Here is a 138,490-nt window from a genome sequence, read left to right on the forward strand (position 1 = left end):
CACAGCAATATCCAAACCAATCGTTTCCACAAGATGAATCATGCAAATTTATAATGAACTTAGTCAACATGTGTTTATGTTTGGATATTTTTCGTATCAAATTTGACCAAACCTTTATGAGTGCAGGATCATTTAACAAGCCAAATGAGGCACGTATATGAGAATATTTTAAAATAAATACATTTCGGGATAATTTTCTTTACTAAATTGTCCAAACGTTTCAGTAAAATGGACACAAATAAGGCGAAATTAAAGATTTCGTATGCAGTTTTAACAGCTAACTGCTGACTAGTGTTTGATCTTTTGATTTTGCCATTTGTTAAGGGACGTTTTCTTGAAGTATGGTATTTTTTTATTTTTATTTGTTCGTATACTTTAATATTATAATTAGCTTTAACAAGTTTACACAATTTAAGCAATTCATTTTGAAAAGAATTCCGAAAAAGATTTCGCTTTTTTTAATGGATATTAAATTTTCGATCTCCGAAAACATTAAAAGCAACCCTTCATTAACAGATGATTAAAACACTTTCCAATTTGTCAAAACATTCAAAAGCATCTCAGCAGTTTTTATTTTTTTCCTGTTTTTGGTATATTTGTAAAACAGCGTATGACTCCAATCAACATATGTATAGGTGTGTAGCAAGTTTGGTGTTTTTAAACGTATTTAAATCAATGTAATGTAACGATATTAAATTTATTCATCTAGTTGACCATTTCAATTTATTTCGTTTTATTTAAAATCATTTTAACTATATTTTCTTTTCATTCTATTTCATTTTAGTTTTAATTTCATAATTTAAGAATCATTAATTGTTTAGATTCATTCGAGAAAAAAAATCTAGAATATATGTTTTCACAAATTAATTTGTTCCAAATGCACATCCAAGGGACAAATTGGAAGCAGAGTAGGAAATCACACGAACGATGAATACATGAAGGCTAAAATAAAATATTAGAAAGCAAAATTCAAATTCGAATTATTTCATTTTTAAAATATAAGTATTGAAGAAAATATTTTTATATGGGCGCCACTGGTGAGTTCTAAGTAGAAGAAACAAGCGACTGGTTTATGATCCTGCAACTTCTTTTTACACAAAAAAATTATGCGATTCAAAATCATCATAAGTAATACTAGAATACTACTGATGTATGTGTATTTTTACTTTTAAATTACTTTTAAATTTTTATGTAATAGCGTTGAAAACAATCATGAAGATTAATAGAAACAGTTTAAATTTGACGAATGTTGAGAAATTTGAGAAATTGAACGTAAGATTAAGGGATATAATATCAGATTATTACATGGCATTTTTCATATCGCATGTATTATCAGCCCTAGCTTCAATATCAGCCCAAGAGCCGCACGGCTCGAGGGCTGATATTGACCGAGGGCTGATAATACATGCGATATGAAAAATGACATGTTATGATCTTTTTATCATATGCTTCAACAATGGAGAAACATAACAGATTCATATATTAATCCTTTCACGTGTTTCCCAAACAGAAGTTTAAAGAGTTAGAAGTTAACGGACGTCGGACCCCAAATTTAGTACATTCGACATGAAATCTTTCTACCATATGCCTCAACAGAGAAGCAAAACATTTCAATATGGACGAATTGACAAAAAAAATCATCAATATACATAATGAACACTATTAGGAAAAGTCAACTTTTTTTAAGTAACTTTCTAAATTGTGTTTGAAACTTTTAAAAAATGCATTTATTTCATAATTTGTTTGTTTTTTATTTGTTTTTTTATTAATATTTTATACAATATACTTTTCAGTATCCAAATAATTGTTTTGTAAACTATTTTGTAATGTTTTTCACTGAAAACGTAGCATTGAGGTGTATTTTCCGGAATATGCCGAGTATCACCGGAATGCCATGCGATTATAGCGTTACGAAAAGGCATGTGATAACAATCGAAGTATGTGATAAACTTTTCATATCAGCCCGCTAAGCACCAATTCGATAAATATGGAATTTACGTAAATTTAATGCTATTATCATACAGTAAAAAATATATGTTATTTAGTCTAAGTATATGATAAACGAGAATATTGCATGTGAAATAAAGAGATGCATGAAGATAAAACTGATATACCATGACCTGTAATCGGAGAATTTAATAGGGAAACATACTATATAGACAGATGATACGAATTTCAAATCAGAGATTGACATTTTAAAAACTTACAAAAGTACAGATAAAACTAAATTGAAATGAAAGACATTTGTTTTAGAAACAGAGAAACCGTGGCCCATCTAATGGGTTGTGGCAGAAAATAGGGAAACAACGGCAAGGAGAATATACATCTAATACTATATGGCAGTAAACCAGAACATAATAGCAAGGCGAATATTCGTCTTATGGGTTGTGGCATAAAATCATAACAGATTGGCAAAGAGAACACACATCTTATGAGTTGGAGCATGATGACAAGGAGACAACATATATAATGGTTTGTGACAGAAAAATCAAAATAGAGAAGAAAGGATAAAAATCATCTAATATGGGTTACAGCACAACATTGGACAGAAAGGCAAGGAGAAAAATAGTCTTATCGAACAAATCAATCGGTAGATACAGGAAGATGTGGTGTGAGTGCCAATGAGACAACTCTCCATCCAAATAACAATTTATACAAGTAAACCATTATAGGTCAATGTACGGCCTTCAACACGGAGCCTTGGCTCACACCGAACAAAAAGCTATAAAGGGCTCCAACAATTACTAGTGTAAAACCATTCAAACGGGAAAACCAACGGTCTAATCTATATATATAAAAAAACGAGAATAAATTATAAATTACATAAACAAACGACAACTACAATCGAAGTTGTTTAAAGAGTAAGACATTGATTTGGAGGCAACATCCTATTATAAAGCATACGACTTGACTTCTTTTTTTAACGCCATGGCGCTGCAAATTAAACATTTTTTTTGTGGAAATAAACATCAATATTCAAATTTACAGAGTGACGGCTGAGAACATTTGAGCGAATTAATTAACAGGTTATTTTAGCAAAAGAATCGGACGTTTTAGCGAAAATTGAAATAACCAATGACCATTTTACCGACATAATCAAGTCCATATTTTCCTCTTTTTTTCAACATAAAAAAAATATAATATTTTTTGATACCAAGACAGAATATTCATATTCATGAAAAAAACAGTACTGAAAGTATAAGTACTAACAAGCCCGAAAAAAACAGCAATGCCACGGAAGGATTTTCCTAAAAAAAAAATACATTAATTTTGTATCAATGAAAGTTTTCGATTTGAATAAATATTAAATTAAGGAGTTGTGTATGTGCGTAAATAAAAGATAACATGAAGAAAAACAACACAGAATAATTGTGCAGGTGTTTATATTAAACTCTTAATAAACTCATCATAGATACCAGGACTAACTTTTATATACGCCAGACGCGCGTTTCGTCTACAAAAGACTCATCATGGACGCTCGAATCCAAAAAAGTTAAAAAAAAAAAGGCCAAATAAAGTACGAAGTTGAAGCGCATTGAGGACCAAAATTCCTAAAAGTTTTGCCAAATACAGCTAAGGTAATCTATGCCTGAGGTAGAAAAGCCTTAGTATTTCAAATATTCAAAATTTTGTGAAAGTTAATTTATGAATATAACAATATCAATGAAAATTCATGTCAGCACACACAGTGTGCTACTGGGCTTGTGATATCCTCGGGGAAATAAATCTCCACCAGCAGTGTCATCGACCCAGTGGTTGTAAATAAACTCATCATAGATACCAGGACTAAATTTTATATATACGCCAGACGCACGTTTCGTCTACAAAAGACTCATCAGTGACGCTCGAATCCAAAAAAGTTAAAAAGGTCAAATAAAGTACAAAGTTGAAGAGCATTGAGGACCAAAATTCCTAAAAGCTTTACAATAGATCATAGTTTGTTTTAGTCAACAGTTACGGAATGTCAAACTACAGGACCTCGAATGAAAATTGAGATTTCAATTTAGTCGATATATTTTTTATTTACCCCAAAATAAGTATTGACTTTGCAAAATTATGCACATTTTGGGGAAATTGTTGTCTGTTAGTTTTCTTCAACTTCGCTTATAATTTTTAAGAAATATTCGTGACTCGAGTCAATTTTACTGTTAGGATTGTTTTAGAACGAATCTGAGGTATCTTTGATGCATTTTTATCATAAAACATTAAAAAAAAAAAAACTCCTTACTTGCATTAGTAGGTTTTTCATTTGGACGTACTATTTCTAACAGAATTGCCAACAAAATTAGATAAATTTTTAACGTCTAGATTCATATATGCAATATTAAAAATATTAGGTTTTACAGTTTTGAAAACAATTACGGTATATTACTTTCAGTACTAGCGATCAGAAGTGTTCAGGCTCGACTTATTGACCACAACTGTCATACAAGTGTGAGGTTAGCTAGCTTCAAAACCAGGTTTAATCCACCATTTTATTTTCTTCATATGCCTGTACCACGACAGGAATATGAAAGTTTGTATCCATTCATTCGTTTACTGTGTTTGCCACTTAATTAAAAGGACTTTCTGTTTTGAATTTTCTTCACATTTCGGTATTTTTTTCTATTTTCTATTTTAGTTCATGAACTTCATATGTTGAAAAATAAATTCATTTGTCAGTATTTAGAATGAAAGTAATTAAAGAGTTATCGTCATCATGAAATTTATTGTAAGTTTATAATGACGAACTTTTATTCATTGACATTAAAAATCTTGAATCTTAAACAGAAAAGATTAATTACATATTGTGAACGCAAAATTCTAAGATAGTTGACTTGTATTTGGTTAAAGCAGATGCATAAAATACATGTATTGTATTGAAATATTGAGTAGTAAAAAATATATTCTAAAATTTAGAAAAACACCCATTTCAAAATGCACGAGTGGTACACTTTTATCTTTGCAATTTTTCCCAAAATAAAAATTTTAAAAAAATGTACGAGATAAGAACAGGAGATAATTTTATAATTTTCATTTTTCATTTTCGTCAGTTTCTTCAAAATATAGTATTGCTCTCTATAAAAAGTTGGAAAACAGGTTTTCTCTTCGAATTATTTTGAAGTTATTATTATTTCTGAATGGGAATCATTAGAAAAGAAGGAATAGTTCCTTTCTTAAGAAGATCAAGTTAAATTGGTTTATTTTCACGACTTGATTTACCATTTTGGTTTTTTTAAGCGCATATATTTTACTTTATGAACACATTTTTAAACACACGTATTTTATCATCCCTTAATTGTTGGTGTCCCGTGAAAAAATGTTTGATTTTCATCATTAAAAATGTCTTTGTCGTTCAAATATGCTGACCTTCTGCTATTGGTTTATTTCTATGGTCGGGTTGTTGTCTCTTTGGCATATTCCCCATTTCCATTCTCAATTTTATTAAAATAATAAATATATATTCCACTTAAGAACGTAATATTATTTTCTCAAATTAATATTCATGTTTTATGATTATATAACTATTTTAAGAGCACATATATTAGTTTTTATAGACATAACAAATTATAAACAAAAAATCTTTTACAAAAGTGCACAAATTGACACAAACAATTGACATCAATGAGGAACAACCGAGTAAAAGCATAAAATCTTGATTTAAATATTTTTATTACTGTTATTTTATTTGCGATTCTCAAAACAGTCAAAGAGATTATGAATTCATACTTTGTGACTTTGTGATGTAGTCAATATTAAAATATGGAAAAAAAAAAACCGAATGAAATAAAAAAACGATCATTTGCACTCTATAACTTCAGTATGATAATACATAGATATAATATGTCACATGCTTTTTAAAGTTTTGTAACTATTGCTTATCAATTCAAAAAAGATTATTGTATACTAGTATTTAATTTAACAATGCAATTGGTATGTTGATTTGGTCACATATATATAAGTATATATAGGTATTATGATAAGATACTTACATAAAGATTTGCATATTGTTAATATACCCATGAAGGTCACTTGCAATCTTCTGTCTGTCTCACTGCATCAAGAACCCCATATTACATAACAAGCCAGAGGCAGACACTCATTAATAATCAGACAGACACAAAGGGACACAAATGTCGGGTTTTAACATAAACTTAAAATTTTCAAAATATATTATCAATTATATGTCGTGATCATATAAACTTTGAGCAATGATTATTTTTGCCTTGTCATGAGAACATCTCGCTCACTCTTTTCTTGAATGAAAAGTGATTTTACGTTATATATCTAAGTGGTTTGGTTAACTTTTCCGCGGATACTCACATGGACTTTTTAGTGCTTCATTTGCTAGGTTTGCAATGCTTACTCTAAAAGATATGTTTTTTATTGAAAATTGCTGTCATCGTTCAAATTCAGAGTTCAAATAAAAATACTTTTCAACTGTCATTATACTGTAACAATGCAATTTGGATATCAAAAGCATTAATATTTGATTTTTCAACAGTTCATCATTGTTGGGTTTTTTTGGAGAACACACATAATGAAGCACAATTTGCAATTATTACATTGGTTGCAATGAATTACATTGATTTCCCAGTCAAATAAAAACCGATAATTTCACATGTGAAATAAACGTGGTTATTTCACTCTCTGAGGTCATACAACAAAAGGCGTTGTCAAGACGTCGATAACGTCGGATTAAAACATGCGTAGGAAAAACATATAGTTCCTTACATTTTCTTCATTAATGTAATAAAAAGAATAACTAATCAAAGAATTCAAATATCGAAAAATATTCAACTCGTGACCGAACAACACTGATAATTAATTCATGCGCTACGCGCATTCGTGAATTAATGTGTTGTTCGGTCACTCGTTGAATATTTTTCTCTATTTGAATTCTTCGATCAGTTATTCTATAATTAATGATAAAAAAACCCAGTGCAAATAACAAAATTCAATAAATGCTTGTGCAGTAAACATCGGATTATGGACATAATATTGTTCTATAAAGTATGTATATTATAGTAAGCAAAAAGTAAGATCACAACAATACCGAACTCTGAGGGAAATTAAAAAGGGAAGTCTCTAATCAAATAGCAAATACTCTCAGGATCATAACTTAGTGTCTTTTTTGTTGTTAGGAAATACAAGTTTCCAGCAACGTCCACTCCGTGTTTTTATCAGATGTATTTCTATTTGTATGATCTTGTATCCATCTGAAGAGTTAAGCCTTTTTTAGCTGATTTTTATAGTTCGTTCTTATGTTGTACTTTTACACCACTGTCCCAGGTTATGGTGTTGGGAATCCGCTTACATTTTTAACCCCGCCTTATTCTGTATGTATGTGCCTGTCCCAAGTCAAGAGCCTGTAATTCAGTGGTTGTTGTTTGCTAATGTGTGACATATTTGTTTTGCGCTCATTTTTTGTACATAAATTGGGTCGTTACTTTTCTCGTTTCAATTGTTTAACATTTGTAATTTCGGGGCCTTTTAACGCTGGCCATATGGTATGGGCTTTGCTCATTATCATTATTGAAGGCTGTACGGAGATCTATAAATGTTAATTTCTGTGTCATTTGGTTTCTTGTGGTGGAGAGTTGTCTCATTAACAATCGTACCACATCTTCTTTTTTTATAAATATTAAATTTAATATCTACCTTCATTGCTTCTTTATTATACGATTTTTAACCCTGACAGGCACATGGTTAGGTTAACATAAAATATGACATAGAATCGGACGTTTTACGTACATCAGTTGTTCATATATACAGGAGGATGTGGTATGATTGCTAATGAGACAACTCTTCATCCAAGTCACAATTTATAAAAGTCAACCATTAAAGGTCAAGGCACGGTCTTCAACACAAAGCCTTGGCTCACACCAAACAGAAAGCTATAAAGGGCCCGAAAACAATTACTAGTGTAAAACCATTCAAGCGGGGAAACCAACGGTCTTATGTATATAAAACAAATGAGAAACAAGAAACACTTATGAACCACATCAACAAACGACAAATACTGACTAAGGACAGGTGCAATGTAAATTCACATTAAATTTACAGAATGTAAATGTCACACAGACAAGTTTCCCTTATCATTCATTCAGATTGTCTATATGTTTATTGTAAATTTCTTCTAAAAAAGAGCAAAGAAACACCTAATGAACATAAAAAGCACATAGGCAAAAATGAAGAACAAGAATGCAAAAATTATCACAAAACAATAAAACAATGGCGGGATGTGTAAGTACAGAGCCATGTCATATGTATAAAAAAAAACACAAAAAGTCATACAGACAAAGCACATTAGAAAAAATGAAAGGCAAAAGTACAAAAATTATAGAACCATAACACAATGATGGGATGGATAAGTACAGAGCCACGTCAAATGGATGTCATCAAAAACAGACGAAACAGTACAAGTAATATAATAAAGACAAATACAAGAATAAACTAAAACACGTTATTAAGATTATAAACAACGCCAGTACCCAGTATCTCTATACTTCAAGACCATCGTGTATTATTTGTGAAGTTGATACGGAATATTCATTAACAAGGTCTTTGTACCTTCAGATGAAATTCTTTAAAAAAAAAGAAGGACGAGACGTTCTTTGACATAACCCTGGTTCATCAACTTTATGCTCAGACACTAACGACGTTCACAAAGTCTGAATAGAAGCTGCAAGCTCTTGAATAGCGAATTAGTTGAAAAATGTACATCCCTAATGCAGGTGAAGTTGGTTAATTGTTACTTAGGTTGGGGAAAATGATAATATCAAAATTAAATTTGATAATTTCAAAATTTACATCGTAATTTTTTTGTGTTAAACACTTTTTCTATACTATACAAAACAACGTTCTGTTGGCATGGTAAAAAAAGGGAAAAAGATACAACGGGGGAATAAAAAACAGTATATATATATAAAAAAAAAAAAAAAAAAAAAGACGTACAGTTATATGAAAAAAATAAATAGACTTTTCAATAAAATTACAACACATGATATTTGGATACAAAATTACAGACAGCAAGTATTACCCAATAAATTTTTTGGTTACAATTATTACTTTTTCAATATATAAGTCGTATTATGTATCTGAGCAGAAAACAAAAAACATAGACGTATTCAGAATTTTTATTAATGAATACACCAAGAGAGTAGATACCAATATTAATGGACATAAGACAATAAGTCCAATGTTGCTTTCAATTAAAAGAAACTTAATCAATGAATAATTTTTATATTGTTATAATAGAGTTTTGTAAACAAAATGTATGTCAATTAATTTAATCAGCTGATTATTCCCTGGGTAGTCAGTGGATTGTAACAGGGTACGTCAAGAGAAGCTTGGAATCTTGATGGTTTATATAACAAGCAATATTTGATGAATAAAATTATTATGTAGTTAAAAAAAAAAAAAAAAAAAAAAAATAATCAAGCAGACGAGAAACAAAACATCACAGAAAGCCAAACCCCACCAATTATGGGAAGTGAATCGCAGAAACCTCGATCGTACGTGACATCTCTTTTCTCCGTCTGTGCATGTTTTTTTCCAAAAGGCGATTCCAAAGTCAAACATAGAATACGTGTCCTGATCCATACGATATGTCTGTGTCTAAACTGACTAAGGACAGTTTCACAACGTCTTATATTGTGGTTTACCATTTACGTCGTTTGGTCTTTTAAGTACCGATTTTGACCTATACCCGAATATGACTGTTTTGATGAGTGTTAGTTCGCATTGCTATAAAACTTGTCTCGATATGTGTTTATCCAACATTCTTGTATTTAGTTATGATGTGTTATATTTACATGTAAATCTGATCAGATATTGTTTTATGTCTTATCGTTTGTAGTTGTAATTCTATTTTGTATTTTCTATTCGTATGAAAGACAATTAATCACCCAGTTCATTTATATGATTTGATTTTAAAGCAACTATCTAATAGTATCTATACAGGATTTTGTTTAGTTTATAGTTTGATTTAAAAGAATTACTGACATAATTAGATAATATAATTAATTACACAATTTCTTACACAGTTCTATATCAATATTCTTTTAATTGTTATAAAATACATCAAATAACATAATTACTAACCAATCTCGGTTTATATCCAATATTTGAAAATTATCTGTGACGTCACTTTTGGGACGTTGATACATTCTTTTGACGCATCATTCGTAATTCTAGTATTCTGTTTTGTGTTTAAGGTATTTGTCGTTATTCTTTGATGAACATATTGAAATACAATATTTTATTTATTTATGTATTTCTCTGTCCTAAGTTTCCTTGCATTTATTTGTACTGTATTCCTCTCGTGTAATTTTGTCATTTAAGCGGTATATCTAACATTGCAATAAAGCGGGATGTTTTGCTAGTCATAAAACCTGGTTCAACCTTTTAAATGTCCTGTACCAAGTTAGGAAAAACAAAACAAAAACAAAAAATACTGAAATCCCAGAAAAAATAGAATAGAAAGTCCCTAATCAAAAGCTCTAACACATAAAACAAAATGGATAACAATACTATTCCTGACTTGGTACAGAATATGGCAGTTGTTATCTAATAGTTCGTTTCTATGTATGTTGCATTGTCATTTTATTTTATTTTTTACACAACCTTATTTCTGTTAATTTGTTGTTTTCCTCTTATAATTGATGTGTTTTGATCGGTTTTCGTTTGTAACCTGGATTTGTATTTCTGTCAATCAATCTAGAGCTCCCTTTGTATATAGAGGTAGACACCAGTTTTCCCTTTGTATATATACTCTCTTTTTAGAGAGAGATTTTGGATGCACCAGTTACGAACTCTTGAACCTGATGGACTCAATGAGAGAGACGAAAAAAGATTTCAAAGCAAATCAAAACCATAGTTATCTTGAAATCATACAAATTAATTTATAAAAATTCATACAATTAATCGAACATCTATAAATGTGTTAAACTTTTATTCCAACTTCATGTAGTTGTAGCTACAAACATATTTTATGACCGAATTAATATGTTACACCCATCCCTCAAATCTTGTATAGATTAAGCTACAAAAATATTTTTCTGTCATGCATCCGATTTCACCTTGAGAGATGCACACGCCTGATGAAGCTAATTTGTTTAGCGAAATATTGCGTATTTCTATTTAACATCTAATAGAACTTTTTAATGTTTCAATTAGTGTGTTTTAGTTATATTCTTAGACATTTATATAATTTTAATTCAGTAACTGTATCAGTTTATTTTCACAAACTGATCTACGCTTAATTAGATTGAATGTTGATTGTTGCTATTTTTAGACATATATATATATATATATATATATATATATATATAGAGTCTATACGAATCTACCAACCAGTAAACTTATATATATATATAGAAGCCAGTGCTTTCTTTTTATATAGAAGTAGAAACCAGTGATCTCTTTGTACATAGAGGTGCTTTCTTTATATATATACAAGTAGAAGATAGAGTCTTCTTTATAATACCAGTAAAAGCCAGTGCTTTTTATATATAAAAGTTGAAACCAGTGCTTTTTTATATACAAGTAGAAGCCAGTTCTTATTTTATATACAAGTAGAAGCCAGTGCTTTATAATACAAGTACAGGCCAGTGCTTTCCTTATATATACAAGTAGAAGACAGTGCTTTCTTTATAATACCAGTAATAGCCAGTGCTTTCTTTATAATACAAGTAAAAACCAGTGCTTTCTTTATAATACAAGTAAAAACCAGTGCTTTTTATATATACACTCAGAAGCCGGTGCTTTCTTTGAATATAGATGTAGAAACCAGTGCTTTCTTTATCATACCAGTAAAAGCCAGTGCTTTCTTTATAATACAAGTACAAGCCAGTGCTTTTTTATATATACACGCAGAAGCCAGTGCTTTCTTTGTATATAGATGCAGAAGCCACTGCTTTTTCTATATACAAGTAGAAGCCAGAGCGTTCTTTCGAATACAAGTACAATCCAGTGCTTTCTTTATAATACAAGTAAAAGCCAGTGTTTTTATATATACAAGTAGAAGCCATTGCTTTTGTATATATTACATTGAAGCCAGTGCTTTATTTTACATATACAAGTACAAACCAGTGCTTTCTTTATTAAACAAGTAAAAGCCAGTGCTTTCTTTATATGTAAAAGTAGAAGCAAGTTCTCCTTTTGTACACGGAAGTAGAAACCAGTGCTTACTTACTAATACAAGTACAAGCCAGTGCTTTCTTTACATAGAAGTAAAAGACAGTGATTTTAATATATACACGCAGAAGCCAGTGCTTTCTTTGTATATAGATGTAGAAGCCAGTGCTTTTTCTGTATACAAGAAGAAGCCAGAGCTTTCTTTATAATACAAGTAAAAGCCAGTGCTTTTTATATATACAAGAAGAATCAAGAGCTTTCCTGATAGTACAAGTAAAAGTCAGTGCTTTTTATACATACACACAGAAGCCAGTGGGTACTTTGTATAAATGTAGAAGCCAGTGCTTTTTCTATATACAAGTAGAAGCCAGAGCTTTCTTTATAATACAAGTAATAGACCGTGATTTTTATCTATTCACGCAGAAGCAAGTGCTTTCTTTGTATATAGATATAGAAGCCATTGCTTTTTCTATATACAAGTAGAATCCAGTGCTTTCTTTATAATACAAGTAGAAGCCAGTGTTTTCTTTATATATACAAGTAAAAGCCAGTGCTTTCTTTATACATACAAGTAGTAGCCAGAGCTTTCTTTATAATACCAGTAAAAGCAAGTGCTTTGTATGTATAAAAGTTGAAACCAGTGCTTTGTTATATACAAGAAGAAGCCAGTGCTTTTTTTATACTAAAGTAGAAAACAGTGTTTTCTTTATAATACAAGTAAAACCATTGCTTTTTAGCTCACCTGGCCCACAGGGCCAAGTGAGCTTTTCCCATCACTTTGCGTCCGTCGTCCGTCGTCGTCCGTCGTCGTCCGTCCTCCGTCGTCGTTAACTTTTACAAAAATCTTCTCCTCTGAAACTACTGGGCCAAATTAAACCAAACTTGGCCACAATCATCATTGGGGTATCTAATTTAAAAAAATGTGTCCGGTGGCAGGCCAACCAACCAAGATGGCCACCATGGCTAAAAATAGAACATAGGGGTAAAATGCAGTTTTTGGCTTATAACTCCAAAACCAAAGCCATAGAGCAAATCTGACATGGGGGTAAAATTGGTAATCAAGTAAAGAACTATCTGCCCTGAAATTTTCAGATGAATCGGACAACCCGTTGTTGGGTTGCTGCCCCTAAATTGGTAATTTTATGGAAATTTTACTGTTTTTGGTTATTATCTTGAATATTATTATAGATAGAGATAAACTGTAAACAGCAATAATGTTCAGCAAAGTAAGATTTACAAATAAGTCAACAAGACCGAAATGGTCAGTTGACCCCTTTAGGAGTTATTGCCCTTTATAGTCAATTTTTAACCATTTTTAGTAAGTCTTAGTAATCTTTTACAAAAATCTTCTCCTCTGAAAACACTGGGCCAAATTAATCCAAACTTGGCCACAATCATCATTGGGGTGTATAGTTTAAAAAATGTGTGACAAGACCCTGCCAACCAACTAAGATGGCCGCCATGGCTAAAAATAGAACAGAGGGGTAAAATATAGATTTGGCTTATAACTCTAAAACCAAAGCATTTAGAGCAAATCTGAGGAAGGTAAAATAATCTATAAGGTCAAGATCTATCTGCCCTGAAATTTTCAGACAAATCAGACAACCCGTTGTTTTGTTGCTGCCCCTGAATTGGTAATTTTAATGAAATTTTGCAGTTTTTGCTTATTATCTTGAATATTATTATAGATAGAGATAAACTGTAAACAGCAATAATGTTCAGCAAAGTAAGATTTACAAATAAGTTAACATAACCGAAATGGTCAGTTGACCCATTTAGGAGTTATTGCCCTTTATAGTCAATTTTTAACCATTTTTCGTAAATCTTAGTAATCTTTTACAAAAATCTTCTCCTCTGAAACTACTAAGACAAATTAATCCAAACTTGGCCACAATCATCATTGGGGTATCTAGTTTTAAAAATGTGTGGCGTGACCCTGCCAACCGACCAAGATGGCCGCCATGGCTAAAAATAGAACATACGGGTAAAATGCAGTTTTTGGCTTATAACTCAAAAACCAAAGCATTTAAAGCAAATCTGGTATAGTAAAATTGTTTATCAGGTCAAAATCTATCTGCCCTGACATTTTCAGACAAATCGGACAACCCGTTGTTTGGTTGCTGCCCCTGAATTAGTCATTTTATGGAAATTTCACAGTTTTTGCTTATTATCTTGAATATTATTATAGATAGAGATAATATGTAAACAGCAATAATGTTCAGCAAAGTAAGATTTACAAATAAGTCAACATGACCAAAATGGTCAGTTGACCCCTTAAGGAATGATTGCCCTTTATAGTCATTTTTTACCACTTTTTCATAGTATTTTGTAATCTTTTACAAAAATCTTCTACTCTGAAACTACTGGACCAAGTTTAACCAAACTTGGCCACAATTATCATTGGAGTATGAAGTTTAAAAATGTGTGGGGTGACCGGGCCAACCAACCAAGATGGTGGCTATGACTAAAAATAGAACATAGGGGTAAAATGTAGATTTTGGCTTACAATTCTGAAACCAAAGCATTTAGAGCAAATCTGACTGGGTTAAATTGTTAATCAAGTCAAAATCTATCTGCCCTGAATTTTGCAGACGAATCAGACAACTGATTGTTGGATTGCTGCCCCTCAATTGGTAATTTTTAAAGAAATTTTTTCCGTTTTTGGTTATTTTTATAGATAGAGATAAACTGTAAACATCAATAAAGTTCAGCAGAGTCAGATCTACAAATAGGTCAACATGATTGTCAGTTGACTCCTTAAGGAGTTATTGCCCTTTATAATCAATTTACAAAATATTTTCCTCTGTTACTAATGGGCCAAGTTCATTGTAGATAGAGATAATTGTAAGTAGCAAGAACGTTCAGTAAAGTAAGAACTTCAAACACATCACCATCTGACACCAAAACACAATTTTGTCATGAATCCATCTGTGTCCTTTGTTTAATATGGACAAACACCAAGGTGAGCGACACAGGCTCTTTAGAGCCTCTAGTTTTATTTATAAACTCAGAAGCCAGTGCTTTCTGTGTATATAGATGTAGAAGCCAGTGCTTTCTTTATAATACCAGTAACAGCCAGTGCTTTCTTTATAATACAAGTAAAAGCCAGTGCTTTTTTTATATATACACGCAGAAGCCAGTGCTTTCTTTGTATATAGATCTAGATGTAGATGCCAGTGCTTTTTCTATATAGAAGTAGAAGCCAGACCTTTCTTTATAATACAAGTAATAGACCGTGATTTTTATATATTCACGACGAAGCAAGTGCTTTCTTTGTATATAGATCTAGAAGCCAGTGCTTGTTCTATATACAAGTAGAAGCCAGTGCTTTCTTTATAATACAAATAAAAGCCAGTGTTTTTATACATACAAGTAGAAGCCAATGATTTCTTTATAATACAAGTAAAAGCCAGTGCTTCTGATGTATACAAGTAAAAACCAGTGCTTTCTTTATAATACAAGTAGACGCCAGTGCTTTCTTTCGAATACAAGTACAGTCCAGTGCTTTTTATATATACAAGTAGAAGCCATTGCTTTTGTATATATTACATTGAAGCCAGTGCTTTTTTTTTTACACAAACAAGTAATAACCAGTGCTTTCTTTATTAAACAAGTAAAATTCAGTGCTTTCTTTATATGTAAAAGTAGAAGCCAGTTCTCCTTGGTATATGGAAGTAGAAACCAGTGCTTTCTTTTCATACAAGTACAAGCCCGTGCTTTCTTAACATAGAAGCCAGTGCTTTTTTTGTATATAGATGTAGAAGCCAGTGCTTTTTTTGTATATAGATGTAGAAGCCAGTGCTTTTTTTGTATATAGATGTAGAAGCCAGTGCTTTCTTTATATATACAAGTAAAGGCCAGTGATTTTTATATATACACGCGGAAGCCAGTGGGTACTTTGTATAAATTTAGAAGCCAGTGCTTTTTCTATATACAAGTAGAAGCCAGAGTTTTCTTTATAATACAAATAAAAGTCAGTTTTTTTTTTATATACAAGTAGAAGCCAATGCTTTCTTTATAATACAAGTAAAAGCCAGTGCTTTTGATGTGTACAAGTAAAAACAAGTGCTTTCTTTATAATACACTAGAACACACCCGTGAAATCGCGGGCATTCAGAGCGTAGTTTAAAGGATGTAAAGTGGAGAATTTCAGCAAAAGTATCATAAATCATAGGTTATTGGGGACAGGAAATTTTTTTTTTTAATCCCTCCTCCTTTATTTCCAAAATTCCCAATTTGTGGTTTTCTGTCAATTTTAATATGAATATACATTTAGCATGTTATGAACATTTAAGTAAGGAGCCTGTAATTCAGTGGTTGTCGTTTGTTTATGTGTTCCACATTTGTTTTTCGTTCATTTTTTGTACATAAATAAGGCTGCTAGTTTTCCCGTTTGAATTGTTTTACATTGTCATTTCGGTGCCTTTTAAAGCTGAGTATGCGGTATGGTATTTGCTCGTTGTTGAAGGCCGTACGAAGACCTATAGTTGTTAATTTCTGTGTCATTTTGTTCTCTTGCGGAGAGTTGTCAACATGGCAATCATTCCAGATCTTCTTTTTTTTGTAATCAATGAATTTTGTAAACGATTTACTGACTGGAGAATTTCAGAAAAGGTATCAAAAGTGCACATGAATAATTTTAGCGTTTATCTGTATCTATCATATAAATAAAGTGTATTTACTTTCAATTCTAAGTTTTCTAATCGATCCATGGTGGTCATTGATATAGTATACAGACCCTCTCTATTTAATAAACTCTGTGACCACCGTGGATAGTAAACTTTAAACTTAATTCTGAAAATACACTTTTTTCGTAGTATATGTATGTTCAAAGTATACAGAAAAACGCAAACCGGAAGTATAATCTGACTTAAAATTTTGTCCAATGACGGGACAATATCCGGATGCCCTTTTTCTCGTTTTTCTCCCAAAATAACTCAATCTGAATAATCATATGAATGGATGACAAATGCGACTATGCACTGTACCTATTGGACACAGAGGCGTGTTGATTAATTTATTGTGGAAAGAAGAGAAGCGACACCCAAAATGAGGTCTTCTCGTTTAATAGTATAGAAGTAGAAGCCAGTGCTTTCTTTCGAATACAAGTACAGTCCAGTGCTTTTTATATATACAAGTAGAAGCCATTGCTTTTGTATATATTACATTGAAGCCAGTGCTTTTTTTTTTTATTAACAAGTAATAACCAGTGCTTTCTTTATTAAACAAGTAAAATTCCAGTGCTTTCTTTATATGTAAAAGTAGAAGCCAGTTCTCCTTGGTATATGGAAGTAGAAACCAGTTCTCCTTGGTATATGGAAGTAGAAACCAGTTCTCCTTGGTATATGGAAGTAGAAACCAGTGCTTTCTTACTAATACAAGTACAAGCCAGTGCTTTCTTAACATAGAAGCCAGTGCTTTTTTGTATATAGATGTAGTGCTTTTTTTGTATATAGATGTAGAAGCCAGTGCTTTCTTTATATATACAAGTAAAGGCCAGTGATTTTTATATATACACGCGGAAGCCAGTGGGTACTTTGTATAAATGTAGAAGCCAGTGATTTTTCTATATACAAGTAGAAGCCAGAGTTTTCTTTATAATACAAATAAAAGTCAGTGGTTTTTTTTATATACAAGTAGAGGCCAATGCTTTCTTTATAATACAAGTAAAAGCCAGTGCTTTTGATGTGTACAAGTAAAAACCAGTGCTTTTTTTATAATACACTAGAACACACCCGTGAAATCGCCGTCATTCATAGCGTAGTTTAAAGTATGTAAAGTGGAGAATTTCAGCAAAAGTATCATAAATCATAGGTTATTGGGGAGAGGAAAATTATTTTTTTTAATCCCTCCTCCTTTATTTCCAAAATTCCCAATTTGTGGTTTTCTATCAATTTTAATATGAATATACATTTAGCATGTTATGAACATTTAAGTAAGGAGCCTGTAATTCAGTGGTTGTCGTTTGTTTATGTGTTACACATTTGTTTTTCGTTCATTTTTTGTACATAAATAAGGCTGCTAGTTTTCCCGTTTGAATTGTTTTACATTGTCATTTCGGTGCCTTTTAAAGCTGAGTATGCGGTATGGTATTTGCTCGTTGTTGAAGGCCGTACGAAGACCTATAGTTGTTAATTTCTGTGTCATTTTGTTCTCTTGCGGAGAGTTGTCAACATGCAATCATACCAGATCTTCTTTTTTTTGTAATCAATGAATTTTGTAAAAGATTTACTGACTGAAGAATTTCAGAAAAGGTATCAAAAGTGCACATGAATAATTTTAGCGCTTATCTGTATCTATCATATAAATAAAGTGTATTTACTTTCAATTCTAAGTTTTCTAATCGATCCATGGTGGTCATTGATATAGTATACAGACCCTCTCTATTTAATAAACTCTGTGACCACCGTGGATAGTAAACTTTAAACTTAATTCTGAAAATACACTTTATTCGTAGTATATGTATGTTCAAAGTATACAGAAAAACGCAAACCGGAAGTATAATCTGACTTAAAATTTTGTCCAATGACGGGACAATATCCGGATGCCCTTTTTCTCGTTTTTCTCCCAAAATAACTCAATCTGAATAATCATATGAATGGATGACAAATGCGACTATGCACTGTACCTATTGGACACAGAGGCGTGTTGATTAATTTATTGTGGAAAGAAGAGAAGCGACACCCAAAATGAGGTCTTCTCGTTTAATAGTATAGAAGTAGAAGCCAGTGCTTTCTTTCGAATACAAGTACAGTCCAGTGCTTTTTATATAAACAAGTAGAAGCCATTGCTTTTGTATATATTACATTGAAGCCAGTGCTTTTTTTACATATACAAGTACAAATCAATGCTTTCTTTATTACAGAAGTAAAATCCAGTGCTTTCTTTATATGTAAAAGTAGAAGCCAGTTCTCCTTTTGTACATGGATGTAGAAACAGTGCTTTCGTACTAATACAAGTACAAGCCAGTGCTTTTTTTTGCATATAGATGTAGAAACCAGTGCTTTCTTTATATATACAAGTAAAGGCCGGTGATTTTTTTATATACAGTGGGTACTGTGTATAAATGTAGAAGCCAGTGCTTTTTCTATATACAAGTAGAAGCCAGAGCTTTCTTTATAATACAAGTAATAGACCGTGATTTTTATATATTCACGTAGAAGCAAGTGCTTTCTTTGTATATAGATATAGAAGCCATTGTTTTTTCTATATACAAGTAGAATCCAGTGCTTTCTTTATAATACAAGTAGATTCCAGTGTTTTCTTTATATATACAAGTAAAAGCCAGTGCTTTCTTTATACATACAAGTACTAGCCAGAGCTTTCTTTATAATACCAGTAAAAGCAAGTGCTTTGTATGTTTACAAGTTGAAACCAGCTTTTTTATATACAAGAAGAAGCCAGTGCTTTTTTTTTATACTAAAGTAGAAAACAGTGCTTTCTTTATATTACAAGTAAAACCATCGCTTTTTTTATTTATAAACTCAGAAGCCAGTGCTTTCTGTGTATATAAATGTAGAAACCAGTGCTTTCTTTATAATACCAGTAACAGCCAGTGCTTTCTTTATAATACAAGTAAAAGCCAGTGCTTTTTTTTTATATATACACGCAGAAGCCAGTGCTTTCTTTGTATATAGATGTAGAAGCAAGTGCTTTTTATATATACAAGAAGAAGCCAGAGCTTTCCTTATAGTACAAGTAAACGTCAGTGCTTTTTATATTTATAAGTAGAAGCCTGCGCTTTCTTTATAGTACCAGTAAAAGCAAGTGCTTTGTATGTATACAAGATGAAACCAGTGCGTTTTTTATATACAAGTAGAAGCCAGTTCTTTTTTATATACAAGTAGAAGTCAGTGCTTTTTTATATACAAGTAGAGGCCAGTGCTTTCTTTATATATACAAGTAGAAGACAGTGCTTTCTTTATAATAAAAGTAAAAGTCATTGCTTTTTTTTATTTATAAACTCAGAAGCCAGTGCTTTTTTTTTGTATATAGATGTAGAAGCCAGTGCTTTCTTTATATAAACAAGTAAAAGTCAGTGATTTTTATGTATACACGCAGAAGCCAGTAGGTACTTTGTATAAATGTAGAAGCCATTGTTTTTCTCTATATACCAGTAGAAGCCAGAGCTTTCTTTATAATACAAATAATAGACCGTGATTTTTATATGTTCACGCAGAAGCAAGTGCTTTCTTTGTATATAGATATAGAAGCCATTGTTTTTTCTATATACAAGTAGAATCCAGTGCTTTCTTTATAATACAAGTAGAATCCAGTGTTTTCTTTATATATACAAGTAAAAGCCAGTGTTTTCTTTATACATACAAGTACTAGCCAGAGCTTTTTTTATAATACCAGTAAAAACAAGTGCTTTGTATGTTTACAAGTTGAAACCAGCTTTTTTTTATATACAAGAAGAAGCCAGTGCTTTTTTTTTTATACTAAAGTAGAAGACAGTGCTTTCTTTATAATACAAGTAAAACCATTGCTTTTTTTATTTATAAACTCAGAAGCCAGTGTTTTCTGTGTATATAGATGTAGAAGCCAGTGCGTTCTTTATAATACCAGTAACAGCCAGTACTTTCTTTATAATACAAGTAAAAGCCAGTGCTCTTTTATATATATACGCAGAAGCCAGTGCTTTCTTTGTATATAGATGTAGATGCCAGTGCTTTTTCTATATAGAAATAGAAGCCAGAGCTTTCTTTATAATGCAAGTAATAGACCGTGATTTTTATATATTCACGCAGAAGCAAGTGCTTTCTTTGTATATAGATGTAGAAGCCAGTGCTTTTTTTATATACAAGTAGAAGCCAGTGCTTTCTTTATAATACAAGTAAAAGCAGTGCTTTTGATGTATACAAGTAAAAACCAGTGCTTTCTTTATAAAAGAAGTAGAAGCCAGTGCTTTCTTTCGAATACAAGTACAGTCCAGTGCTTTTTATATATACAAGTAGAAGCCATTGCTTTTGTATATATTACATTGAAGCCAGTGCTTTTTTTACACATACAAGTACAAACCAATGCTTTCTTTATTAAAGAAGTAAAATACAGTGCTTTCTTTATATGTAAAAGTAGAAGCCAGTTCTCCTTTTGTTCATGGAAGTAGAAACCAGTGCTTTCTTACTAATACAAGTACAAGCAAGTGCTTTCTTTACATAGAAGTAAAGACAGTGATTTTAATATATACACGCAGAAGCCAGTGCTTTCTTTGTATATAGATGTAGAAGCCAGTGCTTTTACTATATACACGCAGAAGCCAGAGCTTTCTTTATAATACAAGTAAAAGCCAGTGCTTTTTATATATACAAGAAGAATCCAGAGCTTTCCTTATAGTACAAGTAAAAGTCAGTGCTTTTTATACATACGAGTAGAAGCCAGCGCTTTCATTATAATACCAGTAAAAGCAAGTGCTTTGTATGTATACAAGTTGAAACCAGTGCTTTTTTATATACAAGTAGAAGCCAGTTCTTTTTGTTATATACAAGTAGAAGCCAGTGCTTTTTTTATTATACAAGTAGAGGCCAGTGCTTTCTTTATATACAAGTAAAACCATTGCTTTTTTTATTTACAAATTCAGAAGCCAGTGCTTTCTGTGTATATAAATGTAGAAACCAGTGCTTTCTTTATAATACCAGTAACAGCCAGTGCTTTCTTTATAATACAAGTAAAAGCCAGTGCTTTGTATGTATACAAGTTGAAACCAGTGCTTTTTTATATACAAGTAGAAGCCAGTTCTTTTTGTTATATACAAGTAGAAGCCAGTGCTTTTTTTATTATACAAGTAGAGGCCAGTGCTTTCTTTATATACAAGTAGAAGACAGTGCTTTCTTTATAATACAAGTTAAAGTCATTGCTTTTTTTATTTATAAGCTCAAAAGCCAGTGCTGTTTTTGTATATAGATGTAGAAGCCAGTGCTTTCTTTATATATACAAGTAAAGGCCAGAGCTTTCTTTATAATACTAGTAAAAGCTAGTGCTTTTTATGTATACAAGTTGAACCAGTGCTTTTTTTTATATACAAGTTGAAACCAGTGCTTTTTATATACAAGTAGAAGCCAGTGCTTTTTTATATACAAGTAAAAGCCAGTGCTTTCATTATAATACAAGTAAAAGCCAGTCCTTTTTTATATATACACGCGGAAGCCAGTGGGTACTTGTATAAATGTAGAAGCCAGTGCTTTTTCTATATACAAGTAGAAGCCAGAGCTTTCTTTATAATACAAGTAATAGACCGTGATTTCTATATATTCACGCAGAAGCAAGAGCTTTCTTTGTATATAGATATAGAAGCCATTGTTTTTTTCTATATACAAGTAGAATCCAGTGCTCTCTTTATAATACAAGTAGAAGCCAGTGTTCTCTTTATATATACAAGTAAAAGCCAGTGCTTTCTTTATACATACAAGTACTAGCCAAAGCTTTCTTTATAATACCAGTAATAGCAAGTGCTTTGTATGTATACAAGTTGAAACCAGTGCTTTTTTATATACAAGAAGAAGCCAGTGCTTCTTTTATACTACAAGTAAAACCATTGCTTTTTTTATTTATAAACTCAGAAGCCAGTGCTTTCTGTGTATATAAATGTAGAAACCAGTGCTTTCTTTATAATACCAGTAACAGCCAGTGCTTTCTTTATAATACAAGTAAAAGCCAGTGCTTTTTTTTATATATACACGCAGAAGCCAGTGCTTTCTTTGTATATAGATGAAGAAGCAAGTGCTTTTTATATATACAAGAAGAAGCCAGAGCTTTCCTTATAGTACAAGTAAACGTCAGTGCTTTTTATATTTATAAGTAGAAGCCTGCGCTTTCTTTATAGTACCAGTAAAAGCAAGTGCTTTGTATGTATACAAGTTGAAACCAGTGCGTTTTTTATATACAAGTAGAAGCCAGTTCTTTTTTATATACAAATAGAAGTCATTGCTTTTTTATATACAAGTAGAGGCCAGTGCTTTCTTTATATATACAAGTAGAAGACAGTGCTTTCTTTATAATACAAGTAAAAGTCATTGCTTTTTTTTATTTATAAACTCAGCAGCCAGTGCTTTTTTTGTATATAGATGTAGAAGCCAGTGCTTTCTATATATAAACAAGTAAAAGCCAGTGATTTTTATGTATACACGCAGAAGCCAGTAATTGTATAAATGTAGAAGCCATTGTTTTTCTCTATATACCAGTAGAAGCCAGAGCTTTCTTTATAATACAAATAATAGACCGTGATTTTTATATATTCACGCAGAAGCAAGTGCTTTCTTTGTATATAAATATAGAAGCCATTGCTTTTCTATATACAAGTAGAATCCAGTGCTTTTTTTATATATACAAGTAAAAACCAGTGATTTCTTTATACATACAATTAGTAGCCAGAGCTTTCTTTATAAAACTAGTAAAAGCAAGTGCTTTTTATGTATACAAGTTGAAACCAGTTTTTTTTTATATACAAGAAGAAGCCAGTGCTTTTTATACTAAAGTAGAAGACAGTGCTTTCTTTATAATACAAGTAAAAACATTGCTTTTTTTATTTATAAACTCAGAAGACAACGGGTTCTTTGTATATAGATGTAGAAGCCAGTGCTTTTTTTTAAACAAGTAGAAGTCAGTGCCTTCTTTAAAATACAAGTAGAAACCAGTGCTTTCTTTATAATACAAGTAGGAACCAGTGCTTTCTTTATATATACAAGTAGAAGACAGTGCTTTCTGTATAATACCAGTAATAGCCAGTGCCCTCTTTAAAATACAAGTAGAAGCCAGTGCTTTCTTTATAATACAAGTAGAAGCCAGTGCTTTTTTTATATACATGTAGAAGACAGTGCTTTCTTAATAATACCAGTAACAGCCAGTGCTTTCTTTATAATACAAGTAGGAACCAGTGCTTTCTTTATATATACAAGTAGAAGCCAGTGCTTTTTTTTATATACATGTAGAAGACAGTGCTTTTTTTTTATAATACCAGTAACAGCCAGTGCTTTCTTTATAATACAAGTAGAAGATATTGCTTTCTTTATATATACAAGTAGAAGCCAGTGCTTTCTTTAGAATAAAAGTAAAAGCCAGTGCTTTTTTATATATACAAGTAGAAGCCATTGCTTTTATATATATTACATTGAAGCCAGTGCGTTCTTTATATATACAAGTACAAGCCAGTGCTTTTTATGTATACAAGTAAAAGCCAGTGCTTTCTTTATAATACAAGTAGAAACCAGTGCTTTCTTTATATAAACAAGTAGAAAACAGTGCTTTCTTTATAATACTAGTAAAAGCCAGTGCTTTCTTTATATATATAAGTAGAAGCCAGTGCGTTTTTTTTATATACAAGTAGAAGACAGTGCTTTCTTTATATATATAAGTAGTAGCCAGAGTTTTCTTTATAATACCAGTAAAAGCCCGTGCTTTTTTTTATTTACAAGTAAAAACCAGTGCTTTCTTTATAATACAAGTAAAAGCCAGTGATTTTTATATATACAAGTAGTAGCCAGAGCTTTCTTTATAATACCAGTAAAAGCAAGTGCTTTTTATGTATACAAGTTGAAACCAGTTTTTTTTTATATACAAGAAGAAGCCAGTGCTTTTTATACTAAAGTAGAAGACAGTGCTTTCTTTATAATACAAGTAAAAACATTGCTTTTTTTATTTATAAACTCAGAAGACAACGGGTTCTTTGTATATAGATGTAGAAGCCAGTGCTTTTTTTTAAACAAGTAGAAGTCAGTGCCTTCTTTAAAATACAAGTAGAAACCAGTGCTTTCTTTATAATACAAGTAGGAACCAGTGCTTTCTTTATATATACAAGTAGAAGACAGTGCTTTCTGTATAATACCAGTAATAGCCAGTGCCCTCTTTAAAATACAAGTAGAAGCCAGTGCTTTCTTTAGAATAAAAGTAAAAGCCAGTGCTTTTTTATATATACAAGTAGAAGCCATTGCTTTTATATATATTACATTGAAGCCAGTGCGTTCTTTATATATACAAGTACAAGCCAGTGCTTTTTATGTATACAAGTAAAAGCCAGTGCTTTCTTTATAATACAAGTAGAAACCAGTGCTTTCTTTATATAAACAAGTAGAAAACAGTGCTTTCTTTATAATACTAGTAAAAGCCAGTGCTTTCTTTATATATATAAGTAGAAGCCAGTGCGTTTTTTTTATATACAAGTAGAAGACAGTGCTTTCTTTATATATATAAGTAGTAGCCAGAGTTTTCTTTATAATACCAGTAAAAGCCCGTGCTTTTTTTTATTTACAAGTAAAAACCAGTGCTTTCTTTATAATACAAGTAAAAGCCAGTGATTTTTATATATACAAGTAGTAGCCAGAGCTTTCTTTATAATACCAGTAAAAGCAAGTGCTTTTTATGTATACAAGTTGAAACCAGTTTTTTTTTATATACAAGAAGAAGCCAGTGCTTTTTATACTAAAGTAGAAGACAGTGCTTTCTTTATAATACAAGTAAAAACATTGCTTTTTTTATTTATAAACTCAGAAGACAACGGGTTCTTTGTATATAGATGTAGAAGCCAGTGCTTTTTTTTAAACAAGTAGAAGTCAGTGCCTTCTTTAAAATACAAGTAGAAACCAGTGCTTTCTTTATAATACAAGTAGGAACCAGTGCTTTCTTTATATATACAAGTAGAAGACAGTGCTTTCTGTATAATACCAGTAATAGCCAGTGCCCTCTTTAAAATACAAGTAGAAGCCAGTGCTTTCTTTATAATACAAGTAGAAGCCAGTGCTTTTTTTATATACATGTAGAAGACAGTGCTTTCTTAATAATACCAGTAACAGCCAGTGCTTTCTTTATAATACAAGTAGGAACCAGTGCTTTCTTTATATATACAAGTAGAAGCCAGTGCTTTTTTTTATATACATGTAGAAGACAGTGCTTTTTTTTTATAATACCAGTAACAGCCAGTGCTTTCTTTATAATACAAGTAGAAGATATTGCTTTCTTTATATATACAAGTAGAAGCCAGTGCTTTCTTTAGAATAAAAGTAAAAGCCAGTGCTTTTTTATATATACAAGTAGAAGCCATTGCTTTTATATATATTACATTGAAGCCAGTGCGTTCTTTATATATACAAGTACAAGCCAGTGCTTTTTATGTATACAAGTAAAAGCCAGTGCTTTCTTTATAATACAAGTAGAAACCAGTGCTTTCTTTATATAAACAAGTAGAAAACAGTGCTTTCTTTATAATACTAGTAAAAGCCAGTGCTTTCTTTATATATATAAGTAGAAGCCAGTGCGTTTTTTTTATATACAAGTAGAAGACAGTGCTTTCTTTATATATATAAGTAGTAGCCAGAGTTTTCTTTATAATACCAGTAAAAGCCCGTGCTTTTTTTATTTACAAGTAAAAACCAGTGCTTTCTTTATAATACAAGTAAAAGCCAGTGATTTTTATATATACAAGTAGTAGCCAGAGCTTTCTTTATAATACCAGTAAAAGCAAGTGCTTTGTATGTATACAAGTTGAACCAGTGATTTTTTATATACAAGAAGAAGCCAGTGCTTTTTTGGCTCACCTGGCCTAAAGGGCCAAGTGCGCTTTTCTCATCACTTTGCGTCCGTCGTCGTCGATCGTCGTCGTCGTCGTCGTCGTCTGTTAACTTTTACAAAAATCTTCTCCTCTGAAACTACTTGGCCAAATTAAACCAAACTTGGCCACAATCATTATTGGGGTATCTAGTTTTTAAAATGTGACCCAGTCAACCAAACAAAATGGCCGCCATGGTTAAAAATAGAACATAGGGGTAAAATGCAGTTTTTGGCTTATAACTCAAAAACCAAAGCATTTAGAGCAAATCTGACATATATAAAATTGTTTATCAGGTCAAGATCTATCTGCCCTACAATTTTCAGATGAATCGGACAAGCCATTGTTGGGTTGCTGTCCCTGAATTGGTAATTTTAAGGAAATTTTGCTGTTTTGGGTTATTATCTTGAATACTATTAAAGATAGAAATAAACTGTAAACTGCAATAATGTTCAGCAAAGTAAGATTTACAAATAAGTCAACATGACCGAAATGGTCAATTGACCCTTTTAGGAGTTATTGCCCTTTATAGTCAATTTTTACCATTTTTCGTAAATCTTAGTAATCTTTTACAAAAATCTTCTCCTCTGAAACTACTGGGACAAATTAATCCATACTTGGCCACAATCATCTTTGGGGTATCTAATTTTAAAATTGTGTGGCTTGACCTTGCCAACCAACCAAAATGGCCGCCATGGCTAAAAATAGAACATACGGGTAAAATGCAGTTTTTGGCTTATAACTCAAAAACCAAAGCATTTAAAGCAAATCTGGTATAGTAAAATTGTTTATCAGGTCAAAATCTATCTGCCCTCAAATTTTCAGATGAATCGGACAACCCATTGTTGGGTTGCTGCCCCTGAATTGATAATTTTAGGAAAATTTTGCTGTTTTTGGTTATTATCTTAAATATTATTATAGATAGAGATAAACTGCAAACAGCAATAATGTGCAGCAAAGTAAGACCTTAAAATAAGTAAACATGACCAAAAGAGTCAATTGATCCCCTAAGGAGTTATTGTCCTTTTTAGTCAATTTTTAACAATTTTTCATAAAATTTGTAAATTTTTACTTATATTTTCCACCGAAACTACTGGGCCAAGTTCATTACAGATATAAGTAATTGTTAGCAGCAAGAATGTTCAGTAAAGTAAGATGTACAAACACATCACCATCACCAAAACACAATTTTGTCATGAATCCATCTGCGTCCTTTGTTTAATATTCACATAGACCTCGGTGAGCGACACAGGCTCTTTAGAGCCTCTAGTTATACACAAGTAGAAGTCAGTGCTTTCTTTATAATACAAATAGAAGCCAGTGCTTTCTTTATAATACAAGTAAAAGCCAGTGCTTTTTATATATACATTCAGAAGCCGGTGCTTTCTGTGTATATAGATGTAGAAGCCAGTGCTTTCTTTATATATACAAAAATAAACCAGTGTTTTCTTTATAATACAAGTATAAGCCAGTGATTTTTATATATACACGCAGAAGCCAGTGGGTTCTTTGTATAGATGTAGAAGCCAGTGTTTTTTCTGTATACAAGTAGAAGCCAGAGCTTTCTTTATAATACAAGTAATAGACCGTGATTTCTATATATTCACGCAGAAGCAAGAGTTTTCTTCGTATATAGATGTAGAACCAGTGCTTTTTTTATATATACAAGTAGAAGCCATTGCTTTTTTATATATTACATTGAAGCCAGTGCATTCTTTATATATACAAGTACAAGCCAGTTCTTTTTATGTATACAAGTAAAAACCAGTGCTTTATTTAAAATATAAGTAAAAGCCAGTGTTTTTTTTATATACTAGTATACAAGTAGAAGCCACTGCCTTCTTTATATATACAAGTAGTAGCCAGAGCTTTCTTTATAATGCTAGTAAAAGCAAGTGCTTTTTTATGTATACAAGTTGAACCAGTGCTTTTTTTTATATACAAGTTGAAACCAGTGCTTTTTATATACAAGTAATAGCCAGTGCTTTCATTATAATACAAGTAAAAGCCAGTCCTTTTTTATATATACACTCAGATGCCAGTGCTTTCTTTGATATAAATGTAGAAGTCCGTGCTTTTTCTATTTACAAGTAGAAGCCAGTGCTTTCTTTATAATACAAGAAGAAGCCAGTGCGTCCTTTATAATACAAGTAAAATCCAGTGATTTTTATATATTCACGCAGAAGCCAGTGCTTTCTTCGTATATAGATGTAGAAGCCAGTGTTTTCTTTATATATACAAGTAGAAGCCAGAGCTTTCTTTATGCATTCAAGTAAAAGCCAATTGCTTTTTTTATATACAAGAAGAAGCCAGAGCTTTCTTTGTATATAGATGTAGAAGCCAGTGCTCTTTCTATATACAAGTAGAAGCCAGTGCTTCCTTTATAATACAAATAAAAGCCAGTGTTGTTTTTTTTTTATATATATAAGTAGAAGCCAGAGCTTTCTTTATAGTACAAGTAAAAAACAGTTCTTTTTTATAATTCCAGTAGAGGCCAGTGCTTTCTTTAAATACAAGTAAAAACCAAATCTTTTTTATAATACAAGTAGAAGCTAGTGCTTTCTTTATAATACAAGTAAAAGCCAGTGATTTTTATACATACACGCAGAAGCCAGTGTTTTCTTTGTATATACAAGTAGAAGCCAGTGCTTTACTTATATATATACAAGTAAAAGCCAGTGCTTTCTTTCGAATACAAGTACAAGCCAATGCTTTTGATATATACAAGTAGAAGGCATTGCTTTTTTATATATTACATTGAAGCCAGTGCTTTCTTTATATATACAAGTACAAGCCAGTTCTTTCTTTATAAAACAAATAAAAGCCAGTGCTTTTTATATACAAGTAGGTCACAATTCTTTCTTAATATAAACAAGTAGAAGCCAGAGCTTTTTTATATGTAAAAGTACAAGCCAGTTATCCCTTTGTACATGGAAATAGAAGCCAATGCTTTCTTTGTATATAGGAGTAAAGCCAGTGCTCCCTCTCTACATAGAAATAAAAGCCAGTGTTCCTTCATACACAGGAGAAGCCAGTGCTCCCTTTGTACATAGAAATAGAAGCCAATGCTTTCTCTGTATATAGAAGTTAAAGCAAATGATTTCTTTATAGGTACAAGTACAAGCCACCGTTTCTTTGTATGTAAAAGTAAAAGCCAGTGTTTTTTTAAAAACAAGTAGAAACCAGTGCTTTTTATATATACAAGTAGAAGCCAGTGTGCTGGTGGTTTCTACCACAGGGGTTGTGTATGCGTCTAGTGCAGTGGTAGAGTTAATACTCTATCACTGCCGTGGCTAACTCACTTGTGGGTGAAAAGAAAGTTGAGTGTGTATATCTTTCCTGCCAGTACAAAGCCTCTACACTATCCAAGACTTCTACAGTGCCTCCTCGCGACACCACACGGTAACTAGGTTTTATTACCCTAGGCGTCATCTGTAGAGGATCTTGGAGCAGCAAGGGGCCCCAGAGATGCAGTGTGTAGGCCCACCGGCGTGTGGACACGCCCTAGCATTCATCATCCTTGCCCCAGCTATGGGTCAAATAGTATCACTGCCTTGTGATTGGATTCTTGAATGAAAGGCTATGGAAGTAAATCCAGACAGAACATCCGGGTAGACTGAACTCGATAGCAACAGCAATCGTCTAAGGGATGGAAACCCCTACAGAAAAGCTGCCGGTCCTCCGGGCACAGGGCGTTAAGCGTAGGGTTAATCACCCTGCCTTGGAAAAAAATATTGATTACAGAAACGACTACAATAGCCACTACTCTTTCTCGTCACAGACTGGAGGAAGAACATGTTTTTAACCGAAAACAGCAGATGACGCGAAGGCCGATGGAGCTGTTTTCATCGGCAGATGGGTGAGTCGGAAATCGTACAATACTCCTTTAGGGATTAAATGGACATTACAGTCATGCCTTGAAGACCTGGACTTTGCAGACGATATCTGCCAGCTTTCCCATCGCCATGAAGCCTCACAAAAGCAAGCAACCAACCTTGAAACAACTGCAAAACAAGAAGAACTATCCATAAATGCAAAAAAGACAAAATCAATGAGGGTAAACACAAACCAACTTAACAAAACTAAAGTGAGAGATGCTGATGTTAAAGATGTCAATGAGTTTACATATCTTGGAAGTGTCATAGGAACATCAGGAGGGACAGATGAAGACGTCCAATCAAGAAAAAGAAAAGCTCAACAAGCCTTTGCTATCCTAAAACCAGTCTGGGGGGCAAAGCGCTCAGAACAAACACCAAAATCAGGATCTTCAATTCAAATGTAAAATCTATTCTTCTTTATGGTTCAGAAACTTGGAGACTGACAGCTGCATCTACAAAAACATTACAAGTTTTCATGAACAGGTGCCTAAGAAGCATCATTGGAATCAAGTGGCCGAACACAATCAGCAACAAAGAGATATGGAAAAGGACAAGACAAGAGCCAATAGAAAGAACGATAACAACACGAAGATGGAAATGGATTGGACACACTCTTCGTAAAAGCAACACAAATGTAACAAGACAGGCACTAAATTGGAAACCTCAGGGCCATCTTAAAAGAGGGCGACCAAAATCCACCTGGCGCAGAGATTTAACATCTGATCTTCAGAAAATTGGGAAAACATGGGGTGAAGCAAAGAAACTAGCAAAGGACAGGAAAAGATGGAAAGCTACTGAGGTCGCCCTATGTCCCCCATGAGACGAAGTGGATTAAGTAAGTAAGTAAGAAGCCAGTACTTTTATATATACAAGTAAAAGCCAGTGCTTTCTCCATAAAACCAAAAGAAGCTAGTGCTTTCTTTAAAGATACAAGTTGAAACCATTGTTTTCTTTTTATAAACAAGTAGAAGCCAATGCTTTCTTTGATATATATGCAGAAGCCAGTGCTTTTTTTATATACAAGTAGACGCCAGTGCTTTTTTATATACAAGTAGAAGCCAGTGCTTTTTTGAAATACAAGTAGAAGCCAGTGCTTTTTTATATACAAGTAGAAGCCAGTGCTTTTTTATATGCAAGTAGAAGCCAGTGGTTTTTTTATATACAAGTAGAAGCCAGTGCTTTCTTTATAATACAAGTAAACCCCAGTGCTTTCTTTTTATATACAAGTAGAAACCAGTGATCTTTTTGTATAAAGAAGTAAAAGCCAGTGCTTTCTTTATATACACAAGAAGAAGATAGTCTTCTTTGTAATACAAGTAAAAGCCAATACAAGAAGAAGCCAGCGCTTTCTTTATAATACAAGTAAAAGTCAGTGCTTTTTATATATACAAGTAGAAGTCAATGCTTTCTTTATAATACAAGTAAAAGCCAGTGCTTTCTTTGTACATAGAAATAGAAGCCAATGCTTTCTCTGTTTATAGATGTAGAAGCCATTGCTTTTTCTATATTCAAGTAGAATCCAGTGCTTTCTTTATAGATAAAGTAGAAGCCAGTGTTTTCTTTGTATATACAAGTATATGCCAAAAAGAATTTATGAAGCACAATTAGACACTACAGTCGGGGGGACCAGAATAGACCATATTGTTTGAGCGATTAACATGTTGATAGTGTCATCTTCTGTACTTAGTGATGAAAACATGAAAAACTTTTAAGAGATAAAGCAGCTTGTTATGTCAACTTCCGTGAATCGATTTGCTGACAGTACATTATTCTAACTGAAGCGAGAATAACACTTTGGGCGGACCTTTATAAATGAAAACTTATCAATATGATAGTTACATATGATACCACAGGATATATATATATATATAAACAACAGTGACGAGCCTACGTAAATAACATGTACTTGAACTTTATACAAATATTTCACATTATTTGTCCAAAGAATCTTTTTGACAATTTTATAATTATTTGGACTACAAACGATAAGGCATTACAGATTGTCCAACCGGAACTATAACATAAACGCAATGAAATTCTTAGGGGCAGATGGTATGTTAGTCTTGCTTTAAACGGGGAAGGTTTAAAGATTGAAATTCAAATATGAAATAATTACTTTTGTCATATGTTTTAAATTGAAATACCTCAACAAATATGTTGGTGTTCGAAAAGTGTCGCATTTTGATAATATCATCTCCGTTATATTAATATTGGAATAAGTGTGGCTCTTATAAATCGAAAAAGAGGAGCTACGCAAATTTATTAGTCTGGCTATAATTTAGGCAGTGCGGTAGTTTTGATGGTTCCTGTATCTAGTTTTCTATGTTCTGTGCTTTGTAAAATTGTTTGTCTTTTCGTCGACTTTCGTCTGTGTTTTTGTTTTTGTATATGAGACAATAACTGAAAAAGTCTAATTTCCATGTCCCGCACTTCACCAGCAATTATTTTTTTATTCAACCATCTTTTTTGAAAATTTTAAGTTTCAGTATAAACTGAATTATATAATGCACCATGGCCTGCCAATTGAACACTCATTCTTATATTTCTTCCAATAAAATATTGTAATTTAAATGTTCAACCCCCCCTAAAATCATGTTGTCCCCTGTGTTTTTTTGAAAACTAAATCATTCAAATAATATCCAAATTAATTAAACAGGCGTCCGATTCTCACATATATGATATATTATATAATAAACTTGCCCCTAATTTGTCTTTTTATATTATAACTATAGCATGTAATAAAATTTTGCAAATTTTAAGAGAAAAAAAATTTGTCCCCAGGGGTGATTTCCCTCCTGTTACCACTGGGTTTTTTTTACCTGTGGAAACGTTTACAAGACCAAGAGATATTTTCCCATTATGTATTGTGAAGAGCATCATTTCCTGAATGCATTAGTACAAAGAAATAGTTGGAAAGGCGGCCAGGTTTGAAAATTCAAGCCCATCCAAGGTAAGAATTTATAGAAAAATACTTATTGGTGTTCTATCCTGTTACAGCCTTTTCTTACACTTTCTGAGAATATTTTTAAGTGTGCACCACAGCATTAAGTGTGTTTTTATATCATCTTTTTAAAAGTTATATGTCACAGGAAATACACTTACATTTAATGTGATAAAAAGGACAAAAACTATCGCGTAATTCCTTTCTGTTACGTTCTGTCATGTTACCTGATAAAAAGTAACAGCATAACCATCATCAGTAACAGGAAGGATGTTCAAGACAATTTCACTGAAGAATCGAAAAGTTAATCTACTATATGCCAACCATTTTATTTAATATAAGTTATCACCATCATATTAAATAAATTTCTAAATAATATACAGTATATTTAATAAAAAAATAGGTTTTTTGCTTTTGGTAACAGCAGAGAACATTGTGCAATTCTAGTTTAGTAGATAGTAACAGAAAGGAATTTATTTTAGAATTTTTCCTTACCTAGGCAGATTTTTCATCTTGCAAATACAGTTTCAAAGGATAAATGACATTGTTTGCTGTTATCTTCCAATTGTGACCAATTTAAAATGGTGTATTTTTCTTAAACTTTAAAATAAAGCAGAAAAATCCTTTCTGTTACCAACTCTGTCCTGTTACCGTTGTGCTGTTACTCAAGATTCTTTCATGTTACCGACATATCTGACTATATTTAAGTATATTTCTAAACCTTTTGTATTGCAAATGCTAAAATAAATAATTGGCATTTGATAAACTATTGCAGGATATACTAGTAAACCACAAATATTGTCTTAAACTTATTCCTTATTCCCATTAGAAACTTTTTAAAATTGATTCACTTTGGTAACAGGAAAGAACTGGATTTGTTTTGTACCCTTTTTAAAATAGTCATTGTTTCCTTATTAAACAATTGTTTGAATTACAGACAACAGTTCCTAGATCCCCAATGTGTGTTCTTCGATTTGTGCTATTAAAATACTGGGTCTAAAAAAAAAATTTTGGTTTTTTCTTATTTCCAAAAATTAGACTTTTTCAGATATTGTCTCATATGATGTTGCCGGTTTTTTCGACTAATAGTTTTGAATGTCCCTTTACACTTTGGAAGTTATCAAAAACATAAAAATATTTGAACTGCTTGAAAATTTGTCATAGCTGACTCTGCGATTTTGCTCATCAGGGGTGTTTCGAGCCATTTTTAAAAAAGTGTTCCTAACCCCGGATAAAGAGGGGAGTTCAAACCATTTGTCTCAATTCAAATGCGTTAATCGTCCAAAAAAAGAGGTTCAAACCCTGACCCCCTCCATTTTGGGATCCGCCATTGCTCATTGTTGAAGGTTGTACGTATACCTAAGTTTCTTACATCCACTGCCTTTAGACACCAGTGGATAGTTGTCTCAATTACATTCATACAACATCTTCTTGTTTCTGTATATCAAATTATTTGGGTTTCTGTACGCAGTTAATATTGGTGTTTCACTGGCAATGTTCTAAAATACATTAAGTCAATTTTCAGAAACTTGTAAGTCTTTGCCTTAGTGTAAGTTAATTTAAATATATTTAAATTCAAAACAACATACTGGTAGGTATAATATAGTTAAAAAAACGTTTTAAAAAATATATCTATATATATGAAATAAATCCAGAAAAGTCTAAAATGCAATGAATAATTTCTAAAAAAGAAAAAAAGGTACTTAGGAAATTTATACTAAAATGTAGTCTCAATTGTTTACTAAACTAAACTAAACTGACTAAACGTCCGACTTGGGATTTATACTAACCACATCCTCGTTTCTAATGAGGGTAAACAAAAAGATTCTTCGGACGGACGAAAATAATTAAGTGTTACTTTCTTCAATAAAACCAAATAAATAAGATTTTACCAATAAATGTGACACAAACACTGCATTCGTTTGATGTGTTTTAGCTTTTGATTTTGTCATTTGTTAGCGTCTTTCCGTCTTGAATTTTCCTCGAAGTTCACTATTTTTATGATTTAACATTTTTGTATGTTAACGGTAACATTTAGAACTGCAATTCAAACAAGAAATATACATCTCAAAATACCATGAATACATTAAAGGGGAGCCATGTTGAAAAAAATCAATAAAAGGGAGATAACTTCTAAAGGGGATGATGAAATCCTAAAAAAAGTTCATCTGGTAAAAGTTCATGATGAGGTCTATCGATGGTCCATATTTGGTCTTGATAACTTCAACAGAAAGGGGAGGAGGCCCTGTCAAAAATAAATGTTGGAAGAAAAAAAAGAAAAAAAAAGAAAAAGAAAAAACATTAGAAAAACAATAAGGTATTTCCTCACGGAGAGGAAAGACCTTAAAAAAATACAATGAATACAAAATGACTACAGATTCTACATGATCAACGGGAGATAACTCTACAGTTAACAGAAATAAAAACTTCGTGTTGAATTTATAAGATAAATGATATAAGATTGACTATAAGCAATATCTATATCAATAGATCTGCTCATTGATTGATTTGAGAATTTTGGGGAAATCAGAATGTAGCGGATTCAATGTCCTGAAACCTATTAACTACGATCAGTAGTAACGCGAGCTTGTTTTCTATATTGATACCAGCTGCGGATTCAGCTGGATTTTCTGTATTTGGCAATTATTATTTTTTTTTGGGGGTGGGGGGGGGGGGGGTGGGGGAGGGAGAGAAGCGGGATGGAATTTGTGAAAAGGTGCATTTCACTTTGTCTGCAAAGATGTATTGATGTGTAAGGATTCTACATATATGTGGATGTATAATATTACCTGAATAAAAGTTCCAAACTTGAGTCACATGCCAGCTACCAGGTCGGTCGACTAAACTAGAGACGTCTGACTTTGGATTGTTGCCAGTGACTGACTAAATCAATACAGGAATTTTCAAATATAATGTGGTAGTGTTAAAATAAGTTGAAGTTGAGGTGTTTAACGTCCTTCAACAGCAATACATGGTATTTATTCGCAAATTATGTGCTGTCAGGAATTTGTTAAATTGGTATTGCATGTAAAAAAGTTGCAAATATTATGAAAAAAACTAAGAATTTCCGAACATTTTTTTTCTCGGAATTGTTATTGCTTAAACCAATTAATCATTTTAAAACTGATGTACTCAAAGTAAACTAAGATTGGATATTCAATCACTAGAAACGATATTATTTTGTCAACCAGGGGAGATAATATTTTTCGACATATTTTAAAGTTTGGGCGGCGAGTTAGATAATCAAACTTAAGGTTTATGTACCCTTCTGTAGCCATTTTTGTACGAATTTTTCAAACCTCAATTGTATCAAAACTAAAGATATAATAAATAATAGAGATAGGCCATTTAGTACATATTTCAAGGGGAAACTTGATGCAAAGCATTATTTTTTACTGTTTCATTGCATTTAATAGAAAAAGAGGACTTTGTGGCAAATAAATCAAGATTTTTATCGAAAATCCACAGCCTTTAATACAGAGATTTTTGTTATAAAATTTGAAACATAAATTACTCACTTGATTTTCTATGATGTGCTAGTGTTTATTTTTTACAAAAAGTTCTAAGTAACCTGTAAATTCCAAAACACCTCGTGCTGAGTCACTAAAGTCGAGCGCACCCTTAAAGGTGTACTTGATTTTGGCCATATTTATACTTGTCTTAACCAATAACTACATTTATAAACTTGTTTTAAGGAAATCAATGCTAGCACTGCATGCAATAATCCTATATCTATCAGTCATCAAATTGCCTAATATGAGAGTACAAGAATAAGGCTGTGGATTTTCTATAAAAATCTTGATTTATTTGCCACAAAGTCCTCTTTTTCTATTAAATGCAATGGAACAGTAAGAAATAATGCTTTGCATCAAGTTTCCCCTTGGAATATGTACAAAATGGCTTATCTCTATTATTCATAATATCTGTAGTTTTGATACAATTGAAGTTTGAAAAGTTCGTACAAAAATGGCTACAGAAGGGTACATAAACCTTAACAAAACCACAAATCCAACATATTTTATACTGTTCTTTGAACTAGCAAGCTAGACTATACCTTCTTTTTATTTCCTGGAAGTTATTTATTCTGATTTTTCAGGCAAAAAGGTTTAGTTTTTTTTCACCAAAGAATAACTTTTAAAACTGAATATTGCACATGTTGCATCATGCGATGACATATTGTTATACATATTGAGCCCTCTCCTGGAAAAAATGGAGAATACTCTATAGCATATATTTGTACGTCTCCATCCACTTAAAGGTAGTTTTTATTATTTTTTAAATACACGGGTTACTACTTTCAATAGTTGTTATCATAATTAGGTGTCCGTGATTGTTATAGTTTGTTTTCAATTATCCTTTAGTTTTTAGTGACACATTGAATATTTTCAACATGGCGGCGTCCAAGACCGATGCCACGTCCGTATCCTCGTTGGATACGGTTGAAAATCTGACAGATATTGACAGCATAAAGGCTGCATTCGATAAATTTTGTGTTGAAGAGGTAGTTTTATATCACAGATCCAAATCACAACCAGAAACATTTACTCACAGTGCAGAAATGAACGAAAGAGCCGAACCGGCTCAACCATAATATTATGAAAAAATACATGGATGGTACCCTCAATCTAGAGATCTCAAGGCCTCTAACCGAATGAGCCACAGAAAATCTTCCCTAATTCAAACAGTTACACTGTCTTTATTTCCAGTTATACAATATTATGCCCCTTTTTTTTCACTTTATCTGACAGAGCTAGATGGACAGAACTGAAGAGGAGGGTATCAGGTCCGTTCGCGCCCAATACACTTTCGCACCCTACACGTTCGCACCTCGCACGTTCGCACCCAAGGTCCAATCACACTCTACACGTTAGCGCCCAATTTTAATTCAAATTCCAGTTGAATAATTGGAAAATCATCATTGTTGTTTTTAATTGCTTTCGTGTAAATACTGAATGTATTTATAGCTTGGTATGAGTAAAAGATTAAAGATTATAAATGAAAAACACAAAAGATAATTGTTTTTAACAGCTTGGTCCCTTTGATCTGAAACAATGAAACAATAAAATATACCAATACACTATTATAACCAAAACATGATAAAATTTATTCAAGACTAAAAAAAAAAAACGTAGTCAGAATCTCACTTCATTTTGAAACAAGTCAATGAAACAAAGTTATAGTAATACACTAACCAAAACATGATAAAGAGTTATTCAACACAAAATAAAACGTTGACAGAATCCCACTTTATTTAGAAAGGAATATTATTTTTTTTAACAATACACTATTCAAAACATGATTAAGATTTATTCAACACAAAAAAATGCTGTATCACTTTATTTTGAGACAATGAAAACAATAATACTTATAAGAATACTACTTGATTACAAAGTTAAAATTGGGCGCGAACATGTAGGGTGCGGAAGTGAAAGGGGGCGAACATGAGTGGGTGCGAACGTGAATGGGCGCGAACGGACTCGAATTCGAAGAGGAGGGTGGTAAAGTGTGATTTTCGTGCAACCTTTTTATTTCATGTTTTGACGTTTTATATCTCTTTTTTTTCATGTTTAGTTCAATGTTCGTGCTTCCTGTTTACCGATATTCGTGATTCGTGTCGATACTCTTAATTTTTTGTGCTTGTCCTACATTTGAATAAAAAGTATATCATGCCTTATTCACAGTCACCACGGATATCAAATTACTTCAATGATTTCTGTTTTCAAATCAGATGCTAGTAGGGGACACTAAAAGGTGACTACAGGGTCTTCATGTCCATTAATAATGACTGCATGATCTCCAAGAACGATTGAGTAATAACTTCTAGTACCCTTTAACCACCCTCAAAGAAGTACAGCTGGCTAAGTATTTTCTACCAATCTAATTCACAGTCACCACGGATATCAAATTACTTCAATGATTTCTGTTTTCAAATCAGATGCTAGTAGGGGACACTAAAAGGTGACTACAGGGTCTTCATGTCCATTAATAATGACTGCATGATCTCCAAGAACGATTGAGTAATAACTTCTAGTACCCTTTAACCACCCTCAAAGAAGTACAGCTGGCTAAGTATTTTCTACCAATCTAATTCACAGTCACCACGGATATCAAATTACTTCAATGATTTCTGTTTTCAAATCAGATGCTAGTAGGGGACACTAAAAGGTGACTACAGGGTCTTCATGTCCATTAATAATGACTGCATGATCTCCAAGAACGATTGAGTAATAACTTCTAGTACCCTTTAACCACCCTCAAAGAAGTACAGCTGGCTAAGTATTTTCTACCAATCTAATTCACAGTCACCACGGATATCAAATTACTTCAATGATTTCTGTTTTCAAATCAGATGCTAGTAGGGGACACTAAAAGGTGACTACAGGGTCTTCATGTCCATTAATAATGACTGCATGATCTCCAAGAACGATTGAGTAATAACTTCTAGTACCCTTTAACCACCCTCAAAGAAGTACAGCTGGCTAAGTATTTTCTACCAATCTAATTCACAGTCACCACGGATATCAAATTACTTCAATGATTTCTGTTTTCAAATCAGATGCTAGTAGGGGACACTAAAAGGTGACTACAGGGTCTTCATGTCCATTAATAATGACTGCATGATCTCCAAGAACGATTGAGTAATAACTTCTAGTACCCTTTAACCACCCTCAAAGAAGTACAGCTGGCTAAGTATTTTCTACCAATCTAATTCACAGTCACCACGGATATCAAATTACTTCAATGATTTCTGTTTTCAAATCAGATGCTAGTAGGGGACACTAAAAGGTGACTACAGGGTCTTCATGTCCATTAATAATGACTGCATGATCTCCAAGATTGATTGAGTAATAACTTCTAGTACCCTTTAACCACCCTCAAAGAAGTACAGCTGGCTAAGTATTTTCTACCAATCTAATTCACAGTCACCACGGATATCAAATTACTTCAATGATTTCTGTTTTCAAATCAGATGCTAGTAGGGGACACTAAAAGGTGACTACAGGGTCTTCATGTCCATTAATAATGACTGCATGATCTCCAAGAACGATTGAGTAATAACTTCTAGTACCCTTTAACCACCCTCAAAGAAGTACAGCTGGCTAAGTATTTTCTACCAATCTAATTCACAGTCACCACGGATATCAAATTACTTCAATGATTTCTGTTTTCAAATCAGATGCTAGTAGGGGACACTAAAAGGTGACTACAGGGTCTTCATGTCCATTAATAATGACTGCATGATCTCCAAGAACGATTGAGTAATAACTTCTAGTACCCTTTAACCACCCTCAAAGAAGTACAGCTGGCTAAGTATTTTCTACCAATCTAATTCACAGTCACCACGGATATCAAATTACTTCAATGATTTCTGTTTTCAAATCAGATGCTAGTAGGGGACACTAAAAGGTGACTACAGGGTCTTCATGTCCATTAATAATGACTGCATGATCTCCAAGAACGATTGAGTAATAACTTCTAGTACCCTTTAACCACCCTCAAAGAAGTACAGCTGGCTAAGTATTTTCTACCAATCTAATTCACAGTCACCACGGATATCAAATTACTTCAATGATTTCTGTTTTCAAATCAGATGCTAGTAGGGGACACTAAAAGGTGACTACAGGGTCTTCATGTCCATTAATAATGACTGCATGATCTCCAAGAACGATTGAGTAATAACTTCTAGTACCCTTTAACCACCCTCAAAGAAGTACAGCTGGCTAAGTATTTTCTACCAATCTAATTCACAGTCACCACGGATATCAAATTACTTCAATGATTTCTGTTTTCAAATCAGATGCTAGTAGGGGACACTAAAAGGTGACTACAGGGTCTTCATGTCCATTAATAATGACTGCATGATCTCCAAGAACGATTGAGTAATAACTTCTAGTACCCTTTAACCACCCTCAAAGAAGTACAGCTGGCTAAGTATTTTCTACCAATCTAATTCACAGTCACCACGGATATCAAATTACTTCAATGATTTCTGTTTTCAAATCAGATGCTAGTAGGGGACACTAAAAGGTGACTACAGGGTCTTCATGTCCATTAATAATGACTGCATGATCTCCAAGAACGATTGAGTAATAACTTCTAGTACCCTTTAACCACCCTCAAAGAAGTACAGCTGGCTAAGTATTTTCTACCAATCTAATTCACAGTCACCACGGATATCAAATTACTTCAATGATTTCTGTTTTCAAATCAGATGCTAGTAGGGGACACTAAAAGGTGACTACAGGGTCTTCATGTCCATTAATAATGACTGCATGATCTCCAAGAACGATTGAGTAATAACTTCTAGTACCCTTTAACCACCCTCAAAGAAGTACAGCTGGCTAAGTATTTTCTACCAATCTAATTCACAGTCACCACGGATATCAAATTACTTCAATGATTTCTGTTTTCAAATCAGATGCTAGTAGGGGACACTAAAAGGTGACTACAGGGTCTTCATGTCCATTAATAATGACTGCATGATCTCCAAGAACGATTGAGTAATAACTTCTAGTACCCTTTAACCACCCTCAAAGAAGTACAGCTGGCTAAGTATTTTCTACCAATCTAATTCACAGTCACCACGGATATCAAATTACTTCAATGATTTCTGTTTTCAAATCAGATGCTAGTAGGGGACACTAAAAGGTGACTACAGGGTCTTCATGTCCATTAATAATGACTGCATGATCTCCAAGAACGATTGAGTAATAACTTCTAGTACCCTTTAACCACCCTCAAAGAAGTACAGCTGGCTAAGTATTTTCTACCAATCTAATTCACAGTCACCACGGATATCAAATTACTTCAATGATTTCTGTTTTCAAATCAGATGCTAGTAGGGGACACTAAAAGGTGACTACAGGGTCTTCATGTCCATTAATAATGACTGCATGATCTCCAAGAACGATTGAGTAATAACTTCTAGTACCCTTTAACCACCCTCAAAGAAGTACAGCTGGCTAAGTATTTTCTACCAATCTAATTCACAGTCACCACGGATATCAAATTACTTCAATGATTTCTGTTTTCAAATCAGATGCTAGTAGGGGACACTAAAAGGTGACTACAGGGTCTTCATGTCCATTAATAATGACTGCATGATCTCCAAGAACGATTGAGTAATAACTTCTAGTACCCTTTAACCACCCTCAAAGAAGTACAGCTGGCTAAGTATTTTCTACCAATCTAATTCACAGTCACCACGGATATCAAATTACTTCAATGATTTCTGTTTTCAAATCAGATGCTAGTAGGGGACACTAAAAGGTGACTACAGGGTCTTCATGTCCATTAATAATGACTGCATGATCTCCAAGAACGATTGAGTAATAACTTCTAGTACCCTTTAACCACCCTCAAAGAAGTACAGCTGGCTAAGTATTTTCTACCAATCTAATTCACAGTCACCACGGATATCAAATTACTTCAATGATTTCTGTTTTCAAATCAGATGCTAGTAGGGGTCACTAAAAGGTGACTACAGGGTCTTCATGTCCATTAATAATGACTGCATGATCTCCAAGAACGATTGAGTAATAACTTCTAGTACCCTTTAACCACCCTCAAAGAAGTACAGCTGGCTAAGTATTTTCTACCAATCTAATTCACAGTCACCACGGATATCAAATTACTTCAATGATTTCTGTTTTCAAATCAGATGCTAGTAGGGGACACTAAAAGGTGACTACAGGGTCTTCATGTCCATTAATAATGACTGCATGATCTCCAAGAACGATTGAGTAATAACTTCTAGTACCCTTTAACCACCCTCAAAGAAGTACAGCTGGCTAAGTATTTTCTACCAATCTAATTCACAGTCACCACGGATATCAAATTACTTCAATGATTTCTGTTTTCAAATCAGATGCTAGTAGGGGACACTAAAAGGTGACTACAGGGTCTTCATGTCCATTAATAATGACTGCATGATCTCCAAGAACGATTGAGTAATAACTTCTAGTACCCTTTAACCACCCTCAAAGAAGTACAGCTGGCTAAGTATTTTCTACCAATCTAATTCACAGTCACCACGGATATCAAATTACTTCAATGATTTCTGTTTTCAAATCAGATGCTAGTAGGGGACACTAAAAGGTGACTACAGGGTCTTCATGTCCATTAATAATGACTGCATGATCTCCAAGAACGATTGAGTAATAACTTCTAGTACCCTTTAACCACCCTCAAAGAAGTACAGCTGGCTAAGTATTTTCTACCAATCTAATTCACAGTCACCACGGATATCAAATTACTTCAATGATTTCTGTTTTCAAATCAGATGCTAGTAGGGGACACTAAAAGGTGACTACAGGGTCTTCATGTCCATTAATAATGACTGCATGATCTCCAAGAACGATTGAGTAATAACTTCTAGTACCCTTTAACCACCCTCAAAGAAGTACAGCTGGCTAAGTATTTTCTACCAATCTAATGGGAGCTATTCCTATTCTAAAGTTACCTCGTACTTTCAGTTTGACCTGGATATCATACTAGTTACTGATATCTCTTCAGTTTGTCTGTTTCCAACAAATTTCCCTGTTGTTCTCACTGTGTACTTAAGCTTCCTCCACCATTATGAAAGACTCCCCTGGTGTCCTAGCCTGGTTTTCCGCTGGCGGTCGCCATTTTTCGCAATTTGTCAAAAAATTATAATTGTGGCGATTAAAATTTGTCATTGCAAAAGAATTTGGTCAGAGAAATATATATATAATGATTTATTTATTTTTTTCAGGTTTCACAGACTTTTTTAGACAATACTTGGAATTCACCTTGAAATGGTTAAAATTTTAACAGAAAATCAGTAATCATCTGATTGCATTTTATTGCTGTAGACATCAAAGGACTAATTAATAAAGATGTTGATTGTAATATTGGACAAAATGATATGGTTAAATGGCGTCCCTCACATGTTACATAAAGGATTTATTAACCATTTTGCGACACACATCTTTAAAGCAAACTTTTGACGTATCTTCTCCTTCTATTAATAATAGGCCAGAAAAGAAAACTGTTATGACGAAAAATGTTCAAAAGCAAGAAAAATCTCTGATTTAAAACTTTATCCTTTGACTTTGATATAGATAATTGATTTGAGAGAGTACTTAATTTGAATTTGTTTGAGTGACACAACGTGTTTCAAGGATAGTTTTACGTCTCAAGGTTTTCATTTAGCATGTTTAGGATGGTCTAGAAAAGAAAACTGTCGTTACGAAGAAATCTTTGCAAAAGGTTGGGAACAGCCATGGCAGCCCCTCGAAAAGAGTAACCCTTCAATGTTATGACTACACCTTTTATAGATGAAGGATCAATTTCAAGTGATACAAGCTTTTGTTTTGTTGTAAAAACCACTTCTTAGTACAAAAGGGCACATATTTTTCTTTTGAAGAAACCTTTCCAAAAAACTGTACATCTTTCTGGTATTTTATGATCAATACATGTCCAAGAATTTTTCCCCTTTTAAATTAAAAAAAGAAAGTTCTTTTGAATGTTTGTTGTTTATTCATTACAATGTAGACTCTTAAGATAAGTTTGAGTGAATAATCATAGACAACAATGGGGCAAACTCATCTAATTTAGGGGGGAGGGGGGTGTGTAAAAAGAAAGAAAACATTTTAACAAAAAATAAATTTATGTTACTTGATGACAAAAAAATGATAAAGTGGCGATAAATATATTGTTTTGGCGAATGAGGCGGCGAAAAAAAATAATTGACCCAGGGGAAACCCTGGTCCTAGCATGCCCTTTTTTTTGGTTGGGATGGGGATTGTCCTTTTAATTAAATATTGTTGTAAATACGTAAGTGAAACATCACCATTAATCTGGATAGTCCATTTCTTGAATTTTGTCTTTCACCTGAAAATATTGTCAATTTCACATGCCTTTATGATGTCATTTACCAGATAGAAGGGGCTCTTGTATTCCTGCTCTATTAAAGTTTCAAGCACTTTCCAAATATTTGTGCAGTATAAGATGAATCTTTTTCACCCCTTCACTCAATATGTGCTTGAAGAGATGATGCCTACATTTTAGTCACTTGGTGATGGAAGTCATATGACAGATTCAACTAACATTCCTAACCACTGTATCCCAGAACTGGCGTATTAAGATTGTCCATCATCTCTCACTCATTCACTTAGACTAACCTATAAAAGTATTACATGATTAGGATCGTAATTGGGTGAGTCAGTCTTGACAAAGTCCTGTAAACACACTCTGTCGCTGGTACATATATATAGGAAAGATCTAACGGTGGGGGAATCAACTTTTTTATTTGCAGTTATTTCCCTTTATCTTTTTTTACAGGGAGGCGGATTAATATTAGTATTACACTTTAACTAAGCATATTTCTTTATTAAATCTTTCAGGTAACTATTAATTCAGATTTGGAGAAGCTCATAGAAAATCAAGGTAGATTAGAGAACAAAATGGGAAACATGCATAAAGTTATGTAAGTACAAAAAAGTATCTCAATGAGTATTAATTTACAGTTGAGGAAAACCAAAATCTTGTTTGAAGTAACAATAAAAATATACATGTTATTGCATATTCAACTGTGGTAAAACAGATGTAACCATTTTGTGGGAGGGGGGTGAAAATGCAATTCTGTTATCAAACTCACATTAAAAAAATAGTGTCTGATAAGAATTTGATTCTATTAGAAATATTTACAAAATGCTGTTCCAAAATTGCATTAGGCAACACAATTGAAAATTTATGATATTTTGTACTGTGGTAATTCCATTTTTTATCTGTCCTCAATTATTTTAAAATAAAACATTCCACAAAGCAAAAACATTATCAAAATAACTGTAACTGTAAAATTGAAAGAACTTGTATATTTTTTTATTTTTTTAGTCCAAATATTCAGATACTAGAAACTGATTCCAAGAATTTATCAAATATGGTGGCATTTACCTCAACACTTGCTGAAAATGTCAGTAGTAAAGTCAGGCAACTGGATCTGGCAAAGGTAAATAAAATGTAAATAGTACAGTCAGGCAACTTTATCTAACAAAGGTAAACAAAATGTCAGAAGTAAAGACAGCTAACTTTACCTGTCAAAGGAAAACAACATGTCCGTAGTGAAGACCGGCAACTTCAGCTGAAACAGTAAACAAAATGTCACTAGTGCAGTCAGGCAACTAGATCTGAAAAAGATTAGATAATGAATAAAACTAGTTCAAACAAGTTAAAAATACAGGTCTGGTAAAAAGAGACTCAGAAAAAATATTTCTGTAGAGGGGTCTCAGATAAAAAAAAACTTTCATTAGATTTTGGCCTCTTACACCTCTAATTAATCCATCCATCCACATATTTGTGATAAAAAATCATGGAAGCATTCCATACATGTCCTCTAGATAGATTATTCTAAAAGTTGATAAATTTATAACACTTTTAGTTTTTATTGAACATTTTCGTATTTGTTAATTTTAGAGTCAAGTGGACATCCTGTATTTGTTTATTTTAGAGTCGAGTGACATCATGCATTTGTTTATTTTAGAGTCGAGTGACATCATGCATTTGTTTATTTTAGAGTCGAGTGACATCATGTATTACAAGAGTGGAAGATATTTTAGATCTGAAATTTTGTACAGATGGTGTGCAGACAGCCTTGCAGAATGAGGATTATGAAAAGGTTATAGTTAAACTCAAATTAGAAATATTTCTTATCTTTTCTTATTATATGATATTTTATAATCATGATGGTTTTGGAAATTATCTCAACAAAGAAAAACTTTCAGAATAATTTTTTTTTCAACATAGTCCTGGCAAATATCTTAACAGAGTCCTAAAATGAATATCATTTAGTCAATAATATCATATTTGTGTTTTAGTATCTAATCAAGACATCCATCTCTAGTCTTGTATAGTCTGAAAATGTTAATTCTGAATGTTTAAAACTAATATCTTGCGAACTAGAATTTCTTTAAACGAAAATAACTTGGTATTTAAGAAGCTACATGAATACTTTAAAAAAAAAATACAGCTCTTCCTGAATAAACATAAAAAGGTTATTCCATTGTTCATATTTGAAAACAAAAAAGAAAATAGTCTGATATATTTTCTTTATTCAACCATTCAAAAAGATTGGCAGCACAGTTTTAAAAGATTCATCAAGGATTACACTATATTTCATAAATTTCTGATGGAAGCCCTTAGTATCACAATCTTAAATATTATTCTAGATGTTGCTATCAGTTAAACAATTCTTCACAGCTATAAACTAATGTAAGTGGTAAACCTAGAACTAAACCTAAAGACTGCTTTAAGGTCATTTAAAAGTTTACATTCCAACAGCACAATGTAGTACTTAAATTTCTGAGCACAATTGCAGCTACATACCACATCTTCTTATATCTACATACAATTTGACTGTTTATTATCTTTTCAGGCTGCTAGTCATGTTCACAGATTTAGGAATTTAGATGAGAACGTACTGAGAATGTCCCTTACTAGTGGTGAAAGTAAGATTATAATGATAACAACTATAGAAATTCATGAGTTATAGAAATAACTGTAATTTTTTATTAGGACTGAAGTGACAAATACATCACCATGGCAAAATAGGACGGACAACAAAAAGTCAAGTCAACAAAACATTAAAAACATTAAAAACATTAAATCTAAAAAAAACTATACACTGAGCATCATAAACTCCTTCAAATACTGGGTGTGATCTCATGGTTCTGGAAGGGGAAGCTGAACATGAGGCAACTGTCATGTTGCTCAAAAGTACAAATTTTAATTGAGACAATTAAAATATATATTTTATTTTTTTATGTGATTTACACACAAAAAAAACTGTGTTGTTCTGGGACAACATCATATTTGTAGGTAGGACAGGTGCTTATCAACATTTAGGTCTATGCAGAGATAATGTGAACATTTAAGAATGGCATATTTCACTACTGGCAAATTTAAATGACCTTGACTTCCCATGAGGGTCTTGCACAGTCAGTGATTTCTGTTCAAGCAATATTACAAATGGTTTTATACAAAGAAAGACAACTGTGATGTTTCTAGGATATGAACTATAAACTTACATCCCATCGATATCTTATGTGTAATTTGGGAACTAATAAATTCAAAATAAGTTCCCCTAAAACAGAATGCAAATAAAAATATCCATTCACCATGTTAAAATAAAAGATGAATTTCATAACGCATCATACTCTAATCAAGCTTTATTTACTTTGGTTGGCTTGCTTGCTTTGTTTGTTTAAACATATTTTATTGTTCAAAATACTTTGTTTGTATAAGCATTAGCTGAAACATTGAAATTAAGATTGACATCTGCAAACAATATAGACAAGCATATTTTAACCTGAATATATTGCATCTGAATTTGATTGAATTTTATCTCTCATCACAATTGTACAACATACAAACAATGCAAGCAAGCTAACCAATTTCTTACTATACATGCATTAGGAATTCAGCTCGATTGACTTTATAACATTTATTTTGTTTCTTTATTCTGAATTTCCTATACAGTTGATTTTTTATATGTTTCAGGCAGTGACACACTTGACAACTCATTTAAACTATTACATGAAGCTGAAAACAAACTGAAATCCATAGTAAATTCCAAGTTTGATGCAGCAGTTCATTCAGGAGATAGTGCTTCAGTAGAACGATTTTTCAAAATATTCCCTTTGTTAGGCCTCTATGATGAAGGACTAACAAAATTTGGAAAATATTTATCTTCACAGGTAAAATTATATAAACTATCTTTATTTTTCACATGACAGTGAAATTTTGTGTCACATGTAATTTCTATTGTCTTGCATCAACATTTCTTAATTCTCCGCTTCTTCAAAACATCAATATCTAGGACGTGATAATTTGTTATGTGTGAGCATTTTTCAGATTTCTCACTTACTTTTTGTTTACCTATTCTTTGAATTGGTCAATATGTTCAATGAATAGAAATAATTTGTCTCACATTTTTCCAAAAGTTCTGGACAGAATTATTTCATATTTGGTCAGCATCTTGACAGCTATGAGTTCTTCAGATCTGTCAACTACCTTATTCAGATATATTTTCCTGAAATCGAAATAATTAATCTTGCATTTTTTTTGCATTTGTCAAAATTTGCAATAATAAATGCAACAACAATTTCTAACTCCACAATAGAAGTGGGATTATATTCCTAGCACAACAACGTATCCAAGCATAGTAATGTATACATTCTATGTATGATACTGAACTGCAATCAAATTTGAAAATACTTTCTAGTTTCCCATATTTAAGACTGTTTTTTATGTTGGAAATTCTTTTTTTAAGCTTTCAGACACTGCAGATAAAAGTATAAGATTAGCTGAAGCAATGGGTTCTGAAGATAAAAGAGCCAATGTAATTTATGCAGATTTAGCAACACAGCTGTTTGAAAATATAGCTAAAATTGTAGAAGTTCGACAGCCTATTATAGAAACATATTATGGTATGTAGACTGTTAATGTCTGACAGAACACTGAAATAGTTTTTAACCGAATTTTTGTGACAAAAATGTCGGTTATTGATTTAGGGATGTACGGCGGGCGGGCTGGTGGGCCGCAGCCAAATGTTGTCCGTGCATTTACTCATGAACCGTTCAACCAAAGATTTTTATTTTTAAATATGTTGTTACTGACAACGACATGGAGGTCAAGTTCAATATTGACGATTTTGACTTTTACGGTTCTGGAGTTACGGTTCTTGAAAGATTGAAAACTGGTGTTTCCAGTCCTGTCCCTGCGTTAACTCTTGAACCATTCAACCAAAGCTTTTAAAATTTTAATATGTTCTACTGACAACAAAACAGAGGTCAAGTTCAATATTGACGATTTTGATCTTTACGGCTCTGGAGTTATGGTTCTTGAAAGCTTGAAAAATGTTATTTTCAGTCCTGTCCGTGCATGAACTCATGAACCGTTCAACCATAGCTTTTAAAATTTTAATATGTTGTTAGAGACAACAAAATGGAGGTCAAGTTTAATAATGACGATTTTGACTTTTATGGTTTAAGAGTTATGGTTCTTGAAAGATTGAAAAATGGTGTTTCCAGTCCTGTCCATGCATTTACTCATGAACTGTTCAACCAAAGCTTTTAAATTTTAATATGTTGTTACTGATGACAAAATGGAGGTCAAGTTCAAAAATGATGATTTTGACTTTTACTGTTCAGGAGTTATGGTTCATGAAAGATTGAAAAATTGTGTTTCCAGTTGTGTCCGTGTATTTACTCATGAACCATTCAACCAAAGCTTTTAAATTTCAAATATGTGCAGGAGTTATGGTTCTTGAAAGATTGAAATATGTGTACCAGTCACGTTGTTGCATTTACTCATGAACCATTCAACCAAAGCCTTTCAAAATTTAATTCAAATGTTGTTACTGATGACAAAATGGAGGTCAAGTTTGATATTGATGATTTTCACTTTAACAGTGCATCAGTTATGGTTCTTGTGATATTGATAAATGCCAGGACAGGAATAAATATTAATAAATCTGGTTTGCTGTCAGATGACAGCCTCTTGTTATCAATTAAAGTAGAAATAACCCTCATGTTTTTTTAGCTTGGTTTTACAACAAGGTGTCCTCTTTAAGATAAAATATAAGGAATCTTTATAGATCTTTGTGAATTAAAGGGAGATGGATTAACTCTTTCAACTGCCATTTGATGTTAAGTACTAAATTTTGATACCATTCCTATTGTATAAAAAGTTCCCCCCCCTAAATTCAAAGGTTATAATTAAAAAAAAGTGTTAACCCTTTCGCTGATGAGTCCCGGTTTACCGGGATTCACGCTTCAGACAGCTGACGATGAGTCCCGTTTTACCGGGATTGGAATACCTCTTTTATATTTCCCGCTCAAAACAGTGCAAACATGAGTTATCTTTCTTTGATGAATACCCGGATGAAAGTGTAAACATGGCGCTTCCGTTTGTTGAAAACCATGTCAAAATCAGACGAAATTTACGGAATTTACGAGAACTTGAAATGAGGGAACATTTTTTTTGAAAGAATATGGAAGAATTGAAGCCAAACTAGTATACTTTTTTGACATAAAATGTCGTTTTATATACAAACACTTGGAATGGACATCATTCAGTTTGAGGAATTTGTACAGCCTCAAAAAAAATTTCAAAATTTTGCCGTTTTGGGTTAAAAAATTACGATTTGGGGTCTTAGAGCAGAATTTTGAAAATTTCACCTAGATAATGCCGAAAATTTGAATATTTTATGAAGAAAAAATTATCAAAACATGAACCAAACTGTGAACATGGTGTTAGTGAATGAAATAAATACACAAATAACTATAAACAAGTTTTTATTGACATTTATTATGAAGGTCTCCCACTTGAGTAAAAGTAGCCAGGGAAGCCATCGTCTCAGAGTAGCTTCTGTCTGGGCAGCAATCAGTGAAAGGGTTAATGTTGGTCAAATCTTGATTTTTGTCGAGCCTGCAACTTTTGTTGCAGAAAGCTCGACATAGGGATAGTGATCCGGCGGCGGCTACGGCGGCGGCGGCGGCGGTGTTAGCTAACTTCTTAAAAGCTTTATATTTTAGAAGGTGGAAGACCTGGATGCTTCATACTTTGTATATAGATGCCTCATGTTACGAAGTTTCCGTCAGTCACATGTCCAATGTCCTTGACCTCATTTTCATGGTTCAGTGACCACTTGAAAAAAAAGTTCAAATTTTTTGTAATGTTGAATTCTCTCTTATTATAAGTAATAGGATAACTATATTTGATATGTGCGTACCTTGCAAGGTCCTCATGTCCGTCAGACAGTTTTCAGTTGACCTCGACCTCATTTCATGGATCAGTGAACAAGGTTAAGTTTTGGTGGTCAAGTCCATATCTCAGATACTATAAGCAATAGGGCTAGTATATTCAGTGTATGGAAGGACTGTAAGGTGTACATCTCCAACTGGCAGGTGTCATCTGACCTTGACCTCATTTTCATGGTTCAGTGGTTATAGTTAAATTTTTGCGTTTTGGTCTGTTTTTCTCATACTATATGCAATAGGTCTACTATATTTGTTGTATGGAACGATTGTAAGGTGTACATGTCTATCGGGCAGATGTCATGTGACCTTGACCTCATTTTCATGGTTCAGTGGTCAAAGTTAAATTTTTGTGTTTTGGTCTGTTTTTCTCATACTATATGCAATAGGTCTACTATATTTGTTGTATTGAACGATTGTAAGGTGTACATGTCTAACGGGCAGATGTCATGTGACCTTGACCTCATTTTCATGGTTCAGTGGTCAAAGTTAAGTTTTTGAGTTTTGGTCTTTTTATCTAATACTACAGTAAAACCTGTATAAACTGGCCGGCTACGGGACTATGAAAAGGGACCGGTTTGGACAGTGAGCCGGTTTATTCAGGTTTCCGTTTTGACCGGAAGTTAATGACTTGTGACGTTCGACATTTTGCATGTAAAAGTTCTCTCTGATTGTAAATTATATCTGATAAATTAGAATACTTTCACTTTGTTTTTCACTGTTTGCATTTGCATCATAATGTTCGCGTTGTTTGGATTGTAAGACGAGAGTTTCGATTTACTCCCATGATCAATAATTTGAAATGTTGGAATGGCGGATTAAAAAGCCAGAATATTATCAAACGTAATTTCATCACTTTCGAAAGGTTGTCGTACAGTGTACAATATCCATTGATTGTTGTCATCCGGGTGTTTTTCATTATCAAGGTCATTTGTTTAGGGGTTCACAACAGGGAACCCAGGATTTCAAAATCACGATGTGAATTTCTTACTCCGCGATTTTAATTAGTTTATCCAAGTTAAAACGTAAGTTCAATCCGAGATATATTCGGTGTTTCTTTTCGTTTAATTGACACGTTTATAATATTTTAATAAATAATACGCTCACTACTGTACGATTGTAGGTTCAGTTTGACACCTGCATGACTAATTGATTATCACGAAAAGCCATATCGTATAAACAAATATGTTTTGATTGCATATCGATCATTGAAATTAATTAGACAAACCGGTTTTGACAGGTAATAATTAATGTAATTATGAGTATTGGGACTTCATAATTAGACCGGAATTCGGAATACACAGGGTCCGGTTTACAAAGGGTATTTTAACAAAGACTTTGAATGGGAAAATATGGGACTTTCATTTTCGGCCAGAATGGACAGGAAACCGGTTTATTCAGGGTCCGGTTTAATCAGGTTTGACTGTATATGCCATAGGTCAACTGTATTTGGTGTATGGAAATATTTTATGATCTTTATGTTAGTCGCACAGGTTTTATTTGACCGTGACCTCATTTTCACGGTTCATTGCACAGTGTTAAGGTTTTGTGTTTTGCCTTTTGGTCTATTTTTCTTAAACTATAAGTAATCGGTCAACTATATATGTTGTATAGAAGCATTGTTAGCTGTACATGTCTGCCTGGCATGGTTCATCTGACCTTGACCTCATTTTCAAGGTTCATTGGTCTTTGTTTAGTTATCTTGGTTAATGTTAAGTTTATGTGACAATTGTTATAAAGCTTAGCTTTATACTTAGGACTATCAACATAATATCAATGATTAGTATAGAAGGTGAGACATTTCAGCGTGTGCACTCTTGTTTTGTTACTTCTGATTTGCACCATATTTCATATTTTAATGTTTCTTTTTTTGAGACATCAATATAACTTGGTTATAAGGAGAGATGACACCTAAGGGACAATTGTGTATCTTGTTACAAAGCATTTAAAGTAAACCCAAGTGGCCTTTGTTTTTTAGAGGATCAAAGAACTGTCAGTCATCACAGTCAAACGTGGAAAAAAGTCTAAAGAATAAAAATGCTGAACTGTGATTTATAATCTAAAACAGAAAGTCCCTAATGAAATGGCAAAAGAAAAAGCTCAAACACATCAAACAAGTGGAAAACAACTCTCATATTCCTGACTTGGTACATGTATAAGCATTTCCTTGCGTAGAAAAGGGGGATTTAACCGGGCTTTAGACTAGCTAAATCTCTCACTTGTATGACAGTCGAATTAAATGACATCTGATTGCAACCTTGTGCTTTTGTCAATTTTATAACAATGACAACACTTAATTAATCACTAATTAAGAAGTGATAACATAATATTATTTTAGATGATGCAATGTATCAGTATAGAGATTTTGTTGACAAAAAAAAATTCCCAATTTGACTTGTATTGCCTTTTCTAAATAAGGTAAAAAGGCAATATAACTGGATTGGATTGATTTGAAGGAAGCTTATTGGTTTGTTTTAGTATTTTGAACATTTCTGAAAGATGAATAAAATCATGACCAAAATAAAATGAGTACCGGTAGGTTTTAGCATAATGTGATGTATAGACATATTAACTCATTTTCATATTTTTAGGTGCTGGAAGACTTTTTACCTTATTAAAAATATTGCAAGTTGAATGTGATCGACAATCAAGACAAATTTTACAACAGTTTAAAACAAAAAGAAATTTTGATCATGTGGTGAGTAGTATAAATAAAGCAAAATGTACTGGTCAGTTTACTGGTCAGTTTACATCATTGAATCTGTCTATTCAAACATTAAGTAAATGTAATATTGTTTGGATTGGTCAAAGTCAGTTGCTTGATGATATAGTCATTTCAGAGTAATGGAACTTTTAATTGTCGGATTTTCAAGTTTTTGACACCTCACACACAACCACCAATATGCTTGGATAATTTTCCTTCTAATTTATATTGTTCAGATCGCTGAAAGTAAGCTCCTTTTCAATTTTCCAAATTTTCACATATGCCTTTTCAAGAGATTTTAATGCTGAATTTGAGGCAGTATATTATCCTCCAGTTTTTCTTGTAGAGCCGTCCTACAATTAAACTTATGCTAAAAATACACAGTAGAGCCGTTTTTTTATAATTTAAGATTGCTGAGAAAAGTTTCACTGAGTAAAAAAACACACAAAATATGACTATAAGTATTTAGGGAAGTTGTCATTTTTGTTTTCATTGAACTTAAAAATTTATAATTTGTGTCATCTTTTATAACAGTCTATTTTAATATTTTAGGTGCAGCAAGTTCAACAATCAACAATGTTCCAGAAACAACCAGCTTCTGAAAAGTAGGTAAAATACAGTTTACCTGATACTGTACATGTGGATTCATTTATTTTTCGTGGGTACCAATTTCCTTGAATTGGAGAACTTTCATTTTACGTGGAAATCTAATTTCATTGTTTTGTCAAAATCTGCATACATTCCTTTTGTAATTGTTTAAAAATATAAATTTTGGTTTCCCCTGTTCCAACAAAATCCACGAAAAATTGGTATCTAACTAATATTAATTAATCAGCAGTACCTGATAGAGAAAACATTAGAGCAGTTTTAGCTGCACTTCTTCTTCTTCTTTATGTAGATCCCTGCAACGTTGGAGCACACACAGCTAGCCATGTTTCCTTAACGGATTAGTTTTTAAAATGTTAACATATTCACAAGTTATTCCAAATTGTAATGAAATCCTCCACCAAAACATGCACAAGCAATGTCTAGTTTAATAAAATCAATGAACTATTTTGGCTGTTGAATTTGCTGGATAGAGTTAATGATTTAAAGGTCTTCATTCATATGAGAGCCAAGTAGAGCAAGCCTAAAATACTATCCATTCAGAAAATGCTTCGGATGGTTATTTTCTGTCTAATGTTGACATCTCTGTTAATAAGCAATGATATATTTTTGTGTTATAAAAGTTAGTTCTACATTGTACTCAAATTTAAAAATCTAGCTATACACACCTTCAGGCTTGTATATATGGTGTATATTATAGTTAAGCAAGCAGATATTAATGTTGCGGATAGTTATGCATAAACATCACACTAAAGTTTTTAACGCCAACTATTTTGCTATTTATGATAAATATCAGATAGACACATGTTGGTAAGTATTGTCATTAGTGTCTTTATGGGGAGCTGTGAGACCCAGGGAAGTGTTATATCTTGGTGGATAGTCTCTTTTTGTGAATTTCATAGCAGTTTATTCTGGACATATTTTCAATCTTTCCAAGTATTTCTGGGTTCGGTATAATGTTCATATTTGTGAAGTTCTGACAGTCTACTATAAGTGTACATATTGCCTCACGGTTACTGAAGTGAGTTGCCCATTTTGTTAACCGGATTTTTGTGACAAAAATGTCGGTTATTGATTTGGGGATGTACGGCGGGCGGCCGGGCGGTCGGGCGGCCGGGCGGCCGGGCGGTCGGGCGGGCGGGCGGGCGGCAATCAAATGTTGTCCGTGCATTAACTCATGAACCGTTCAACCAAAGCTTTTAAAATTTTAATATGTTATTACTGACAACTATACGAAGGTCAAGTTCAATAATGGCGATTTTGACTTTTACCGTTCAGGAGTTATGGTTCTTGAAAGGCGGCAATCAAATGTTGTCCGTGCATTAACTCATGAACTGTTCAACCAAAGCTTTTAAATTTTTAATATGTTATTACTGACAACTATACGGAGGTCAAGTTCAATAATGGCGATTTTGACTTTTACCGTTCAGGAGTTATGGTTCTTGAAAGATTGAAAAATGGAGTTTTCAGTCGTGTCCGTGCATTTACTCATGAACTGTTCTACCAAAGCTTCCCAAATTTTAATATGTTGTTACTAATGACAGAATGGAGGTCAAGTTCAATAATGACGATTTTGACTTTTACTGTTCAGGAGTTATGGTTCTTGAAAGATCGTAAAATGGCGTTTCAATTCACGTTGTTGCATTTACTCATGAACCATTCAATCTAAGCTTTTCAAATATTATTATTTCAAAATGATGATACTGATGACAAAATGGAGGTCAAATTTGATATTGATGATTTTCACTTTCACCATTCATCAGTAATGGTTCTTGTGATATTGCCAGGACACAAATAAATGTAAATAAATCCGGTTTGCTGTCGTTGTGACAGCCTCTTGTTTTATATATTATACTCAATATAAAGTTTTTGATTGGAGTATATAATGCCATCCTGATATTTGGACAAATCGGGTCTACTTTGTCTTGGTTAAATCTGTGTCTATGAGCTTGTAATAGATAAGTTCCCGTTAACATGCAGCTTTTTGTAATTGCTTTTCTAATGTCCAAGACTGATGAAGAAACTGTAGCCTAAACTATATTATGATTCATTCCATATTGGTCAATATATTAGACTTTACTCTTTTAACTTCACAAAGTCTTAAAGGTATCTTTATGGTATTTTAAATTTGACATGTGATTGGTAAATAATTGATCTTTTGAATCTTGTTTGCTTTAAATTACAGTAGAATCAATCATTTAAGTAGTGAACATTCAGTCAATGTATCAATAGATCATTTGGATATAGATATATAAACTATGATATGTTCTTTTGTTTTACAGATATGAACCAAAAGGTTTAGATATTTTATTATCAGAAGTTGTTTTACTGAATACAAGAGCTGAATTATATTTGAGATTTATTAAAAGAAGATCCACAGTAAGTTTTGTGCATATTTGTGATTTTTCATAATGGACATATTTTTAAAATTTTTACATGGGATCAATATTATGCTGTTATGTACTGATATCACATGGCAATGTTTGTCTTTACTTTAAGAGTCAGCTCTTAAATTCTTTGTTTTGTGTAGTTCCAAAATTCTGTACTATTCTGGTGCCTACCAACCACATGCATCCACTTAATTTATGATATAAAATATGATATAAAAATTGTTTTTCTAAGTGATAACATCCCATGGCAAATATGTTATACACATGCAGGACAGATATGAAGTAACAATAAATCAAATATGTAGGGTCTACAAAGGTGTGCAACAATTATGAAAACAGAAAAAAACACCAAAAGACAAACAAAAGTTCATTGATAAGAAAAGATTGATTGATTGTTTGTGTTAAACACCATTGTCAACACTATTACCTATTTCATGGTTGTCAGTTGTTATTTGTGGAGGAAGCCAGATTGCCTACAGTTTTTGAGAAAACAACCAATCTTTGGTTGGATAACTGGCAATCCTAGGCATTTAAGATTGGAATCAAATGCACCTGCTATGTGAGGGGTTATAACTCACATCCTCAGTGTACAACTTTTTCACCTCTCAAGAAATACTTAGAAACTATATGAATTACATAATGTATTTCAGAATGATATTGAAGCAGGGTTTCAAAATGATGTGAATATTGTAAAAGGTAAGTTGTTGCATTCTATTTATATTTTTAGGATACTATATATGGCGTTTAGCAATTCTAGGGAAGCATCAAATAATATAGCTGTGAATTACTTACAATATCAATACTCAAGACAAAGTTTTTTACATATACAGATATACAGTTCCTGGAGCTAGATAAGTCAAACCATAGAGGTATAGAGATAGAAATGGTACTCAGACAAAAATATCAAACACAGTTTTTGAAAAAATTCTGAGAGGATTATATATGTCTATAAGGGAGTCTAAATAACTTGAAGGTAATGAAAAAGAACACCAAGTAATGCTTCAACATTTCTTCTCATTTCTATTAAGCAAAATTATGGAAACAAACCATGATAAATACATGGCACAAAAATCTGAACTTTTAGAAAATTGTAAGGAATTTATAAGTTTTAAAAGATTTTACTATATTTTTCAGAAAAAATAACTGATGTAGATACATTCCTTGATAACTGTGATTTAAAAAGATTAATGCAGGAACTAATTGGCAGCTATATATTGATGGAGGAATATTTTATGAGAGAAATGGTATTAAAGGTAAAAATATTTTTAGTTTAGATAAATACTGTCCTATGCAGTCAGTTTTATCATTAATATTGTAATAATTGAAGATTTGACCATTTTTTTTAAACCCTGTTCACCAGGAAATAGTGAACATGAGTTTGACAGCTAATTGCCCTTTAAAGACCTTTCATTATCTATTTTATATAATTACCACATGGTAGTATTATTGAAGATATATGTTTTACTTTATAGGCTGTTAGTATGGATTCATTTGATACAGGTCAGCCCACATCAAGTATGGTAGATGATTCTTTTTTTATTGTTAAAAAATGTGCACGGTGAGTTATGCAATTTGTTAGATATGCATTCTGTCAGACTTATTTTTTTACTTTTGTACCAAAAATACTGACGTAAAATACTAAGAGACATTAAAAACTCAAAAAAATTGACAAAACCTTGGCAAACAATTAAAATCGATGAAAGACGACAAAGCTCAACATAGAAAACTAAAGACTGAGCAAAACTAATCAAACCCAAATCCAGGTGTGAACTCTGGTGCTCCAGAAGAGTAAGCAGTTTCTGCTCTACACTAATCATACTCAAATCCAGGTGTGAACTCTGGTGCTCCAGAAGAGTAAGCAGTTTCTGCTCTACACTAATCATACTCAAATCCAGGTGTGAACTCTGGTGCTCTAGAAGAGTAAGCAGTTTCTGCTCTACACTAATCATACTCAAATCCAGGTGTGAACTCTGGTGCTCCAGAAGAGTAAGCAGTTTCTGCTCTACACTAATCATACTCAAATCCAGGTGTGAACTCTGGTGCTCCAGAAGAGTAAGCAGTTTCTGCTCTACACTAATCATACTCAAATCCAGGTGTGAACTCTGGTGCTCTAGAAGAGTAAGCAGAGCATTGAAAATTCTTTTTTAAGAGAGAGTATACAAACAAAGCTTGTTAATGAGTGAATAAGGTTTCAAATTATTGTGATCATGATACTCATGTAGAAATGTCTGAAACAACTATTTTTTTTTTATCTACAATAATCAACTAAACTATGTTTCAGGCGATCATTGTCTAGTGGGAGTGTCGATGGTGTTTGTGCTATGTTAAATCATGCATGTACTGTTTTAGAACAAGACTTTAGGGAAGTGTTACATTCTCGGATACGTGTAGGATTTCCGTCAGATCAATACTTATCTGTAGCGTATAACATGGTGCAATCTAGTTTACAACAAGGAAAATTACAGAGTTCAGACACAGAGAAACAAAAAACACAGTTTTTAGTAAGTAATTTGACCAAATGATTTGAGAAATACAGTGTAAGCAGTACAGTGAAATTTTCAATTAGTCATAATTCCATAAAATGAAGTTATATTACTAGGATTTGTTACAGATAAATTGGAACCATTCACTAATCACATCACAAATTTTGCATTAGCATTTGAATTTGTGGTATCTCGTTAGTTCTTAACTAATTTAAATTGGAAAATACATTTGATTAGAATTTATTTGAGTTTTCTCCAAAAGACATCAGCACTTATCACATATAGAAATAACAAGAAGTAATATGATTGCCAATGAGACAACTATCCAGCAGAGAACAAAGGTTTAAGATGTAAACAGATATTGGTTACAGTGGGATCTTAAACTATGAGCAAAACCTATACTGTATAATCTGTTATAAAGTGCCAAAAGTGTCAAAATGTGAAGCAATTCAAAAGAAAAACTGATGGCCTTATTTATGCTAAAGACAATAGATTATGACAGAGAGTCACCAACAACAACTACTAAATTACAAACTCCTGACTTGTGATTGGAAATTAAATAATTTTGTGTGGCTTAACATGTTTTTAAGCACTCAACTCTCCTTTAATCTTTGATAGCAGAGTTAAAAGACAAGATAAGAACAAACTAAAAATCTGTTGGAATGAGCTCAACTCATCAGGTCACCACAAAGACGGTTTCATTAAAACATACATAGTACCCAGGGAATACACTTAGTCAGTTGGTAACCATCTATAAAGGCAATTCAGAGTATCTCATATTCTTTCACTCTCCAAACACACCATTTCATGGTTGAGATTTCATAATGCCTTCTCTTGGTCCCATGTATGTTTTTTTATGGAAAAGTCATAAGCAGAAAAAACATAAAACCAAAAGTCAAAAGACATAAATTATGTATCTAACTGCTCTCCCTATTACCGAAAGCTTGTGTAAGCCATTTCAACATGAATGAAACATGTTTTTCCCAGAAAAAAAAACAAAGCTTGTGTTACAGATCTCAATTCACAATGAAAATGCATCAGGTATGATAATAATATAAACTATAATTAATTTCAGACCACATTAAATAATGCTGAAGCCAGCTGTGAATATTGTCAATCATTGAAGACCATGCTTGAGGTGTGTATGTAACTAAAATAGTATGGAACCAATAAATGTGGTAGAAATGGTTTAACCAAATTAACATTTAGATATAGATGTGAAGTATATGTCAACGAGACAGAAACTCGGCAGCATAAACATAATAATTATCTTTAGTTCCACATAGGTCATATACTTTAGAAGTATTTTTTTTGTATCATAGTCAACATGGAAAATGTAAACACATTTCTCTTTATTTATAATAATTTTCCTTTTAAATGTTGTATAAAAAGAACTATCTTGCTTTTCCATTTGAAAGTTATGACCATTATTCTTGAGATGTCTGATTTGGTTTTTGTCTCGGGGTCACACATGTTATCAATTGAAATCGACTACAATCAATAAATGTGTTGTAAGTTCTTCCATATGTGAAAATAACAAATCAATCTTTATACCCCGCTTAAAAAAAGTGGGGGTATACTGTTTTAACTCTGTATCAGTCCGTCTGTTGTCCCACAAATATTTTCATTGCATCTTTCTCTGGAACTACATTACAAGGATGTCTGAAATTTGGTTTCAGGATTATATAGGTTAGTTATACCTTGTGCTGTGTTTTCAGATTCATTACTCAACAACTTCCTGTTTATCGTACATTTGTATCATTTTACACATGATAGCCAAGTTATTAATTTTGGTCACATTTTTCTCAGGAACCACTATACAAGGATTTCTGAAATTTTGTGTCAGGATTTATATAAATAAGATATACCATGTGATGTGTTTTCAGATTCATCACTCAACAACTTCCTGTTAACCGAAATATTTCGGCGGGATATCACCAGCGAGCAGTATTTATTTAGTCTCTTTGATTTACTTTGATTGCCAGTGTGAGAAAAACAATGATTTTGAGCAGGGGTTGAGAACATCATAATCTACAGGTGACTTCAACAAGGAGCAAAACCATACACAGTAATCAATGCTTTAAAAAATAATACACATGTATGTGAAACCATTTATATATAAGTATGTTTTACTTCCAGGCTGAAGTTTCAAAATCATTTCATCAGAGTTCAGAACACACAAAAGCCAAACTTGAGGTAAGCTTTTGAACAATTCCATTGCTACATACTACCTGTATATGCAGTGTGTCTATACTGAAGTGAATGTTAATGTCATCTTAAGCTATTATGAAAAAATTTTGCTGAAAATACAATTTGACTGTTTCACACATAAATTATATTTGTCAATCCATCAAAACCATCTTTCTCTTTTTGTTTTTGTTTTAAAAAGCTGCACCCAATTTTCTACTGCCATAAGATTTGTTTTCATTACAGAGTTGTTTATCAGATTTAGGTGCTGCAGCAAACCGATTTAAAGATGTTTTAGAGTTTGGTTTTACACAGTTACAGTCAAATGCTGTTAAACCTCGAGTCAAACCACTGGCTGATGGTTATTTATCTACCAGTCATAATATTACAGAAGTATGTTACAGTATAATATTAAAAAAAATATTGTTTAGATTTACAAAGGATCTACATTCACAGGCTACCACTCATAATACACAAGTATATAAAAATAAAATTCTAAATCTACATTTCGTCAAGTTACTACATGAACGAACCAGAATACATGTAGATGAATTATTGAATTTAATGCCACTTATTATAATTTTATATAATATCAGTATATGAAGAAATTGGATTTCGACAAGCATGTCTTAAATAAATCTGTGCATATTACTACCCCTTTATTTCATTACAAGCTATTTTAAGTATGTGTTTGTGAATTACAGGAGGACTTTTCCAATTTTGAAGCCAATGATCCATGGGTTCAAAACTGTATTGTACAGTTAGATACTATGCTAGCAGCTTTCAAGGTGAGTCAGCTTTCTTCCAGACGTGATAAAGATGTTAGCTTTTGATTGGTTATAATATTGTGGTTAGTTCTGCTCCCTAACTTTCACACCCCTTGGAATTTTCTAATGATTTTTCATTCCTATTAGAAGTTGTGTCACATACGAGAAAGAAAACTGTACAGTAAAAGTCTTGAGTAAAAACGTAGTTGTCACTGCGCATGTCAAAAGAATTGTTTAAAACTCAACTTTTAAAACCCTTGCATTTCATTTAGGGGAAAAATTAAATCATGTCTATGAGGTAATATTTCAATTTTAAACTGTATTTTTAGCTCACCTGGCCTTTTCTCATCACTTGGAGTCCGTCGTCGTCTGTCATCATCGTTAACTTTTACAAAAATCTTCTCTGAAACTATTGGGCCAAATTAAACCAAACTTGGCCACAATCATCATTGGGGTATCTAGTTTAAACAAGAGGCTCTCAAGAGCCTGAATCGCTCACCTTAATTCTTTTGGTTAAATCTCTCATCAATGATTATTTTGGCTTTTCAATTTATGTAAATGTTTTTTGGATCATTTTCTCCTATGTTCTATTTTAGCCATAGGAGCTATGTTTCTTGACATACAAGGAAATAAAATATAAAATTTATACTAGATACCCTGAAACTCATTTAGCCTAAGTTTGGCTGAAATTGATACAGCAGTTTCAAAGGAGAAGATTTTTTAAAGTAAGTCAACATGATGAACAAATTGTGAAAAAAGTCTTTAAAGGGCAATAACTCCTTAAGTGGTCAATTGACAATTTTGGTCAATTTAACTTAATTGAAGATCTTACTTTGCTGAACATTATTGCTGTTTACAGTTTATTTCTATCTATAATTATATTCAAGATAATAATCAAAAACAGCAAAATTTCCTTAAAATTATCAATTCAGGGGCAGCAACCCAACAACAGGTAGTCTGATTCATCTGAAAATTTCAGGGCAGATAGATCTTGACCTGATAAACAATATTACCGAACGTCAGACTTGCTCTAAATGCTTTGGTTTTTGAGTTAAAAGCCAAAAACTGCATTTGACCCCTATGTTCTATTTTTAGCAATGGCGACCATGTTTGTTGATAGATCATAACTTCGGATACAATTTACAAACTAGATACCCTAAGGAACATTCAGTGAAAGTTTGGAAGTATTTGGCCCAGTAGTTTCAGAGGAGAAGATTTTTGTAAAAGATTACTAAGATTTACGAAAAATGGTTAAAAATTGACTATAAAGGGCAATAACTCCTAAAGGGGTCAACTGACCATTTCCGTCATGTTGACTTATTTGTAAATCTTACTTTGCTGAACATTATTGCTGTTTACAGTTTACCTCTATCTATAATAATATTCAAGATAATAACCAAAAACAGCAAAATTTCTTTTAAATTACCAATTTAGGGGCAGTAACCCAACAACAGGTTGTCTGATTCATCTGAAAATTTCAGGGCAGATAGATCTTGACCTGATAAACAATATTATCCCATGTCAGATTTGCTCTAAATGCTTTGGTTTTTGAGTTATAAGCCAAAAACTGCATTTGACCCCTATGTTCTATTTTTAGCAATGGCGACCATGTTTGTTGATAGATCACAACTTCGGATACAATTTACAAACTAAATACCCTAAGGAACATTCAGTTAAAGTTTGGAAGTATTTGGCCCAGTAGTTTCAGAGGAGAAGATTTTTGTAAAAGATTACTAAGATTTACGAAAAATGGTTAAAAATTGACTATAAAGGGCAATAACTCCTAAAGGGGTCAACTGACCATTTCCGTCATGTTGACTTATTTGTAAATCTTACTTTGCTGAACATTATTGCTGTTTACAGTTTATCTCTATCTATAATAATATTCAAGATAATAACCAAAAACAGCAAAATTTCCTTAAAATTACCAATTTAGGGGCATCAACCCAACAACGGGTTGTCTGATTCATCTGAAAATTTCAGGGCAGATAGATCTTGACCTGATAAACAATATTACCCCATGTCAGATTTGCTCTAAATGCTTTGGTTTTTGAGTTATAAGCCAAAAACTGCATTTGACCCCTATGTTCTATTTTTAGCAATGGCGACCATGTTTGTTGATAGATCAAAACTTCGGATACAATTTATAAATTAGATACCCTAAGGAACATTCAGTTAAAGTTTGAAAGTAATTGGCCCAGTAGTTTCAGAGGAGAAGATTCTTGAAATAGTTTACGACGACGGACGACAGACGACGGACGACGACGGACGCCAAGTGATGGCATAAGCTCACTTGTCCCTTCGGGACAGGTGAGCTAAAAATGTGTCCGGTGACCCGGCCAACCAATGGCCGCCATGGCTAAAAATAGAACATAGGGGTCAAATGCAGTTTTTGGCTTATAACTCAAAAACCAAAGCATTTAGAGCAAGTCTGACATTGGGTAGAATTGTTAAACAGGTGAAGATCTATCTGCCCTTAAACAGCAATAATGTTCAGCAAAGTAAGATTTACAAATAAGTCAACATGACTGAAATGGTCAGTTGACCCCTTTAGAAGTTATTGCCCTTTATAGTCAATTTTTAACCATTTTTCGTAAATCTTAGTAATATTTTACAAAAATCTTCTCCTGAAACTACTGGGCCAAATTAATCCAAACTAACCCACAATCATCTTTTGGGTTAGTAGTTTGAAAAATGTGTCCGGTGACCCGGCCATCCAACCAAGATGGCCGCCATGGCTAAAAATAGAACATGGGGTAAAATGCAGTTTTTGGCTTATAACTCAAAACCCAAAGCATTTAGAGCAAATCTGACATGGGGTAAAATTGTTTATCAGGTCAACATTTATCTGCTCTGAAATTTTTAGATGAATCGGACAACCCGTTGTTGGGTTGCTGACCCTGAATTGTTAGTTTTAAGGAAATTTTGCTGTTTTTGGATATTATCTTGAATATTATTATCGATAGAGATAAACTGTAAATAACAATAATGTTCAGCAAAGTAAGATTTACAAATAAGTCAACATGACCGAAATGGTCAATTGACCCCCTTAGGAGTTAATGTTCTTTATAGTCAATTTTTAACCATTTTCATAAAATTTGTTAATTTTTGCTAACATTTTCCACTGAAACTAATGGGCCAAGTTCCTTATAGATTGAGATAATTTCAAGCAGCAAGAATGTTCAGTATAGTAAGATGTACAAACACATCACCATCACCAAAACACAATTTTGTCATGAATCCATCTGCTTCCTTTAATATTCACATAGACCAAGGTGAGCGACACAGGCTCTTTAGAGCCTCTAGTTTATAACCTGATAGAAAAGTGGAATATAACAAATATTAAAAGTGCATCAGAAAACGTGTGCCTTTGGGTGTAAGCTATGTTAACATAGAATAACCCTGGTTACATCTTAAATAATCAAAATTAAATCTGGTATTTTTACATTTAGTTGGCCCCTCTGTGGTGGCTTCCAGCACATTTCTCTAGTTATCTCAATGTTAATAACCTGAGATATATGATATTTGTATCTTCATGTGAAATAAAAGATTATTATTTTTCAGGAATCTTTGACCAGTGGTAACTATGATAAATTTGTCAGCTTAATAACCAGTGAAATTACATCACAGATGGAAAAGGCAGTTCTGAAAACAGCATTTAATAGAGTAAGTTCACTAAAAGACAACTATAAACAGCTTTTACAAGGTTTTTTTTTGTATTCTTTGTAATATTTGTTTTATTAACTTCAATAAGGCCAGCAGATGTTAGACAAAAATAAAATTTAAATGGAAATGCATGGAAAATATTTGAAAAAATCAGCAACAAATAAATATTGCTCTATGATTCCGCTTGTTCTCCATGATTCTTTGTTGATTGTTTATCAATATAAGGATTTTTAAAGTTTGTCACCAAAACCTTAAAGTAAAAAACATCCAAATTTTTCAATTAACTATCAACTCATGAAATAATTTTTGTCAAATATATGTAACATGTATTGAATTGTAAACATTCAAAAACGAGTACAGAGTACTTTTTTAGTGTATGGATGCATTGGTACGACTTCCTGAATATTATGATCGCCAGTCCCATTTTCCATTTCCAAATGTTGACTGTTTTCTGTGTTTTTTAATATCATGAAATGTAGAGTAAAACTAAAATTCCTTATAACCATTATAAGTATAAATTCATTATTGTTCATGAACTGATAGTCAACACAAGAACTTTTATTTTCTATTAATAAAATGTCTGTTATTTATATTACAGTTAGGTGGGTTACAGTTTGATAAAGAGTTACGGGCCTTAGTTGGATACCTCTCAACTGTTACGACATGGACTATTAGGGATAAATTTGCAAGACTTACACAAATGGCTACAATTCTAAATCTGGAAAAGGTAAGCACCATATAGATTGTAACTGCAGTACACAAGTTTTTATTTTTAATCTAATGAGTCCAGGTTCATTTATATTTGAAATATCACTTATGTATATTAAAAGCAGTATAATTGAAGATAAGTATTGACATGCAGTGGTTATATGATTACTAAATCAAGTAAAAATTCCTTTAACATTAACAAGATCACATCAATGTTTTAACATGAAGTTAACAGCAAACCGCTTCATTCATACGATTGATTTATTAATTGAACAAATGAAAATCTACTGAGAAATAACATATCTAATGCATTGCAAAGGTATCTAAATTATATAAGTGTATTACATATAAAGAAAGCTTTTACATTGTGGTCTTCAGATTTGTTCTGGTAAAAGGGAGATAACCTAGTTTATACTATATTCTGTTGCCTATTAAAAATGAATTACACATATTATAATACTTTAATAAGTTAAGTGCAAGTTATTTGTTTCTGGAGGTTTATTTTTAAAACTCACATAAAAAGGTTATAATCGACATGTGGATTGATAGTGGCTTTAAAGAATAAAATACAAGACTATCAATACAAGATTTTAAATAACAAGTTTATTCTCCTTGTTTGAACTTATTATTAGTTGTAATGGTATACTCTGTGGTTCAAATGAATATTACCTAAACCTGCAGTTCTGGAGCTAACGTCTTACTTATGTACTCCCCACTTCTTCTTTTATTCAGAAGCATACATACATAATTAGTTATATTGAACATTATTACAGGTAACAGAGATATTAGATTACTGGGGACCCAACTCTGGACCACTAACATGGAGACTTACACCAACAGAAGTACGACATGTCTTAGGATTGAGGTAAACAATTTTAATGATTGCACTAATGTTAGCTGAATTTAAATCTGCAATATTTGATTTCAGATACAAAAATCTTAATTATGAGTCACAAAATCTTTTTATCTACTGCAGATTCATTATTATTCATTGGATATTAATTTTCGTGGGTGGAGATGAACAACGAATTAAGATGTTCACTATATTAAGAACTACAGTAATTCTATTAGGTTATATATACAGACTTTGGTAAAACCTTGAAATCACATAGCCACGAAAAGGCAATTTTTCTGCAATCCACGAAAATTGGTACCCACAAAAATAAATGAATCTACAGTATTATTATGTCACCCCTATAGTAATAGGGGTGATATATTGTTATTGTTCCGAATTATTCTTCCACAATTTTTGTCCAGCTTAGTTCTGAGATGACTTGACATACATTGATAAAACTGCACCATAATGACAATCCCCATGTGCAGATGTGCAGTTAGGGTCTGGAATTTTCAAGATCTACGCCATTACCATGGAAACGGCAAAAATGTGAAAAACTGAAAAATGGTCCAAATTAAATGAAATTTTCAGACATTATAACTCATCATTAGAAAGCGTGAAATCCATCTTAAAAACTTTCAAAATGGCTACGGTTGTCATGGAAACAGTCTAAACGTGAAAAAAACGAAAATAATTCCTTAATCAATTCATAGTTAATCAACCGTTACAGATATGACCCAAAACCTCCCCTTCGTAACAATAGTATGAACTGTAGAATTCATTGCCGTTGGAATTTTTGAGATTGCTGCTGTTACCATGGAGATAAGGCTAAAAGTGCAATATTGACCAATATGGGAAAAAACGTCAAAGTACCATTTTCTTACAAATTTTAAGCTCATCTCTGATTAAATGCTATTGAAATGTCACCTGTCCTTGAAATTTTCAAAATGGCTGCCATTGTCATCGAAACAGCAAAAAAAAACAACAACATAAAACACTCGCAAAGGAGTAGGTCCGGTAAGGGCCGATTTTGGCCCCAAATTTTAGTTTCATCTAACGAGATATTTAGTACACTTTTTAAACACTTAAGTGTCTATTTCAATTGATTCGATTAGTTTATGTAAAAGATTTTAACTGATTCAGTCATTAAAAACGCTCCGATTGAAGCTTAAATATGAAAAATCTATCAAATATGCCAAAAAACGTCACTTTTCAGATGGTTTTCTTCAAAAATGAAAGTGGCTGCATCCGTGTTCATCCTCAACCTTTATATATGTTATGTATTATCATCAAATACAACTTACATTTCAATATTATGAATGAACACGAATGCGGCCACTTTCATTTAAGACGGAAACCGTCTAAAATTTAACTAAAATGCTATAATTGTGAAGATTTCAGTAATTTAGCATGACTTTATGATGCTAGTACACAATATATGTGCATTGTATTGTCACAAACAGCCCATATTTATGTAGCAGAAGCATTCTACTTTCCAAAAAATAGCTAAAAGATTACGTTTTCACAATTTTGCAAAACTGCTTAATTTTGGGGCCAAAAAGGGGTCTTACTGAACCTACTCCTTTGAGGCAAAATTCTGTAATCATGAGTATGTGCATACGATCAAATACAAAGCTGTACTGCAAATCATCTTTTAGAATATGCTAGAAGAAAACTAAAATATAATTTAACGTGCTTTTATTCTATACAAAAACCGTGCTTTGAAGAGAAAATTGCCACTGAAAGAAAGAGAAACCCGAAGAGTACTACACATAAGTGACATTTCTGCACTTGCACTAAAATACACATACATTAATCGAAAACCTGCTACAATATACACATTAATCAATTGATAAGCGTGTAATTAAATTGTACAAGATAAGATACATGTATCGTGTGATACGCGAGCTATTGAAGAACAAAATGAACAGTTAGTATGCAGCTCTGTCAATATATACACATGTTGTCTGTTCCAAGGTCCCTCTTCAAAGACTATCAATGTACTAAGTCCACGATAATATACTTGAGTATCACGTGACGACACCTTCCTCCTGGCGCGTGTGTCTAATTTAAGATTCAAAAGAGTTCCCCAAATATATATTGACATCAATCTTATTCTACAAGAAGAGAAAAAAAAAGGGGGGGGGGGGGGGGGGGGGGGGTGGGGGTCAAAGGCATGTATACTAGACGTGCCATGTGACTTTGGTACACTCAAAATGGATGCTGCTACTGTGACAATGTCCAGTACGGGGTGACATCCTCCGCTTTTGCTTGCAATGGCAAATCTAGTTTATTTTATTGTTGTAAGATCATGATATGATATATCGAAATCATGGATATAATCTGAAATTGGATAAGAGAATGATGTACATGACAGCTAAATCCAACAATATACTAGCTATTTTATTGATGTCTTTTGTCTCGACGTGTACATGACAATTTTCACAGTATAAATATAAATACATATATATGACATCAGCAAGGATTGTACTTTACTTTTTAAAAATTTATTTTTACAATTTAGCTCGTGGTTATATGAATTACAGTGCCTGGTTTGGACAACAAGATTACTTTGCTTTTTTTTTATATTTACAGAGTGGACTTTAGAAGTGATGAAATCAAGAAATTAAAGTTGTGAGAAATGAGTGATTAGATTTTAACAATGTGATGTTATGATTGTATGTTTGTTTTGAGGGACGATATTGTAATTGGAGCTATATCATTATTTATTGATCATATTATAATATAATATAGAAGGTTTTTATGAAAAAGAAAATTTTAATGTGAAAGTGGTAATCTATGCAGTGTATTTATTTATATATTATTGTCATCAGGAATAAATAAAGTGATGATTGTAGTATTCAGCAGTTAAAAAATAAGCTGTATTTATTTATAAAGTGTAAACAACATAAAACACAATAAAGAAACAATACAGATCTTAAGTAGATCATCTATAAACAATGAAATCCAGAGTTTCTCAGATTTAGTACCATAACAAGCCTGGTGTTGTATCGTTTGTGCCACCTTTCTGGCAAGGACTTTTTAAGAAAAGCATTGTTGTATCATTTGATGAGTTAGTTAAAAGCAAATGTCTGCAGCATGATGGAAAAAAAATCTTTTTGGATAGATAAAATAATTGAAAAGAAATATTGCTTTTAACATCACAGAATTTGTACTTGCCAGGAACCACTTGTGGAGTAGGGTGGTTCTATTCTTGAAGCACCCGCAATCATTCCTGCTTTTTAGAGGGTTTGATTTCTCAGTTTTTAGTTCTCTGTGTTGTGTCTTGTAAACTGTTGTTAGGACCATCGCCATGGTTCTGTATTGTCAGTTTTTCTTGACCATCGCCATGTTTCTGTATTGTCAGTTTTTCTTGACCATCGCCATGTTTCTGTATTGTCAGTTTTTCTTGACCATCGCCATGTTTCTGTATTGTCAGTTTTTCTTGACCATCGCCGTGGTTCTGTATTGTCAGTTTGGTTCTGTATTTTCAGTTTTTCTTGACCATTGCCATGGTTCTGTATTGTCAGTTTTTCTTCTACTTATGAATTTTTATTGTCCCTTGGCATTTTCTACCTCTTTTTTTCTCCACTCGGTCAAGAAAAATTGTGCATGTTTTTAACAGGATTTCGTCACTGAATTTGATATGCACCCTTGCATGTCCGATAAATTCTTAAGTGCGTTTGTTAATACTGTACACTGATTGAGATGCTAATTTAAATGATAATAGATATTGTTATATTTCCAATTTGTTGTAAGTTTGTCGATTTTTTTTTAAAATTAAGAGTGATTGGTCAGTTGTTTTGTGTATGTATCATTGATTGATTGATGGTTGCTTAACGTCCAGTGGCAAATATTTCATGCATGTTCAGGATGACACAAGTTAAACCAATATCTAAAACACTAGTTGCTTTGTTAAACAAAGTATAGATGAAAGAAAGTGTGTGTGGAATTGAGGGAATTGATTTATTGTAAACATTGTTAACATTGTTCAAAGAATTGTGTGATTGAGAGAATACATTAAATGTTTTCATTAAATGAAATATGTTCTGTGATATTGTGTGTTTATAGTGCAATTTATATATAATGTAAAATGATTATAGGTTGAACATTCTCTTAACAGTTATCATTACTTTTAGGTAAAAATATTCATCAATTATCCACAATTATGATTAAAAGGTTTACTTAATCTCAAGACTGTTATTCTAACTTTGGCAAGCATTTGAGATAGCTATCCACCTCTTTTGGAGACATTTATCTTCTTCTTTTTTTTCTGACTGTCATAAAACAATAATAACCATCTTCATGTTTTCATTTGACTGCCACATCCTTGGTAGATATTGAGAGGGTTTGTTTCATCTCATTATTAAAACTGTCAAATAAATGTTGCCATATAACTTGGGTATCAATTGTCAAATGCATGGTCAATCAACCCAGAATTGGGTGCTTTTTCTGCTTTATACTTCTAAACAAAGAAGATTTCTGAACTTTTACATCAAAATTAAACTCGAAATCAATTTTCAATTGTTTACTCCTTTCTTAAATTCATTGTCTATGGCTTCTCTGTTTGATGAACCAGGCCTGTTCAGAAGGGTAGAATGTTTAAATAAAGTTTGAATTTGTCAGATGTAATTACAGTCCAACAAAAAACCCTGGCCTAAACCAGTACTTAGTTGAGATTAAATCTAATTTATATTTATTACCATGTAAAGTGCTATGATTATCTCACAGGTGTTCAAGGAAAATATCATTATTTCACAGAAGTGTTGAGAAAGGTAATTATTCATCAAGGGATGGCATGTTAATTTTGTTGTTTATTCTAGGTGATGAAATGTCATATTTACATAATCATGCCATTATTTAATGATACAGTACTATACCTGTTACCTTGTATGTCTTTTTTTATAGTATACAGTATGTTTGAATGGATATTGTTGTTATCTTTTTATTATGGACCATTGCAAGTGTACATAAAGTAATCCTTTCAGAGGGATAATAAAATATTAAGTTCTATAATTTTCAATTTTATGCCTTCTACAGTGTTGATAATACTTAAAGCTTTGTTGATTTATACATGAAGGAATGACAACAAAATTTCCCAATTAAAGATACCAGTTTTGTACAGATTCCCTAGGAGTTTTAATAATTATATCCAATTTAAAGGTGTACGTACATGCAGCCTAAGCAGTTTAAAAGTTTTGATTTTTTGCTTTGATATGTGCATCACTGGTGTCCTTAAATCCTTTTCTGTGACAACAGCTGGTTCTTAAAAGCAGTCTTTGTGCAATAAATTTACTTTGGGCATAGCACAAGATCAAGTAATACTGTTGTTTACAGTGTCAAGTTTATAAAATTTACGCCTGGAGATCTATGCAGAAAACCATGCTTTAGACAGTATGGTTCCATATCAGCTTGATTTGTACTTTGAACATGCTTTAAGTGAATGGAAGCATTTAATATACATTATTTACTTTCAATTTGCTTGTACCTGTATTTTTAGTGTCTTTTTATCCTGGTACAACATAGTGCTGTTTCTGTATGGACCATTGGTACATTCTGTTTATGCACTTAATGCAAATTGGATCCTGTCCAAGTTTAGGGCACTCATCAGTGGTTGTTGGCATTAATTTCTTTTAGGGAATGTAGTAGTGCTAATGGCAGACCTTTTTTACCATTTGCAATGAAACAGATTACGCAACATTACAATGAACAATCTGAAACTACGGTAGTTTCAAGCTCAAGGTTATCATCATGTTAACTAATATTCAGAATACTCCACTTTATTCCACAGAAAACTAACAAGTGATATAGCTGCTTCTCCTTTGTTACTCAATCTACAAATGCATTCGTTAATCATGTTCAATGATAAAATAGAACACTTTTTGGAACTGGAATATGACTCTTGCAAAGCCTTCCGACCATACTGAAAACCATAACTCTAGGTTAAATTTCTCAACTCTATTATGCAAAACCAAATGAGAAACTTTAAAATACACCATTTCAAATATTTTTGGAATAAAATAACCAAATCATAAATGAAAGAAACAAGAAACCACTTAGATATTACGAAATATAAAATTACACAACAAAACTTGGAACAATACAAGCTAAAGCAACCGGAATACCAGTAAATGCCAGGGATGGAAAAGGCTGCTCTAGAAAGGTAAGCAGTTTCAGGATATACAGTGACACCCCTCATACACATAACATGTTTCATCATAACCCAGGTGAATAAGTGATTGGAAAATAGGTTTGAAAGTTAATTCTAACTGGTTCTTCTATATTTTCAAATCCAAATAAATAGGGAAGTTTGACATCATTGTGAAAATTTTAAAAGGTTTTGAGATGTGGGACCTCAAATTCACTGCATACCAAATACTAATCATGAATGTTTGTTGACAATTATTTTTGATGCCAAAGACATTTTTAAATTATCCCGTTGTCCTACATTTTATGCCAGTTGTTTTATAAGGAATTGCAGATGACCACAAAAACAACAGAAGTGATGCCAATGTACAGAATTGCCTTTCATCAAAACATATATTACTTATAACAGGAAAATGAATGTATGCCTGGCAACCAAAGTTAGACATTTCAACATCAATATTGCAACTTATTGTGGTACATTTCATTGTAACGGCCATTCCAATCTTTTTTTCAGAAAGAGTACTTTGTAAATCTGCATTCAGGAATGAGCCTTGACCAGTGTTTTATTCAGGGATATTAAATGATGATAACCCTCTTTGATGGGAAAAAAACTGTCAACCACTTCCCTAATGTTATTTTTTTCTTTTTTTGAGTTTTAACCTGTCTCTGTATTTTCATCAGACAATGGATCTGCCCCTTTTTTCATTCACTGATAATAAATGTATGGGGATAACTTTCTCTACTTTATTTGACTTTCTAAGTGACTTACTAACTAAATAATGTAACTCTATATATTTATAAAAATACAATAGTGGGCATTTCAAATAAAATACAAATTTTGTTCAGATAAAACCATAACATTTATTCTATATTAATTGATGTTACATTAATAGCTTCTTTTATTCACATTTATAAACTAAAAGTAAAAGATTTTTTTTTACATAAATACACAAAACCGCCTTGAGAATAACTTATTATCTAACAATGTCTTGAGGTTATTTTCCTTCTCGTAATGCAATTTTTCTTGCCTTAAGAACAGTGAAATAATGTCGTTTAGCATAGTATGATACAAACATCATTGTTCCTAACAAGCCCAAAATCTGAAATTAAATTAAGTAAAATTTAATAATGATAAATTCAAATTATTATAGCCACTTCACAAAGAATCCAGACTAGAAATTACTTTTACAATGGTAAAATTATGGAAATCAGACTGTCCATGTTTAAACAACACTGTGACTTAGAAGAAGAGCAATTAAAGTTGTGTAATGCATGTTTTTATTTTGTGTCAGGAGTTGATAAACAGATCTCCTCTTTCTAGTATGAATACATGATGTATGTATACAAACAAACCTCATATATTGTTGGGTACTCTGTCAATTGTTGAAGACAGAATCTTCCAGAGTACTTGTGCTTTTTTTTTTTATAGTTTTGCTCTCTTATTGACTTATATAGCAATCAAATCCTTTTATTCATGCCTTTTGATTTATTATATATATACAAACAATAATCAGAGACTTAACATAATCTTAAATATTAAATTGTCATTACAGTATTGTAATACATTGTATTTCAAGATCCAGAACTAGAATATTGATAAATGAAAATGAATTAATTTTGAAAGAAACAAATTTCTTCACTATTTTTAAGTTTTGGGTTGTATATTATTCCGATCACGATTCTAGTTGGTAAAATATTTTGAAAATATAAAAGGTAAGCAAACGGTAAAAATACATTACCTTTAGAGCAAGTTTCTTTCTATCATCGAAGTCTGGCATTGATGTCCACACTAAAAATGTAGATACATCTTTAGCTAACTGGCTCTTTGTGGCTGGTGTACCTGTTAAGAAATAGAGGGTTTATTTAAATGCCAAATGTCATTAACATTTTGAATAACTCATTCCCTAAAATTAAATTCGTAATAAGAATAAGGTCTTCATGTACATGTATTTGTTATCAAAACTTAATTTTGATGTATTTTTAAGACTACAGAAAATATTGGGGGAAAAATGGTGTCTTCTATAGTCCTTGTTCTATTCCTCTTCGATTAAAGGATACAACAGTTGTTCTATATAACCCTGGAGTTGGTTTCTCAAAAAAAATTTACACTAAGATTGATCATTAGTATACTGAATTGTTCATGACTTACGATCAATCTTAGTTTTTTTTTAAACCAACTCCTGATATTAAAGAAAAAAAAATTTAAATTGCATTTTTTGGTGTCTTTGAGAAGTAGGCATACACTTATTGTTCCTTAGTATGTCAAAGGTACATTACTCACATAACACAAGTTCTTTAAAGCAGGTATTATCATTTATATTCAATAAGTTAGATTAAACATATTTATTTATAGTGGATTGGGAAACAAGTTTTGCAACTTATATTAATCCCTTTCCACTTTGCGGGTGTGAGTGCTGCCTTGTAGCGGCATTAGCCTGCTCTTTTTCAAATTTACAAGGGTGTCTTTTACATGCAAGAGATATGTCTCTCTCTTAACATGGGTCATTTATCGTCCCCAATAAGTTCCAATAAGTTTAGACATAAAAACACACAGGCTATATACTTACCATCAGAATATTCTATTATGTCAGTATATAATGCCTCAGCCATGGCTATCACACCACCAGTGAAATAAGGATTAAAATGGCCATCTTCTGGTACCTCTACTCCAGCTGGGGCATCACAATATCCAGTCAGTAATGAAAAGATGTAGTTCTGAAACAAAAACATACATCAATACTAACATACCTACTGGAAGTTTTAAAAGTTATGACAAAATATATAGTTACATGTCAAAAATATGTGGGAGGCGAATAAACAAATTTGTGTGTGGGTCGTCGGACAGAAATTACTTTGTTATATATTTTGGTATGGAAAACCCCAAAAAGCAATCAGATGAAACCTTCAAATAGTAAGAAGATTACATATAAATTTGGATGAATTTTGTCCATCTGTCATAAGGAACTATGATTAAGATAGTGTCACGAGGATGAAGAAACAACAATATAAGTGATCTTTAAGTGCGCTACAGCTGTGCTTTGTGCTATCCTGCTAACAAAAAAATTACTTAAATCATCAGAAGACAAATATTTAAAGTCTACTAGGATGACACAATATGATATTTCTCAATCATTTTCGGCAAGATAATATAAAATTTAAGTTTGTTTGCAAGAAACAGGGTGTGTCCAGATCTATGTTTTTATCTATATGTCTATTTTTATGCATATATTTACAAAATATATGTCTTTTATTTTTTTATCTGATCAGGAAGGAGACACTGCTCCATTATACTTACTTCTTCCCCTTCTACACCAGGGACAATATAGGTAAGATCTGGAGGCACTGCTCCATTATTGGCAGCCTTTGCAGCTTCTTCATTTTTATAAGGTGAGGGAATATAGTCAGCTAATTTTCCTGGTCGTTCAAACATGTTCCCGTTATCATCTGGCCCATCTGTTATCATTACCTATCAAAATGATAATTATTAAAATAACTGTTTGAGCATTTTTAGTGAATATGCTACACAGGAAGTACAAAACATAGGTAAACATTCTTATTTTTTATACACTTTTCACATTAAATATTTATACATAATATACTTTAATGTTTAGACATCTAATATTATAACTTGTCAATTCTGGTTGAGGATTTTTGGAATGATTGAAAAAGAAATGTCAGCCATGTAGTTTAGAGGAATAATAAACAACTGAAGAAGGCCAATGGCCGAAACGTCTTGAACAATTGGTTTATTTATACAATTATAAAAGGTATGTTCCCTATTGGAATTTTGAAAACAAGGATTTTAAATTGGTTGAGGAAGAAATTTCTAATATCTAGACATGAGTTAATGGTTTTAAAATTTAATTTTAATATTGTTCATTTAGTCGTTTGTTATGATTGTTACCGATTTAGCTTCCTCTTTAGCCTCATCTTCTGACAAGAAGGATCCAACCATTTCTCTGTATGCCAAATATTTCAGACTGTGACATGCAGCACACACTTGTTTATACACTTCATATCCTCTCCGTACACTGTAATAAAATATTGAATTTTTTATGTATGGAATAATTTTAACATTTCAAAACCTTACTACAACTATGCGATATGGAATTTGCTGACTAGGCGGTATGAGTTTTGCTTATTGTTGAAAGCTATACCATGACCTATAGTTGTTAATTTCTGTATCATTTGGTCTCTTTTGAAGACTTGTCTCCTAGACAATCATACCACATCTTTTTTATATAAGTATCTTTATAGATCAATGATACAGTCTGAAATGTTCAACAATCATTCAGGTTTCAGTTTCCTGAAATAATACGATATAATGAGTCACAGATTTACAAGTCCAACAGAAGGTGACTATTATTTACATTGCATATGGTTCAGAAATGGGTCTGATCACTGAACTAACAAATGTGGTTCGTCAGGTGAACCCTGTCTGATAGACCTAACTAACTTGAAATGTTCCTATCACTGATGTTGGAGGGAAAAAAGTGATAAAAATATGGACACAAATCCTGCTTCAAATAACCAATGTACATGAAACAGGGGTAATAATCATAATTTGTCATATATTCTTAAAAGCTAACCTAACGACAGCATGACATGTTTTAAGTTTCAATGTAACCATAACCAAATACTTTATGCAGAGAATGTACTGATTTCTCATAACCACATTTCTATATTAAGTATACTGTGTAACCAGGTCAAAACTGAAATTTGGCACAAAAAGTTCATATCATGAAGAATGTAGTAAGTTTCAAGTTGATGAAAAACACCTTCATTGTAAACTAACTTTACAGTAGGCTTTAACCTGAAAGACTAACAGAGGGATGCACAGACCAGAAAATATTATGTCTCAACTATTTTGCCTCACATAAAAAGAACATAACAGTTTTTGAAGCAGTCATTACAAGCATATGACAAGCATTAAAGAACAATAGACAGTGTCAGACATAATATCTGATCATTAGACAGATGTAAACAAGATAGGAATTATTCAACTCTCTATATATTGTGAAATATGAAGTCATATAAAAAACATAAGCAGTTGGAAAAGGATAAGTTTCCATCTCAGGCAAAACAAAAACATCCATATTTTTTAAACAATCATCATTTAACATCAATAACTCTTATGTGTTGTTCAAGAAGCCAACTCAGGCAACTGTTTGAGTATTTTGTAAAAAAGTCTCACAAATATATAAGAAAAAAACATTTTTTAGCCATACCTTTTCATGTCAATAGAACTGAACATTCCATGATGACTCCATTTATAATGGGGGGGATGTAACTCTAATTCACTGGCTAATACAGGGAAGGCCAAGGCTGCTCCCACTGCTCCTATACTACCAACAGTAGCTGCTCCAAGTAATCCATAAGCCTGTGAAAAAAGACATCAATACAATAATATCCCGTACTGTACAGTACAGGTTCAGAAACAATCAGTTTTCAAAATAAAAAATTTAAAGTTGTTTGTCACAATATTGCTCATTTATCATGCGTGTCTCTATATATTTCATTCCTACCTTTGTTTATTGAACTTTTAAAATTTGTGTCAAAAAGTATTAACATTGCCAGTTGTTATTGTTGAAATATAGTGTTGACATTAAGTGTGAGTTTATAGAACCAATTTTACCACTCAAATAAATAATTTCAAGAATGTGTCCATACTACACGGATGCCCCACTCACACTATGATTTTCTATGTTCAGTGAACTGTGAAATTGGGGTCAAAAATCTAATTTGGCATTTAAATTAGAAAGATCATAGCAGAGGGAACATGTGTACTAAGTTTCATGTTGATTGGACTTCAACTTCATCAAAAACTACCTTGACCAAAAACTTAAACCTGAAGTGGGACAGACAGACTAATAAATTGTAGATGGGGCATAAAAATGTAATATGGAATACAGTTAATATAACTTACAGCTTTCTTCCCTCTTGATGCTGATTTGAAACTGAAGCTTGCCTGAGAAAAAAGGAACATTTTATTATAATAGTTATTGTATACATATAGGTACATAAGGTATAAGGTACTAAATGAATATTGACAATAATTAATACAAAATTGAATTTGTATATATATCTTTACACAAGTATACAACATTTGCAATAAAAGAACCTTAATAAGCGCACTCACATACCCCACGTCCCCACATTGTCATTGAAGAAATTAAATAAGTGTAAGAAAAGAAAGTTGAATAAGAAAAAAAATTTAATCATAATTTCCTGTCAATATGCACATCTACTTAGTCTATGTCTTTATTATCTACAAAGCACATCTACATAGTATGTCCTTATTATCTACAAAGTTTCATGAAATTCTGTTGTGTGGTTTCAGGAGTTGCGATGACAAACTGTTGCAGTAGTACATTAAAGCAAATAAGTTCAAAGGCGCGTAACTCCTAGAAAAAAATTATTCAATCGTAATTTCCTGTCGATATGCACATCTACATATTATGTCCTTATTATCTAAAAAAGGTTTCGTGAAATTCTGTTGTGTGGTTTAAGGTGGCTCGGGGCCTATTAAAAGTATCGTATTTTTTGTTATTTTATTCTTTACAGAAATTGAATCAAATTGGTAGAAAAAAAATAGGGGGTCACGGACCATTTAAGCTCAAAATTTAACTTTTAAACAGGTATGTAAAAGGGACCATTTTTCAATGAAATGATAGGGAAAATAGAGGTGTTGACATATTTTTATCGGATTATTAAAAAAACGTTCTATGACACATGGTCCAAAACTGTAATATAAAAAGCTAAAATATAGCTTAAAAGAATGAGCAAATAAAAAAGATAGGTCACCGATAAGGAAAAAAATATATTTTGCCTTAAAACCCAAATTTTGGCGGGAAAATGGTGAAAATGGGTGAAATGTCATTTTGACCCTTTAACAAATACGGATTATAACGAAAATATTCTATTATTCACATGACTACAATGATTTAACATTTCTAATCAATCAAAATATTTAAAAAAATTATATCAAATTAACGACAAATACATTTGTAATTCATGCGTGAAATTATGCGCAGTCGAATAGTCCCGAGCCACCTTAAGAGGAGTTGCAATGACAAAAAACAAGACTAATGGACGGATCACAAACATTATACCCTCCAGAACTTTGTTGTGTGGGATATAATTAATCTCGCTTACGCGCATGGAATATTTGCCACCAGATATTAAGCAAATAACAATCAAAGCAAAATGTCCCGAATAAATGTAAGAAAATCAACAAAACGACATTTCCTACAGGTACAAAAAATCTTTGAGATAGTCCCCTTCAGGTAATGATTATATTGTAACATATTGATTGATATGGATTAAAGAGGGACACTAGAAATCAACACAACAAAGGTGATTTGAAAAGTGTAAATGAGTGGACTGTTTTAATTAAACTCTTGTGTTTGTTTATTTTACCATCTTCTTGGCAATGAAAATTTCATTGTGTATGTGAACACAGCCAATAGGCCAGTTCGGGGATACGGTTTTCAGACAAATCTGTCATGTGACTTTCATCACCACCGGACAAAAATGTATGCATCTTCATTTCCAACATATGTTCAGCAAACAGGTGAAAAAGTTTGATTTTATACTGCACAAAATATTTGGGAAATTAAAATCTAATAAGATGGTCACGCTCCCTCGGTCGTACAGGAATCAAGATTACGTTCTCACAAAACAGAGATTATTTCCTTACTACCACACAGATTGAAGATTTTGAAAGTGCTGGAAACTTTTAATAGAGCAGGAATACAGACGCCCCTTCAATCTGTTAATAAAGGCCTGCGAAAATTGAAGATCTTTTTAGGTGAAAGACATGATTCCAGAAATGATGTTTGTAATCCAAGTGTATACACCTTATCACTATTTCAAGTATTTGTCTGCCATTACTGGACTCCCTGGCAAAAGAAGCTGCTAAAGAAGCAGAAACACTAGCAGTTGATGACATAGTATTTACAAAACAAGATGTAAAAAAAGCAGCTAGAAATTCAGTTACAAAAAAATGGCAACACAGATGGGAAAACAGTAATGCTGGACGTCATTATTTCAGATTTCATCCTTAAGTTAAAAATAAAGTAAAAAAAGATTTCCCGTCAAAAAGAATGTACAACATAATCAACAGTTTAAGAACAGGTTATTCTAAATTAAATGCATACCAATTTATAATAAACCAGCACATCAACTCGGAAACCTGTGATCACTGCAAACAAAAAGAAAATGTACAACACTACCTTTTTGAATGTGACCTGTATTCAGATGCCAGAGACAAACTATTCCATCAAATATACTTCATAACAGGACAAATTCCAACAGATTTAGACAATTTATTAACAATCAATTTGCCAAATGCAGAAAGTATCAATCAACTATTAGCGGAGTACATAGAGGAAACAAACCGTTTTAGTGGATAATTTAATACAAATTTCTTTTAATTTTTAATATTTTTTAATATTTCATGCCATTTCAATAACCTAATTAACCATTTTTTTCTTTTTTTTCACTTTTATATAATTCTATAATATTTTTAAAGCGCCACCTACAATATCTAAGTACAAAGGAGAAACTACATTAGTGTTAAGAATTTTACAAGAGAGGATAATTCACAAGAGAGATTATATTACTCTGTCATCACGACAAAGATTGAAGAAGAAGGACATCACAAAAGTTCCAATAAAATGTTGACGTCATAATAGAATATAGTTGACGCCACAATGGTAAAGTGATTGATCAGTTGATGTATGACCTCAAAATTACAAGTGGGACAGATTTCAAAATAGCGATAAGGTGTATAATTTGATGAACCCTAAACAGACTGAATGACAATACAGCCTTTTGTGTGAGGTTTGGAGCATTCCCAATAGCCTATTACTTGTTGAAGCTAAAATCTAGTTAGGAAAACTTCTTGTTATATCAAATATATGATTACTGTTCTCTGAGACTTCCAAAAAATTTATTAAGTAACATTTTATGTTACACAACTTGGGTTACACAACTTGTCAATCAGTTCACCTTGAAAAACATTTGCTGTTTTCTCCTTAATTGAAGCTCAAACAAGAAAATAATTGTCACAAGTTACAGATATGAATATAATGGTTACGACTGCAAAGTGATTTCAATACCTGTTGTGTATTTGTCAATGATTTTGTCTTTAAAAGAGCTTGTCGCGAGAGCCTGCCAGCAACCGCTGCCATCTTTTCTATACCTTAGTCTAAAGACCCTCGAAACGGAAGTTGACATTTTTGAATATATTAAAATACTTTTGGTTGAAGTAGAATATTTTTATTTTCTATTTAAATTTCAAAAATACAAGTAATTTTTTTTTTTTTTAATATCTTTTTAATGGTCTGCAAAACTTGTGGTAAATGAATCTAAATCGAAATCTGGATCATTTGATTGTTTTTACCTGAAAAAAAGAGAACCCGGCTAAAACTAACACACAAAATCAATAGGTACTCAGTGAAACTGTTAATTTCTTTCAAAGGGCAGCTCTTACACTGTTATTTTATCGTCATTCTTACAATAGAACAGGATACACATTTTAAAATAAAAACCTGAACCCTGGCGTAGTTAGTGTCCCAGGGGTTCGAGTCAAATCGGCACAGGATCTGGTTATTTCGGCACCTATATCAAAAAGACTAATCGACACTTGGTCAAATCACCACCGATTCAAAGTAATTTTGGCATTTGTTTGATAATTTCACCACCAATTTATATTTTTCACCTTTTCTGATTTTCAACTAGTACACATTTTTGTTTAGGGTCCAGCTGAAGTCACCTGTGTATGGTCAGATCATAAGTTTTCGTACTTCATACAAATTCGTACTGTGCATGCACAGACACTTGTTTCTATCCATGGGAAGACCCACTATCAACGTATATATTTACGATAAGTTGATAGTGGGTCTTCCCATGGATAGAAACAAGTGCTTGTGTAACGACTAACGGGAGTGAAAGTGATGTTTAGTTGGCATATAAAACTATGAATGTAAGACAGAAAGTCACAGGACAAAAAGTCACAGACAAAAAGTCACGGACAAAAAGTCACAGGACAAAAAGTCACAATTCAGTTTTGAGATTATTTTTCTTTGAACAAGGCTACACTAATTTTTTAAAATATTTTTTTGTTTTTTTCTTGAACTATTTTATATATGAAGCAACTTTGTAATTCAAAATGTGTTCAATAAATAATTTATCATGATCATAATTGTTATGAAAACAAAATGTCACAGTGGCTAACTACCTAAATGGCTTCATTCTGCCAAGAAATATGTCCTTTGTATGATTAATTTTAATAAATTTTCATTTATCAAGGTTTATGAACAATTGCCTAAACTTAGAAATAAATATATGTTACAAAAAGAAAATATTTCAAGATCTTTCTCTCGTATATTCAATCAATTGTCAAGAAGTTATTTGTGACTTTTTGTCCTATCAAATTTGTGACTTTATGTCTTGTGACTTTTTGTCCTGTGACTTTCTGTCCGTTCTGAGATATTACATGTATTAGTCATTCAATAATTTATTCTTTAGAAGGTCTGATGATTTAAGGTTCATCATAACAAACGGACAAATATGGCTGTATTTACATGTCAAAAATTACTCTGAGTACAGACTTACCTGTGAAGTTGGAAAAGTTTTAATGCCTGGCATCCACTAGATATAATAAAGTTACATGCATTTTGTGTTTCAGAAAGATAAAATCTCTTTTGGATTTTGATGGGCATTTTTTTTCCTTCATGCAAAAGGTGTGAAAATTAACTAAGTTGTGGTACAATGTACAACTATGAGATGCTCCCTCAGGTAAAAAACCGGTTTGTATTGTTTTGATTGTCCTTAATTGACATGGACAAGATTTATCTTCACAAGTGTAGGTGAGTTATTACTCAATTTATTTCACTTGACTGGGCGGAGTTTAACCGTTTCGCTCATAATAAATCATTTCATCTATAGATAGGTGTTTCAGGATAAACTCATCAATGAAGTGTCCAGTTATTCTTTTGTTAATTCCTTTGATGGCACTGATAGGTGATTAGAAATCAGTAATAATTATAACGGCAATCATCCTAATCACACACATCTTCAAATAGACTGTCCTTATGCAAATTAAAACGTAAGCTCCGCCCGATCAGTTGAAATGACATTGGTAATAAAGAGTTTATTTGAGTCAGTGAGTGGACAGCATCAAAGTAATTCAGGTGTTTGTTTATTTTTACACCGCACATCAAAAACTATGAAAGATTTTATCTTTCTTAAACAATGTTAAACACAAAATGCATTTAACTTTTATATATCTAGTGGATGATAGGCATTAGAACTTTCCAAACAGCACAAGTAAGTCTGTACACAGAGTAGTTTTTGGGGTGAAAATACGGCCATATTTGTCCATTTGTTATGATGAACCTTAAACTATAATTGATTACATCAATATTGTCCATACACTTTAAATACAATTCAGTGGTAGACGTTCTTACCATAAATATTATTGTTTCCCAAGGGTTTTCTAGCAGCCGTCAGTATGACGAATTAAATCTGGGCTATCTCGGGACTACGCACAGCTGTTAGAGTACCCACTGAAAGACCCGACCGGGCTCAGGACCAAAGAAAGTGTCACGACCAGAAGTACAATATAATAGTTAGAACTTCAACCACTACACTTGTGTGTGCATGCTTTTTCAATGGAAAACTCATGAGACAAGGATCTATGTGCTGTCTCTTTGCTTGTTGGTGCCAGTATTGTTTTTATACCACCATCTTGTTGAAGCTTTCTGAGATGATAGTGGGCCTTAATTTCCCCAGGGGCTTTTAACATCATGATAATGTGGTGTTACATTGCTAGAATGTAATGCTACCTGAAATTAGCTTCTCAAAGATGAACAATGCAAGAGTTTTCTCAAAAAATGTTTTTTGCAGGAACATGGGACTCCTGTCAGATCCAAAGAAAAGGCAGAAAATACTAGATGTGATTTCTAAGTATAATAACCATTTATCTGTTCTGTGTTACATTGCTGGGGTCACATGGTTTCTGGCGTTAGCATACCAACCACTCAACGCTCGTACATACTTTTCTGAAAATGCTTTATTGCCAGGTATGTATCTTTACAACTGAAACTGCAAATTCAGAATTGACTACATGCATTTATTATTGTGATTTTTGTATCTTCATCTGGGACAACATCCCTAATGCACCTCGAAATGAGGAACTCAAAAGTCATGTGTAAACAAAAAATCTCTGTGAAGTGATATTGGACATGTTGGACATGTTTCTATTTTTTTTTACAAATGACTGAGCTTAACCATTTGTCAAAATGTTTGTGGTGAGAAGGAAAGTAGAGGAACATAGAATAAATGTGTAAAAACTATGGAGCTATTAAATGTGTTCAAAGTATTAAATTTTCAAAGAACTTATTGTGTTTAAAAGGGATTTTTTTACCACAAGGAGCTGCATCATGAAAGGATGTTCGGGGTATGCTAATTTAAGGAAAAAGTAATCTCACTTTGTACCTTGAAAATTTGACCACATATGTGAAAATGTTGCAGCTTCGAAACGAGCTATCATACATATCCAAGTTTAGGATATGGACTGAGCTATAGAAAAAAACGTTACCATTACCGCCTATGTAATTAAAATTAAATATATTGACCCATCTAATGAACAATAATGCGAATATCATTATCGCAATTTTCAGAAAAAAATCTTAATACATCATTACATGTACAAACACATGAATTGAATTCAGTATGTGAGTTTTTATAATTGCGATACTTATCAAGTCACATTATTTGCATTTAAAAAAAAACGTCTGAATTTAAAGCAATTAAGGATTAATCAGGTACATTGAAGCTGGTTTATATAGATTTAGATTCAATATTTTATCTTTTAATTAGATAATTGAGAAAATGCAGTGATTAAAATTTTATTCTGAATGATAATTTGATTTGTTGGTTAATTTTCTTTAATTATGTTGCTGTCCAATTGATGTTATACCTTATATTGCCTTTCAACATACTCCTAATTAAATTAATATGTGTATGTGAGAATGTCATGGAATAGAAGTTCCGTCATAACATAAGTTCCAAAAGGAAAGAATATTCTGGAATATTATTTCCACAGGAATAAATATTACAGTATATGTTCCTGACGGAATAAATGGTATAGAATATTTGTTCCAACAGGAATAGGTATTATGACAATGTTTATAATAAAGTTTCCATTGGAACTTCTGTTAGGCGGAACAAATATACTTTGACAAGTGGACGGAAATTGCAGCTCCAGTAATTGATAATATTTATATTTTTTAACAGTAATTAAAAGTAATTTTATAATGGTTGAATAGACAGTTATGTGAAAAATATACATCTGGCAAGATTTCTGTGTTGCTTTAATGAAATTATTTACAGCATGATAATTGTAACAAGCTTTGAGTGAAATCTGAGAAAATATTTACAAGTGCCCAAGATTTTAGACTTTAGATTATGAATTTGTAACTTGTGTATCACTTACATTTGTAGGTCTAGTAGAAAATGAGTTTTACCCACAGTTGGATATGGAAGCCCTGGTACAAGAGTACAATGAACAGCTTCAAAAGGAAAAAAAGTAAGATATTATTATATTTAGAATTCATATTACTATATCGTGTATATGCAAAAGTGTTTAACTTTTTTTTTATTCTAGTGGGATTACTGCATTACAAATTTGTAGTTGATAAATGATTAATTAAAAAAAAACATATAAACACAATCAATAATATTTCAGCAAAAAAATAGGATTTTTTTTATAATTATTGCATATTATTTCTGTCAAATGTTTTATCTTTATATGTTAATCAATATTTTATTTCAGAAATGTACCTAGAAAATGGGTTGCTGACCAGTTCACAGCTTTGGGTTTAGATACATATATACAGAATTATACTATACTGTATCCATTACAGTTAACCAGGGGACAGGTATAGTATAATTTTAACAGATTCAATATTATCATGATTATCATGATGAATAAAGTACTATGTATTTTGACATGAAGTTAGTTTGATACATATTGTTATTGAGACATGTACTGTTAAATTCTGGAAAGTTCATGCTTTCCTTCAATGGAAAAAAGTTTTATTATTAACAAAAAATTGTAGTGAAGCTTATAATATTTTGCACATAAGTTATTTTTAAAGATCAATGTAGTAATTAGTAATTATGAATAATAGTTTGTATACCATGAATTCATTAGTATACATAGGATACCAATTTTCATGGATTTTGTGGTTACCCTGGCAGGAACCATGAATTTCAATATACAACAAATTATAAATTTCTATAAAAATGTATACAGACTTTTACATTAACACAAAATCAAATAGCAATGAAAAGGCAAGTTTTCCTCATTCACCAAAAACTAGTACCCACAAAAATAAATGAATCCACAGTAAAACTAGTACCCACAAAAATAAATAAATCCACATTAAATTGATTTGAATTACATGTCATACATTGAGTGTTGATTCCAAGAATTAAAACCTGATTTTTTTCTACAGAGTGTACCAGGCCAGAATGTCTATGGAATATTGCGGGCTAGGAGAGCCAGTAGTACAGAGTCTATTGTTCTCTCAATGCCTCTTCGTCAAAAAGAATCAGATATGCCCTCCACCACTGGTAGTATGGTGTTAATGCTGGCCCTGGCAAAATACTTCAGACGTAAGTTGTACTTTTAAGTGCTGCAAATTGGCTGTAGTCATTATTTCGTGTCTAAGAGGAAAGTGTTATATTTCAATCCTGGTCTCTATGATGAGTTTATTTACATATAAATTCACAAATAAAACATGAACCAAAATGCCAAAATTGCTCAACTGCATGCAGACATGTTGTCAATCCACAACTGGAGATTTGGAAATTTTCAGCTGCAGTTTTTGGCCTCATAACTGGAGATTTTTTATTGACCTTTTTATCGACATACGCAAGATTTTTTTGTGTGTTTAAACTGCATATCTCCCTTTTTTGTTAAAAAAAACATTGATTTAATACCTTCAAACACATGCATAGCCATTTTTTACTTAGTAAAATAAAAGATAAGGGGGGTTTAAATATTTATTCATCATATATAGTTCCAAGATAAAGTCATCATACATAGTTGGCAAAAAGTACCTCTGCTTTAGCTACATTGTCAACTTTAGTACCACTACTGAACATGTTTGTAACAGAAGGTGTTGAAATGATAGAGTTTTGGGCTATCTGGTGGGTAACTGTCTCCATATTTTTGGTCAAGTAATTAGGGCCAACATAGTCAGCTTTGCATGAAGTGTAGTAAGCATGGTCTTGACCTTTGGCACTGGACTTGCACCATTTTTAAATTTGGCTAGATACTTTGTCTTCTTTAATTTGATGCTGGGGTATTTGGTGATAACATGCAGTTTGCATTATGTCAAATTACAAGACAAACACACTTACATAGGTATTCAATTGGCTTCGATAGAAAACAAGCCATAAATATCATATTTGAGTGGATTTTATTGTCTTTGAGGTTCAGTATAAACTGTATGGTAAGTCTGTTCCATGTTTTCAACAGCATCAACATTTATTAAAAGTCGATGTTTATACAACTGTTCCATTGTCAGTATTTCACTTTTAATCATCCAGACATGTATATTTACATAGCTAGTTGATTACTAGGTAAATGCCTATCATCTTTTATTGTTGTATATGCAGTCTAATCCTTAACACCTTCATTGATTACTCCAGGCTATTTTCCTATATCCGTTTTTGACACAAATTCCATTACAAGAAACTTCCGTTTTTCTCGGACTTTTCCCATATCAATTTGAGTTTCTCAGACTTTTTACTTGTCCGTATTGTCCGTATCTATTTTGTAAACAGAAATGTCAACTGAAAATTTTTTGGCGATTGACATTTTCAAAAAGCGGAAGATTTCAAATTTTAACGGGAGGGACGGAAGAGGGTCTGAAAAGTGGGAGATTTAACTCCCACCGGGAGAATCACAAGTATAATATTTGGGAAATTTACTTCTACTAGGGTGTGTTTTATAACCTTGACTACTGAAAGAGATCAATAACCTCTGTGGATTCATAATTAATAGTTGGATACCGATTAAGGAACCACGAAATTAAATGTTTAAACGAATAACAATTTTTTTTCAGGTTTCTATGCAAACTTTGGCAAAACCATGAAAATAAATATTCACGAACATGTAACCTTTTCCATAATCCACGAAATTGGTACCTTAGTGTACCAAAATAAATGAATCCACAGTACAAGAATTATGTCTTTTATCCCTACATTGTTTGTATTTCTTTAAAGCTAAGCCAATTTCTTATACATGTTTAACAAGATTTAGATTAATTACAAACAAACACCTATTGAAATAACTCATGATCTCCTGTTATTTTTATATCCATAAAGTTGAGTTTTTAATCATTGAACATCCTGATATATTTTTCAGAGAAACCATATTGGGCCAAGGATATAATATTCCTTGCCACTGATCATGAACAATTTGGAATGCAGGCATGGCTTAATGGTTACCATGAAATCAGCTCTGAATGTAAGTTTAACGGATTAAAAATATGGAGGTTAATACTTTAAATAGTAGTCTATGAAATAAATATTGAATGTTTAGATTTTTCATATTTCCGCTTGAATCAGAGCGTTTTAATGACTAAATCAGTTAAAAATTTTCACATAAACTAATCGAATCAATTGAAATAGACACTTGAGTGTTTAAAAAGTGTTCAAAAACTATCGTTAGATGAACTTGAAATTTGAGGCCAAAATCGGCCCTTACCGACCTATTCCTTTGTTGTAGAAAATATTTTAAAACATGATTATTACTTTTAGACATATCCCCAGGAGACCTGATGGGTAGAAGTGGATCTATACAGGCAGCTTTAAATCTAGAAATACCAGATTCTAACCTGAAGCATCTAGACATTAAGATACAGGGATTAAATGGACAACTACCTAACCTAGATCTGGTCAACCTGGTGGTCAGATTATGTCAGAGGGAAAGAGTGGAAGTGTCAATACACAAGCAAGTATGACAAATATAGTGAACAAATTATATTAACACTTTGCCCAGTAGAAGCAACAGCTTATTAGTTTTGTCCATGATCCTTCCAGGATATAAAGATAAAAAGATGTGGTATGATTTCCAGTGAAACAACTATCTACCGGACACCAAAAAACATAAATGTAAGTTATTGTTAGGTCCCCATACCACCTTCAACAATTAGCAAAACCCATGCTATAAAGGCCTTGATATGACAAAAAGTCATTTGAATGTAACATAAACAGTTTAAACATGATTATAATCTCTAATTAATGTAAAAAACAATAAACTACAAATTAAAGTGATAAACTGCATCAATCACGTAATTAAAGGCTGACTTGGAACAGGCACTGACTAAAATCACAGGTTTATTTGGCAGTATTGAAGTGATATCCGGACTTTATGAAAAATTGTGAAAATGTGAAAAATTATGAGAAATATATAATGAAAAATTTTCCTTCTCAGAAGGTAAAGATCTTGAAAACTGTTTTACACATCTTTAATTTCATTTTATTTAACAGAAAGATTATTATGATGCTGAATCTGTTGATGGTTACAAACACTCACTGAAAACCATGATGAAAATGATGTGGTCCCATGCTTCTGGTATCCCTACAGGAAATCATGGACTCTTCCATAGATATCACATTGAGGCTGTTACTATTGAAGGGATCACAAAGAGAAAAGGACATCACATTTCTTTGGCAAAAACTGGAAGGTGAATATCTGATTGTAGGCAATATTATGAGAGAAAAAGGTTAAGATCTGAACTCTCATAATAGAAAAGTTATAATGTTAACTTGAGCTTGAGTTTAGTGTCCAGGCTTTTATAGTACCATGGAGTCATATATTGCAATGATGCCATCTGAATAGAATGTATTTTAAAACTGGAGCTGTAATTTTAGGCAATCAGTGATATATCAAATCCCTGTTGCTAATTGAAAATACTGTGAAGAACACTGAGCTTGTGACTTACTCCGTCTCAAAACAGCATCAACGCTGATAGAAAATATGTTTACATTGTAAAGAACAAGACTGGTGACTTTAGTTAAAAGTCCAACAAAAATCTTGAGCCTTTTTGTGTTTTGTTAGATATTCTAAGCCATTGTAGAAATGTATTTAGTTAATTAATATGTTTTTCAGAATTATAGAGGAAATAAAAGTTAAAAATTAATGTAGTATTTTTTGTGATGCAATGGTGGTATATTTATGTGACTGTTAAATTCATGTATTTTACAGAGTTATAGAGGGTATATTTAGGAGTCTAAACAACTTATTAGAGAGGTTTCACCAATCTTTCTTCTTCTACATTTTACCAGCCACAGAGAGATATATCTCTATAGGACTATATATGCCACCGTTTGGTCTAATATGTGCTGCTGGTCTCATCAAGGTATCCTTTTCCTGGTTTGTAAGATTAGAATAATGTGTAATTGTGTATCATTGTTGCTATTCACTTCAAACATTGAAAATAAGGTTGCACTTCTAAGTTTGTTTCTTTGTTTACAGAATTATTCACATGGTTGACTAATTTTGTACACAGTAAAGTGAAACAGGCTAGACGGTCATTTCACAAAATTGTTAAGACTTCTATAATCGTTTCATGCTCCCAACTTGGCATTTTAAATTTATTTAATCTATTTCTGTAAGGAACCCAGTTAAAAAAAGATTTCACATTATGAAATAGCCGGCATTAATAATTTATGACTAGTAACTAAACAAATAAATGATTCCTTAACCATCATGTAGGCTGTTGCTTTATGGATAGCAATAAATACACGTAACTCTGAAGATAACAGTGACTCAGAAAGTAAAACTAGTGACTCTAAGGAAGAAAAAGAAAGTGAAGCAAAGAAAGAAAAAGAAGATGCTAAACAGACTGACACAGATAATGAAGATGAAGATGCTCCTGAGGTATATAGAATTACGACTTCTGTCCTTCACTATCATGAGGATCATAATGGGGGTTCCTTCATGAAGAATAATTGTAAAAATTCTTGCCAAATGACGTTAACGGTAGATTTGGTGCATGATGTGAAATTTAAACTACGGTATAGACATAAAAAAATCTACTGATTTTGACAATTCATGTTTAATTTTTTCCAAAAATAACGGTAACGATAATTACTGGAGATCTCTGAAAAATCAAGTTAACAATATTTTGACGAATCACACATATTCATACCCTCAATCATTCTTAATGGTCACATAGAATTCCCAAAGATGTATTTTGTTGTTCCAAAATAATGAGGTGGCTTATATAGATTCACAATTAAGGAGAAATAAAATAAACCAGAAATCTTCATGATAAATATATCCACATTTACAAGCACAAAAACTTCTACAGAAAATATCACAAAGTACCAACCTAAGTGCACTTATAAATTCTGTAATATACTTCATAGCTCAATATCAACTAAAGCATAAATCATGTTTTCACAGATTAAAATATTAATAAGTATACCTCCAATGTGTAAAGAGTACTCAATTAAGCAGGGGAGACAATTCAGTGTGTGCTCTTGTATAGTTACAATGATGGATCAGAAATATATAAGTAACTATAAAGCTGACTCTTAATTATTGATGTGAAAATATGACACTCTTTTCTCTCAACAATTAGAAAAGTTATTCTGTAAAGTTTATAAAGTTCAGAAGTGAAAAAATTAAGCTTGTTATTATAATGTTGGAATTATTTGATTGAATTTTCTTATTTTTGACAAATTAGCTGTTAACTGCATTAGTTCTTGAAATTTGTATGTGTGACAACTACTAGGTAATGCATAAATACAATATGTGTGATGTTATTGTATTGTATCTTTGATTTTAAAACATATTTTAATTGTTGTAGGAAGCTTCTAGAGAAGGAGTATCAACAGTATTACCTTTAATATTATTTAGTTTTCTGATGGGTGTATTCTGTTTTACTGGACCCGAGTTTGTTACCACTATGTCTCCATCATTCAGGATTGGTGTAGAAGATACAGTCTTCTTTGGACTGTTGGCTTTGTTCTCTGCATGTCTGTTATTACCAAGGACTGTAGCTAAGTAAGTAACTGGTGTGAATAGATCAAATATATACCTTCATCATTAACCTTATATCAGGATTGGTGTAGAAGATACAGTCTTCTTTGGACTGTTGGCTTTGTTCTCTGCCTGTCTCTTATTACCAAGGACTGTAGCTAAGTAAGTAACTGGTGTGAATAGATCAAATATATACCTTCATCATTAACCTTATATCAGGATTGGTGTAGAAGATACAGTCTTCTTTGGACTGTTGGCTTTGTTCTCTGCCTGTCTCTTATTACCAAGGACTGTAGCTAAGTAAGTAACTGGTGTGAATAGATCAAATATATACCTTCATCATTAACCTTATATCTGGATTGGTGTAGAAGATACAGTCTTCTTTGGACTGTTGGTTTTGTTCTCTGCCTGTCTCTTATTACCAAGGACTGTAGCTAAGTAAGTAACTGGTGTGAATAGATCAAATATATACCTTCATCATTAACCTTATATCTGGATTGGTGTAGAAGATACAGTCTTCTTTGGACTGTTGGTTTTGTTCTCTGCCTGTCTCTTATTACCAAGGACTGTAGCTAAGTAAGTAACTGGTGTGAATAGATCAAATATATACCTTCATCATTAACCTTATATCTGGATTGGTGTAGAAGATACAGTCTTCTTTGGACTGTTGGTTTTGTTCTCTGCCTGTCTCTTATTACCAAGGACTGTAGCTAAGTAAGTAACTTGTGCAGATAGATCAAATATATACCTTCACCATAAATCTTTTAATATCCTATCAGTCAGTTGCCAAGACAAGTACCTAAGTTTGTTTTTTCATCATTCCTAATATTTATAGTTGTCTGTATTTGTTAGTTATTTCTGTATCTGTTGAGATAATGTTTGGATTTAACTAAGGAAATTATGTTTATTTGGCTGAAAAAAAATAATTTTAAGTTTCAAATAGAGTTTTGTGTTACAGATGACCCAATTAAGTAGCAGTAGCCTTAATTAATTTCTTCCAAGCATATGGATTATAAATTCCTTTGTAAATATACACATGGAAAAAAGTATTGCAACACCAAATTGAAATTGAAATTAAAAAAACACTCTTTATTTTTTTGTGATATAATTTGGTAAAATAGAACTAGTTAAACATTATTTAAGTATCACCTGAGTTTAATCAATAAATATCGACTCGATCAGGTTTTATCTGCACATGCAGCTACTGCACCCGTAAACAGCAAAACAGAAGTTTTTATCCTCATTGTTTTCAACACTTTAAATAACCAAGTTTTTAAAGTTATGTGATTGACACCTTGTAATGGGTCCTTGACAACTCTTAACTGCAGCAAGATGGCAGATTATCAGCATAAGAGAAGCAGGGATGTCGCTGTAACAACTGCACGTATTGTTGGTCATCACCTTCCACTATAAGTCGTTTTGAGAATAAAAATCAGGCAATAAACGCTGTTAAAGACCTTCCGAGATAATGAAGACCCGCTATACCATTTACTAGGGAAAATCAAGCATAATGAAGGTTCGTCAGAAGGAAACCCATTGCATACAAGACAATCCTAAAAAGAGAGTGGTGGCCCTACAGGAGCCTTTTATCAAGAACTGTTCGAGATCGACTCATCGCTACTGGTTATCGTGCTATAAGACCATTTCGGAGACCCTTGCTAACGAACAGACACACAGTTTTCCGTATCCAATATAGTGCCAAAGTTGGAAATAAGCATCGTGGAGGAAGATCCAATGTTCAAATGGAATTCGGTTCATCTTCCTTGGCCCGATCGTAGCCCGGATTTGAATCATATCGAGCATATTTGGGACACTATTGGGCGGAAAGTGCGCAAAAGGACACCCTAGTTCAAACACATAATGAAATAAACAATGCCCTTCATCAGAAATGGTTGCTGCTACCTTAGCAACAAATTAGTCGATTTAGGGCAGGAATCAGAAGACGTTAAGATGCGGTTATCCGTTTGAATGGAGGCTGCGCACAAAGTACCAATTCTTTGGCGTATAAAGATCAACCATGATGTGAACAGTCATCTGAAGATTAATTTTGAAATGTCTGACATTGTAAAGTTCGACTACAGTAAAAGTCGTAAAATGCATTTTTTTGTACAAAAAACACTTAATTTTGTTATTAAAATTGTGGTTATATAAATCATTTTTTTTTTCAAACATTTTTTGTTTGTTTCAATGCCAATGTTATCATAAACTATGTTTTAATAATATTATACAAATATTTTATTATATTTCATCCAAAAAAAGAGGCTGATTTTTCAAGTTTTAAAAAATCAAAGTGTTGCAATACTTTTTTCCATGTGTATAGAATATTTGGAAGACAACCTATGTTGTTCAGGGCTGTATGGTGATCAATAGCTGTTAGTTTCTGTGGCATTTGGTTACTTGTGAAGAGTTGTTTCATTGGCAATCATACCACATCTTCTTTTTATATGTGTCAACTTACCAATACTTTTTTGTACAAAGCCAGTCTTCCTGTAATTAATTTTCTTCCTTTAATTATAATGTCCTATAGATTTGATAAGAAAAATGCAGGAAACAGCCAACTTTCCAAACATCCTTTTTGACAGTAAATGATTTTTCTATTTCAGAAAATCCCAGTCAACTGATAAGAGGTTGATATTTGATTGGGAGCTGTTGAAGAGTTTAGGCCTGATATTCCAGTCATTAGTACTATTTTCTATAGCATTGATGAACATATCTCTAGCATTCTTCTTAGCTGTATTTATAATACCTGTTACAGTTATTACACATCCTTGTAAAAATAGGTAAGAACTGCTATTTATAAAAGTTTACATTTAAAATGTCTGCTGCTGTAAATTTCAAAACAGGGAATGGTCTCCAGTGTCTACATGAAAAAGGACAGATATTGCCTATGCATAGCCTCAAAGTTGTAAGGTTGGAAGTAAAGTACTACATTTTGGATCATTCAATGTCCAAAGTGAAAGAATTTGACTTATTGTGCTTTTCCAAATGTAAATGAAGATTAATAGTAAAAAGTAAAGTAACAAAAATGCCAAACTCCTAGGAAAATTCAAATTGGAAAGTCCCTTATCAAATGGCAAAATCAAAAGTTCAAACACATCAAATAAATAGAAAACAACTTGCATATTCGAGACTTTATTTATTAAAAAAAATTTTGATCAGATATTTGACATGATACTGCCCTGGTGAATAGATATGTAAATATAGATCAATGTTAAATTCAGTCAGAATAATAATTGAAAAATCATTCAAATGTTTCTTTTGCACATTTAAAATCATTAAAATTTTTAACTTGTATGTTACATCTTGTTTCAGGATATTCCGTTGGATGCAAAAGATTTTACTTCTACTCCTGTGTCCTGCAGTTCAAATATTTATAGCCTCAATGATATCAACAATGGAAGGAAAGTACAAAGGATCATGGGATTTAATACAGAAGTCCTTTGAGAACATGAAACATGGACTAGTTTTGACAATCTTAGACAGATATTTATTTGGATCATGGATGTATGGTGTGTTTTGTTTTGCTGTATTGCCAACATGGCTGATGTTCTGGACAATAGTACATTGTGATCTATAAAATAGCATTATAGAAGAGATCTTTGTGTATACCTGTGATCTTAAATATCCCACAAGCAAAGTATTGGCAAAGTACGCGGTATAGGGATGTTTAAAAAAAAAATTGCGTTGTATAATGCTATCATGTAGTCATCTGCGTTGTTGTCCGAAGACACATTTAGTTTCCAGACAATAACTTAAGTTTACATGAAAGGATCTCTTTGAAATTCAATAAGAAGGTTCAAAACCACAAAAGGAAGGTTGGGATTGATTTTTGGGATGATGTCCCACCCCTTTAGGAATTAGGGGCCCAAAAGGGCCCCAAAACAAGCATTTTTCTACTTTCAAGATAATAATTTGTTTATAAGTATTTCAATTGCTCTGAAATTGTACCACAATGTTTTATACCACAAGTAAAAGGTTTGGATTCATTTTGGGGTCTATGGTGTCAATATTTTATGAATTAAGGGCCTGAAAGGGGCAAAAAACAAGCATATTTGCAGTTTCTGGACAATAACTTGTGTGTAAGTGTATGGATCTCTCTGAAATTGTACTACAAGGTTCCATACTACAAAGGAAAGGCTGGGATCGAGTGTTGGGGTAATTGCTCCAAAAGAGGGGGGGTCTAAAAGTTTGGGGGTTCCAAATTTTTAAGGGTTTAATTTTTATGCCCCACTTACGATAGTGGAGGGGCATTATGTTTTCTGGTCTGTGCGTCCGTTCGTCCATCCGTCCGCTTCAGGTTAAAATTTTTGGTCAAGGTAGTTTTTGATGAAGTTCAAGTCCAATCGACTTCAAACTTAGTATACATGTTCCCTATGATATGATCTTTTTAATTTTAATGCCAAATTAGAGGGTTTACCCCAATTTCACGGTCCACTGAACATAGAAAATGATAGTGCGAGTGGGGCATTCGTGTACTGGGGACACATTCTTGTTTTTTCCAAAAATTTTCAAAGTTTCATGAAGAAATCTTTAATTGCACAGTATTGCCCAATAGATTTGTAAGACCTTGACATTTGTTTTGTGTCAGAAACCTATAATATGTCAAAAATATAATCACAATCCAAATCAGAAAGTATCAAGCTTGAATAGTGTGTCCATGAATTTGCCCCAACTGTTCTGGGTTCAACCTCTGCGGTTGTATCAGGCTGCGCTCATGGAAGCATTTTATTAGATAAAGCTTTTAAATTTTTTGAGAAGGTAGAAAAGCTAGATGTGGTGTGAAGTTTCTGTAGCATATGTGTGTCTTTTCTATGACCGTATAGTGCATTGAAATAAGTTATGTTTATCAACTGTATCTTATCAATAGTATATGATGTATTGAATCATTCCAAAGTTCAGATGTCTGTCACAAATGGGTCAATTAACCGTGACCTCATTTTCATAGTTCATTGGTCAACAGTTCAGTTTTTCAGTCAATTTCAGTATCAAATCATATCTTATTTGTTATTTAGAACCTTGTATGTTTGACAAGGTTCACTAGACCTTGACCTTAATATCAGTGTTCCATTAAGCATTAAGGTTAGTTTCTCAAAGTAAGTTAAAGGCCAATTATGATTGATGTATTAAGTGTACATAGTGTTAAATAAAGGATTAGGTATAATCATTCATGACACCAAATCTTTTATGCTTATTAAAAACTCAGCATTTTATTGCCTTTATTTTAATCACAGTGAGGCTTTCAGGATGGAGCAGAATACTGCAAGTTCAAGCTGACTCCTTGCACCAATTTACATGATGTATTAACAGTGTCTGTGACTGGGTACATCTAACCTTGACCTCATTTTCATTTTATTGTAGTTTTTTTGTACTAAATAGAAGTAAATCCCACTAGCCTTTCATGAATAAAATCATTGAAAAGTGAATGAATCTGTCTGAAAGTGTTCACCTTTTCCATACCTCATTTCATATATCATTAATGTCATGTTTTTATCATATGATACTTGTATAATACAACTTTAACATAGTATCAGTAAAGCAGGTTAGACATTTTAGTGCATCCACCATTGTGTAGTATTTTAGTAGATTGGATGATTTTCACATGTATAAAGAGTTGAAAGATTCTAGTCAATATAAGATAAGTGAAATGGATAAAGAAAACCAGTCTACATTCCCACATGTTTGTGATAATTTATCTGAATATAATATGCAAAAAAATAGATTAAATAAAGATGTTGATTTACATCTACAGAATGATTAATTTTTTATGTAATATTTTTTTCCTACTACACAAAAAATGTAATGTTTTTATGCCCCACCTACGATAGTCTGTTTGTCTGTCTGTGCGTCCGTTTGCTTCAGGTTAAAGTTTTTGGTCAAGGTAGTTTTTGAAGAAGTTGAAGTCTAATCAACTTGAAACTTAGTACACATGTTCCCTATGATATGATCTTTCTAATTTTAATTCCAAATTAAAGTTTTGACCCCAATTTCACGGTCCACTGAACATAGAAAATGATAGTGCGAGTGGGGCATCCGTGTACTTGGGACACATTCTTGTTTTTTAATGTTGTACTTTTTCAAGCTTAATCAATTTTTACTTACTTTTGATATTTGTTGTTTTTTATGAATATTTTTTTTTTTTTTGCTTTTAAAAAAAATTAACGATCAAATAAATAATTTGTTAAACTTAGATCTGGAGTAAGCATCATTATGAGGGACAAATTGATAACTATGCATAATTTTCTGCTGTTTTTTTTACAGCAGTACTTTGAATATTGTGATATTTTATCAACCAGATGGTTTTTTGTTTACAATCATCAACATGTACTATATTTCCATTAGTACTTGATGTAAACATTATGATGATGCAATATTTTTTATTTTGACGCACAATGTAGTATTTCTTGTGTGTTAGAAGAGATGTCACACAATAAAAGATTTAATATTTGTTCATGAATTTTTATATTTTATTCACAGAAGAAATACTAGTAAACCACTGAGTATGATAAACCAGTACTTGTGTTCAATACAATGACTTTCTAAATTTAGTATCTGGTACCATTCCCTTGGTTTCGAATCGGGAAGTCCCTTATCAAATGTTGAAATAAATAGCTCAAACACATCATCAAACATATGGTAAACAACTGTCAATTTCCTTATATAGAAAATGGTGGATTAAACCTCAAGAAAACTGCAACTGTAAATTCAGAAATTATTGCGAGGTTTTTATTATTGCGAAAAATGCGACAGAGTTGTGAACGCAATAATTTAAACTCACATTTTGAAATATTTCATATGAATTAATAAGGATTTTTCTCAAAATTGTAAAAATTAAAATCGCATTTAAGGATGTATTCTTCTGACTTTTCAGTCTCGTTCAGTCTCGTTGAAATCTCGTTCTTGAATTATTTCCAAACCATGTGATAGAAGTGGAAAATATCAATGAATTTTAAAAATATTATAAGCAAACATAAATCTGTGAAAAAATTGTGTATTTACAATGAATGGTTTTTGCGTAATCCAGTTTTCAAATTTTACGACCAATCAAGTCAGTATTTTTAGCCAAAATTTTGAGAAAATGGGTGAGGGATACAAAAAATGATTTTACAAGAATCATGTACATCCCATATCATTTTGGTCTTTTCAAATTTCTTAGATATGTCTTTTTTCATTCATTTATAACAAAAAAGTTGAAATAATATGCATTTTGTTCCTAAAACTGAGAAAAATCACAAAAATACAAAATTGACAGCATGGTAAATTTTACACAAAAAAGCGTCAAAATATGATAAAACTTTCTTATATTAACACCTACCTATAGTTTTTGTAAGTAAAATTTATTCAGATTGGTCCACTTTATCTTTATAGAAAGTATGACAAAAAGTTTAATTGTGGAACTGTGATTTTTTTCATGATAATAGCCCAAAAATAGGTAAAATTCGATGAAAAATGGGAAAATCATCAAAATTGGGCATTTTCAAAGGGCCGTAGCAAAAAAAGAAGTACACCACCATATAATTTTTTCTTCACCAATTATTTTGTTTCAGTCTTATAAACCCAAAAATCAGGTTAAGAAAAAAAGTTTAATTCTAGAAATTTTTGGCTCCTCAGAGGTGTACATCCTTAAGTCTAAAATGAAAAAATCGCAATAATAAATGCACACAATAATTTCTGAATTTACAGTATACATTACCAAAGATCAGTATATATGTTATAAATTAAATGTTGGAAGTTTTTAATATTACACAAGTAGAATATCACAGAATCCAACGTAATCAGACAGACGAAAGGCATACAATTCCTCCTCCTGAACGCACATTTATCATTGTATTGAGTGAAAGTGTCAGCCAGATCTAGGAATGAACTTCAGTCGGAGTGGTCTGTCAGGTGTCATTACCGTATTCAGAATAGGTTCAATATCTTCATGATGGTATTCCAACTTGAAATTTTGAATTATCTGAAATAGAAATGTCAAACGTGAAAACTTGGAAATAAAGAAGGCGTACAATTAATGTTGAAAAATCCGAATTCTCATTGATAGTAGGTGTATAAAGGTTTTGAAACATATTAACCTTTCTTCCCCAGGCACAAATTGCTTTAGCTGTAGTTGGAATTTTGTTTTTGAAATATTGCCTGCAATGCTCTTCAACTTCTTATTTGAATTGCAACCGTCAACTGTTGTGATTCTGATGCAACTGATGAGTCTTGTGTAGACAAAATACATCTCTGCTTCACAAATTATACTTGCTTTTTTTTGCATATATGTTTGAGACAATCTGTAACTTCAAAAATATAGTAGTACCAACCTAATCAAGCCCCAAAAGTGAAGTTTTGACTTAATATACTTGACAAAACTGAATATTATACACTGGTATAATGCAATATGTTATACATGTATAACGAACTGTTGAACATTATATCAAATAACTGCTATTAGTGGGTGGCTGTTGAATTGTTTGAGAAAAGATTTAAACAAGAAACACTGTTCTGAAATATTGATTCTCGAAGAGATTCAATGCATGTTAAATTTAACACGGAAATTGAAAAATTTGGAATAATAATCTGCCAATACTCTATCTATCTATGAAAATCTTATGCCTATGGACAATCTCGTAATTTCAAAAATACCAGATAAATGAAATTTCAAAAATACCAGATAAATGACAACAAACATAGGGTGTATCAATTCATTACACACAATCACTACATGCTGATAACAAGTAATGACAGCTTAGATGTCCATTTAAACGTGTGTCGTTTGGTTGTTGCAAAACAATATATCAAAAATATTGAATTCGTAGGCATCTCAAAAAGATATGTCCATAAAAACTGACAACAAAATCAAAACGCTATCAATCAACGGAACTAGTGAAAACAACTCATAATCCTGAATCTACAGGCATTTTCCAAAGAAAATGTTAGATGAACTTGGTTTGATTGGTAGCTATACCTGTCACTTGTATGCAAGTTTTTTTTTATCTTGTTTTGTTATATTAACAGAATAAGGTAAACAATCATTGACATATACCATCATCTTTTTTATTACAGTTCTTAACATGACCACAAAAATATAACTAATACCTTGGTTAACATTATATACATCTCTTGCTCTGCGAATCTTCTTCCTAAAATAAAACAATATTACGATGAAAAAGAAGTTTTAAACGAGAGTCATAGGTTACAAAGTTATAAATTAAATGTTGGAAAACTCTGCTTCAAAAATACAAGGCATATAAAAATACCAATAAAACAGAATATGATAGACATTGAAATAACCAGACATATCTTCTTTAAATACTTGCCAATACACATTCTTGCTCCATGACCCCAGACCAAGTTTGACAAGGATTTGAACTTTCTGTCCATTTCACCGTCCAGCCATCTCTCTGGTTTGAAGCTCTCTGGATCTGGATATAGTTTAGGATCATGGTACATAGCATATAAGTTCCCTTGGACATGAGTCTTTATTTAGAAATGAAAAAGTACATAACTGAAGATAAACAATTCAAAAAAAGCCAACATATGTTCGAGAGTGACATACTAAATAAAACGAAAGATAAAAGTTTACATTCAAAAAGCTTCTGAACTTAAAACACATTTGTTACGAAATTATCAAATGTATATATTCTCCATTAAATGGTTTTACGTTTAATTCTTGTTAGAACTTCGATGACATTTACTGAAACTTTTTAAGCGAGTAAAAACTAAAAACTGACATACTTTATGTTTATCAGAATCATACACGATATCAAAACTACGTGATGTATGTTCAACTATGTTGTATTTATCCTCTTGTTTCTTTGATGTATGAACTTCCCTTTACAAACTCAACTGACAAGCAACGTTTTCGCTGTCTCAGTCTTCTTAGGATATTTTTACTGAATATTGAATATTAAACTTGTCATTCAAATAAAAGGTTCATATAGCAATACAATCAGGTTTTTATCCACCAATTTCTTATAAAGAAAATGCCAGTACCAAGTCAGGAATATGACAGTTGTTATCCATTCGTTTGATGTGTTTGACTTTCTAATTTTGCCATTTGATTAGGGACTTTCTGTTTTGAACTTTCCTCGGAGTTCAGTATTTTTGTGATTTTACTTTTTGTTATGTATCTATTTTTTCCATTTGCTTAGTGACTTTCCGTTTAAAAAAGTTCATTTGGAGTTCGTTATTTTTGTTATTTAACCTTTGTTTTGTTCAGACAGCTGGTATCAGATTCTATGTTTACCAGGAAAACCTTACGCTGTAGACGAATGCAGTCTGATCTCAGTTTACAATGCTATCATGTTTTACATATACAATAAGAACAATTCTCCTTTAGTTTGATGTGTTTGAGCTTTTGAATTTGCGATTTGATAAGGGGCTTTCCGTTTTGAATTTTCGTTGGAGTTCTGTATTTTTGTAATTTTACTTTTTGTATACAGTTAAAACTACAAACCCCTGCTGGGATAATATACTGGTTGACTTCCAAGTCATCATCAATATGTCTACTTGTGGCAAATGTTATAGGATACAATCTAGAACAATAGTATATACATTTATATCAAACGTGCACTGTTATTTCATCTTGTGAAAACAGGTACGGCGTGTTACCCTTGTATTATTTTCACACAAGATCAAAATCGAAAAGTTATCACATCATAATGGTAGTTCAATGGTTGAAATTCTATTTCATATGATAAAAATATTGTTTCACATTTATACACATTCCCATTAAATCATGATATTCAGCGCTATAAATTAAAGATGGGGAATTGGCTTTCCTCTTTACAATAATCCTCACACAAAAAAACACTTTTTACAAATTCAAAGCAATTCCATAACGTCTTATTGTATCTATTTTTTCTAAAACTTTCATAACTGACACTTCTTCATTCGTTTGAAAGTGGTTTGTTTTATTTTAACACTGAGTCAATTTGTTTAACGCCAAAAATCTGTTCCAATTACCTCTGATTCATAAGTATTTTAAAATTCCATAGGGAGGTAAGGGTTAATTTTGAGAATTGTCATTTTCTTTGATTTCAATAGTCAAATTACTGATAAAAATTCGACTAGATATGAATAATCGTTTAACTTTTAGGAATGTTTGGTTCTCAATGCTTTTCAACTTCGTACTTTATTGACTTTTTTTATTTATTTTTTTGGATTCGAGCGACACTGATGAGTCTTTAGTAGACGAAATGTGCGTCCGGCGCAAATAGAAAATTTCAATCCTGGTATCTTTGACGAGTTTATTTACACATCTTCTGCAACCTAAAGTTAACATTTACGATGTAACAGTGATAAGTCCCACCTGAAAGTTTCCTTGACAACAGCTTTAAGGTATGAAAGCTGACTTAGTATTTCAGGTGTTATTGGTTCTTTGTTTGGTAGCAGATTTTCAATTTCTTTGTACAGTTTATCTTGTACTTCATGATTCTTTGCTAAGCTGTATAGTATCCACAAAGAACTGGTCGTTGTCTGGGAACATGAAATATAAGATATATACATTTAATTAACAAACCCGTTTTCTTTATATATGAACAAAACAAGATGTTGGCTATACGTCAAAAGATAGTACCCATAGTGTTGTCTGTAAGTTGTTCATCCCTCTTTATTGTTACTATTGAAATAAAGTTTCCGTCATGAGTTTATCCAGCATTGTTTTGTAAATGATTACTTAACGATATAAACAGCGGTAAATTATAAATATTTAAATATCACAAACTCCTTAGTCCTGTACAATTTGTGTGAAGTCATTAAATATATTCTAATCAGTATAAACACATAGCTGCATGAGGTTTGGATCATGACACCTAAGTAAAAAATAAGCTTTCCATTGAGCCCAGCAACGCGACTATCATTATTGGTTCAACTATGATTTGTTGCGTTCAGTATTCTCTCTTTTTTGCAAGCAAAGTTTATCTTTAGACTTCTCTTTAAACTACAAATACCTCGGCGATTTCCTATTTACAGTGACTTGACTGTAAGTGTTGCTATCCACCAATTGCAATTCATTCAAAATTTTGACCAAATTGCAATTTGTTTTATTAAACCAAATTGTTCAACTGGTCAGAAATTTGAACCAACTGCTGTAGAAAACCACAGTCAAGACTGAAAGTGCAAGGTGATAAAATAAAACATACTTACAATCCTATAAGACTTTAACTCCACTTTATTGATGGTATTTTTAAACCAGTCTATCAATCTGTATAGTTATATTATAGCCATTACCATACTAAAGGTGAACTGTTTTATTTTTAATTGCTATAAAAATGTCCAAACTAAGCTTTAATATAGTTTTTCTTTCGAAAAGTATTCTATATTCATAAGAATCACACATTATGTGAATAAAAACATTTCATATTCAGTAAAATATTTGTGAAATTGCAATATGTTTGTAGGAAGGGGAGATAATCTTTTTTGGTTTCAAAAAATCTTTATTCAAAAGAATAGTATTTTAGGTTATCTCCACAAGGAAACTTATCAATAGCATATTGTTATTTCACACATATTTTACTGAATATATGATGTATTATTTTAAATGATATATGATTCTTATAAATATAAAATCCTTTTCAAAAGAAAAACTATATAAAAGCTTAGTTTGGACATTTTTATAGCAATTAAAAATAAAAAGGATTTTATATTTATAAGAATCATATATCATTTAAAATAATACATCATATATTCAGTAAAATATGTGTGAAATAACAATATGCTATTGATAAGTTTCCTTGTGGAGATAACCTAAAATACTATTCTTTTGAATAAAGATTTTATGAAACCAAAAAAGATTATCTCCCCTTCCTACAAACATATTGCAATTTCACAAATATTTTACTGAATATGAAATGTTTTTATTCACATAATGTGTGATTCTTATGAATATAGAATACTTTTCGAAAGAAAAACTATATAAAAGCTTAGTTTGGACATTTTTATAGCAATTAAAAATAAAACAGTTACCTTTAGTATGGTAATGGCTATAATATAACTATACAGATTGATAGACTGATTTAGTAATACCATCAATAAAGTGGAGTTAAAGTCTTATAGGATTGTAAGTATATTTTATTTTATCACCTTGCACTTTCACATTTTGACTGAACAATTTGTTCAATATTCTGACCAGTTGAACAATTTGATTTTATAAAACAAATTGCAATTTGGTCAAAATTTTGAATGAGTTGCAATTGGTGGATAGCAACACTAACAGTCAAGTCACTGTAACATGCATATTTAAAATTTAATATACGTAAAAAACACATTTTACTAGCATTTAAGGAGCTTGCTCAATTATAACAAAGTCAAATAGATACAGATGAACGATTTAACCAGCAACTTATGTCTTAGTGATGAAATCCAATAAGTATGAATAATATTTTAGTTCTTACCGTTTCTGTTGCGCTGACGAGAAGATCGGTCGCTGTAGACAAAGCTTCGTCTGGGGTGAGTGACTGATTCGACAGTAAGTATGTTAGGAATGGTACGTGGTCATTGCTCTGGTTCTCGGTAGACTGAAGCTGCTTAGCTTTCTATCAAAATATAAACAGTTTTTTTTTATTGTAGTAACATGATATTAAAGTTTTGATCATTTCATACTCTTTCACAAAAGATTTTCAATTTTCTCCTGGAATTGAATTAAGTTGTTATCCTTTTTCTGTCTACGACTTTTTCAAAATACAAAATGTATATAATCGAGCAAAGCGAAATGCTAACAAAAGTTTTATTAAGTTACATATATGTCGAATTTATTTACTTATGGTTACAAAAAACTCTAGAAAAACAAAACAAAATATAAAAGAAAACAACAAAAAACATCATGACAATGCGTTTCTTTTTCAATCTTTCTACAATTAATAGACTAATAATACATAAGTCAAAGTTAAACACTTTACGCCACATCATCACGCATAATCCATTATAATTACATAAAGTAAACTTTGATTGGCGCTTGCGATAACTTAAATGTTGCCTACTCTGTGGGTATCAATGTCATTATATAAAAATACCTTATCTACATAAGATCGTCCTATTTTCAGGATATTGTCTGTATATTGTTCATACTGTTTCCATGTTTTAGTAGGGTATAATTTATATATTGGCAGATTGTACATCAACGGTTGCATCAATTTAAAGAAACCATGTAGATTTATGATAAAGTCTTGGGCTTGTGCTGGTGTCCTATCTCCAAGGCATCCTATTCTTTCGTCAAACAAAAATATTCCTATTGCTAAAATATTCCAAAATTTAAATAATGTGGTTGGAATTTTAAATCCTATTGCTGAAATATTTGATTATTCAAGACAGATATTGTGGGTCGAATTAGTTCCAATCTTTTGTTTGAGCTTTGCGCATTACAGAAAATCAGAAGGAGAAACATAATATAACTTTATATATATGTACATGTGAGCGACAAACGTATAATTCATTGGAAATTGGTTCCTATACATTTAAACATTGCAGCATTTGCAAGACGAACAAAACGTGCAATTGGCGTTGTTTGCTCAGTAGTTTTGTTTTAACATATTCCTTACGGAAACATGAGATATAGATATCAATGCAGTACTAATACAATGGAACAGTTGGAACTGATTTTGGAAACAATGTTGACCTTTTAAAAATCTGTATTAAAACTTTTCAGAACTTCGAATTTGATTTTGAATAGTTTCCATTGATCTAAATTATTTCATGTGGTACAAGCGATAGTATCATTGTAGGCGTATTTACTGGAAATTTTTGTGTAATAATAGATATATTAGAGAGTGTTAACCGAAATTCTTATATATTATAAGCTTACATTCCATGGACCACTTAAATAAATCTGTCTCTAATCCTTTGATCTCGCATTTGTCATCAAGCCTGACCATAAGATGTTTAACAAAGTCTTCTGCTACTATATCCAATCCCTCACAATATGCCATCACCTCTTTCATTTTCAACATTTTCTTACTGACCACAGTTCTGTGTTTGTGCCACTCTTCACCCTGTCTATATATGTATACTACAAGTCAATAATGAAAAACAGAAATCAAGTACATTGCAGATTCTCGTATGATGCAGAAATGTCGGATGTAACAAAGCACGTGATTTGAGAAAGAGACAGGTATATCCACGTAATTAACGACATGTTTTGGAAGTCTTTGATATATTGATACCCGAATAGTCGTCTGATCTGTTTATTTAAAGACTGTTTACTTTGCGATTCTCCAAGTTTTGGTTTTATGCGATTTTTTTTAACTTGGTGTGTACCTGGCTTTATAATATAATTCATAACATACAGTTGTTTGAAGATCCACATTTATCTCACATATATTACACTGTTCTAGGCAAGTTTATCAATCAGTTCACCTCTAAAATAGAAACAATTCCAAAAACGCGTAAGTGATAATCTTTTGATTCAAATGAATAACCGACGAGCGGAATTTATAGAAGTCACAGCTCCCTAGAGCTCCTATCCGCATTTGTAATTTGTAATTTGTATTGCAAATTGGTTCTTTCCATATGAAAAGCCTCATACAACTATTTTGATTCAAAATGAAACATTGTACACAAAAATATTTCATTCAGTCTAATAAATGTTTAGTACAGGCAACCGATGTTAGAAAGATTTTTAAGGAGTAAAGCGAATACAAAGTACGACTACATAGACACATCAACTAAGGTATACATATTTTTCATTTAATGGTGCTTTTGATTACTGCTTAATAGCAATTTTATAATGGAAAACTGTAATAATCATCGCGTTTGTGATGTTTACTTCTCAACTGATCCTCTTTTACAATGTCAAGATGTAAATCGAGATATGTAGCTAACTTAACACATCTGTTGTTAACCTTTATTTCAATTTCAAAGGGACACAGTCACCAAACTTCATTGAAATGACATAAATAATATACTACAGTAGTGAAACATGAAGTATAAAGCTAGGCTTGTTTCATTCATCTTAAAAAAAGCCCCTCCGTTGAATCTACTTTCGAATAAGGATATTTTTGTAGAAAGCAACGGCAAATAAAGGCAACAGTAGTATACCGCTGTTCAAACTCATAAATCCGTGGACAAAAAACAAAATCGGGGTAACAAACTAAAACTGAGGGAAACGCATAAATATAAGAGGAGAACAACGACACAACACTACAATGTAACACACACAGAAACGGACCAAGCATCAGACAAAATCCCACGAGAATAACAAATATAACATCAAAATCAAATACATGAATTAGGGATAGACAAGTACCGTGACAAGTCTTATCGCAATGTCAATTTACACTCAAAAATAAGAGAAAACAAACGACGCAACGTTAAATTGTAACACACACAGAAACGAACTATAATATAACAATGGCCATATTCCTGATTTGGTACAGAACATTTTTAAAGGAAAAAATGGTGGGTTGAACCTGGTTTTGTGGCATGCCAAACATCGCACTTTAATGGCAATGTTAAATATAACATTGAAATGACAACATAATATTACAGGACTACAATACAAATAAATAGGAGAACGTATTAGACAAAGAAACACATGATTAATGAATAACAAAAAGCATCAGGTTTAAAATTTAATACGCCAAAAACGCGCCTCGTCCACACAAGACTCACCAGTGACGCCCAGATATAAAAGATCGAAAGCGAAAAAAAGTACAAAGTTGTACAGCACTGAAGATCAAAAGTTGAAAAAGGTGTCAAATATGGCTAAGTTTTTATGCTTGGGATAAGAACATCCTTATTATTTAGAACAATTAATGCTATTGCAAACAGTAAATTTTATCAAATGAATATAACAGATACACATAATGAAACTGAAGTATTAACTCATTACATAAAACAAACACGAATACATAATGAAAGACCAACACAGAATAGACACACCCGACTCAGTCCAGGCCTTGAAGGCATAAAACTTTGCTCAGTGCTCGGAGCACAAAAATCATTCTCGAAACATGAAATCCAGCAATTTGATTGGTTGATTCTCGAGTCTGAGTACAAAAATCGTGCTCGAAAGTTTTATGACCGTGAGGCCTCAACGCAGTAAATTATGAAAATGACGTCACATACGATGGTGAAAAGGCATTAAAAATTACGTCACATTTGAATATATGAAATTTCTGAAACAGCAGAAAAATGACGTCACATATGAAAAACTATATCTCAAAAGTAAGATAGAATGAGGATTGATTAAAGATTAAAATAGAACTGAATACTGATATTGCATTTAAACACAATGCATATTGCAATACTTATTAATAGCAATTAACTATAATATATATATGTGCAGTTTGTTATGAATCAAACATTCAAACATGCATTTGACAAAAGCAAGACATATGAAACAACACATTTTATTTATTACATTTTTCAAGTGAAGCCTTCGACAAGCAAAACACCCAACACCTCATAAAATATATAAGACAGTTACTTGATCTGGTTTTCTTAAAACTCTTCTTCAAAGTCGTTATCGATCTGTGCCAAGCCGAACACAGATTTAGTGTACTGTAAAATAGGTAAAGAAATCTAACTTATACTACTATAGTTATCCCGACTATCTAGCTATAAAAAAAATGAGTGAAAATAGACAAATTAAATGAACACAGGACACATAGGGAATTAATTAGTTGAGATGAATCGCTTAACATTGGCGATTAGAACTCATACCGAAATAGAAAAAGGTGTAGTGGTACAATAAGAGACGATATTTAGAGAAAGTACTATTGTTATGAAAATACGAGTTGATGACAGCAAGTAAGGAATGTGACAGTTCTTGTCCATTCGTTTGATGTGGTTCATCATTTGATTTTGCCATTTGATTAGGGACTTTCCGATTTGAATTTTCCTCAAAACTTAGTTTTTTTGGGATTTTACTTTTTTCTATGACCCCCACACAGCACGAGAGACAAACTCAGTCAATGAAATATGGTGTAAAGGTTCGTGAAAAAATCAATATGTATTCATTTCATTCAATATACATACGCATTAACCAGCCCTAATCCTATTTTCTTTTTCCTTCGATAATGTGCCATTGGTTCCATTTCTCTTCTGTTTGGGTATTTGCCCTCTGAACGGATAACCTTGTTGTACTCAAGAGGGTCACTGATTACTACGGTTGATATTGCTCCTATTTGCTCTTTATATATTGGTCCATAGTCGAAAGCTCTTTGTTGGTAGGCCTGTGAAGTAAAAAATACATATGTTGGTGGCTTTCTGCTGTTGTCTTCTCTATGGTCAGGTTGTTGTCTCTTTGACACATTCCCCATTTCAATTCTCAATTTTATGTATATAGTAATGATTTTAAATGTCCCTTTAGTATCTTTCACCTCTGTTTTATGTGATACTTCATAACAGATTACATCTATTTTTATAGATGATAAATTCCTTTTCTCCAACAGAAGTTTGTTCTTTTAAAATCCTTAAAGAAGATAAACAATTACAGTTAACTCAGTTGTTTGTTTTTGACAGAAACGTATGAATTAATGAAGACAAATGAAAGAAGAAAAAACGAATAGAGGCATGTGAGTTTTGATTAAAAACTTAAACATTTATACAATAAAAAATAGAACCAAAAAATATCACTTGTTATTATCCTATCAAATCATAAACATCAGTTATACACACTTACCTTAAACATTTTATTAAATCTAGGTCCATCTTTCTTAAAGTAATCAAACAATGTTCCCACGATCGGTAGCCCTTTAGGCCCTGGAATATCTTCAAACAGCTGTGTTTTGTTTTCATTTACAGTAGTTGTTGCATCTTTTGTTTGCAGCGTATGTGTTTTTCTGAATGGACACTACAACATGAAGAATATCGGCTATACACAATGATGTTATGGAATATCATGTAAGACGTTAGGAACATTTTGGTACGCCATGTCAACATGCTCATATTCGTAAACCATACAGTCATTTTATGTAAAAGTACTATACATTCACTATTATATGTTTTTGTTCCTGATTATATCTGTATTTTAACAATACTCGTATGATTATTATCATTGCTTATTTGAAGATAATTTCATTAAGTTATCACGATAGGTATAGTGTCCGGCTAGGATCGGGGGTTTTCGAGTGATTTGATCGGGCTTTTTCGAGTGTGACCACTTTTTTCGAGTGATTATCATCAAAATGTAAACAAACAGACTTACTTTCTGACAAGACGGGATATAGACGCTTCCGTTTAACATACATGAATATACAATGTGTGTTAGTATTAAAAATAAAAAAAATATATTATCAATCCGATATCTTTTTTTGTTAAAAAAGTTGAATTTAGCCTTAAAATGCTATTATTCCGAAAAACAGAATAAAGCCAATTTTATACACATACCAATCCAAATGTATAAGCAAAGAAAAGTTGGATTTAGACGTACGTACATATAGTGTGTTTAGCTGATAAATAAAGGCAACAGTAGTATACCGCTGTTCAAAACTCATAAATCTATGGACAAAAAAACAAAATCGGGGTAACAAACTAAAACTGAGGGAAACGCATTAAATATTAGAGGAGAAAAACGACACAACATTAAAATGTAACACACACAGCAACGGACTAAGAATTAGACAAAATTCGATGAGAATAACCAATCTAACATCAAAACCAAATACATGAATTTGGGATAGAAAAGTACCGTGACACGTCTTATAGTAATGTGAATTCACACTCAAAAATAGGAGAAAACAAACGACACACCGGAAACACAATGTAAAATGTTACACACACAGAAACAAACTATGATATAACAATGGCCATTTTCCTGACTTGGTACAGGACATTTTTAAAGAAAAACATGGTGGGTTGAGCCTGGTTTTGTGGCATGCCAAACCTCGAACTTTGATGGCATTGTTAGATATAACTTTAAAATGACAACATAATACAGGACTACAATACAAATAAATAGCAGAACGTATTTGGCAAAGAAACACATGAATAATAGATAACAAAAGGCATCAGGTTTAAAATTCATTACGTCAAAAACGCGCCTCGTCCAAACAAGACTTACCAGTGACGCCCAGATATAAAAGTTCGAAAGTCAAAAAAGGAGTTTCAAAGTAGTACAGCTCTGAGGATCAAAAGGTGATTGAAAAAGGTGGTGCCAAATACGGCTAGGGTTTTTTGCTTGTGATAAGAACATACTTATTATATAGAACAATTTATGCTATTGCAAACAGTAAATTTTATCAAATGAATATAAAAGATTTACATGATAAAACTGACGTCTTAACTAATTACAGAAAACAAAACCCGAATACATAATACATTGAAGACCAACACAGAAAATAGACACACCCGACTCAGTGACAAACCAGGCCTGAACGCAAAAAGTCATAACCATGACGTCACATACGAAGTGGTGAAATGGCACAATATTACGTCATGCAGACATGTGAATTTCTGAAACAGCACAAATATGACGTCATATTTGAAAAATTATGTCTAAAAATAAGATAGAAATAGGATTTATTTAAGATTATAATAGAACTAAATACTGATATTACATTTAAACATAATGCACATTGCAACACTAATCAATAGTTATACATATATTTTATATATGTCTGGTTTGTTTTGAATCTAACTTCAAACATAAAAATCGTACAGATTACGTTGCAAAAAATCAAAACTAATAAATGAAGGAGGTGATTAATTTTCTTTACCATAACACATGAATTTAATAGAAAAGACGTCAACCAATTTGACAGAATCCGATGAAAATTACAAATATAACATCAAACTAAATACATGAATTTGGGATAGCTAAGTACCGTAACACGTCTTATAGTAATGCGAATTCACACTCAGCAAAACAGTCACAATCGGGAATAATAAACTATTTATAATATTGTTTACTGTCAATAGAATTATGAAATTTAATTCAAATTTAATTGTAATAAGAATATTAGAAGAACGGGTCGGATTTAGTGTGTATATGTTTTTTTTTATTTTTTTTATTCGATTTTATGGAGGCAGGGGGCAGCCTTCTTTCATTAGAATAATTCGTATTAAATAGCATTTTTCTATTTCTTCTCTGCTGTCCAGTAGGTTTCTTACTGCGGTTTTTTGGTAAACATTTGCGCCATAAGCACATGCTACAACCGTAGCGATTTCAAAAATAAAGTTCATTCTTTTATGGTTGTGACTAATTATCTATATCCTGCACAGAGTGTAAACGAAACAGTGATATGAAAATCTGCTTTAATTTGATTTTCTGATCCAGAATCAATGATATTACGGCATCTCATAGGCTATTAGCTAGGTCATTGCAGACCTTCAAAGGTTACGACGATGTGTATTTCGTGTGAAAAATACTACACCAAGGATTCGCGTAATTTTTGATTCAACACAATGAGAGTATTGACCATATTAAGACAAATAGTTTTAACAACTTGTGAGAATGGGATACCATTTGATATCAACTCTGGTTATTTAATTCAAATAGAATCAACTCGCTATATTATATTGAAATTAAATAACTAGAGTTGATATCGAGCGATATCCTTTCTCACTTGTTAAGAAACCTATAAATACTTTCTCAATGTTATATCAAAACTTTATGAAAAACCTAAAGCGAGGTTACCTTAATCTTTGTAAACCAGTCACCAAAATATTGTCTGTAAAACTGTAAAATCATCCCTTTTTAGCTCATCTGGCCCAAAAAAGAAGGTCAAGTGAGATTTTCCCATCACTTGGCATTTGTCGCAGTCCATCTTTGTCAAAGGGTTAGCTTTTACAAAAATTATTTCCTCTGAGTCTACTGGACTAAGTTCATTATAGATAAAGATAACTGTAAACAGCAAGACTATTCAGTAAAGTAAGATCTACATACAAGTCACCATCACCAAAACAAACATGAATGCTTTTTTTTGTCTTCAATGTCGAAGATTGTCCTTTGTTTAATATGCATTGCAGCACATATATAAACCAAGGTGAGAGATACGGGCTCTTTAGAGACTCTAGTTTGTTTATTAAAATCCAATAACTCGAAAACGTAAAATCTAAAGTTATAAAATCCGAAAAGGGGGATATCTTAATAGATATAACAATTCTCCGAAAATTAATGTAAATTGGTAACAGCGTTTTTGAATTATTTTCCGACTTGCTGACGACGAACGAACGGACAGCGGTATACCATAATACGTCCCGTATAAAAACGCTGGGGTTTACCACGAAAAATATTATTAGCTGTGACAACAAAAGAACCATGAAATGCATGCAGTTGAAAAGATTATGAGTCCCCTGCACTATGTTCTAATGACCTCTTGACAAAAGATCCAACAATTTCTTACTGGAAAGTTATGGTAGAATGTTTTCCGAACAGAATATTAATCAAACAAGGTTAATTTTTATCACAGTAGTAATATGGTTTTGTTATTGTTGGGCAGAAATAATATTGTCCTTCACTTGATTACAATTATAAACTGGAAAAAGTATTTTTTTCAAGTCAAGAATACTTTTGTTTTATCCCAATTTTCTTTGAAAAAAGCCAGACCATTTGTTAAAAAACCCGGACGATTTCACACTTACGCTCGAAAACGCCCAGACTATGATAAACACTCATTTTTATTGTTAGATACAAGGAAATTGTGTTTCTTTGTTGATCAAAACATTTATAGTTATCAAAATAAGTTGGGTAGTCATGAAAAAACGATTATAATTACGAATTAACAGTTAATTGACCTTTTCACATATTTTTTCACTCGAAAAAGCCCGAACTACACTCGAAAAAAAGGACCGAATCACTCGAAAAACCTTGATCCTAGCCGGACACTATACCTACCGTGGTTATATAAAACAAAAAATATGTAACTAAAGATTCCGGTTTCATTAGGTATTTACCTGTTAAAATTTGAACAATTTCATATTCAACGTTTGCTTCCCAGTATCGGACGATGCGGAAAACAGTTAGAAGAAATAAATATTACAAGAAGTTTTGCTTTGAAAGTGACACCATTTGTTGTGTTGTTACTCACCATTGATGACAATAGAATGAAAAGATCAACTTTAATACCATATTACCTGAAAATGAACTTTCGGGGCTTTTTTTAAAAAAGACATGCAATTGCTATATTCTTGGGGTTCTTTGTTGATTTTACCTTCGTCTCTCCGTTACATAATCAAGGATACAATTCCATAAACATTAATTAAATTTGTAATATTTTTAAGGAAGAAAACATACTCTCTCCAATGTCGTTGTATCAACACGAATCACTTCTGTCCCTGTTGCTTTTATTGATTCCGAACGTTTAGATGTGCTGGAAAATTGCAGCACAAGTTTGCTACTGTGTCTCATGGCCATTCTATAAACATACATTTATAAAAATTAGTTTGGGTTATTTGTACCTACCTTAGTTTTTCATACAAAATTTTGCTCGTAGAACCTTATCCAAAAACTATATATTTTATTTTTTGTTTAGAGAACGTTTTTGATAAATTTAAAATCTTTAAATCTCTAATTACCAATGCATATTCATTTTTAAAATTGTTATAATGTACTATCATATTATTTATTTATGTATTTATATGTTCAGATCGATCTTGTTTATTTGTTCTCTAATGTGTATATGATGTAATGTTGTCATTGTACAATTTTTTAAATTCTAAAATGCGTTTCTTTCTGTATTATCAGTAGTACATGTTCAGTAAGTACTTTTGCATTCATTATTAGATATATTTGTGGCCAAAAATAAAAGTAAAATTTATCTTGTTTTCTATTCAGAGCCAGAGATAATTTCAGTGGTATTTTTAACATTGTCATATGAGCGGGAGGTTCAGCTACTCATAAAACCAGGTTCAACCCAATATTTTTTACTTAAAATATCCCGTTACACGTCAGGAATATGGCAGTTGCTACAAGTCGGTTTCTATCTATGTTAGCATTTGTTTTTGTAGAAGTTCAGTGTTTCTGTTGTTCCGTTGTGTTCCTCTTACAGTTGATGTGTTTCCCTCGGCATTTGTTTGATTCCTGATTTGTTTACGTTTATTCGATTTTATATGACTATTGAACAGCGGTATAAAAGTGTTGCTTTTATTTATTGATACATTAGTTTTCATTTAAATGATATGAAAAATAATTTAAAAAAAATATGCTATGGAAGTTAAAAGGGTTGCAAACCTGAATAAGAAAAAAATCATGATCAGGGCCCATACTTATCATAACAAAGCAGTTATTTGAAGTCGTTTGTCTAATAAACATGTGTTTCATATCTGGTTGTGTACAAGAAAACTCGTTGATACTTGTGCTTCATGTGTGTTATCTTCCTTTTGTTTCCTTTTTTTGGTATCACCTCGTTCTGATTTGGATGATTAATAGTTTGATTTCCATAACGTCAAACAACTAGTGAATGACTTACTTATAATATGTAGAAAGAAGGTTAAAGCTATCTATGGAAGTTGTCACCTTTTTGCTGACATTTCAGATTTTATTAAATTTATATCCGTTGTCTTTATGATACTGGTAACGTAGGCGGAAAGTGCAAATTTCATAAATACACTTAACGTCATTGGTAAAAATTATTTCGTGAAATCCAATGGTGATAAAGGGGGGAAAGTTACGAAGGGGACAACCAAGCACCAAAAGCAGATGAAAAGCATGCAACACCATGCTCAAAATAAATTCATAAAAAAACACGTGTCATTGAAACAAATGACTGTGTGGCACAGGCACTTGTTCCTGTGTTGTGTGGTCTGTTTGAATAAGTAGTCCCTGTTTTTCACTAGTAGCAAGCCCCCTTTGTTTTGATGTTTACAATTAAGTTAAAGAGATAAGTCATTTGTTTTTGTGTAGCGAATAATGTCGCACACAAGAGGGAAGAAAGATATCAAAGTAAACACGGGCGAATATACAGTTGATAAAATAGAATATCCAAAGCAGATAATCAAAGAGCAATAGTCAAAGGCCAGATCATGCAATAAAGCAATATAACTGAAAGTTAAAGACCAGAAATCATACAATAATCTTTTAAACATAACCCAACACATTGTTTAAATCAAATTTTCAGCCAGTTGATACGGATAGGAAAGCATGTATCGTCTTGTATACTAGTTGCATTCATTTATCTAATCATAGCAAATGCAATTCCGACGATAAGCTCTACTTTGTGATAGAACAGAATTGTGATAACAATAAAAGCAACCAATCCTTTGTATAATACAATAACGATTAAATGACAACAGATAGCACCAAAAAAACGTCCCATTATTTTTTTGAATATGATGGGGCTATATGTATTGTCAAGCTGAAATATAAGTCCATGCACAGACAGACACATATGAAACAAAAACACAATGCGGCAAAAAACGTCGTATTGAATCTCAATAAAGTGCGACAAAAGTATCGAAATGGTAAGCGTCGACTGTTAAATGTGACAAATGTGGTATAATTAATTGCCAATGATAACTAATATAAAAGATAGATGTATATGTTGAGGTCTTTGTCCTTTGGTCTGTGTGTATGTCTCATTAGTATCCAAGCTGCATGTTTCGGGTTATATCTTTAGTTGAATGATATGAAGGGTCAATCAAAATCAAGCCAAGAGAACAAAATATTACCAAATGGAGAAAACTTAAATAAATGTAAAAAGGCAATTTTTCGCTACATTGAAGACCTGTTGGTGACCTTCTGCTGTTGTTTTTTCTATGGTCGGGTTGTTGTATCTTTGGCACATTCCCCATTTCCATTCTCAATTTTAATAATAAAAAAAAACTTAAGATTGGCAATACGAGCTCCATTGAAAAACGGACAGATGTCACGCAGAACAAAGAACTTCCTGCTCCACTAATGACATCTGTTATGTTGCTCACGACAGGCATGATTTTTTGATAAAGCAATTACCAGTTAAAACGTACTGAAGTTAGATTTTTAATTCTTATTATTAGTCTTTTGTAAACAATAAATTATAGCAATTCAGCACATACACACACAGCTATCCCGACCCCAAATACAGGAGAAAAAAATTATAGGAAGATTAAAAAAAGAATTAAAAAATCTCGATATTGCAATTTTACTACTCCAAAATCACTTGTTCTTATGTTTTTTACTCAGGGATACAATTTTGCTATTTAATAAAATATTGTTATTTCGTGAACATTGTGAAATGTAGAACTTACTTTTTGATATCTTTCGTTCTTATTCCAGCTGTTGGCTCTTCAAACACAAATTGTATTTCCGTATTTAAGTTGTAAGACGGATTATTCCTGATGAATTTTTGAATGATTGGTCAATAAATCTGCTTCTATTTCAATGACAACACCTGATCACGAATCACCTAGTGTGAAAATCGCGAAAAACAGATACTTAGTTTTACGCCCTCACATACACTGTAAATGATGCCTTTTAGAACTTTCACAGCATTTTTCTTGACGTCAATTATATTAAACATAATCTCCACGTTTTTTTATTAATGTGGAATGTTCCTTTTATTTATTTTTGAAACCATTAAACTTGTCAATCTCTTTGGCTTCTTTGCAGAAATATACTTTGAAATATACGTAAAATTTTGACGATATATTTAATTTTCAGTCTTAGATTTTTCTCCTCTGATGCATTTATCAAAAATCTCTATTGGAATTTATTTATGTATATGTCTGTTATAAGTTCTTTCAAAATAAAAAGGAGCTTTCAAAAAGGGGTGGTTTCTTCATAGGTGGAAAAACAGGCAACACTATGACAAATATAAATAATCAAAGACGAAGACTTTTAAAAGTAAAATAATTCTATAAAGAACATTAGGCATGTAGCAACATAAAACTCACGAAAAACTGGAAATTAACTGCAGACGCTTCAGAGTGTAGCCGTTCCTGCTAAAATAGTTTCACCCTCCATGTTCCAAGTAGAACCATCTGGTGATAAGCATACACTAGGGAAGAACAATACGACAAATATAGAATATTATAGGGAATGTGTACCACTAATTTTCTATAAAAAGTAATAACACAAAATTACTGAACTCCGAGGAAAATTCAATCGGAAAGTCCCTAATCACATGTCAAAATCAAATGCCAAAACACATCAAAAGAATGGACAACTGTCATATTCCTGACTTGGTACAGGCATTTTCAAATGTAGAAAAGGGTAAATTGAACCTAGTTTTATAGCGCTCAACCTCTCACTTGTACGACAGTCTCATCAAATTCCGTTATATTTATAACGATGCGTGAAAAAAATCAGACATAATAAATAAAATAGTCAAAATATGGGTACAGCAGTCATCACTGTGTTACAATATTAAAACAAACAATTTTACAAAAAGACACAAAAGCATCTAAAACAGTCAACCAATCTAAATTCTTAGAAATTACCTCTTTGCTTGTAAAAAGTAAAATAAAAAAATACTGAACTATGAGGAAAATATAAAACGGAAAGTCCCTAATCCAATGGCAAAATCAAAAGCTCAAACTCATTTAACGAATTTAAAACAACTATCATAAACGTCCGTTCGGAACTCGTGTTAAATCTACATCAGACTCACCAGTGACGCTCGGATCAAAATAGTTATGACGCCAAACAAGTACAAAGTTGAAGAGCATTGAGGACTGAAATTCCAAAAAGTTGTAATCAGGTATGAACAAATATTACAGAGTCAGCAAATTATGATATCCTTCATTTAGAATGTCAATGGGATATATGCGACCAACGTGTTCATCGAATATTGAAGAACAACGTCTGAACAGTAGACAGTGAATTAAGTTTTAAATAATAATATTTATTTTTCGTTCATTTTGGCAATGAAATATGCATTGAATACAATGAAAGTCCCAACTATGTATTGGCTTCCGAAGCTACACAAAACCCCTTACAAATATAGATTTATTTCGTCTTCAAGCCATTGTTCAACTACTAAATTGTCTATTCTTCTTACCAGCACACTTGGTACAATTAAAAACCTGATAATAAATTGTTCTAATAAGGCCTTCGAAAATAGTGGAATAAATTACTTTTGGAGTGTCAAGAACTCGTTGGAAGTACTTGATAAATTGCATGCTTATATTGGTGATATTGAATCTGTTCAAAGTTTTGATTTTTCTACCCTGTATACCACATTGCCTCCCATTCTCATTAAGAAAAAATTCACATACCTAATTAAATGGGCATTCAAAAATCAGAATGTGAATATATATGTTCAAACTCTTTTAGGTCATTTTTTAGTAGCAATAAACAAAAAAACTATGTTAATTGGACATGCTTTGATACTATACATGCCCTTGAATTTTTACTAGATAACATTTTTGTTCGCTTTGGAGATTCCGTATATCGTCAGATTATCGGAATTCCAATGGGGACTAACTGTGCACCACTTATTGCGGACCTGTTTTTGTATTGTTATGAGTTACAATTTATGACAAAAATAAGCAAAGACCCATCGAAACAACATCTGATAAACAAATTTAATAATACTTTTAGATATTTGGATGATATTTTGGCTCTCAATAATGACGACTTTAGTATGTATATTAATGAAATTTATCCTGTTGAACTTACTTTAAATAAAGCTAATACTAACAATGACCACTGCCCTTTTCTTGATCTTGATATCTATATCACTAATGGAAAGCTGAATACTAAAATTTATGATAAAAGGGATGATTTCTCATTTCCTATCGTTAATTATCCGTTTTTAGATGGTGACGTTCCCTTGTCACCATCTTACGGTGTTTATATATCTCAACTTGTACGATTCGCTCGTGTATGTAACAATGTTTTCGATTTTAACGAGAGAAATTTATGTATTACTGAAAAATTATTACACCAGGGTTTTCGATATCACAAACTAGTCAAAACATTTACTAAATTTTATCATCGGTATAAAGACATCATTCGTAAATATAGCTCAACATGCAGACTTCTAATACGTTCAGGTATTTCACATCCAATTTTTTATGGTAATATTCTTTATAAAGCACAAAGGTGTCAGTATTCACCTCAGAAACTTACAAAACCTTTGAATAGACTTATTAAGAAGGGATATAATTACGATACTGTTGTCAAGTCATTAAAGATTGCATATTTTGGCGTTAATATTGAGTCACTGATAAGGTCTTTGCATCGGAACTAAACACATTTATTCTACAGTTGTTGGCATGACACGGGTTATGTTCTTCTCATATATGTTATGATGGTATGATACTAAACCCCTAACGGGAAGGATTGTGCCTGATGTTCATATGATGAAATCATAATCTTTCAGTCAGTTTAATTGAAGTCTGGAGCTGGCATGTCAGTTAACTGCTAGTAGTCTGTTGTTATTTATGTATTATTGTCATTTTGTTTATTTTCTTTGGTTACATCTTCTGACATCAGACTCGGATTTCTCTTGAACTGAATTTTAATGTGCGTATTGTTATGCGTTTACTTTACTACATTGGTTAGAGGTATAGGGGGAGGGTTGAGATCTCACAAACATGTTTAACCCCGCCGCATTTTTGCGCCTGTCCCAAGTCAGGAGCCTCTGGCCTTTGTTAGTCTTGTATTATTTTAATTTTAGTTTCTTGTGTACAATTTGGAAATTAGTATGGCGTTCATTATCACTGGACTAGTATATATTTGTTTAGGGGCCAGCTGAAGGACGCCTCCGGGTGCGGGAATTTCTTGCTACATTGAAGACCTGTTGGTGATCCTCTGCTGTTGTTGTTTTTTATTTGGTCGGGTTGTTGTCTCTTTGACACATTCCCCATTTCCATTCTCAATTTTATTATTCGGATAAAGAAACAAGCATCTCAAAAGAGGAGCACAATTGGAACCATGTAATGGGAAATAAAAATAATCCTACCAACCTGGGACAATGGTGCAAATGACAACATAAGAACAAAAAGTAAAAACCAGTAGTCCGAACTAAAGCACAAAGACAAATAACAAAAAGTAAAAACCAGGTCCGAACTAAAGCACAAAGACAAATAACAAAAAGTAAAAACCAGGTCCGAACTAAAGCACAAAAACAAATAACAAAAAGGGAAAAAAAATACGCAAATTACCGACGAAAGAGTTCTTGATGTTTACAAAATATAAAAGTCAAAGTTCAAGACTAGTACAAATTCTGAAAAAACAATGACCAGAAAGACTTAAAAATATCAATCAATACTCTTTTTTTTTTGTTTATTGACACGTGACTTTACACTATTATCTACTTCTTTTCTTTAAAAAAAAAACATCATTCTATAAAAATAACAGAAGAATAGTACATATTTTTTATTAAATATTTCACGATACAAAACTATTCTATTTAATAGTTCGTTAAAGTATCTCATTGTAACATAAGTCGGGATAAAACTAAATGTTTGTATTACCCAAGATAAAAAGGAGAGTGACTTTTCTTCTTTCAATCTTAAAATAAAAATTGTAGTATATACAATCTAAAAAAAGCTTTAACATGTTATGGATATATCAATGGGGTCAACTTTTTCAAATGTTTTAATTTAAGCTTCCCTATTTGATTTTTTCTAAATGCCTGATGGTATTGATAAAAATAATCAAATGATCACATGCTTAGGATTTTTTAATTGATTGAGTGGCGGGTAGAATATAGATATGAAGTAGCTGTCACAGTCTAGGTCACAGTAGATGACTCATTTTCACATGACTATTTATGGTTGAATAATCCAGATCAAAGTCCAATATATTCAACAAAATACGCAAACATGAAGACAAACATGGAGAAGTTCTACTCGGTGATAAGTTTACTATTTTTTATTGTGGAAGTTTCATCTATCACAAAATGTAAGTTTAGGTAATTGTTAGATATACGTCCTTTTTAAATGGCAATAAGAAAAAAAAACTCTGTAAAATATTAATGTATATCATTTTTACAAAGCGAAAGTAGAAAACTTAAACCAAAACAGTTAAGTTTAAGGTAATATGTGGAACAAATGAAAGAAACAAAGTCGACATATAGCAGAATATTTCGTTTAAAATTGTGGTTGAATACACAGATTCCCTTATTTTTACAGTCAACACTGGCACATACAAAACAAAACATAAACAAAACACGCAAAGGATGTCAAAGTCAACAAATTGTTTTTAATTATGGACAAAACGCTAATAACACATACATCAAACTCTCAATCTTATTGGGTTCTATAAAAAGCTATTTTTCAAATGTGGATATATATTTTTGAAATAATACAAAAAACTATACACAATATTACACTATAAATAGAATATATCATATTGCTCGTTCGTCTTTTTTCGTTCATCAATGGGTTTGTGATCGTTTGTCTCTCTACGATTTGTGTTTGGTTATTTTGTTATCTTCTCGCAAAGTAACCTTATACATGATGTAAATGTATTGGCCTATTCATAATGTTATTCTTTATCTATGAAAAATATGTTCTGTTAGATTAATTGAAGATTAGTGGTTTTGTGGCTAGCCAAACCTTGCGCTTTTATAGCAAATGTGTAGGTATAATATAATTCTTTATCTATGAACATCTTGTTTATCTTTTAGACGACTTGAAATCTGTATGCGATGGTCAATCACAGCTGTTAACAATACCTACAGATGGAGACATATTATTAACACACTCCTCGTCAGATCCTCTATTACCTAATATGACCTGTGTAGTGTCTATTTACAATCCTATGACAAAGTATCCTGGGAGAGTCTTGGCATATTTTGAAAGTTTTTCTACAGATGAAAGTAAAAATTGTGTCAATTCTCGTTTGGATATTTATGATGAACGAGGAACAAGTGTAAATAAAACTCTTACAGGTTAGACTTATACCATAAATACATTGGTTTATACATAGATGATATTACTGTTCTGATATACTGGTTTTTTTCTATATTTTAATCGAAATTCATGTCCATAGCAAAAAAAAAACTAGGAATATAGTCTTAGTATAGCCTCCTATACAAAACTGCAGTTATATCTAATAGAATTATTTTTCTTCTAACCTATTTATAAAAGATTGATAATTACTAAATGAGTCTTTAAGTACTTTTTATAAACAAAAACAAAAACAAAACAAAAAACTTTTATCATCAAGTGAGGAGGTACAAGGTTAAAGACAGTGTTTATACCATATAATGAATGGACAATATACTAGTATATAAATGATGATGTGAACAGTCATACAAACAATATAAAGTTCATAATTTTAAATATGTAATAACATAAACCGGTCCGTATTTCATGCTAATGGTTAACTTTACATATATGTTCCGACTCTAAATAAAAATTCTAATTTATTTAATTACTTTTTGTATACCAGTATTATGTTTCTTCCCTATACAGGTCCAAATGGTGTTTGTGGTAATAGAGATAATCTTGACATATATTATAATTCTTCACAGCAATACATGACCTTCAGGTTTAAAGATGTAAACCAAACATCAAATTTCAGAGTCGTTTTAACAGCAGCGCATACAGGTATGAACCTTTAAATGTATTTGAAAGGCTTACAAATCGTAAAATAAGTCACATGTAACATTTTCTAATTATTCAGTGTTTTATTTTGTCCATTGAATTTTGTCTATTTTCATATTAGGCTTTAAGTTTATATGAAACATTGTCTAAATAAAGGCAACATAAGTATACCGCTGTTCAACAGCTATAAATTAATTGTGAGAAAACAAATCAGGGTTACAAACTAAAACCAAGAGAAACACATCAACTATAAGAAGAAAAACACTGCAGTGGCATATAATCAAACATTTACTTAACACTACTTTTCACAACAATTTCTTTTACATCTACCACACTTTTGATATCTGATTATAAAGTCCCATTTTTGTATTACTATTTGGTTGACCAGGGAGCATAAGAAGGTACCACAATAATGTTTGGTCAGCAGAATCCACAGACCATTACTGCATATAAGATTCAAACCCACACATCCAAGGTATATCAACAATACGCTAAATATCCTAAAACTTTTTTATTCAATCTTCACTATTGAGTTTTTTGTGGACGAAACGTTGTTCTAGCGTACAAAATTTAAAGCCTAAGGTCAGTTTGTAAACAAACACGTATAAAACGTATTTTGATAAAAGCTTTCAAGTTGCTAATTTTAATTGCAATTGAATATAAATACCCGTTGTCAAGTTTTTATTTTATTACTTTTCCTAGGTATTTGCCAAAAGAGTGAGTTTGGGTGTGGAAATGATTTTTGTATCGGACGACATCTAGAATGTAATGGTTACAACAACTGTGGAAATGATATCGACGAACTGGCATGCGTCGTGGCATTAGCTGCTGGAATAATCGTCGTCATTATAATTGGCTCAATTTTGGCTATCATTTGTTTCGTTACAGCAATTATGTGCTTAGTTTGCCGTCCACGACGTAGGAACATTTATACACGCATATGAAAATATGTTCTGGAAAAGAAGTGTTTGATGAACTCTACTATTGTCCTACAAGCTGAATGAAATATGTACTTGGGTTTCGATACTAGGGGTTTCTCTAACTACATGATGGTATTCAAGTGCGTACCACTGGAATAGTTTTCTTTTTAATACTTTATATGGGTTATAATTTCAACATAATAAAATGGCAATTGGTCATTCATTTTCATCTTTTCATAGATATATGTACGCATGCTCTTTTATCCATTTTAAATCAAATAAAAAAAAATATGCGTTAGGATTTTAACTATGGGTCATGACTTAAATATATATAATTGGGGTGTTTTTAAAAGTCCAGTCACACGTCTTTTCCAAAATATTCAATGTTAAGATTCCCCGTCCGTCACCCTGTTCCCCGTGATGGGGTTGTTGTGTATTGATTTTTGATTTTTGTATCTATTCTTTTTTTAAACTAACGTTTTATAGGGATGATAAACTAAAAGTTATTAACTGTACTCGTAGATCTGAAGAAAAAAATGTGTATCAATATATATCAATATTAAGAAAAGAACGTTATTGTAATATTTTATTGTTTATTTTTGTATTAAAATCCTTTGACTCAATATTATTTTAAAACAGTATTTAAATAATGACATTCTTGTTGTCACATCTGACCCTCAAACAAAGATGTACATCAGTTCTGCGAAATGGACGCCACACTTAACACACAAACCTACAAATGAGCCAAAAAATTTTTTTAAAAAATCAAGACTCAAAATATTTTTTTTTTTCTCTAGTCTTTATTTTGTTATGTTTGGATTGATGTTTACTCCACATCCCTTTTTGTTCATAACAAAAAGGAATACGTGGATAGAATAAATTAGAAGTATACTGTGTAATTGCCAAAGAGTGAAGTCTGAACCACTAACAAAATGACGAAGAATAGGAGCCAACTATAGATCACCATTAGTCCGAGATTACTCTGTCTTCCAACGGCTGTTTTGCCAGACAAGCTGGGGTCTAGGGACGTCAGAGCCCGTACCATATAAAAAAAAGATGCGCTGCTTTATCGCTTCTGGTACCGACTAACGGCCTTGGAATTATGTGTATCGGGTAACAATTTGTTATTTTTTTTTATTTATCTCTTCATTTATGTAAGTTTCATTTACCTGCCACCCTTTGCTTCAAATATTTAGACATTTTTTTTTATAAAAATTAAATTCGTCATGAAACCGCTTGCGTGGATTTGTAAAATTATCATTGACACAGTAATATGTGACTTGTCCTTTAACCCAAGTATATTTTGGAAATTATAAGACATATCAGGTCAATCAAAATTTCCAATTTTCAAAAATATACTGGAAAATATTGAAAAAGTTGTATACTATTCCTGATGAAATACACTATAAGGACAAGACATAAATATATGTACATATAAACTAAATGATTTTGTCCACCGAAAATAAACCAGGGGACTATGTAAATCAAACAATATCAAAAGTTTTAAAATAATGGGGATGGATATAAGCAATCCCTATAATCCGTAAAATGCTATTCGAAGTGGATATATTGTTGATGGATTTATCATAACATTAATACACATGGTGCACAGAACAGTACATTTCAAACGGTATACCATATAACAGTTGTTATTCATTCGTTTGAGATGTTTGAGCTTTTGGTTTTGCTATTTGATTAGGGACCATCCTTTTTGAATTTTCCTTGGAGTTCAGTATTTATGTGATTTTATATTTTTTCCATTAGACAAATGTATTCCACCATATTGAAGCAAATGATGTGAAGTTTCTTATTTCATGTTGTGTATTGATATAGACTGGTAAGATTGAAGGACATACTACTTTATTGAAATGGAAAAAGTTAGTTTCGCACCTGAACAAATATTAAAGATAGACAAATAGATTAAAATGTTATCAAAACTTAGAAGGAAATTGATCAAATGTTGAGATTAGCTGAACTAAAACTGCAATATCTATATAGATTACAATACACCATTAGATTTTATGGGCGCAGCCATTTTATGAGCATAACATGGTATTCAGAATTAAGAGTATGGCTAATCCTGATTGGTCAATATGTGCGCCCGTTTTTTTTTTATTATTAGAGACTTCGTGCACTCTGCTTTATACAAAAGGCAAAATAAAAATTATTCCGTAGCCCTAAAGGTCCTGAGAAGACTTTTCAACGCTAGGACAAGACACGTATTTTTAAGGGTAAAATTGATAGGCATGGGAGATAAGTACAAAATACGCTAAAAAAAGCAACGCGAACCTATATTTTTTGGACCAAAAAATACTGTCCTAATGACTTTTCCTTCATTTTAACAAGGTTTCGTTAAAAATATCAACTTTCTAACGTCTGTATCTCGAAAAAGACTACCATTGTCGCCTATGGGGGAATTAATTGTTTATTTCAATCTATATTCATCTACTGTTAAGTCAGGAGAGTCTCCTAAAGTGTATATCAATATCTTTATTACTTAATACTGATGTCACAAAAAATGTGTTAGAGAGACAAAAACCCAACTACAGAACAGAAAACAGCACAAGGCAACCAACGGGTCTTCCTAGCAGCGAGAAAAATCCAGCATCCAGAGCCGGTCTTCAGCTGATCCTCAAACAATAATGTGTACCAGTTCAGTGAAATGTACGCCACACTGAACATGCAAACATATAAATTAACCAACATTTTAGAAAAGCACATAAAACTAACAAATCTATTTTTTCTCTAGAAGTCTTAATTTTGTTATGTTTGGAATGATGTCTGATTAGTGTTTATATATATATAAAATTTATAAAAGTAAACCATTATAGGTCAAGGTACGGCCTTCAACACGCATGGAGCTTTGGCTAATAGTTATCAAAGGTGCCAGGATTCTAATTTAGTACGCCAGACGCGCATTTCGTCTACATAAGACTCATCGTCAAGTAAACTAGTAAATAATATTGGAGTGACATTTTCAAACTGGAAGTAATAATTTTTCTGCCTTTTTTTTATCTGCCCTTTGTATAGAAACCATTTTTTTCTCAGTATCAGCATTTAGTAAGCTATCATTTGATACTGGAAATAAACTCATCATAGATACCAGGATTCATATTTAATATTTACGTTAGACGCGCGTTTCGTCTATAGTCGCCGTCACGTAAAATTGGCACCATGTTTTTTGTCAAAATTTTCTAAAATATCGACCGCGTTTACTAAAGATCATGTTTTTCATTCAGCGGAAGTAAAATCCTGTCCAAATATTCACTACTGTCCTACCTTTTATTGTGTTTGCACTGTATAATCCTCACCTTCACATTTTTCAAGATTATTTACATTGTAAAACCGCCATCTTGGTTTCTATGAGGATCCCTTTTTCCATAACATTCGTTACACTCCGGTTATATCATTGTCATTGATGATACAATTTCCCGCGCTTTTTACGTAAAGATGACGAAAAGCTCCGAGAGACACAAGAAAATGGAGAGCACGTGGAACTCCACGACAACACTTCCGGTAATAACAATGTCGGATTCTACCATACAAACTAATCTTGGATTATGTGAAGGTCAGGATTTTACAGTGCAAACACAATAAAAGGTAGGACAGTAGTGGATATTTGGACAGGATTTTAGTTCCGCTAATTGAAAAACATGATCTTTAGTAAACGCGGTCGATATTTAAGAAAATTTTGACAAAAAACATGGAGCCAATTTTACGTGACGGCGACTATACAAAAGACTCATCAGTGACGCTCGAAAAAAAATTGTTAAAAATACCAAATAAAGTACAAAGTTGAAGAGATTTGAGGACCAAAAATTCCTAAAAGTTTTGCCAAAAACAGCTAAGGTAATATATTCCTGAGATATAAAAGCCTAAGTTCTTCAAAAATTCAAAGTTTTGTTAACAGTTCATTTTTAATTATGAACATATCAATGATAACTCAAATCAGATTTAAAATTTTGTTATCAAAATATATTATTTCTGTTGGAAAGATCTTCAATTGTTCTCTGAACAATTCGTATTTAAATTTTTTTAAATGCTTTACTGTATTGATCAAGTTATTCAAATGCTCAAATGCTTAGGAATTTTTAATTGAATGAGTGTCGGATAGAATATAGATATAAGGTAATAATAACATTAACGGTACCAATTTTTCTGCACCAGATGCGCATTTCGACACATAATGTCTCTTCAGTGATGCTCGTGGCCAAAATATGTAAAATCTAAAGCTTATATAAAACATGTAGAGCTATAATCCAAAAATTCCAAAAAAGTATAGCCAAATCCGTCAAAGGAATCAGAGCTTTGCATGAGGGAGATACTTTCCTTAATTTATAATATTTTTTAACAGCAAATTTGATAATACAAAAAATCCGTATTTTCATGCCAGTACCGGAGTAGGGGCTACTGGGCTGGTGATACCCTCGGGGACTAACAGTCCACCAGCAGAGGCATCGACCCAGTGGTAGTAATAACATTAACAGTACCAATTTTTCTGCACCAGATGCGCATTTCGACAAATAATGTCTCTTCAGTGATGCTCGTGGCCAAAATATGTAAAATCTAAAGCTTATATAAAACATGTAGAGCTATAATCCAAAAATTCCAAAAAATTATACCCAAATCCGTGAAAGGAATCAGAGCTTTGCATGAGGGAGATACTTTCCTTAATTTATAATATTTTTTAACAGCAAATTTAATGATACAAAAAATCCGTATTTTCATGCCAGTACCGTAGTACTGGCTACTGGGCTCGTGATACCCTCGGGGACTAACAGTCCACCAGCAGAGGCATCGACCCAGTGGTAGTAATAACATTAACGGTACCAATTTTTCTGCACCAGATGCGCATTTCGACAAATAATGTCTCTTCAGTGATGCTCGTGGCCAAAATATGTAAAATCTAAAGCTTATATAAAACATGTAGAGCTATAATCCAAAAATTCCAAAAAAGTATAGCCAAATCCGTCAAAGGAATCAGAGCTTTGCATGAGGGAGATACTTTCCTTAATTTATAATATTTTTTAACAGCAAATTTAATAATACAAAAATACCGAATTTTCATGCCAGTACCGGAGTACTGGCTACTGGGCTGGTGATACCCTCGGGGACTAACAGTCCACCAGCAGAGGCATCGACCCAGTGGTAGTAATAACATTAACGGTACCAATTTTTCTGCACCAGATGCGCATTTCGACAAATAATGTCTCTTCAGTGATGCTCGTGGCCAAAATATGTAAAATCTAAAGCTTATATAAAACATGTAGAGCTATAATCCAAAAATTCCAAGAAAGTATAGCCAAATCCGTCAAAGGAATCAGAGCTTTGCATGAGGGAGATACTTTCCTTAATTTATAATATTTTTTAACAGCAAATTTAATAATACAAAAAATCCGTATTTTCATGCCAGTACCGGAGTACTGGCTACTGGGCTGGTGATACCCTCGGGGACTAACAGTCCACCAGCAGAGGCATCGACCCAGTGGTAGTAATAACATTAACGGTTACTGTCTGGGTCACTGTCTGGGTCGCAGTAGATTGGCATGACTATTTACGGTTCAATAATCCAGATCAAAGTCCAATATATTCAACAAAATACGCAAACATGAAGACTAAAATGGAGAAGTTCTACTCGGTGATAAATAAAGGCAACAGTGGTATACCGCTGATCAAAACTCGTAAATCTATGGACAAAAAACAAAATTTGGGTAACGAACTAAAACTGAGGGAAACGCATTAAATATAAGAGGAGAACAACGACACAACATTAAAATGTAACATACACAGAAACGGACTAAGCATTAGACAAAATTCGATGAGAATAACAAATATAACATCAAAACCAAGTAACGTGACACGTCTTATAGTAATGTGAATTCACACTCAAAAACAAGAGAAAACAAACGGCACAACGGAAACACAACGTTAAAATGTTACACAAACAGGAAAGATCTATAATATAACAATGGCCATTTTCCTGACTTGGTACAGGACATTTTTAAAGATAAAAATGGTGGGTTGAACCTGGTTTTGTGGCATGCCAAACCTCGCACTTTAATGGCAATGTTAAATATAACATTGAAATGACAACATAATATTACAGGACTACAATACAAATAAATAGGAGAACGTATTAGACAAAGAAACACATGATTAATAGATAACAAAAGGCATCAGGTTTAAAATTCAATACGCCAAAAACGCGCCTCGTCCACACAACACTCACCAGTGACGCCCAGATATAAAAGATTGAAAGTGAAAAAAGTACACAGTTGTACAGCACTGAAGATCAAAAGTTGAAAAAGGTTGTGTCAAATGCGGCTATGTTTTTATGCTTGGGATAAGAACATCCTTATTATTTAGAACAATTTATGCTATGCAAACAGTAAATTTTATCAAATGAATATAAAAGATATATATAATGAAACTGAAGTATGACTAATTACAGAAAATAAAACCCGAATATATAATGTAAAGACCAACACAGAAAAATAGACACACCCGACTTAGTCCAGGCCTCAACGCAAAAAATCATACAAATGACGTCACATTCGAAGTGGTGAAAAGGCACAAAAATTACGTCACATTTGAATTTCTGAAACATCACAAAAATGACGTCACATTTGAAAAACTATATCTCAAGAGTAAGATAGAATTAGGATTTATTTCAGATTATAATAGAACTAAATACTGATTTTACATTTAAACACAATGCACATTGCAATACTTATGATAAGTTTACTATTGTTTATTCTGGAAGTTTCGTCTATCACAAAATGTAAGTTTAAGCAAGAACGTATTGTTAGTTATATCCTTTGTTTGAGTCAATAAGAAAAAGAAACTTTATAAATATATACCATTTTAACAAATCGATAGTACACAAATAAAACAAAAACAGTTGGGTTTAACGTTTGTTAATCAAATGAGAGAGACAACGTCGATATCTAGCAGTATAATTCTAATTCTAACAAAACTTTGCTGAAATACACATATTTCCTTATTTTCCATATATATACAAAACAACAAAACAGTCAAAAGATGTCAAATTCAACAACTTTTTTCAATTATGGACAAATAAACTCATCATAGATACCAGGATCCAAACTTTCATACCTAAAGTACGATGGTATATCACGCTAAAGTGCGATGGTTGTTTGTTTGCTAAAGTACGATGGTATATTTCGTTAAAGTGCGATGGTTGTTTGTTTGCTAAAGTACGATGGTATATCACGCTTAAATGCGATGGTCTACGTTAAAGTACGATGGTATATCACGCTTAAGTGCGATGGTTGTTTGTTTGCTAAAGTACGATGGTATATCACGCTAAATTACGATGGTATATTACGCTAAAGTGCGATGGTTGCTCGTTTGCTAAAGTACGATGGTATATCACGCTAAAGTGCGATGGTCTACGATAAAGTATGATAGTATATCACGTTAAAGTGCGATGGACCAAAAGGGTAAGATAAAAGGGCTTACAAAACTTGAAAGTACATGGCTTTATAATTTCTAGTAGCTAAGGTGAAAATATGTTATAGGCTTTACAATTTAACGGTAGGCTTCAGTGATTGTTTCTAAATATTGAAGACCGATCACGATTTTTTTATTGCTAAAAAGGTAATTTAGGTGTCTCAAAATACTATATTTCCTGGAAATTTTAACAATTAGGTCGTATCAAATATTTGAATCATTGGTGTAGCTTACTGTTCACACAGTCTATCAATTATGTGATATGATATTTCATTTTTGGTACCTAACTATTATTTCATTGGAAACAGGATGGAAAATATACTACATACAAAATTACGACACAGATGTAGTCCTTTAAGAGCTGATTTATATAGAGTTAATTTGGTAAATGACCCAAGTTGTGAATGTGGGTGTCCATTAGAAGATTCGATTCATTTTTTGTTAGAATGTCCACTCTACATTAACTTTAGAAATCAGCTCTTTAAAAACATTCAACACTTAGCTGATATCTCCATAGAACATATTTTATTTGAAACAGACGAAATTACTGTTGAACAAAACACAATCCTTTTCAGAAATGTACATAGTTATATACGCCATACAAAAAGATTCTTTGATTAATATTGCTGTATCTTAAAATGTACTCGTATCCAACTGTTATACTGTTTAAACATACTATATCTATTGTAAATATTTTTCATATTGTACTGAAATATTTAATTGCTGTCATCTTGAAATTTTGTATTTGTACTTATATGGAGAGGATTATCTTAAGTTGTTATAACTTGTATCCAATCCTATTGTATATTTAGACAATAAAATATGTTTAAACTAATTATGTGAACACCTCCCCTTAGAGTCGTAATGGTAAATACAAAATTCGTTCATTTTCTGAATGTGTAACATTTATTTGTACAAGCTTTAATTCAAATGCGAGAGAGAGGAGATGTTGTCTGAGTTTTCTCCATTTTTATAGCGAGTACAATTAGACCCAAAAATTATTTATAAAACTGCAATTAACGAAAAAATGATATAAATATATCTGTTCGCTTTCAATAAAAGTCGGATACAAGATACTTATGCGTATCTATAAAATAACTGCAGATACAAGTTCCCATTCCAGCACCCGAAAAAAAACCAACACATATGCTTCAGCCGACAAAGCACTTTTGAATTAATTAAGTCATAGACAAATGCTTTCCGACTGCTTGGTTTATAAGTTGTTTTAAAATGAATCATCATCTTCCAGCATGTACATTTTTAGTTTGTATAAACGACTGTTAATCATTATCCAACTACGTTTCGGACGTCTATACTTTCGCGAACCATCGCACTTTAGCGTATGGTGGCATCGGACTTTAGCGTAGAGCATCGCACTTTAGAGTCCTACATATATATAAGAAGATCTGGTCTGAGTGCCAATGTGACAACTCTCTCAACCAAATCCCAATTTGTTAAAGTAAACCATTATAGGTCAAAGTAGTTTTCAACACGGAGCCTTGGTTAACACCAAATAGCAAGCTAAAAAGGGCCCCAAAAAAGTATATGTATATATGTGTATATTTATTATTTTATTCTTTATCTATTTTTCAGACGACCTGATATCTGTATGTGAAAGTCCAACACAGCTGTTAACAATACCTACAGAAGGGGACATATTACTTACACACTCCTCTTCAGATCCTCTATTCCCTAATATGACATGTGTTGTGTCTATGTACAATCCCATGACAAAGGATGCCTATCCGGGAAGAGTCTTGGCATATTTTGAAAGTTTTCCTACAGATGAAAGTAACAATTGTGTCAATTCTCGTTTGGATATTTTTTATGAACGAGGAACAAGTATAAATAAGGTCCTTACAGGTTAGACTAATACCAAAGATACATGGGTTTATACATAGAAGATATTACTGTTTTGATTTTCTGTTTTTCTATATTTTAATTGAAATACTTGTACATAGCTAAACTGAACTGTTAATATGATCTAAGTACAGAATCTAAAACAAAACTACAGCTATATCTAACAGAATTATTTACTTAAAACTAATTGATAAAAGACTGTTAATTACTAGATGAGGTTAAGGCACATTTTTTATAAACTAAACTGTGTATATATGATTCATTTACACATTAAAAGAAAGACTACTGATATTATACAGTGGGGAGGTACACAATTAAAGATTTTTAAAAGGTTTTAATACCATAAAATGAATAGACAATGTCTATAAATAATAATATAAACAGTTATATAAACGATATAAAGATTAGAACTTTCAACATGTATTAGAACATACCAGTTTTATATTTGTTCCCTATATAGGTCCAAATGGTGTTTGTGGTAATAGGAAGAGTCTTCATTCATATTATAACTCTACACAACAATATATGACCTTGAGGTTTAGAGACATAAATCAAACTTCAAACTTCAGAGTCGTGTTAACAGCAGCACGCACAGATATGAACCTTAAGGTGAATTTGAATTACTTACACATTATGCAAAATTTATTTTTAAATGCATAAGGCCGTTAGTTTTCTCGTTTGAATTGTTTAACACTGTCATTTCGGGGCCTTTTATAGCTACTATGCGGTATGAGCTTTGCTCATTGTTGAAGGCCGTACATTGACCTATAGATGTTAATTTCGGTGTCATTTTGGTATATTGTGGAGAGTTGTCTCATTGGCAATCATACCACATCTTCTTTTTTATATTTACACATTATGCAATAAGTCACATGAAATATTTTCTTATTTCTTTTAAGTGTTTTCTTTTTTCTATTGGATATTAGTGAATTAAACAGTAATTTTATATGAAATCCTGCCATACAAATAATCAAATCTTTGATTTACACCATCTTCCACCACACGTCTTACATTTACCACGGTTTTTGATATGTTATCACAAAGTCCCATTTATTCTTATCCTATTTGATTGAACTCGG

At 32.2% G+C, this 138,490-nt stretch overlaps 5 protein-coding genes across 7 annotated transcripts; 3 read left to right on the forward strand and 2 right to left on the reverse strand.

Annotated features, from left to right (window-relative positions):
* The first annotated feature begins 37,841 nt into the window (after positions 1–37,841).
* Positions 37,842–73,616, forward strand: LOC139525522 (conserved oligomeric Golgi complex subunit 4-like). 2 transcript variants are annotated; one of them, XR_011664919.1, is made up of 23 exons: positions 37,842–37,976; positions 45,844–45,926; positions 46,334–46,448; positions 47,013–47,114; positions 47,871–47,943; positions 48,995–49,191; positions 49,767–49,923; positions 54,846–54,952; positions 55,511–55,563; positions 57,847–57,943; positions 58,605–58,650; positions 59,089–59,207; positions 59,427–59,512; positions 60,236–60,455; positions 61,513–61,575; positions 62,577–62,633; positions 62,871–63,017; positions 63,329–63,412; positions 66,956–67,057; positions 67,656–67,784; positions 68,539–68,630; positions 71,196–71,930; positions 72,131–73,616. XR_011664919.1 is itself a non-coding variant. In XM_071320918.1 (22 exons), exons 1-22 carry the CDS (start codon positions 37,866–37,868, stop codon positions 71,236–71,238), a joined length of 2,283 nt encoding a protein of 760 aa, XP_071177019.1. In that variant the 5' UTR covers positions 37,848–37,865; the 3' UTR covers positions 71,239–73,616. The 2 variants fall into 2 exon arrangements, 1 of the variants encoding a protein (XP_071177019.1); XM_071320918.1 differs by having other exon boundaries at positions 37,848–37,976; positions 71,196–73,616.
* A 1,967-nt stretch (positions 73,617–75,583) lies between these two features.
* On the reverse strand, positions 75,584–83,975 carry LOC139525524 (cytochrome c1, heme protein, mitochondrial-like). The gene is made up of 8 exons (XM_071320919.1): positions 83,870–83,975; positions 80,674–80,715; positions 79,976–80,127; positions 78,652–78,778; positions 78,043–78,213; positions 77,315–77,462; positions 76,487–76,587; positions 75,584–75,847 (listed from the first exon to the last, which is right to left on the reverse strand). Exons 1-8 carry the CDS (start codon positions 83,939–83,941, stop codon positions 75,743–75,745), a joined length of 918 nt encoding a protein of 305 aa, XP_071177020.1. The 5' UTR covers positions 83,942–83,975; the 3' UTR covers positions 75,584–75,742.
* Positions 83,976–84,121: 146 nt separating this feature from the next.
* LOC139525525 (glycosylphosphatidylinositol anchor attachment 1 protein-like) lies at positions 84,122–99,765 on the forward strand. Of its 2 annotated transcripts, XR_011664920.1 has the most exons (14): positions 84,122–84,199; positions 86,661–86,836; positions 88,260–88,344; positions 88,591–88,696; positions 89,276–89,435; positions 91,195–91,296; positions 91,590–91,786; positions 92,322–92,518; positions 93,040–93,193; positions 93,550–93,714; positions 94,649–94,845; positions 97,425–97,601; positions 98,134–98,507; positions 99,554–99,765. XR_011664920.1 is itself a non-coding variant. In XM_071320920.1 (13 exons), exons 2-13 carry the CDS (start codon positions 86,665–86,667, stop codon positions 98,396–98,398), a joined length of 1,977 nt encoding a protein of 658 aa, XP_071177021.1. In that variant the 5' UTR covers positions 84,122–84,199; positions 86,661–86,664; the 3' UTR covers positions 98,399–98,519. The 2 variants fall into 2 exon arrangements, 1 of the variants encoding a protein (XP_071177021.1); XM_071320920.1 differs by lacking the exon at positions 99,554–99,765 and having other exon boundaries at positions 98,134–98,519.
* Positions 99,766–102,531: 2,766 nt separating this feature from the next.
* Positions 102,532–121,027, reverse strand: LOC139525526 (cytochrome P450 10-like). The gene is made up of 12 exons (XM_071320921.1): positions 120,907–121,027; positions 117,977–118,097; positions 113,423–113,593; positions 112,777–112,973; positions 109,604–109,794; positions 108,816–109,036; positions 108,198–108,338; positions 106,115–106,281; positions 105,260–105,338; positions 104,121–104,280; positions 103,900–103,943; positions 102,532–102,775 (listed from the first exon to the last, which is right to left on the reverse strand). Exons 2-12 carry the CDS (start codon positions 118,094–118,096, stop codon positions 102,662–102,664), a joined length of 1,605 nt encoding a protein of 534 aa, XP_071177022.1. The 5' UTR covers position 118,097; positions 120,907–121,027; the 3' UTR covers positions 102,532–102,661.
* A 4,086-nt stretch (positions 121,028–125,113) lies between these two features.
* On the forward strand, positions 125,114–128,701 carry LOC139524670 (uncharacterized). The gene is made up of 4 exons (XM_071319662.1): positions 125,114–125,509; positions 126,237–126,500; positions 127,027–127,161; positions 127,861–128,701. Exons 1-4 carry the CDS (start codon positions 125,431–125,433, stop codon positions 128,100–128,102), a joined length of 720 nt encoding a protein of 239 aa, XP_071175763.1. The 5' UTR covers positions 125,114–125,430; the 3' UTR covers positions 128,103–128,701.
* Positions 128,702–138,490: the final 9,789 nt, after the last annotated feature.

Source organism: Mytilus edulis, chromosome 5 (genome assembly GCF_963676685.1).
Source record: "Mytilus edulis chromosome 5, xbMytEdul2.2, whole genome shotgun sequence".
Lineage (NCBI taxonomy): Eukaryota > Metazoa > Mollusca > Bivalvia > Mytilida > Mytilidae > Mytilus > Mytilus edulis.

What these genes read in the sequence shown, in the direction of transcription:
- LOC139525522 (XM_071320918.1), top strand. Translation starts at nt 37,866, where the DNA reads ATGGCGGCGTCCAAGACCGATGCCACGTCCGTATCCTCGTTGGATACG. An exon ending in GGCAACTGGATCTGGCAAAG is followed by an intron (nt 46,449 to 47,012) that starts GTAAATAAAATG and finishes TGTTTATTTTAG; the next exon opens with AGTCGAGTGACATCATGTAT. An exon ending in CGACATGTCTTAGGATTGAG is followed by an intron (nt 68,631 to 71,195) that starts GTAAACAATTTT and finishes TTATATTTACAG; the next exon opens with AGTGGACTTTAGAAGTGATG.
- LOC139525524 (XM_071320919.1), bottom strand. Translation starts at nt 83,941, where the DNA reads ATGGCAGCGGTTGCTGGCAGGCTCTCGCGACAAGCTCTTTTAAAGACA. An exon ending in CATTGACAAATACACAACAG is followed by an intron (nt 80,716 to 83,869) that starts GTATTGAAATCA and finishes CTTTTTTCTCAG; the next exon opens with GCAAGCTTCAGTTTCAAATC. An exon ending in CATAATAGAATATTCTGATG is followed by an intron (nt 76,588 to 77,314) that starts GTAAGTATATAG and finishes ATTTCTTAACAG; the next exon opens with GTACACCAGCCACAAAGAGC.
- LOC139525525 (XM_071320920.1), top strand. Translation starts at nt 86,665, where the DNA reads ATGGGACTCCTGTCAGATCCAAAGAAAAGGCAGAAAATACTAGATGTG. An exon ending in TCTTTGGCAAAAACTGGAAG is followed by an intron (nt 92,519 to 93,039) that starts GTGAATATCTGA and finishes TGTATTTTACAG; the next exon opens with AGTTATAGAGGGTATATTTA. An exon ending in ACACATCCTTGTAAAAATAG is followed by an intron (nt 97,602 to 98,133) that starts GTAAGAACTGCT and finishes ATCTTGTTTCAG; the next exon opens with GATATTCCGTTGGATGCAAA.
- LOC139525526 (XM_071320921.1), bottom strand. Translation starts at nt 118,096, where the DNA reads ATGGCCATGAGACACAGTAGCAAACTTGTGCTGCAATTTTCCAGCACA. An exon ending in GGATTAGGGCTGGTTAATGC is followed by an intron (nt 109,795 to 112,776) that starts GTATGTATATTG and finishes ATACATATATAG; the next exon opens with ACAGGGTGAAGAGTGGCACA. An exon ending in AGTATATTATCCCAGCAGGG is followed by an intron (nt 104,281 to 105,259) that starts GTTTGTAGTTTT and finishes TTCTAAATAAAG; the next exon opens with ACTCATGTCCAAGGGAACTT.
- LOC139524670 (XM_071319662.1), top strand. Translation starts at nt 125,431, where the DNA reads ATGAAGACAAACATGGAGAAGTTCTACTCGGTGATAAGTTTACTATTT. An exon ending in TGTAAATAAAACTCTTACAG is followed by an intron (nt 126,501 to 127,026) that starts GTTAGACTTATA and finishes TTCCCTATACAG; the next exon opens with GTCCAAATGGTGTTTGTGGT. An exon ending in TTTAACAGCAGCGCATACAG is followed by an intron (nt 127,162 to 127,860) that starts GTATGAACCTTT and finishes TACTTTTCCTAG; the next exon opens with GTATTTGCCAAAAGAGTGAG.